This window comes from Perna viridis, chromosome 9 (genome assembly GCF_037379345.1).
Source record: "Perna viridis isolate PV_CMFRI_1.1 ecotype Kerala chromosome 9, ASM3737934v1, whole genome shotgun sequence".
NCBI classification, from domain to species: domain Eukaryota; kingdom Metazoa; phylum Mollusca; class Bivalvia; order Mytilida; family Mytilidae; genus Perna; species Perna viridis.
The window spans coordinates 30,871,707-31,015,885 of NC_142453.1; the positions used below are offsets into that span (position 1 = coordinate 30,871,707).

At 32.7% G+C, this 144,179-nt stretch overlaps 6 protein-coding genes and 2 pseudogenes across 15 annotated transcripts; 4 read left to right on the top strand and 4 right to left on the bottom strand.

Annotated features, from left to right (window-relative positions):
- The first annotated feature begins 9,052 nt into the window (after window positions 1-9,052).
- On the top strand, window positions 9,053-29,757 carry LOC148607777 (FACT complex subunit SSRP1-like). Of its 2 annotated transcripts, none has more exons than XM_088544738.1 (17): window positions 9,053-9,188; window positions 12,219-12,404; window positions 14,412-14,517; window positions 15,847-16,040; window positions 16,578-16,672; window positions 17,041-17,176; window positions 17,947-18,050; window positions 20,407-20,535; window positions 20,876-21,097; window positions 22,656-22,728; window positions 23,511-23,637; window positions 24,180-24,225; window positions 25,296-25,479; window positions 26,047-26,247; window positions 27,120-27,229; window positions 27,659-27,896; window positions 29,264-29,757. In XM_088544738.1, the coding sequence occupies exons 1-17, from the start codon at window positions 9,135-9,137 to the stop codon at window positions 29,339-29,341; spliced, it is 2,283 nt and encodes a 760-aa protein (XP_088400864.1). In that variant the 5' UTR covers window positions 9,053-9,134; the 3' UTR covers window positions 29,342-29,757. The 2 variants fall into 2 exon arrangements, with proteins under 2 accessions (XP_088400864.1, XP_088400865.1); XM_088544739.1 differs by having other exon boundaries at window positions 27,662-27,896; window positions 29,264-29,542.
- A 3,863-nt stretch (window positions 29,758-33,620) lies between these two features.
- Window positions 33,621-39,106, bottom strand: LOC148607778 (uncharacterized). Its single transcript, XM_088547035.1, has 6 exons — window positions 38,785-39,106; window positions 37,872-37,976; window positions 36,255-36,330; window positions 35,633-35,800; window positions 34,789-34,889; window positions 33,621-34,526 (listed from the first exon to the last, which is right to left on the bottom strand). The coding sequence occupies exons 1-6, from the start codon at window positions 38,917-38,919 to the stop codon at window positions 34,479-34,481; spliced, it is 633 nt and encodes a 210-aa protein (XP_088403161.1). The 5' UTR covers window positions 38,920-39,106; the 3' UTR covers window positions 33,621-34,478.
- Window positions 39,107-39,113: 7 nt separating this feature from the next.
- LOC148607779 (sedoheptulokinase-like) lies at window positions 39,114-55,602 on the top strand. Of its 7 annotated transcripts, none has more exons than XM_088547027.1 (6): window positions 45,285-45,381; window positions 47,772-47,905; window positions 48,719-49,400; window positions 50,022-50,197; window positions 51,706-51,903; window positions 55,161-55,602. In XM_088547027.1, exons 3-6 carry the CDS (start codon window positions 48,727-48,729, stop codon window positions 55,559-55,561), a joined length of 1,449 nt encoding a protein of 482 aa, XP_088403153.1. In that variant the 5' UTR covers window positions 45,285-45,381; window positions 47,772-47,905; window positions 48,719-48,726; the 3' UTR covers window positions 55,562-55,602. The 7 variants fall into 7 exon arrangements, with proteins under 7 accessions (XP_088403155.1, XP_088403152.1, XP_088403153.1 ...); XM_088547024.1 differs by lacking the exons at window positions 45,285-45,381; window positions 47,772-47,905 and adding exons at window positions 46,095-46,137; window positions 52,606-52,811 and having other exon boundaries at window positions 55,161-55,417; XM_088547029.1 differs by lacking the exons at window positions 45,285-45,381; window positions 47,772-47,905 and adding an exon at window positions 39,114-39,188.
- LOC148607780 (uncharacterized) lies at window positions 41,079-45,240 on the bottom strand. Its single transcript, XM_088547034.1, has 6 exons — window positions 44,960-45,240; window positions 44,595-44,699; window positions 44,045-44,120; window positions 43,482-43,649; window positions 41,935-42,035; window positions 41,079-41,510 (listed from the first exon to the last, which is right to left on the bottom strand). The coding sequence occupies exons 1-6, from the start codon at window positions 45,092-45,094 to the stop codon at window positions 41,463-41,465; spliced, it is 633 nt and encodes a 210-aa protein (XP_088403160.1). The 5' UTR covers window positions 45,095-45,240; the 3' UTR covers window positions 41,079-41,462.
- A 429-nt stretch (window positions 55,603-56,031) lies between the features above and the next one.
- On the bottom strand, window positions 56,032-73,580 carry LOC148607781 (uncharacterized). Of its 2 annotated transcripts, none has more exons than XM_088547032.1 (10): window positions 73,506-73,580; window positions 68,785-69,031; window positions 67,864-67,967; window positions 66,751-66,896; window positions 66,081-66,196; window positions 65,740-65,893; window positions 64,532-64,680; window positions 63,814-63,945; window positions 62,325-62,562; window positions 56,032-61,642 (listed from the first exon to the last, which is right to left on the bottom strand). In XM_088547032.1, the coding sequence occupies exons 2-10, from the start codon at window positions 69,029-69,031 to the stop codon at window positions 61,507-61,509; spliced, it is 1,422 nt and encodes a 473-aa protein (XP_088403158.1). In that variant the 5' UTR covers window positions 73,506-73,580; the 3' UTR covers window positions 56,032-61,506. The 2 variants fall into 2 exon arrangements, with proteins under 2 accessions (XP_088403158.1, XP_088403156.1); XM_088547030.1 differs by lacking the exon at window positions 73,506-73,580 and adding an exon at window positions 70,226-70,485.
- Window positions 73,581-73,585: 5 nt separating this feature from the next.
- On the top strand, window positions 73,586-79,467 carry LOC148607782 (uncharacterized). The gene is made up of 4 exons (XM_088547033.1): window positions 73,586-73,720; window positions 74,454-75,046; window positions 78,052-78,203; window positions 79,259-79,467. The coding sequence occupies exons 1-4, from the start codon at window positions 73,646-73,648 to the stop codon at window positions 79,414-79,416; spliced, it is 978 nt and encodes a 325-aa protein (XP_088403159.1). The 5' UTR covers window positions 73,586-73,645; the 3' UTR covers window positions 79,417-79,467.
- A 44,953-nt stretch (window positions 79,468-124,420) lies between these two features.
- Window positions 124,421-125,964, bottom strand: LOC148607783 (uncharacterized; annotated as a pseudogene).
- A 261-nt stretch (window positions 125,965-126,225) lies between these two features.
- LOC148607784 (putative peptidylglycine alpha-hydroxylating monooxygenase 1) lies at window positions 126,226-143,689 on the top strand (annotated as a pseudogene). The gene is made up of 10 exons (XR_015914868.1): window positions 126,226-126,339; window positions 127,683-127,740; window positions 130,254-130,347; window positions 133,886-133,963; window positions 136,841-136,906; window positions 137,249-137,329; window positions 138,337-138,416; window positions 139,269-139,322; window positions 142,422-142,471; window positions 143,479-143,689. The product of XR_015914868.1 is annotated as a putative peptidylglycine alpha-hydroxylating monooxygenase 1 (transcript).
- The last annotated feature ends 490 nt before the right edge of the window (window positions 143,690-144,179 follow it).

Here is a 144,179-nt window from a genome sequence, read left to right on the forward strand (position 1 = left end):
ATCCTAAATAAAAACTAACGGGATTTTAAACGTTCTATTACCTAATTGGATTGTTTTAGTCCATTCAAATACAACTATAGCAATATCATGCTCCAAGAACACTCTACCTCAGGTTAACTGTTTCTTTCATCAAATGAATGAATGGAATTAATCGGGTACTAGATTAGATTTCCTTGACATAAGGAAAAAGGCAAACAAAAATAAACACAAAAAAAAAACGCAATTCAGAACTGTCATTTAAATTCAATAATGAAGCCATCTTTAACGGCAAATTAAGAATGATAGGCAGTGCGTGGCGTGGAAGATGTGCTTGACTCTGTAGAGACCTTATAAGAATTTTAAAAGCAAAATTATCGAAATGCGGAAATGGATAATCGCAGTATTGATACACAACTTTCACTCCATGGATGTAATTTGTAACCAAGTCGACTGATTTAAAAGAACGGCTTAAAAACTGCGCATAGCAGCAAATAGTACTCAAACTAACAGGAACAAACGTTAAGTTGAAATATAAACAAAATAATAAAAAGGCTCTCATCTGAACTAAAAGGTTTTTTTCTAGATCTTAAAGCATAAGCTTCTCTAGACGATGCTCTTACATCTTTCTTTAACTGTTTATATTCAGAGTCTGGAATTATTAAAATTAAAGAATAATGATGACAGCGACTTTAAAAGTACTGACTAACTACCAGAGATGAGAAAACTCAAAAAGCTTAGCATCTACACTGCACTCTTGTAGCTCTACTGAAACTGCGTCATAAAATAACTGAAAATTCATCTGATAAATGCCATCTCGACAAATAGTCCGCCAATCTGTTCTCAGAACCAGCTAAATAAACAGCACGTACTTCAAATTCATAAATCGCGGCAACGTAAATTAATTCTCGCAAACAGTGCTGAAGAAAGCAAAATTCCACAAATATCTTTTAATTTATCATCAGGAATTTGAAAAGTAAGTTTATTTGTGTCACATATGATTCCTAAAAATGCAATTATAGTAGACGGACAGCTTTGTGAGAAGATTCCTCTATCCCGGAAGAAATCAAAAGATGCTTTAACTCATCAAAAGCCTTAAAGGTTCTGTCACTCCACACCCGCGAAGTCAACAAGATAGTTAACAACATCAAAACCAAGTTCTCTATACATAAATGCAACAGCATTTGTAACGCGCTGGCAAATATGTGCAGCAGAACGAAGACCCATAGAAAGGATTTGGTCAAAATAAAGATGTCCCATCCACTCGAAACCTACTAAATGAACATCATGCAGATCGATAAATATCTGCCTATAAGTCCTTCGCAAATCCCGCTTGAATAAAAGACAATTCTGTCCATGCTTCTTAATTAAGTCTACAAAGGCGTCAACATTAGGATATTTACTTCCTCACCCAAGTACAAATGTTTATCAATGAAGCCGTTAACACTCCTCTTTCACTCAAATCTAAGATGACCCTTCTCTCAAAAGAATCTTTCTTCGGAATATCGTGAGAAAAAGCATTAGAGCGGAAAAGACCAATCACTGCTTTATTTTCGATTTCCTTTCTCAGATAATTGTAAATATCGTCTGGGAACTCAACCGCTCCCTTGTGATTGTGACCAGAACAACAGGATAAAATTTTTCTTAATCTTCATAACCAAACGGAAAACCATATTCTAAAAAAGTGCATACATCATAATCATCATACCCTGTCAACATAAATTTGAAAAAATCTATATTTAAACGCGATAAAACAGGAATTATGCAGTCTCAGTAATTGTACTTTTTAGAAAGCATAATACGTTCATGATCTGCAACCAAAATATCTGAACAATTAAAGCAGCCTATGTTCAACTCGTAAATCTCATGACAAACGTTTACAATCTGAATCAACAGGCTTGTCAGAACCCAACTTAAGATTGTTACTAGTGACCGAAGAATCTGATGTAAGAGTAACCCGCTTTAGATATGCGGGGTAAAAAATTTCGGCCTCCGGGTTCAAAGCAGAAAACGATTTTGATGCTAGTCATCCCAATTTAGGAATATTAGGACAAGAACTGTCGCATTTGGGATGAAACAATTTGTTTTTATCTTTTTAAAGCATACTGCACAGATATGCTGCACTAATCTTTGCTGACCTTTAAATAAAGTACAAAACCAAACTTGATCACTCTCTGCTGGTTTAGAAAAAGGCACAGACATCTTTGATTTAGGAAGCACATACTGTGTAAGAATTGGGACTTCTATAGAAGATGGATCGTCATCCCAAGACTTCTGACTCAACTCAATTTTCCTCAACCATGCCGCGTAAAAAGACAGCAAACCTTTCCATGCATATATATTGCTGTAATATGTAATCTTTTTCAGCAAATTTAAACGCCCATTTCGCTCCTTCTCAGAAATGCACTTACTGGTGATTATTTCTAATTCACCGGCACTGAAAAGCTTCACGTCCAAGTCGTTGAACGACACAAACTGGTTCACAAATTCATATTGGAGGGCAGACTGGGGCCAGAGCAACTGGGTTTTGTTTTTGCCTTAGCTGTTATACCCGATTTTGGTCTCTTCTTCTTTTTCTTAGATCTTAACTCATCACTGTCAGAGCTAAAAATCCGTTCTAGCAGAAATTTCAAATCTATCTAACTTCTTTTTACTGCTTAATGCCCTTTTGTGAGGGTCATCACTTGATGATGACGAATTGGAATCAATAACCTGATCCAGAAGAACTAATTGGTGTTTCCGCTGAGGACTTAACTAAGGACCTTCCGCGTGTCAAGCGGATGTGATGACCACTACACCACGGAATTAAACTGAAATTTTTTTCGTCAAACCACTGTAACAATTTCTAACATAATGACGACAGTATCGGAGTGAGTAGTATTCGACTATTCACTGAACTGTAGCGATATATGACATATCAAGTCTAAGGGGAATAACTAGACAAAAACAAGCAGACAAAAATTGCGATGCGTAATTACTTGTTTTTGAGATTAAAAACGAACCAATTACTGTAAAAATTCCGCTAAAATATAACTAAGCCGCCTAAAAGAACAAACATAAGAAACCTAACGAAAAACTCTGGGCATCTGAAAACTATAAAGAATTATAAAAAGCTTTATACGAAATTCCCAAATGCATAGAATGAATCATTATATTCGTAAGGTCTGAGACGTTTATTTAAAGGTGACGAGAAAGTGTACAACAAGACAATTTCTACGGAATTATAGAGATTCTAATCATTTTGAAACCTTTTAAATAATATTGATAAACAATATAATTCAGACAATATAAAGCGCACATGCAAATATTTTGTGGATTCCAATAGAAAAATAACAAAAAAAAAAGATTATATAAGGGTAATTGACCTATTTCAAACCAATATATCTAATTAATTTAATAACTTATTTGATAATTTGATTCTGAACTGAATGATACTGTTTCATATTTTGATAAAGATATCACAGAAGGCGAAATAAAGAAAGCCATAAGTTCTCTCGAGCTCCGTAATGGAAAATTTTCGTCTTCAGATATTATCTCTGATGAAAAGCTAAATTTCATTAAAGAAAATCAGCTTATTAATAAAAAAACCAAATTGGGTTTAAAGAGAAAAGTAGAAATGCTGGTCACACCTTACAAATCAATAACTGAAAATAAGAAAATAAATCGCAAGAAAGTATTTTCTGCATTCATTGCATGATCTCGGGGAAGCATTCGACACTGATTGGAGAACAGGTCTAGTTTATAAAATTCTTGAATATAAATTCCCTCCCATTATCTCAAAAATTCTAATTTCAATGTGTATAAATATTTCTTATAGAATGAAGTTTGAAAATGGTCTTGGACCCGGCACAATCTCATAGCCCGGTGTAAAGCAAGGAGCTGTGCTAAGCCCTTTCGTTCATTTTTTTAAATGACACAGTAAAACCACTTAGTCTAAATCAATCAAATAACGTTGCAGTGGTCATTGACACATCATCATTTAACATTAAGATTTATGGTCTTCATCGTGAACTCATGGGTCGAGTTACGGTGTATCCATCGGCACCATAAAATCTGATTTGTTCAAGGTGTCATAGTTTTTTCTTTCCCCTTTCGTCTACCCTGGACGTCTTTGTTTGAGACTCGTTAACTCGGTGGGTGTTTCCAGAAATTTAAAGCAGAGGACGCTTATCCTACCGATGCACTGGGTACATGCTCCCAGTTTTTGAGTCAGAGTTGCTCATTTACTTCTGTTACTTTGTATGTATTATTCTAGTTACTTCACGTTCTTTGTTGTGTGTGTCAGTTTTCCATGTCTGGTCTTTGTCCCAGGATAATATTCTTTTGATTTCCACAAGAATATTGGTTCCCTTGGTTACGCTTCCATGTATGTTGATGCTACTGTTCCAGTATCTGCATAAAAGTTAACATGGACTTAGAAATTGTCGAAATAACCTTCATTTTCATGGCGAATCACGGAAACTTGAAGTCTACACAGATAAATAAAAAATAATAGTATATTCGAAATTTAAATGGCAAACATATCAGAATAATTCCGGTTTAATAATACAGGAACTGAAACTGTAACTGAATAAAATTATTTAGGTATAACCAAGAAAGTTAATGGTAATAATGTAGCTAGTAATGAACTATTCGACAAGGCTAGAAAAGCATATTTTCACATTAAGCAAAACGTTGGTTTAACTAATCTTTGTAGACTCCTAGAAAAAAAATTGCCTCCCTAGTCTCCCATATTCTGCTTTATTCATGTGGTGAACTTGGCTCTCAAAGATTTTTTAAATATGTTTTGAGCTATCTTTTAGTATAACTGCGAGTGTTCCTTGAGTAGATTTCTCATTTTATCTTTATGTTGTATGTTACTGGGTGAAATTCATGGTGTATTTGTTGTTTCAGTTCATTTTTGACCTTATATTAATCAGTGCCGGTTTTGGCCAGAAGGTGCAGAGTTTGGCACCTCTCCATTTTATTGAAAAAAAAATGTCTTTTTTCATCATTTACATTTGCCTTATAGAACTAGTTAAACACCACAGTTAACATGCGCCTGTCCACAAGTTGAACATTTGATGTGTGTCCATTTGTGTCTTTATTTAATATACAGTTTTATTTTGAAGAAGTGTCACTACTCTGTTACCGTCTGTTTTATTACGTTAGTTGTTTTGGACCTTTCAGAGCTCACTGTAAGGTGTGTTTACATGCACTTGTTGGTGACTTAATGGTGATCTCTGAAAATATTCACTCAGTTTTTGCAATAAGAAAAAGGAACAACAATCGAAGGGTAAACTAATCATAGGGTTTGAGTTCATGATTTGATCCATAGCTTACTGCCAGAGTGAGACAACTATTAGCTAGCATTGCATGAGTAGGCCTATTTACAAACGTGCATGTATACAGCAACCTTACTTTAACCCAAGTTTTTACATTACTTTTGTTGTCTATCTTGTTTACTTTGTGCATGTTTGTCTTTTTATGAGGATATGTTGCATTTATCTATTTTTATTTATTAATTCCTTTATTCGTTGGATATATTTGTTTTGTTTTTGTTTTTTGTTTCTTGTTTTTGTTTTTGTTTTTTTTTTTAGATAAATTCTCTTTGAACTTAGAATTAAAGTGTAAGAGTATTACGAAAAGATATAAATGAGTATATAAAATGTGAATAATAAGTGACAAAATACAATACACGGTACAAACAGTAAGCAAATATATATATATTTATATATATATAATGAAGATATATATATTGTGTGATCCCTTGCTATCTAATAAATCTTAATTCTAATTAAGAATATATGTATGAGTTGAAAATAATGAGTCGTTTCTTCGTCATATTGTTTAAAAAAACAATTAATTTAATATTTATTTAACTGTGTTAGTTTTTATTACATAATCTCTTATCGTGTCTGGAACATATTGTAAAAACAATTGTTCTGATATAATATAATCCGTGAGAAAAAATCCTAAAGCAGTTTTATATATTATCAATTATTTCATCATATGTCGTAGAAATGAGATCAAAGGCCGAAGAAATTAATAAAAGATAAGCGAATCTTTGTTAACCAAACATCATGAAGGAAGATTATTTTGTTATTCAAACATATGGTTTCTTCATTGGTATATATAAGAGATATACGAATTGGATATAAACATATAAAAATTACAGTGATAAATGTTGTACATATGTCGACCATGGAAACAGATTATTTACAAGAATCAATTGCACACAAAAAGTTTTGTTTCAACAGAGCCTGTCAACAGATGATCGTCTTAAACGGTAGAATGAAAGAGCTAATGGATCGTTACCAACGAGCGGAGCACCTGGGACATAGAAGTATGCGATACAATTTACGGCTTAGGATTGCAATTGTCGAATCTTTACAGAATGTGTATTTTGATTACGCCGCAACGAAAAAGTCGGAAGCTGATCTTATGATCGAAATGATGAAGGAAAAGAAGGAACGAGAAAAACATGCCCAATGATGAATATCAAGTAGATTCCAGTGCAGAGCAGTATTTACAGTATGATTGTCTAATTATTAGAACGGTTCTTTTAAGAGCCAAAAATATTTTCCAAAAAGATTCTTACGTTGATAATGCATATGTAGGTGTAAGAAGAGACAAAAAATGTTTAATCTTTAAATAGAACAGAATGTACAATCTGTGTTAAATTAACCAAAAGCATTTCACAAATCAAATTGTATCATTGAATGCAAGTAATGAAGTTGTGAATCAATTCGGTTGCAATTTAATGATTGAGATATATTGTGGTTTTCCGGTGCACATGTTCAGGTTGCATATACATAAATGTATGGTATTATATCAATTTGCCTGCGATTAAAATCAATTCGTTTCAAGTGTACTTTATTCGGTATGTACATTTTATACACAGCAGTAGAGTAAAATGCGTACATTATAACGCCAATTAAACAGAAAGCCGGTAAATAACACTAAAATAAAGGCTAAAAACCACTAATTCCACTTCCCATAGGCTTCTATGCTAATTTCACAATATTCAATGGCTTCTCTGGACATTACCTTAACTTTAACCTGCAGAGGACTATATATCAGCATGATTCTACATATGTCAGCTCACAATCCTCAGAATGGCATGTGGGGTTAGCAGACTTGCAGTGCAGTACTGGTCACCGGAAGTGAAGTGTCTATAAATAGCATGGGAAATCCCAGTGTTTTCACAAGATAGGGGTATATTTAGAAATCATTATGGAGATAAGGCTTCACATCACAAGAAGCAAAATGCACCTATAAAATGTACAGAAATGTTTTTCCTTTCAGAAACTGTTTAAATTTTTTAAATGAGATGTGAACTTTTTTCACAGCACTATGAGGAACAGGGGTAATTTCTGCGTAGGACTATTTTTGCGTACGTTCCAAATGCTCATTGGTTGAATTGGTGGTCTGTAACCTAAACGGCAACTAAATTTAAAAAAAAACATAAAAAGCTGCGCTATTTGCAGCACGTGAAACGTACGTAAGAGCCCTTTTTGTGTTAAATGCTATAAAGCACTTCGGTTATGAAAAATGGAGGGAAAAAAGTGGAAAACAACAATTTTGAAGGAGGTTTCTAGCTGTGACAACATATTACACCAAAATTTAACCAAATATATATATTAAAGGCGTTTTTTTTTTCTTTTCAAAACAAGTGAATAAAACAGTAGATATAAAAAAAAATCTATAAAAGTTTCATTTGTCTCTTCTAAAGTAACATAAAAGTCTGAGATTTTATCATAATTAGACATTTTTTTCTTAATTCATATACACGGGATCCAGTTCAGGCGCGTAGCTGCCGTTAGGCAAAAAAGTTTTTGCCTGCACTTAATTTTGCCATTTTTTTTCACGATTCAATACAAAATTCACACGGACACTATTCGATCGAGTTCGTGGCCTTGTATAACCATCGGGGATACATTGTAAAAATGCAATGATTCGGTATTATTGCTTATCGTATGTTTAAAATACTAGGAATTTTTTATTTGCATACTTTTTAAAATGCTTTAATTCAGCAACACATCATTTTCTAAGCGGCAAAAGTGTATAAAACCTATATGGTTTTTATTTTCATTTTTTACGATAGAGGATAGTTTAAAGTGTTAATTAGAAAATATACGGGCAGTATTTGGGCCAATGCATGTCAAATAACCGTCTGTATGGTTAAAAAAACACAAGTGTAATTAATCCAACTATGTTTTTCTGTATATTGTTCATTAATGTTCGCCTGTTGTGTTGGCTTCATCTTCCCATTGTATGAATTAATGATTTAAAACATGAAATTGTACAAAAGTTTATACTTAGGATATCTCATGAGAACATTGGTAAACAAGAAATTTTGGTATTTATAATTTATTTTTCCCCTCTCCCTGGACTCAATATTAACTATACATAAATTTAGGTAGAACGGTACAATTTCTCATTATTTTAGGTTGTTTTTCCGTGTACCCTTCATAAGTAAATACTTCCGGCCACAAATTGTGCAAATAGTCAACATGTTTGATAAATTCCCGCCTCTAACATTATTGTGTACTTTTAAAAAGGTGCATTATATATTTTTTAAACCATGTTATAGAAATATTTTGATTTAAAAAAATATGTGCCTTTCGCAGAGCAGAAAAACGGGAGAACTTTGACCTAAAAAATACCAAAGAAACGAGACGGTTATGCTCTGACTTTGTTCACAATTTTAGTAAGGGAAATGAAGATATGACTTGAGAAAAAGTCAGTTTATAGCACCGTCATTGTTTTAAAGGGGTGATTTTTTCAAAAGTTTTACTTTTGTCGCCTATTCTTATGGGAAATAAATAGTACCGTACGTTCTACCCGTAATAATGTTCCAATGACAAAAGTAGCAGCATCCGGTGTACACATATTTCCCGCCAAATCACTGAGGATCGAAAGTGAAAGAGCTGCATCGTTTTCCTTTCAAATAAATAAATTAAGAATATTCGCGAGTTCAGACCGAATGATAACAAAAGAACATTCATATCATCAAAACTTCAAAAGAATTTTTTATTGCCTTAAAAGAAAAGAAAAGGTGATTTTGTCGCCTCTTTCATTACCGGAAGTTCCGACTTACGGTTCTCTATATTTTGAGGGAAAATCGCACATGAAATAAAGAAAAAACATCAGCAATTTTATATCAACGTCTCACAATGAGTGACTTCCAGGAGTACTCCGATGTTGTACAGGAAGTTAGAGGGGCATTAGTTAGTAGCTAATTTAACAATTCTTTGACCTTTGTCAGTTAACGTACAATAATAAAAGCACTCCCGAACATTTTTCTTAGACACGGCATCTAGCCCAGCAAAAATATTCCTTGGAACTATTTACATCTTTCGACTTAGTGAAAAACAGACATAAAAAAATTAAATAATAAACACTGACAAAGTAAACGTTTTCTATAAGTATATCTGCACATGCATGTCACTACAAACGAATTAGTACCACAACTGGCACAAGGGCAAGGCACAATTAGATTGCTGATTCCCAGATAATGGCAGATTACCGAGTCCAATTAGCAGATTCCCATATTGCTGAATATTTCAGATTTCAGTTATTTAAACTGAATTTCAGTTTGCCGAACACAGATTGCTGACTCCTTTTTTTTTTTTGCCTTTCATAGCAATACTTGGTACTTTTTGCTATGGAAAAGGACGGGAAAGGGGCCTAAATTTTAATGAGTATGGAACGTTGATGTATCTGAATACTGAAATCGTAAATGAACTGTTAAAGCTATATTGCATGTTTGTCCCAGATTGCTGACTTCTTCTAGTTCAGGTTTTTTAAACAATTCTTATGGCTGTTTACATTTTTAATTGGAAATGACATTTCAAAGGGCTTATAGAAAACTTTTTATCTTTTAATGAGAACAGAAAAATGATGCATCTAAATACAGAAATTGTAAATACACTGTTCAACTTGTATTTGCATGTTTGTTACTTGATCCAATCTCTAAACACTGACACTATTTTATGATGTGTTCCAATTTCTGTTGTATTTGCTTGTTTGTCTTTGGGTCGTTTTGTGGCTTTGAATTTTGGTTGTTTGGTATTTGTTTTGCAGTTTGCATTGATGACTCTTCCTGATACCTAGCTTCTATTTTATGTGCTGGTGTCCACAGTAATTGACGTTTTCTGGATAAAAGTAAAGGTTGTAGAAAATTTTTGAAGCACATATTATTAGTATGCCTCTTGTAAAAAAATCTTTGTTAATATGAAATTTCTCAATAGGTTTTAATCACTGTTCGTTTGTTTGTTTGTTGGGGTTTAACGTCCGAGCAGCAATATTTCAGCTATATTCAGACGATGAACATGAAATGGATGATAAAATGAACATGAAATGATGATGAAATGAAAAATGGGATGGGACGCAAAGACAGTAGGGTCGACAAATTTTGATTGCCACTAGAAATAGGGAGGGATGGGTAAGGTCGGGCAATTTAGCCTCCTGTGGCGGAGCGCAGTGGTTCTTACTCCTATTGAATACCACAGCAGGGTTCTTTAATGTGTGAGGAACATGGCATCTTCCCAGCACGGTGTACCACTATGGTTTGTGGTCAGGTTTTCCGTATTATAGCCTGACAACCCCAGCATGTAACATGCCAGGGGTACCCCCCATTCCACCACCTGGGGCACACATCCCAGTTGCTCTGTGGGCAGAGCGCCTAGCCCCCGGCTAGGTTTCTGAGCACTATTTAGTCGCCTTATACGACAAGCTTAGCGCTGCTACAGGCCTATTCTTTTGACACCCGGACCTGCACGGGGCAATCACTGTTCGAGAAGTTATCTAATCTTTTTACTGTCTGCGTTCCACTTGGTGAAGCCCAAGCTGGTGTACCCTTGACTAACGTCATGAACCAATATGATAGGATAAGAATTGCGGACAGGTGTGGTGCATGCTATTACCATTGAAAATATTTATTAATTAGAAATGTATATTTTAACAGCAAAAATATTAATTATTTTATTTAATCATTTCATCATAGGAATTAAATGCAATAAAATCTATAAATTCTACATCGTGGTATTCAAGTAAAAGGTATTCAGATATATCTTCCTTTTTCACAAAGTAGGGCTGGGACGAATATTTATTTTGTTATATTTGTCACAGAAAAGGGTTATAGTAGCTATTATTTTAAATAATTGAAATCTAGAGGTGTTGGCAATTTGGGTATGGGCTTGGCAAAGTGGGATTCTCTTTTTGGATTCCAAATAGAAAAAGTCGGTCAATTTGGGATGGGACTCAGCAATTCAGTATTCGTCAATTTGGGATGTTACCTTACTTACCCCATGTATATATTGATGAAGTAGGGACAAAATGTCCTCCTATAGTCATTATTTCCCTTAAAACTGGTTTATTCAAAAACTTCACAATTTACCTGTAACTTTGAATCTCATTCGTTCTTGCACCAGAACTTATTATCATATGAGATGTGTAAAATTACACCAGAAATTAATCCCGTTCACTGTAAAAAATCTTTGCCTTTATTACAAGTCTTTATTTTAATCCTGTTTGGGCTGCTGGATTTCAATGTCTTGCTAAACTCTTTAAATACAGGTCTGTGCTTAGAAGTCCTCTTTTTTGGGTTGGTTAGGATTGCAACCAATTGCATCACTTTTTATTATTAGACCATAAAACAAATTTTGTTGAATATTGGTATGGCTCTCAGTCTGTCATCGTCTGTAGACACTTGGATTTCCTCCACTGTGTCTCCTGAGATAAATAAGCTTCATTCCAAAACTTTTCATTTATTTTTTCTGTTTATAACTTGAAAGCTTTTAAACTTTAAAAATCATTAAATATATTTTATCATGTAAACAAAAGAATTAAACTACAAGCATATTTTCAGTGTCAGCAAAAATATACTGAAGTTTCATCTGTGGAAAGATTCAAATATGTCAAAATCCCAAAACATAGCCTAAATGTGAACACATGAAACAGACAATATACACAATGTAGCGAACCAAATATAAGGATTTCACATAGAATCTGATGATAAGGTGACTCCATTTTGTCGGGTGGAGACACATTAACTCCACTCACAAAGTCTCCACAGGAAGAATGGGGAAATTAAAATTAGTGTTGACAGTAGTATATCTTTTAAAAAATTGTCCCTTTTTATGGAGTAAACTTATTACATACATTAAAAAAGCAAAAATAATTTTGACGCATTTAAAACTGAAAGCACCAAAATACAGAGGACACTTCTGATTACATGTATTCTGTTTCTTTTGTAGAATCCAGGTAGATTAAAATTACAAAGTAACAGTGTCATATTCAAAAATAATAAAACTGGAAAAGTTGACCAATTTCCAGGTATTGAAGTCAACACATCAGAGTGGTTGAAAAGAGCAAGGGGAAACTGTTTAAAATTTAGACTGAATAATGGGAATGTTCATCGTTTTGATGGCTTCAGAGAAGAGGTAAATTAGCATACAAATATATACATATTTCTTATGCAATTATGTTAAGCTATGCCACATAATGTATTTTATTTAAATTGAGTGTAATTACAGATTGTTTTCATTGCGACATGTAGATATAACTACATTTGTATGTGATAAAAGTTGGGAATCAGGGGTCGCACTGGTCTTTGCCAATGTTGCAAGTTGCGATTTTTTATTTTATCAGGCAACAAAAATAGCCAGATGGTGATTTTCTTGGCGCCTTCATTTTGTATACTAAAATTGACAGGAAGTTAACAGCAATGGATATTCTCTCTAACTAAACAATTGTGTTGACACCTGACCAGAGAAAATTGACCAATTTATGACTTAAGGCAATTAAAGGTAATTAGACCAGGCGACCGTGTCTGACAATATCCTCATGGTAGGTGTCAGTCAAATATAAATATATTATTGAGCCAATCAAAACTGTCATCATCAGGTCAAAGGTAAATTCTGTTAAGGCCATGTGCGCATTTAACCATATAATACATTTAGAAACAGACTTACCTAATAACAGAATAAATTAAATCCAAGTAACGATGATTATCCCATCAGGAAGTGTCTAATTACTTCGAAATGAAAGAATTGATAAAAGAAAATGGATGACATTTGTTTACACTTTTGCCTTGTGACTTTTTTTGGTATGAAAATCGGTAAACAAATAGAATGGGGATTCATAAAATCTAATTAAGGAAATGCTATTCAGACATGAAAATAATTAAACAGGGACACAATTAATGGTCCATGGTACAAAATGTAGTTTGCTAGAAATTTTCACTCGAAAAAAGTTTGTTAAAAATAAAAAAAATCAAATTATATTGTAAGATAAATTGGACCATAAAGGACAAAGGTGAACATATTTTAAAATCAGGGACTATATGAGAATAGTAATATAAAGTCCTTGATAGAAATAAAATACCTATTTCTCGAGTAGTACATTGTTATTTTATGCATATGAAAGTGAAAGACTAGAGCTAAAAACCTGCTTTATATATGCATCAAGAATGAATCTTGGGTACATGTATGTCATGGATGGAGAGGTTATTTTGATGAAGTGGCAAAGATAATTCATCAGTGGACTTAATACTGTCATATTTTTTTAAAAAAGAAGTATTATATTTTTTTCTGGCACCCTTTGGCTCTAGTTTCTGAAAATAGGCGACAAAAAATGGCAGCTGGCGATTTTTCTGGCGACAGAATTTTGGAAGCCAGAGCAACCGCTCAACCCCTGGGGAATATGCATTAATTTAAGGAGCACAATTTACTAGAAGTTTTTTTTTTATTTTCAAAAATACCATAATTACTTTTCTGTAAAAAACTAACATAACTTCCAACAGCATTGACTGCTGGGTCCAGGACAAGCATTAAAAACTTACATGTAAAAAGAAAAATATTATTTTAATGTTAAGATATTGGTGTATTTTGATTCAGACATCACGAAAACTGCTGGTCCATCAGTCCTGACCAGTACTATTTTGGAAGGTCAGATAAAATTCCATGATTGTGTGTCAGACCAAATGTCTAGTTAATTATTAATCAGTTAGGTCTGACAGTATGCTGTTTAATGCAGGTCCAATATGATAAGTTTAGTTTCATGGTTTTATAAGTTTATTCAAAGCAGAAATACAAGAAGCACAACAATGGTAACATTTGCTTCTTTTCAATAGCGTTATGTAACAAGGGTCATGATTGGCCATCCATGTATTTTTTTTAACCAATCAACTTCAGTTTAAATAGGTGTGACCTTAGAGGTTAGTAAATATGTCGTTTCTGAAGTATTTAGTTTGATGCCTATATTTGTTTTTGGTCTGACAAAAGTCAGTCTGAATGTTCGGTAGTTTGTCAACAAATTTCCAGATGTCTGGATGATGTGAGAGAAAAAGAATTATATTTGCTACTGCAGATCACAAGTTGTGGAGTTTTTTTCTGACTTAGAAGTCGTGTTGCAAAATAATATTTTTATTATCTATTGATTTTTTTCAGGACTTTGAGAAACTTGCTACATTTATTTCAAATAACTACAGTGTTAGTTTAGAAAAAAGAGATGTATCAGTAAAAGGCTGGAATTGGGGTCTGGCTAAGTTTGAAGGTAAAGTATTTGATAAAATGATAGGATATCTTCAGTTTAAGCCACTACAAAAAACTGTTATTTATGAAATAAATGGCTCAAAAATTACATCTTCCCATTTCATTATTTTGTCAGTTTTCATTTTTTTTAGTTTAATCCACTCACTGTCATCTTTGTGATCAAGTGAATTCTAGCATGCTTGTTAAGGTCACAGAATCAGATATAGCTTTTTTTTTAGTTTTTGAAAAAAAATTGAAATGGCTTTTACAAATTGTGACAAAATTACTAACTATTTTCCTTTTGAGCAAAATCTGTCATATATAATCATTTCATATTTGAGTTATGATATCTGTTTACTTGACCAGATTGGCAGATGACATTTTATTGAACATTGCTGTCAGTTTTACGTACATTTGGACCAAGGGTCTGGAAATTTGACAGCCCATGCCAGACGTTTGTGTCAGTCTTTTACATGCTCAGTCCAAATATAAACTTTCAAAAAAACTTTTTCATGTAGTTATTTTAAGATAAAATTGGAAATTGGGTTATTTCATCACATACTCTGTCTTTTATAGAAAATTAGAGCGAGTGAATGAGTTTGATTTCGACCACTTGTGGACGTTCTAACATGTAAACAAAACATTGTATCTCTCAGACTTTTTCATCACATAGGCAAACAGCCAAAAACTTCTGAGTGATGAAAAAAATGTTGATTATTTAAAAAAGAAAATCGCAAACACAGTGTGAATATTGATTTAAATGGTTTGTTGACTTCTGTGTTAAAAAGATTCAATCCATGAATTACTAATATTCAAACTACGACTGATTCATAGTTTCAGTTGCATATGCTTTCGTTACTTCTGAAAGATCAGCGGGAAAATGGTGGACTTGTCAGTCATTTCTCTTAATTAATCAACTAATAAATGTATGAAAATTCTCTGAACTACTTCAAATAATTTGTATATGCAATGGTGCACATGTACCGTTAATTGAATTATGCAATCAACTAATCAGAGGTAGATTACAGTCACAGGTGGCTGCAGATCGGCTAAAATTGACACACATCTGTCAATTGATTTCCAATAAATAATTAGGAGACTGGTAGTCAGGATGTTTGTACACTAATAAGACCATGCAGACTGTAATTTATAAGGGTGTACAATTTTTAATGTCTGATATTTGAAAATGGTCATCGGTCATATGCAAAATTTGTCAGTCATTGACCGGCATTTTTTACCGTTTCCGGACCCACGATTTGAACTTCGTGACTAAATTTAAGTGAATGATTGAAAAAAATGACAGCTCTTGATATTTTATGAAAAAGTTAATTGAATTAGTGTTTTCTTTCAGGTAATTCGTTAGAGTTTGATGTAGAACACAAGTTAGCATTTGAGATTCCTCTGAACAATGTGTCACACTCTACAACAGCTAAAAATGAAGTTACCATAGAATTCCACATGAATGATGATGCTGCTGTATCATTGACGGAAATAAGATTCCATATACCTAATGACCCAAAAGACAATGAAAAAGATACTGTTCAGGTAACCTGTTTAGTAGTCCTTTACCAAAAGGCATCCCTTGTTTGAGATTGTTGGTTACAGTCCATGAACTGATCCACACAACAGTTTACTATATTGATGACCGGTGAGCGACCTGATCGCAGTTTTGTTATGTAGATTGACAGATGGTCGGCTCATGTAAATATTGGAATTTCCATCAGAACGAATCCAATATAATACCATATTAAATTTTAATATCATAAATTAAGATATTAAATCCAAATTTTGTATTTTGTAAAAAATAAAACAAATATAAAACTAAAGTAATAAGTTAATGTTTAAAGCTATTTCATTCAGTAAAAATGTGTAAAAATTGACATATGAAACGCATGGTCATATAATGCAATGGCCAGTTGAACACAGATCGGTTTGACAGATTGGTGACTGATCAGAAACTGATGATGCCCTGTCACAATTATAGTTGCATGGATCGGTTCAGATACTGTAGATTCTCTTAGTTTTTTATATGCATTTTTGCCTCCTAACCTTGTAAGTTAAATATTGCTTATGTTTTTACAGGAATTTTACAACCAGGTTGTTGACAAAGCAGACATTATCCAGGCTACTGGAGATGCTATCGCTAACCTCATGGAAATACAATGCCTTACACCAAGGTAAAGTTCAGGGTTCACGGAAAGTTTTTCCATCATATCATTTAAAAATAAGTTAATAGTTGGAATATTTCTGTTGACATTAGATTTATGTTTTAAGCAATCTGATTTGGTCAGTATTTCAGTTGAAGATTGCATTGAGGTAAGACCAGATTTGTAATGTTTTACTGTTGTGTTGGGGAAGGATGATAAAAATTAATGCAATTACTATTGTGTTATTATGAGATAATTAGGAATTAAGGATATTAGAAGCTTGGCGGATGATTGATTTCTCAGGCTCTCTTACATGGTATCTCTGTTCATTTGCTGTTAATGTGGTTTTATTTTAGGAACATGTGACTTTCCTGTATCTTTTTTGCTTCTCATTTCAGAGGTCGTTATGACATCAAGATATACCAGACCTTCTTACAGCTTCATGGAAAAACATTTGATTACAAGATTCCTTACACAACTGTTCTGCGACTTTTCTTATTGCCACATAAAGATGGTAGACAGGTCTTCTTTGTGGTAAGAATGATGCTGTGTATCTGCTTATTGATCCAAAAGGCAATATCCTAGGGCTGTTTTGAGGGTTGGGAAGTCAACTTGTATTAATTTCTTTCTTTTTCTGGCGCTAAAAATTACCAGTAACAGTATGGAACACCCTTAACAATGGCAGTGAGGAATTTTAGAATTTCACTCCATTCATCACTTCAACTCTCGACAACTAGTCCTCAACCAAATAAGTTTGCTTTGATGGATATTTATGTAAGTTAGTTTACACTGCTTTACTGACAAAATAAGACTACAGATCAAAAGTTCAAAATTCAAGGTCATTGCTGTCATGATAAAGATGTTCTTGTAGTCTTTTAATTTTCTATCATTTTATGCCTTATTGTGCAAAACTTAGTTATTTTTTAAATTTATTAATAACTTACAAAGTTAAAGTGTCTATAATGGTCATACATGCAGAGTGCATGGTAGTACAAAATTTCTGTGTATTTATCTTTAATATGGAGAGAAGTACTGTTCAATAATTTTTAAACTTTTATTAGCTCACCTGGCCAAAGCTATTGCCATCACTTGGCGTCTGTCATCTTCCGTCGTCGTCATTAACTATTTTTCAAAACTCTTCTTTTCTGACACTACTTGACTAATTGGAACCAAACTTGGAATGAATGTTCCTTGTGGTATCCTGCATAGAACTAATGTGGGGATTTTTGATTCGTTGAAAAATATAACAGCGTTTCTAAAAAATAGAACATTATTGATTAATCAGTCTTGCTCTATTTTTACAGGTCAGTTTAGACCCACCCATTAAACAAGGACAGACCAGATACCACTTCCTTATACTATTGTTTAACCAAGATGATGAGATGACAATAGAATTAGGGCTTACAGAGTAAGTAATGGCAGGATGGTAAAAATAATTGAGGTTATCCATGATGTTTCTTTTCTTGATGGTGCGGAACAGGGAATATTTCTTTCATTACATTGTAGCTATACAAAATTTAAGAAAAGATCCTTTTATGTTTAGTTTTGAAAGTACTGTATTCTTCCATAAAACCTGCAGATTTGTGTACATCTTACACCCCATTCTTGACACCCCTTCTTAATATTGGAAAAAAGATTTAAAAAAATTTGCACAGAATACACAGAAGATAAAGGTGTTTAAAAATATACCCTGCTCTGACGGAGAGGCGGTGTACTGTTTTACCATTGCTGGATTTTTTCCAGGATTTTGAAAGCTTCAGTGACTTTCGTGTGAGAAAGTGAGGACCATTTTAATGGTATATTTTTTAAAAGTACGGTAGTATTTGCATCTGACACAGTGAAAGAAATTAGCAGTAGATCTACGGACTTAGTCTATATAAAATCAAACAGGTCTATGATAAAATTGGCTCAATATCCTTTGAAATGTACAGTGTGGTCTACATAAAATTATGATAGGTCTATGTTGGAAAAAAACTAAAGTTTCTTACACTGTTGACAAAAGATATATCATCTGTTATTTACACTGTAAATGTACATGTACATTGCATATGAATAAAGCACATAATTTTTTCCACTATCATGCAAACATGTTTTCAAGAGAATCCAGATAGCATGCCTGAGATTTATTTAAAAAAGAAACTCCCTAGCTTATAAGAATCATCAAAAATGGAAATCGCTTTACACTCTTATACATTAATCAGGGACATACATCCCTGGCATAGTTTTAAATGCATTTCATTTTAAAAGAAAATGCTGCTTTCTGCATTGCCACCCTTTGTAGAAACACAAAAATACATCTAGCACAGTTTAGATATAGAGCTGCCTTAACGTGCAGTGTTCTAGCTAGGATTTGAAAATAGAAGGGTGCAGGGAAGATGGCGCTTTAACATGTAGCATGTTTTTTTTTTTTCAACCAAAAAGGGACATTGATCTTACTTTTAAGATTTATGTTTGCATTAAGTCAGAAATATATTCCTTCATTTTTTCCTTTTCTTGTATGTTTGTATTCTTATTACACAACTGCCAACTTTTGAAAATGAAGGTGGGACAATGTGTAAATGGATAGTGTTGCTTCATATTTTGCATTGTTCTACAATAATTAGACATGTTAACTTAAGATATTTGTGAAATTAATCATACAGTAGAAATTAATTATTAACCATTGATTTGCTGTCCATAAAATGGTGATAGGTCCAATTGGGACACATATTCTACTTGTCATTCATCATCCAATAACCTTGATCAGGTGATTCATGACTGATAATTACCTGAGGTTTACCTGAGGGTTAATTAGGATAGGATGTATGTAATTAAGGTGACACTTCATAATTGGCTTTGGGTACCAATAATTTATAAACTTGAGTGTAATATTATAGGGATATTCAGTTAATTGTAAATGGGCATCAAGGGGTACAATAAGGGCAGAGGGGCACAGCGCCCCTCCATTTTGTCCTAGTTAGGACACTGACATGCACCAGTGGTACATTGGACAGATATAAATATTTTAACTGTGCTTTTTGGAACCACACCGAGTTAATGACAAATTTATGTCATTATTTTTCAGTTGTATTTAGTATTAGTCCCTGAGGAATTAATTGAAAGCAAGCATAAATGATATTTTCAAGATCGTAAATATTGCTGACATGCAACTACAAAATTTAGTGACACCAGGGTACAAAATTACCCACATTTGGTTTATACTCAAGTTTGATGTACAAAAATAAGTGATCAAATACTTTTTATGTCATTTTGATACAAAGTTAATGAGAAGTAAAGGAATTTTCCAAGCAACAATTGTTACAGGCATTTGAACTTCCACGCTTGGGTGGTCAGAGATCGACATTTACTCCACATGCCTGATTAGTGTTAATATCGAATTAGATGATTGTTTACACAAAATTTTGACATCTGTTGAGAGTTTTAATTAGCTTTGGGTAATAACATTGTCGCTTTCGCAAACCAATGTTGGGCTTACAGCTCTTAATGTTTTTTTGTACTTTCAAAGATTTCAGTTGATGAAATGAGACAAAAGATTATTTTTGTCATTGAGGAAAATCACTGCCTTGCTGTGAGTTGACTTGAATCCAGTATTGACAAGAAATAGTTGATTTTGCCCAAAAACGGTATCTTAATTGTACTTAAGTAAGTAGGTAGGTAACTTTACTAAATGATTTTTATTTTGAATTAAGGTACCATGAGTATTTTGAATTTTGCAAAAATTTTGCTTTCCACTGACACTTATTTGTTTCTCATTGTAATTCTAGAGAAGAACTGGAAGGTAAATTTGAAGGCAAACTACAGAAAGAAATGAATGGTCCCGAGTTTGAACTTGTGAGCAGAATCTTCAAAGCAGTTACCAACAGAAAGATAACTGTCCCTGGAACATTTAAATCGTAAGTTGGTTATTAAAGGACATTGTAGAAAACCAATGGTGCATTTTACAACAAAATCCTCAGTAGAAAAACTGACATCACAAGACCACTTTCTGAAATGATGTTGTAATTTTGAATTTTTGTGAAATGGCCTGCTTAATAGTTTCGAAATGTCTACGATGTCTTTGACAAATCTCATGTAGTAAGTGATATGTGAAAATGGATATTCCTAGTTTTATAACCTTTTGTCTTGTATATACACTCATAAAGTACTTCCTGAGGTTAATCATAAGCTTTAAATCTTAACTGGTCCTAGTCCATGAAGGCTGATCTGAGTATAATAATTGTTTCAATATTTCAGGAATTCTGGTGCCCAGGCCATCAGTTGCTCATACAAGGCTGCCACTGGTTTCCTGTATCCTTTAGAAAGAGGTTTTATCTTTGTCCACAAACCACCTGTGCACATACGGTTTGACGAGATTGGTTTTGTTAACTTCGCCAGAAGTGCGGGTAGTACCAGATCTTTTGACTTTGATGTAGAAACTAAATCTGGCACAATTTACAACTTCTCAAGTATAGAAAAGTAAGTGGTGTACTCAATAATTGATTGGCAAGGTGCTCACAATGGCAATTCACACTCCACATTTTGATGTACTCCAAAGTTAATAGTTACTGTACTTGTCTTTTGAAAAATTTAAAGTAAAATTTTAACATTCTCGCTATAACTTGCATATTAAAAATTCTAATTTTACATCTCATTCAGAGAAATGATATAAACCACTCATTACCCAAGGAGAATCTATATTTAATTATTTAGGGGCAAGGTAATCAAAACTTATAGCTAGTCTGTCTGGCAACTTTCAGCAAAAAGTTATTTTGAATTCCCAGTAAGATCAGAAGATTGAGTCTATCTTTGCTCACGTCGTTTATCTGTACCTCAGAGTATTTTGTAAGTTTATTTGTTTACTGAAGAAAATGACTACAGTTTTCTAGGATTTTTCAGAAATTGAGGTTTCCTCGAGAAAAATCCATATAAAATCAACTTTTCCACAGTCAGTGACTGCTTTCCTAACAAAACAAATCCTTACAGCGTATGATGTTTTCAACTTGCCACGGAAAAATGTAACTAAGTACCTAACTTTCCCTGACCCAAATTTCACTTGCCCTGGGTAACGGGAAATAGGAATCCTAGAACACTGGGCTATTGGAAAAAAGAATTATTTCCATATATGCAGATTGTCCTTAGTAATGGGTGGTTTAAATTATTTCTCCACTCAAGATGGTGAAGTAAATATCTACACCATGTGTGCTTTAGGAAGTGTGATTAAATATTAATTTTACCATGTAGTGTGGAGAAATACAATGTAATTTAAATTATGAATAGGCTGAAGGAGAATTGATTTCTCCCATGAAATCGGTAGAAAAATGGGTAATATAGAATGGCCAGAAAACTCTCGCAGAAATTTAATCACTGGATCAGAATAGTAGAAAAATCGTTAAGTACATGTGTCTCAAGTTATGTAAATATGATTCACATTTGCTAACAAACGTTAAATCAGAGAAGAGCTAATATTATATTATTAATATTTACAACATGCAAAAAGTCACCTGCTGATATAAAAGTGCTGTTTCTTTAAAAAAAAAAAGTGTATAAATCACTCACAACATGACACCCACTTTATACCAATGTTTTATTTGAACTGGAAATGAGTTTGAAGTACATACACTGTATGTATGTAAAATTAAAATTAAAATTAAGCTTTATACACACATTTCATCCTTAAAAAAACAAAAAGACCATGACAATTTCAACACAGAAGTTAACTTCAGGAAATCAGGTGAAAAAGATATTGAGAATCAATAGATACATGTGTAGTAAATAAAATAATCTACTTTCAAAGTACAATTTTTCATGAGTATCAATTTTTGTGGTTTAGGGAAAAACCAAATTTTGTGGATTACCAAACCACAAAAACGAAGAAATTGAGAACCCAAAACAATAATAATCTAACTGTATATCTTTTTAACTGTATTTGATACATTAGTTGTGATCTTGGGTTTTTTTTTCATGTATTAACACAGAATGGCAGAGAATTCATATTTATAATATTGATTTCCAAAAACTTCTTTTTTTATTTTAGAGATGAATATGGTAAATTATATGATTTTGTATCACAGAAGAAGCTCTCAGTTAAAAATATTGGCAGTAAAAGTGTAAGTATATCTTTTTAGTTGAACAGTCAATTTTTTTTTCACCAATTGGATCATGCGAAAATCAATCAATAGCATAAATCATTGATTTCTGCATTTTGAATAGTTATCATTTAAATGAATTATGATGCCAAATCATAAGTAAAGAAGTCTAATAAATGTAATATAGAAGTCAAAGGATAAAAACATGGTCCTGCGTCAGAACTTTTTCTCAACTGCTTTCTATATGCGTATCTGTCTTTCCATTTTTTGTGGGAATTGAGTACCTTTCATGGGAATGAATTAATCTTTGGTTCATAACAAAGACTAATTAAATTGGTAGTCACTGCTTCTCCATCAAGCTTATAGTATTTAAAGGGATAGAGTGGCTATTGGTTAGTGTCATATTATTGTGTCAGATTTCAGTTGTATGCCTACCTGTGGGTTGTTGCTGCTGTGATCTAGCACAATAAAGATCGTTCTTAACATGTTGGTCTGGTACAATGCACGATATGATTAATTGGCCAATCACTCTCCTCCTGAAATGCATGAAATATCTGACATAGGATGTTAAACCATTATCAATCCATCAATTAATCATTGGTATGTGATTTAACAGTTATAGATTGTATCATGTCTTATATAAATTTCTATCAACTTCCTTCACTGAATTTTAGGGAAATTTTCATCTTTATTTTTCTTTGTGCACATTTCCTTTCTTTCATATTTACATTAAGCACCTCCTAAAATGTCTACGCCTCCAGTTAAAGGCGTAAGATAGCAGTTAATGTGATTTTATATTGTAGAAAGCCCAATATAATGAAGACATTTTGGCATCAGATGAGGAAGATGCTGACCACTATTTGGAGAGGATGAAACAGGAAGGGAAAGACAGATTTAGTGGAGATGAAGATGATGACAGTGATAGCTCGGGTAAGTAGGGATAATGTTTGATAAGTACGTTTTCTATTCCATTTAGTTGAATTATTTTAGGACAAGTAGATAATAATAGAATAATTATTTGGAAGATCTAATAACTAAAATATAATCACAAGTGCTAAAGAACTCTTCGATTTAACTTATGTACGAAACAAGTGTTCTTTGCACAAGTAATTGTATTTTGGTTATTGACGAAAACCAATTAATTATCCTATATATTTTCCAAAATTAATTGCAATTTTCAATATAAATTTTGTAATTTGTGATCGGCTGTTTATAATTGTGTTGTGATGTTTTGGCAGGAGAAAGTTGGAGAGTGAAATTACTGAATTTATTTCACAGTGTAAAAATGTTTTGCACATGGAACATTTGATAAATCACTGCTATATATTTAATAAAATATTTTATTACATCAGAAAAATTTCTCCCATAACTTCAACAATTATGGATTAGAAAAAAAGAAAGAGAAAATTTTTTCAGTTTGTGTCATGTTTTAATGCAGTAGTTGTATGCATATCTTTTTTTCTTTTTTGTAGATGTGTCCTTTGACCCAGGCGAAAGTGGCAGTGAAGTTGCTGAGGAGTAAGTAGTGTATCTGATTCACATATTAAAAAAATTGTTTTTGTTATGGACTGTTCCATTAAAAGATATGAGGTACCTGGAGAAAGCACTTTTTCACAAGGGGAGCCACCCATAGAAGTTTTATTGGTGTTTTGTATTAAACTTTTTATTTTGTGTAGAGACCTGAACACCTACCCATATGCAAGGAATGAAAATGCCTTCCTCCCCATCCAAGTTTTACTGGAACGGCCCTTATGAGAGGTTTAGGTTTTTAATTATCATAAATATGGAGTATTTTTAATAGTCATACTATTGTATCAGAATAATTTTTTTAACAATTTGTATTTTCATTGAATTTTACATGCATGGGTTAAATGGATTTTTGAAGATATTTCTCTTAAACCTAATTTTTCTACTGGTTTTTCTTTTCCAATTTCTCCATTTAGTAACTGATTTTCAGGATACTGTAAAGAGCTAAGAAAAAAATATTGTGATTTAGAAAATTAAATCACAAAGTCTTGTTAGGTGTATTCAAAAGTATTTGAAGGATGGATTAAACTAACTGTAAAAACCTCTTCATTCATTCTTTTACATGTACATAATATCCTGTTCCATGCATTAAAAACAAGTACTATCTTTAAAAAAAAGATAGCCGACGCAGTAAAATTAGTTCTTTTAACATATAATTTTCTGCATTTCATTCAGAAAATAACGCATATGGCATGCAATTTCAATTTGCTAAACAGTTTTTTCGAACGCGACTAAGTTTTTGTCAGTATTTGTCCAATCAGGAAGCGGACTTGTGATCAGGTGACTAGCATTTCCATGGAGGAGCGTCTTTAAGGTCAAAAGAAAAATGCTTTCAGAACAATCAAATATGAGCAAATTTTGTAATAATACTATTTACATTTGTTTCCATGGGCTTACCTATGAAGTGTCCTATTGTTAAAATTGAATTACATGTAAATTGTGTATGTTGTATTTCAGGATAAAAAAAAGCCAAAACATTTTCCTAATACCTGTAAATCTGCATTAAACTAGACAAGTTAATCAAGATAAACTTTACTTTCCCATACTTCTCTTCTCATCAGGTATGACAGTAATCCACCAACATCCAGTAGTAACTCAGAAGATTACGAGTATGACTCACATGATGACGGAGGAGAAAGTGGTGGTGAGGGTGATGATGATGAGGCCAGAGAAAGAAAACAAGAGAAAAAGAGGAAAGAGAAAGAAAGGAAAGAAAAGAAGAAATCTAAGAGTGCTAAAACTGTGGTAGGTTGTTGAAAACAAGAGGACAATAAACCTGAATAGGAAGTTATAAGTTTTAATAATAGACAAATTTATTAAGGGATTAAGTCATCTTAATGGAATTAAAAACAATCTTGATCATTCTGGAACCTTGCATTATTGTGGTACAGAATAATTATATACATTATGTTTATTGAGATCATTTACTGAATAACTAGAGTTTTACGAAGCAATAATCACTTTGATACTGACTTGTTCAGATAAATACTTACATATATTTTTATATGTAGTTCAAAGCATGTGTGATCAATTAATCATAGGTTAAAATTACTGACTTACACTACAACTGAGAATCTTATTATCCTAAAGTACAATTGAAAATCAAGGGTAGAAGGTGTTAATTGTGATATAAATTCATGAGTAATACTAGAAATTTGGTTTGAAATATAAGTGATCAAATAAAAAAAATGCAATTTTCAAAATTACATGCATGTATGAAGTGTCACAGATCACTGCATTGACAATTAACCTTAATTTATACATATACTATGAATAGGAAGTGATTCCATGTTTTACATCCGTCTTTTCCAGAAAGAAGGATCTACTAAAAAGAAGAAGAAGAAGTCTGATAAATCTGACCCCAACAGACCCAAGCGACCTATGACTTCATACATGATGTGGTTCAGTTCAAATAGAAATGAAATTAAAGAGAAAAACCCAGAAGCATCCTTAACTGAACTGTCAAAGATTGCTGGTGAAATGTGGCGAGAAATGGATGCTGAGAAAAAATCTGTAAGTTTTACTGGTCTATAAGTTCTAGTAGTTTTTATATCATTCTACAAGACAATGAGGTATTGTGTAATACCATCCTTTTTAATTGTCTGGTATGTATCTGTTTGTCTGTTAATACCATCCTTTTTAATTGTCAGGTATGTATCTGTTTGTCTGTTTGTCACCGTGGTTTTCAGATGATTACTTGGGAATTGACGGAAAGTTTATACAATTGTTTGTTGCTATGAAATACAGATCAAGTTTAGTTTTCAACACATTTTACAGTAATGCTGTAATAGTATAAGATCAATATCAATTATCAATAAGGAAAAGGCAATAATCATATGATCTTGAAAACAATCGTTATATTTCAACAGTGACATGTTCCTAAATTTAGTACCAACCTTCTGATAATTAAGTTTGAATAGAATCAATGTTTGATTGATAAGTTCTCTTTGGGCAAACTTGATTGTTTTACTAACTCTACCTTAGTTCTGTTGCACCATTAGTGTTGGACGGCCTAGGTATTCTTGTGAAAGTGTCCTCGCCTCAAGTCTGCCAAGAAGGCAGAAAAAAAAAACTACTGTCAATTAGTATTGAAAGGGAACAGATATGGTAACACACAACAAATGCACCATTGTATACCCTTTTTAAAAATAGTAAATACAGATATCATGAAAAGGTCTTTTAATTAGTATAAACACACTAATTTAATTTTCAAATATGCCCATACTTATGACTTGCATCTATGTAGTTCTAGCTTTGGAAGTTGTTTACAATTTTGACCAAGTAGTAGTTGCAGTAGATGTAGTTAATGCTTTATTATATATGAGTTTTGATTGGTTGGTTAAAGTTTGATCTATATTAAATTCCTCCCTTTGTGTCTACCACAGGAGTGGGATGAAAAAGTAAAGAAAGCCAAAGAAGATTATAAAGTGGCAATGGAGGAATATCTGAAGAACAAACCAGAGGGTGGCGATGAAAGTGGAGATGAAGATAAAAGGTACTAGTAAACCTGAAATAATTGCAGTGTTTTATATCCTCACTCAATGAGCAGATGATGTTTGGAATCTTCTTGTCCATCCTAATTTCTTCGCATTTATCTTGGCGTATAATGAATGGATTGGTTTCAAAATGGTGTGTGTTTTAAAAATCTGTTATATACATGAATACAATAATTTGAGTATAAGTGCACAGACCTCTAGGAAAAACAGTCCTGTTTCCTGCAACCAAATTTAACTGATGGACCATTCCTATTTTCAGTATCTATCTAGCTTTACTTTATGAACCGTTTCATTTAGTAATATTTACATTTGTTTTCAAGATTCTGTTTTCTTTCCAGGGAAGAAGTTATGTAAATATTATTTTAAATTTGTATAATTTAACTCTTCTATATTGGCTTCTTCATGTCCTCATTCTAATTGTTTTGTAGCAGTTCAAAGAAGAAGAAGAAGAAAAGTCCTAAAAAATCCAGCCCCAAAAAGACAGCAGAGAGTAAAGCTGGATCAGGTGGACATTTCAAGAGTAAAGAATATATTTCAAGTGACTCAAGTTCTGATTCGGATGCTCCTCTGAAGAAGAAAATCAAGAAGGAGAAATCTAAAGGGGAGAAGAAGAGAAAGGAAAAGAAGGAAGAAAGTGAAGAGGAAAAATCAAGTGGACCTGGAGAGGTAAATTAAATGACACAAAGTTATTTGTATGTCCCATATTATCAGATCCTTATATCTTCTTTTGCTCCTGACCATAAGCATATCATAACTTAGCTTTGATTACTGGCTTTTGTCTTGGACACAAAGATCATATATTTAAAAAAAACAAGTATTGAAAAATTTTATAGACACTTGTATTTTTTTTTTAGAAAAAATATTCACCGTTGATTTCATTTTTAGATTTGTGTACACCTTCTCGCATCTCTTTATCTCATACAGGCCAACCATTACAAACTTTCAGTAATTTTTACAATTTTGGGTTCAAAGTTATGCTATTATGGTCAATAGTCTTAAATTTATGGATTCCCAGTTGAAACCATTCAAATTTATAAGGCAGATTCTTATTGTTGCCATTCCGGTCCCATCCAGTTTTTAGAAAACACCAAATGCTTCGAGTTTCCTTATGAGTTACCAATTCATCTTTTGGTAAACTAACTGAGTTCGGAAACGTAAAGATAGTTGTTGCTCTCCTCCTTTTCTACTTCCCTGACAATTTTCAGTCAAAATCAAAAACATTAATGTCTGAATAAGTGCTGTCTGCACCTAAAAAAAAGATGACGAGGCAACGTTTTAGACCAGAGTATATGTTGGAATATCTACATCATCAAGGGAAAATTGCATATTTTGAAGAAGATGTCCATGTATTACACAGGCTTTTATGACTGTTAGCCACATGTAGAGTCCAAAAAACATGAATACAACGCAATGTTACAGTGTGAAAATTAAAAACTTTCATCATTTTTTTAAAAGGAAGAATCCCAGATGGAACTTCAAGCAACTAATGGCGAATCTTTATTTACCAATTATCTTATTGAACATAATGCCCCCATTGCAGTCAGTGACCATGCAGGACCTTTACTTTTTTTAATTTGAATGTCTTTGAATGGTTATTGAAAAGTGTTAAAATTTACTGAAACTTTGATGGATTGTTACTGATTGTGTCAAAAGGGGGTTGGCATCTATGTTATGAGTTTGTCACACATTTAGATTCCAGATTATCAGTACCCCCTTCACTAAATCCTATCACATTTTAACACAATGCTGTGCTTCATGAAATTCAAGTTAAATTAGGGCATTAACCATTTAGGAGTCAATGGCTTCTTTTACTAAAAAAAATTTAAATGCAGGGCTATGATTGTCAGATCAACATGCAGTTTGTATGGGTTTAAATGTTTGTTGTTTCATACAAGTACATGTAATTTATTTTCTTTAAGAAATAAAATTCATTGGTGCTGTTTTATGTCCTTTTGTCTTTGGAAAGGTTTGGAAAATTAGAACACCATAAAAAATGCTACGTTATTAGTAAGTTTCTTATTTTTGTATTTCAGCTGCCATCAGATGAGGAGATATTAGCCACACCAGAATCTTCACATAAAGGATCGGAATCAGAGTCTGGTTCAGACTGATACAACCAAACACTATGGACCTTAATTGATTTATTGATTTTAAGATCTGCCATTTGTGGACCAAACTAGACCTATTATTTTTCTATAGGTTATCCTTCTTGACAATGAACTTATAGAAAAAGATGGGGAAAAAAGACCACTATGCTGCAATTGCTCGGAGTTCATGGTCTACTGTCATGAAAATACAATGTTAAATATTCATCTGCATTAGTCATTGGCAGGATTGGTTTAGTTGACTTGTAACTGTGTTATAATAGTTTGACAAGCCTGTATTTATCTGGCCTTGGTTGTCAATGATGTAATAGTTTGACAAGCCTGTATTTATCTGGCCTTGGTTGTCAGGATTTATGTTGAACTTGATGCTATACTGCATATATTAAAATGTATCATTACGTGAAAACAATTAGTGCTATGAATTATGTGTTGTTATACTTTAATTAAGGTGGTGAAGGTGCTAGTTGGAAGTTTGTTCTATTGTACTATGGTGTACCACTTGCCATAGAAAATAAAAAAAAAAAGGTTCAATGGATTCTGTTGATTTTGTGATATGAGGGTTGCCTTCGAGGAAGAAAGTTTTCTTGTTTTATTTTCAAATTAAATTTTGGTTTTTTTTTTTTAAGAGTAACAACACTTAAGTAATATGAATCAACAAAATATATTTTTCCGTCAACCAAAATATTTCTGTGTCACTAAAGTATCATCTACACAATTCTGTTGAAATATGCCTTAACTTTGAATTTTTTCTACTAAATTGTACTTTTCCTGTATAATTTCATTTGATATCCACAAATAATATGCATTTAATACATGAAATAGGTGCCGGTACATTTATTGTCTTTCAAGACAAAAAGTTGACCTAGATAAATTAGTATGCATGTTACTTTTGGTGACCTTAGTCCGCCAAGTTGCTGTTAGGGTCAATTATTTTTTTTAAAATTTGTAAAGTGAGAGTGATTAATTAACAGCTAGGAAGACCGACGGACTCAAGCTGTAAAAGAAAAAAGTTTTAATATCATGCAAGGATCCTTTTGAGATTTACATATTTTGATATAATGTGGCCCAAATATTGTCAGTAATTGTCATCAATTATTTGAAAACTAATCAAGAAATAGACGAAATAAAATGTTAACAAGACACTTGCTTACCTGTGTGTCCATTAGTTTTTTGTTTTGTTTTTTTTTTTTACCAAGGTGAAAGTATTATTAACTTCAGTGATTGCCCTGTTGACAATTTTCAGAAGTAATGGCGAAAAATAATAAGATCAAAGCTATTAATCTTCTTCGATTAAAAAGACTTTGTTGTCACAATATTTAGGAGATATTATTGACATTTATTGCTTCAATTGCATTACTATGAACTTATTTTATTGAATCGGCAAAATTAAGTAGAATCGGAACTGAACAAGTTTGGTAGCTGATGCAACTTCAACTGTCCATGGTATTTAGTTTTAGCTTATAAAGAAGTTAAAAGAAATGTGTTTCCCATGAACTTGTTTTATATGCCTTAACACAACAAACAAAAATGGAAGACCTATGTATCAAATTTATTTCATGACTAATGCCTCAGTTTTTAGGCCTCTGTGAAAAGCTTTACCCTGTCAATCGATATGCAAGTACATCTTATTTTTTTTTTTATAAATATTTACAAATATCAACGGACTCAAAACACTTTCATTGTAAGGATTTCAGTTTAATTGTTTGTACTTCTCTTCAACCTTCATTTTAATTTTTTAATGTTTTTTTTTACATATTGCATACTGAACATAACTTGATTGTATTATGTTAACTCAGTCATTACTGATTTATTATTACAATTATATTAAAACTGTTAAATGTTACCCTGCAGTAATTCATTGATAATATGCTTTTGTGGGGATGACCAAGCTCCATGACAATGACATAAATCAGGGGTTCAAGTTAGTTGTAGTCCCAGGTCCTGGACCTTCAATTTCTGACCTAGAACCTTTGACCTTCCATTTTTTTAGATTCTGGACTTCAACCCTTTTTATTGACACTTTTTTAGGACTAAATTATTTATTTTAACCGTGGATAAGTCCAGCACCTTCCACTTATTTTATTGCTTGGAAATATTTACATTTTTCAGAAATCTTTCCCCCCCTTTACATTAGGATGTTAAGTGTTTGAGCATGTCTCTTTTCTATTCAGAGGAAAGATATTTCAATTAAAAAATACTTTTTAGATGCCCTTTCACTGCTTGACATACATTTGTTTATAATTTGTGAAGCTGTGGTTTATACAGGTAATGTGAAAATAATCTAAAATTATCTAGTTCTCTAGGTTTTAAATACTTCGTGCAACTGTACTGTCAGGGACAACTAAAAGTTAATTTTAACTTCATGGTATCTGATTGTCCATGAACAAAATATATTGCATTTGTATAATGTTAGTTCAAAATCAACATCTCTATACATCCTTTTTCCAGACAATAACTTGAGTAGAAGTAAATGGATCTCTATGAATTGTACAAGAGGGTTGAAATCCACAAGTGCATTGCTATTTTCTGCATCTCTATCAAAGGCTTTGATGCTTTAATCAATAACCTACATAACTAATATTTGCAAGAAGTGACTGATATTACATCATATTTCTAGAATAACTGTCATTTTTTTTCTATATTACCGACCAGATACGCTGTAACAGGTGATTTGAATATCATAAAAATTGTCTTTGTAATAACTGGAGGACTTAAATAATTTGAAACAGCAAGTTAATTGGGGTTGCAACATTATTTTTCTAAATGATGCAAGACCAGTTGATTCATCTGATGAGGAGAGCAGCATTTTTTACATAAATTTCTTGATAATAGTAATAATTTGATATATCCAAGCACCTCCAATCCTCAACCCTAATCCTCCCAATTTACTAGAATAAATTTTCCACAATTTAGGTGTTTGCCAGTTAACAATTCTTTCAAGTACACATAGTGTGTACATGACCCATAAACTATTGATATTAAATTTAAACAAATGTCAGTCATATAGTAGCAGATACAACTAAATTCTTGGCGTCTTAAGTTAACCATAGTTTTGGATAAAGCCTCTAAATGAGTATTTCCTTCCATATTGAGTCCTATTTTAAAGGGCTTGTAATATTGGGCTCGTTTTCTTTGTAAATTTAGTAAAAATATTAATTGCGGCCCACCACTATTTGGGAAACAGGCTATAGTAATCACTATGATATGGGGACTTTTTGATCCGCCGAAAAACCTGACCGCTGTTACTAAAATAGAACACAGGAGCCATACAGTAGTTATTCGAATACATCTCCAAAACCGTTAGGTTTAGCCAAATTATGACAAAGGGTTACGTACAAGTGTTCAGCATGATGTGGTTAATTTTTATTTTATCCTGTTAAGCCTTATTGGAGTCACTGTCCTTTTCGACGTTTTTGTTCGCCATTTTTTATGTTATTTCTTTCAAAAATCTTCTCTGACACCACTTCACCTATTGGAACGTAACTTGGTATGAATGTTCATATAAAAAACTATTGAATTAGAATGATATTAATTTCTTTTTCGTATTTGCATCATTTGTGGAACAGCATTTCAGTTGGGATTTATTAATTTCTTGCGTGCTTTTGTCTGTCCTTTAAAATCGCCCATTTTTTGGTTTGTTCGGTCAATACATGGTAAAAGTAAACAGAAACAAACAATTCTGACATACATTTAGTTCTAGCACTATATCTGTACCATCACCCCCCTCCCCTCCGCAAAAAAAAAAGATTATATACATACAATAATAATTGTAGGCAAGGTACAGAACGGAAAAAAAGATTTTTGGGGATTGAAATCATATTTTTGTAGCATATTTAGGTCATTTTCTCTTAGGCATAAATTCATAACTGCTATATATAAGTTACCTTTGAAGTGTTTAAGGTCGAGTGTAAATCTACAGTGTCTCATGTTGAAAATAGACAATAGCCAATTTTCATATTGATTAAAGTTTGCCATGGATTGTTTCGGTTTCTTTGTCATGCAGCCAAATTGGCATTGATGAAACATTTAAAGGAACAATATGCAAATGACCATAAAAGGAAAATCCATCCACCAACGTGAATGACGTTGAGACTAATACACCACAAATTCAAAACAATTTGGCCGGAATTTTTGTGACACCACTACCCAGAGTGTGTATTTGACCTGGACGCCAACATAAAAATAGATTTTACCTATTAACCACAGAATTATCCCCCCCCAAAAAAAAAACAAAACAAAAACAAAACAAAACAAAAACAAAAACAAAAACAAAAACCGTAAGAAATATAGTTCGATACAAACATTTATTGCATAATATAGATGAAGAAAATCGTACCAACGTTTTATAAGCTCCCGTAACCGTCTATGATTATTTAGAAAGTCAACAGATCTGTTGGCATGTTGGCTATTGTCTCTTCGGCTAACGGGGACCCTCATCTTCCCAACGAGCTGTCTTAACAATTCATGGGTAACCTACTGGAGCTCACAGCTTATAATACGCGAGTACGCGAGTTTCCTATTTCATCAGTCATTTTTTATAAATTTGGTTGGTAAAATTATGATTTCGTCACAGGTTTAAATGTTTTCTTAGCAAAATACACGCCATGAAATTCATTTTTAAAAGATTTTAAGATAATTACTTCTGTACTATAATGCACTTGGTATATTTCGCTATTTACTGGTTTACTGGTCAGATTAAACAAAAATAACAAATCCCCCAGCTAGATTGTTTTCGTTGGTAAAATTATGAATTCAGAGCAAATAAGTCCGCATGTTTCGTAATTGCTAGTTTACTATCAAATACATCTTCATTGGGTGCTGAATACCTGGGGACAACATCCATTGTACCCATGTTGAAACTTACAAACTCCATTTATCATTAGTCGATAAATTTCTTAGATGATGTTCTTTAGCACAAACGGCTCCAATCCTTTTCAAGCAGGAGTATTTCCATATTATTATTTCTTTTAACATTTAACGTCCTAGATCCAAAATCAATTAGGCGGCTGAGGTGTGTGTAGGATGCTTGGGGAAATGTCTGACCATTTCACAAAGAGCATTCCGTTGTGGAAAATGTTTAAAACAGGTCAATGCAAACTTTAGAATATAAACTATACATGACTTTTATACTAATGGATTTCTGTTAGAAATATGGAACTCCTCTTCTTTTTCTACCGAATCCGGGCTTTACCTGTACATGAAGAATTAAAAAAAAAATTTTCAAGTACTAAGGTCAATATGCTGTTATTTTTGTTCATTTTTAATATTTAACACTTACATCCTGTGTCGATGCTGCGCACATTAACGATCGCTGCTCTTTATATTGATGTCAGTTTTATTACCAGGAATTTGATGAGCAAAGGTTCACCAGATGTTTTTTATTTTTTTTTATTTTTTTTTCAGACAAAAAAAAACAGTTTTGTATCGTTAAAAATTGATCTCATAAATCTTACTGTTTGTGACTTGCAAAACTCTGGAGGAGTAAATACGGATTCGTCGATTATTCCTACTGTGAAATTAGAAAACACAGTGAATTCTGTGTACCCGCCTTCACCTGTGATTTAAAACAAACATATAAATTAACGATGTTCACGAATCTAAAAACGTAATAAGGAACAGCAGAGTGTATAATTTCTTCGTGAGGTATATGGCAGATGTCACACAAGCAACACCGAAAGATAATTGTTATCTTCATTTCGAAAGTTTCAGTTGATATATTGTTTTGTTTGACAGTGATTGTTTTGCTTTGTTTTACTTTTTAGATTTTGTTTCTTAATATTTGACTTCTGATTGTTACTAATTCATAAATATGAGGGACGGACGTTAATATTGAAAAAAAAATCACTTGTCAAACAATATCAGAGAATATTTCGAAATATCGAAGTCACCAACAAGAGGATATCCTTGAAAGTATTTACTATTTTGCATTAAGGTTATACGCCAGTGCATTTGTTACGTTTCACCCTACCGAGCTACCCATTCTCTTTTTTATTTGGCAAAACACAACAGGGAACACCAAACGGCAACTCACAGAGAACAAATCGTACCACGCAAATAGCCAAAACGTCAATCTCACATAAACACGCACTCTCACAAACGAAAAGCACGACCCCTGCTAAAATGGAATAAACGTCATTATTCTGGAAGAGCGAGCAGTTTCAGCTTCTTGTATGGCAACATTAATGCTTCTCTTTGCAGAATTATATCATTGACAGCATAGGTCTGTGCCTTAAGTTAAGCAGTCTTCTTATGAAATATATGCTAGTTGATCAATGGATTTCAAGTGGACATGCCTACCGTTAGGATATGTTCCAGCGAGATGTGCCTCTACTGGAGTACAGTTTTGGCCAACTGTAGAATACGTTGTCGAGCCTTTAAACCGTGGATCTCTGAACGAATACATATCGACAGGAATTGTATCTGGATATCTACCAACGAACGTTTTACCTAAATGTGTTGCTCCAACTGTAAAACAAGGCTTAATTGTACTCGGTAAAATAGAAAGAATATAAATCTGTTCAGCATTTTTGCATGCTCCCGAGCCAAGGTTTTGAGGCGAGTTTCGCTCCCTCAAACGTTTGAGAGGGAGAGCGAAGGTGGGATAAAATTCTGACCTGAGAGGATAGAAGATGTGAAATCCGACATGAAATTAATTTCAGCGTAAGCTATTATTTCATCGTAATCCGACCTTATGCAAACATCTATACAAGTTGCATTATCAAGTAGCGATCTATTGAAGTGCTCCATATTTAAAGTCACTGACATGTTATGATTGACAACTACAAGCTGTATATGTTTTGATGTTCACTTAACAAGAATTTTGTTTTTCATACTAGTATACTAAACAGAGAGCTATCAGTTCGTATTCAGATTTACATATTATTGATAAATATCACTTGGCTATTATAATATAACGTACGTGGAACACACGATTGATTAAATGCTCCGATTTGAATGATCTGACAAACCCCTTTACTCCATACGTATTCTTTGCCCTAAAACAACATAAAAACAAAACTTTACACAAAACGAAACCTATATGATATATTAAATGCTTTGAATACTTTGGATGAGTGAAATGCTATATAACATTATCTAGCTTTCATTGAAGCATTTTTTTTCTTATCTATTTTGATCAGGAATTAACGTTGGGGTTCCACTATATAGATATATAGATAGGTCACTGCAGATAACTTTATGATAATTTGTGGAAATAAAGCTATATTGAGACATTTAAACAACAAATCCAACATTTTCTTCCTCTAAAAGGATATATTTTTCAAAACCTTACATTATGGAAATGCCCCGTGCAGGTCCGGGTGTTGAAAGAATAGGCCTGCAGCAGCGCTAAGCTTGTCGTAAAAGGCGACTAAATAGTGCTCAGAACCTTAGCCGGGGGCTAGGGCGCTCTGCCCACAGAGCAACTGGGATGTGTTCCCCAGGTGGTGGAATGGGGTACCCTGGTGTGTTACATGCTGGGGTTGTCAGGCTATAATACGGAAAACCTGACCGCAAGCCATAGTGGTGCACCGTGTTAGGAAAGATGTCACGTTCCTCGCACGTTAAAGAACCCTACTGTGGTATTCTCCCGGAGTAGGAACAATAGGGCTCTGCCACAGGAGGCTAAATTGCCCGGCCCTACCCACCTCTCGCTATTTGTCGACCCCATTGTCCTTGTGTCCCATCCCTTTTTCATTTCATCATCATTTCATGTTCATTTTATCATCATTTTGTTATGAAAATCTGCAGCCATGATAACATAATAAAATTATACATCAGTTTTCATAACAAATTTTGGGTGCCTTCCCAAAATAATTGTCAAAAAAACAGGTTTTCTAAAATATCAGGCACTTAAGAACTGCCAGAAAAAGTAAGTTGGCATGGTATTATTGTTAAAAAACAAATAAAAAGTGTACCTATTTCTGCTCATTAGTTCATAATTTTAATTCTTTAAGTTCATGCGAAATTTTACATTTAAAAAAACAGCCAGTTGGTGCAGGGAAGCGAACCAAATCCAGTGAGGACCTGAATCTTTCCGGATAGCCTAAAGCGTGCATTTAGGCCTCTTTACCTTTACTAGTATTGCATCTATTCATGTACGAATACTCTACTACTACCTACAATCAATATTTTCACCAAGTTTCACATTTCATTTTTAAGTTTTACAAAATTAGACCGGGTCAGTCTTGTACACGAAACAGTGCACCTGAATCTCATTTGTATAGTGCAACATGAAAGATATTCAGCGAAGGCAATTCGGAAGAACACTTTTTCGAAAAAAAAATCGGTGATTAAGGATACAAAAAGCTCCTTTTATATTACCTTATACGTTTGCCCAACTCCAATACCATGTGTAGATATGCTTGAAACAAGTTTTACATGTTTTTGTTTGTTGTCTTTGGTTGTTTATTTGTTTTATCTTGTTTCAATAAAATCAAGAATTAATGCATCCAGTATTAAACGCAAAAGAAAAATTCTAAAGACATAAAGTAAATTTGAACATAAACTTCCTGTTTATATGTTTATTTATAGATACCTGAGAGAATTCTTGAATGACCGATGTGGCGATATTCTTAGTGTAGTCTATGCCACTGATTGCCATTCTCTTCTTTTTGGCATCGTAAGATACTCTCCGCATACCCTAGACGACACACAAAATACAACATATATGATATTGTTTATCATGCCGTTCTCAGAATGTGCTTCCCTGCCCTATTCCCAAAATGATTAGCTGAACTCGCATCGAAATCAATGAAATTAAAAAAAATGCCTCTTAAATTTGTCAAAATTTAGGATTATATATATATCATTATACCCTTACTCCCCTTTTAAACACCCCTTGTATGTCTAGTCCGAATTCCTTTGTCTATACAATTCTCATATTGTTGATATATAATAAATCATGCTATCTGTCTTCAGTTCTATTCATCACTGAATGGAATTTAATTAAAGTTTCTCACATTATTCATCACATGATCCTTTGAGACCTCCATTTTTGATTTTTTTATCCAAATTACTTTTTGTTTTGGTTTCTTGAGACAAGACATAGGCTATATCATTGGTCAAAAATAGTCATTTTCTTATCTGTAATTCCTCTAAAGGCATTATATAGAATTTGATGAAAAAAAATCACATGATGAAATATCCTCTGAATCTCAATCTGAATGAATTCAGTGATTTCCCTTACGGTTCCTAGAGGGGAGAGTAGACACTGGGGTATCGACAAGTATCCTTTGTTCACAGTTTTTCTAGTATATTTTGGATACTGGTATGCCAGCATATATCATAAAGAGGATGATTTCAGTGTTATAATAATATGTCTATTGTAGATCAAACTTTTCATATACCGATGCGTTAAGGATCGACATTCCAAAACGGAAAGGTGCTCTTAATATCAGTGCAGCATCTGCCTAATTCAATTCTGAATAAATCCCCAAAACAAAACATACCCTTGAAACAATCAAATCGTTTCCCTTCTTCTGTCCTGTGAAGACATCTTCAGTAGCTTCCCACTGGTCCGGTGTACAACATTGACCAACAGTTTCAGAAACTACACAAAGTGTTAAAATTCCTGCCAGCCACATTGCTCCAACTTCGCGATATCCTAAAGGAAGGTTCCTTGACTGCTATTGTGAAACTTATTGTATGTATTTCATAGATCTTATGATAATGAATCGACAGAACATATGTTGACTGAAGAAAATAGCGTCATCTCTGGACAAGTGTTGACTGAATATTTGGGTATCCCGAATCGTATCAGTGTAATATTTTAGTTGTAATTGTTCAACACATGCATGTGCTGCAATTTTACATTAAGACGCAATAATTTTCTGGATCAATCAGGCCATAAAATGTGAGTTAGAAGCAAGTAAATTATATACAAGTGTGTCTATCGTCTATTATTGTAAGTTTAATTAAAGCCAAGAATGGTACTCATGCATGGTCAAAAAGAACGAACTGAAGAAGCTATTGGGAGCACAATATGCAGCCATTTGTATAAGTTATCGAATATTACTATGTATCTGTCGGTCTGTTCATTGTAACAGAAAACAGGAAATAGATGACATAGAAAGCTTGAAAAAGGAGACATGGTACAAGTCATCATGCTTAAGCTATATACCAAATATCTAATCATCCCCTCTCGAAGAAGCCAAGACAGCTGTTACGGAAATATTTGATCCGAAAGGAATGACGGATGGAATGAGGGACGGGCGGACAATCACATCACTGTACCTCCCACTTTCCAAGTGGGAATATAAAATAGCCAATTTTCAGGCTAGGCTTCTGGAACAGGGTTATGTTCTACAAGATTGAAGTCATCACTACAGACGTTTTATGGTCGTCATCATGAACTCGTGGATCGTTACGGTGTATCCATCTGCGCCATGAAAACTGATTTGTTCAACGTGTAATAGTTTTCTTTTCCTCTTTTGTCTACCCCGGACTTACTTTTTTATGAGCAACTCGGCGGTTGTTTCTAGAAAAGCAGAAGACCCTTACCCTATCGGTGCACTTAGTCCATGCTCCCAGTTTTTAGTGGAGTCCGAGTTGCTCATTTGCTTTTGTTACTTCGTATGTATGATTTTAGTTACTTCATGTTCTTGGTTGTGTATGTCTGTTTTCCATGGCTTGACTTTGTCCCTGGATTACATTCGTTTGATAACCGCTATAACCTTGTTTCCCTTGATAACTCTTTCATTTTGATTAAAATTTGCAATGAACTGGTTAAGGTTCTTTTGTCATGAATCCAAATGTGATTATTTTGTCCAACAATGACTGTACTACATACACACATCACCTATTTCTTCAGTCATTTTTGATAATTTTTTTCGATAAAGTTTCCAGAACTACATAAATGACTCGCAGAAAAATACACGCCATGAAATGCAATCCAACTCATTTATTATAGATTTTAACATGATTATTTCTTTATAACTTTAGAATTTACTATAATGCGCTTGGCATATTTAGCTATTTATGGAATTCATATTTTTTTTAAAATAAAAAAAAAAAAAAAAAAAAAAAAAAGTCCTCAATCTAAAAATTTTTTTTTTAAATTATTTCAAAGCAAATACATTGCTGATTAAAACAATGACCATGATGACTATGGACAGTCAAAATAAAACTGGTGCAAAAGTCATTTCAACTTAAACGTTTAATTTGTTTTATTCGGTAACATTTTGGCCAAATCAACAGTTGAAATGTTCCTTAAAAACATAATTTGTCTAACTCAGACACAAATGCGTTGAAGTAGACAGCCATAAAACATCAATGCAAATTTAGTATCGACTAAGACACTGAATTTTTAATCAAACGTTTTTGCGCGTCGAGGTGTACACATTTTCTCTACCTCAAATCAAAAAATGTTGTGATAGACGCTTTTGGTCTTACTTAACCTAAAAAGCGTTGACATTATAATTGTTTAACTGACTCAACCAAAAAGTGTTTACATAGCCACTAAATTTCTAACTAAATATTTTAGTTTGTTTCAGATCGACAAAAAATGACTGAAGCAACATTTCTTAACTTTGTGATAAACAAAATGTATTTCTCATAGGTAAATTAACGTTGGTTGAGATATTTTGTGTCAGTATCAGTCATAAAACGATTGTAAATGGTAACAGCAGTGATTGTTTGTCTAGTAGTGTTATAAGTAAGCATGCTTCATACTCGCCAGTTTCCAATCAAACGCATCTGCATTGGATGCTGAATACTTGGGGAAGACATCTTTTTTACCCATATGTTGAAACTTAAAAACTCCATTTATTATAAATCGAATTATTTCTTAAATATTTTAACACATTCATACGGCTCCAGTCCGTTTCAATCACGAGTATGTCCATATATTTTTAAGACTTTTAATCTAGTGATGACAAATACAACAACTTTGTTGAATATGGATAACGTATTGTATGATTGTATCAAAATGGACATCAATATAAGAATTTGAAATTATTTTAAACATTTGACGTCCTAGATCCAAAATCTAGTGACTGATGTGGGGTAGATGGTTTTGGGAAAATGTTTAAAAGAGCATTCCGTTGGGGAAAATGTTTCATATATGATAAGAGTCAATGCTAACTTTTGAAAATAAACTATACATGATTTGTGTACTAATAGATTTCTGTTAGAAATATGGAACTCCTCTTCTTTTTCTACCGACTCCGGACGATACCTATACAGTAAGAATAAAAAATTAGATACATGTATTTTAAGTATAAGTATGCTGTTCATTTGTCAGAACTAATGTCGGACACGTATGTCTTGTGTCAATGCTGCACACCTAAACGATCTTTTCTCTTTGTGTTGATGTCAGTTTTAGTGTCATGAATTTGATGAGCAAAAAAGTTCAACAGTTTTTCAAGGAAATCAAAATCCAATTTCTTTTTTTATTTTAAGGTTGTCGCCTAGTAATGAATGAAAACGCGATATCTTTATCACATAATTACCTTGTTTTCTTCTTTCTTTCCCTGTGAGGGTATCTTTTATAAATATTAACAAAACGTTTGACAATGGCAGTATACTGTATGATTATCACCAAGAACAGATTTCAGACAAAAACAGTTTTGTATCGTTAAAATCGATCTCATGAAACTTACTGTTTGTGACTTGCAAAACTCTGGAGGAGTAAACACGGATTCGTCGTTTATCCCCACTGTGAAATTAGAAAACACAATGACTTCTGTGTAACCTCCTTCACCTGCAGTTTAAAACAAAATGTATATAAACGTGATGAAGTTCACGAATCTATTGTTCGTCGTAAACAAACGTAGTTAATACAGCGGAGTGTAATATATAATTTCTTGCTGAGGTATATGGCACATGTCCGACAAGCACCACCTAAACTTGTATTGAATAACATTATTGTTCCCTTCATTTTGAAATTTTAAGTTTTGTTTAACAGTGATTGTTTTGTTTTACTTGTTTGTTTTTGCTTTAAAACATTTGAATATTTGACTTCTGATCCACACTCATTTATAAATGATATAAACATATGCTAATGTTCGAAAAAGCGAAATAGTTGTCAAATGTCAAATTGATGGTAACGGAAAACTATTGACCAAACTTTACGACAAACGTGATGACTTTTCGTTCAAGATTGTCAACTTTCCATTCATCTGTGACAACATCCCTTCAGCACCTGCGTATGGAGTGTTCATATCACAACTCATACGTTATGCCAGAGCTTGCCGAAACTACACAGACATTTTGTATCGCGCCAGAATTCTAACAAATAGGCTTCTAGAACAGGGTTATGTTGCTACAAGACTGAAGTCATCACTACAGAAGTTTTATGGTCGTCATCATGAACTCGTGGATCGTTACGGTGTATCCATCTGCGCCATGAAAACTGCGACATAGTTTTCCTTTCCTCTTCCGTCTACCCCGGACTTTTTTATGAGCAACTCGGCGGGTGTTTCTAGAAAAGCAGAGGACACTTACCCTACCGGTGCTCCTGGTCCATGCTCCCAGTTTTTAGTGGAGTCAGAGTTACTCATTTGATTTTGTTACTTTGTGTGTATGATTTTAGCTACTTTATGTTCTTTGTTGTGTATGTCTGTTTTACATGTTTGGTCTTTGTCCCTGGATTACATTCTTTTGATAACCGCTATAATCTTGGTTCCCTTGATTACTCTTTCAAATAAAATCAGAGATTTCGGAATACCAAAGCCACCAACAAGAGGATATCCTTGAAAGTATTTACTATAATTATGCAGTTTGATTATACGCTAGTGCATTTGTTACGTTCAACCCTACCGAGATATCCGTTGAACGGTTCTCTTTTCTATTTGGCAAAACACAACAGGGGACATCAAACGGGCAACACAGAGAACAAATCGTACAACAGAAAAGAGCCAAAACCAAAAACACCACACTCACACACACTCACAAACGATCCCCACTAAAATCGAGTGAACTTAATTGTTCCGGAAGGATGTGCAATTCCAGCTTCTTGCAAGACACCATTCGTGCTACTATTTGAAAAGTTATTTCATTATAATAACAGCATAGGGCTGTACATAAAATCGGTCGTAAACCAGTCTACCTTACAAATCTATGCTAATTGATCAATATCTATCATGCAAGTGGACATGCCTACCGTTTGGATTGATTGATTATTGTGGTTTAACGCCCGAGCACCTACCGTTTGGATACGTTCCAGCAAAATGTGCCTCTATTGGAGTACAGTCTGGCCCAACTGTAACGTACGCTGTCGTGCCATTTAACCGTGTGTCGCTGAACGAATACATATCGACAGGAATTGTATCAGGAGATCTACCAACAAACGTTTTGCCTAAATGTGTTGCGCCAACTGTAAGACAAGGCTTAATTGTACTCGGTAGAATAGAAAGTATATAAATTAGTTCTACATTTTTCCTTCCAAGTCGAGGTTTTGAGCCGAGATTGGCCCCCTTCAACGTTAGGGGGAGCGAAGCTGGGCTCAAAAGCCTGACATGAGAAGACGGAAGACAGGAAATGCGACATAAAATCATTTCCAGCTGAAGCTATTATTTCATTATAATTCAAACAAGTTGAAATATCATGTATCGGTCTAATGAACTGTTCAAATTTAAAGTCACGAAAATGTATAATGATTGACTATATTACGAGTCGAAAATGTTATGTTTTGTTTTCAATTTACAAGAGTTCTATTTTTCATACTAGTATACTAAACAGGAAGCTAATTACTATTATAATATGACATACGTGGAATACACGAGTGATTAAATGTCCCGATTGGAATGATCCGACAGACCCCATTACTCCATACGTATTCTTTGCCCTAAAACAAAATATAAACACAGAAAGAAAACTAAACAAACCGAATGATATATTTATTACTTACAGTACTTTGGAAGGGTAAAATATGCAATATACAATGTACCAGTTGGAACATGTTTTGTCCTTATCTATTTCTACTTTAATCAGAAATTAACGCTGAGACAAATCCAGGGAAGACAATTCCGAAGCACCCCTTTCCAGTAACAAAATTCGATGCTTCACCGATACAAAAAGCTCTTTTTTAACATTTTACATGACCCTTTGTCCAAATTTTCACAAGTAAAATACCATGTGTAGATACATTTGTATCCTTGCATGTTTGTTTGTTTGTTGTCATTGTTTGTTGTTTTTATATCTTGTTCAATTAAAGTCGATCAATTCAAGATTTTATGCATACAGTTTAAAACACAGAAGTAAAATTCTAAAGACATAAGGTGAATTTGAACATAAATATACTATATATATTTATTGATACCTGAGAGAAATCTTGAATGACGGATGAGGCAACGTTCTTCGTGTAGTCTATGCCACTGACTGCTAGTCTCTTCCCTTTGGCATCGTAAGATACTCTCTGCATACCCTATAGGCGATACACAAAATACACTTTATACACATGTACATGTATGTACTTGGTTATCATGCCGTTTTTAGGTTGTGTTCATATGTCAAAAAGGGGACGGTATCAGGCGCATGGGGTTCATAAAAATCTTTAGATCTGTAGATCAAACTTTACACGTACCATGCAGTATGTTTAGCTTTGAAATTCCATAACAGAAAAGTACTCTTAATATCAGTGCAGCACATGTCTAATTTCATTCCGAATACATCCACAAAACCTACCCTCGTTACAAACATATCGTTCCCCTTCTTCTGTCCTGCAAAGACATCTTCGGTAGCTTCCCACTGGTCCGGTGGACAACACTGACAAACAATTCCAGAAATTAGACTAAGTGTTAAAATTCCTGCCAACCACATTGCTCCAACTTCGCGGAATCTTTTCGAAGGCTTCCTTGACTGCTATTGTGAAACCTAAAGAATGTATTTCATAGATCTTATGATAATGAATCGAGAGTAAATAGGTTTACTTAATAAAATAGTGTCATCTCTGGACAAGTGTTAACTGAATATTTGGGTATCCCGAATCGTATCAGTTGTAATCTCAAGGTTGTAATTGTTCAAACACATATATGCGCTGCAATTTTACATTAAGACGCAAAATAATTTTCTGGATCGATCAGGCTATGACTGTGAGTTAGAAAGAAGTAAGTTCTGTGTCTATCATCTATAATTGTCAGTTTATAAGACAAGATTGTTACTTATGCATCGGGTAGCAAATATATCGAACTGACGGTACTCTAAGAGTGGGGAGCACATGCATAATATGCAGCCATTTTGGTATAAGTTATGGAAGATAACTTAGTACTCGGTCCTGTTAGCTGTTACTGTTCTTACAACATTTATTTTTTTGCAAATGCTTAATCAGAAAAAAAATTTATTGAAAACTTCATTTACAGAATATAAAATGGACTCTCCAGTTTTTTTCTTTTCCATTCTCCAGATATTCTTCAAGTGTGGCTGCATATTATACTACGACCTTAATTACAAGGAGTTAAATATAGGAATATATATAAAAATCCTTGGACCTTAGTACCAAACGAGCAATCAAATTCATTGCAAGATATAGAAAAAATAAAGGAATGAACCACAAAATTACTCTCTTTGATAACTACATTTAATTATGTCTCTTTTATTATACTATTCAGTTGTAGACAGATTTTCTACAGGACTAGGTGAGTTGCATGCCTAGCTATATTTTGACTCGGTACAATTCTAATTATTAAGTATGACACGGAATTTAAATTTTTTAACTATAGACGAGATTTAAAGTACAAGTATATATTCTTCTTTAAAAAATCGCTTTTAGCATCTGTGGGTTGAGATGGTAAAGGGGCGAATAATTGTTGTCATCACCATATTCTACACATTTCACTCCCCTACACAAGCAATCCCATGTCTAAGTATGAAGAATCCGGCATAATTTCATTTTAATATATGTTACACGTACATGCAAAGTGCAATCAACGGAAATACAATATGTCCTATGTAGAAACAGTCCAAAGTTTGTGATGGCATAGACAACATTTTTAAAAAAATGAATATCCAATTACATACAGCGTCATAAAGGACAGTTATGATAAGGTGCCTCTAAATTTATACTCCTACAATGAAGAGATTTGAATTCAGTTTCCCAATACAGTAGTTTTTCCATATAGAATGGCTTTCGGCACCAACTAAGTAATAGTCCAGATTTTGGGGCATTTTTTTCTGACATTTATATCTCAATAACTGTTACAAGTATTATAAAAATTAGCCTTGCAAGATTGCATACTGAGTTGAACTACAGCTAAGACAGAAAATAGCTTGCCAGCCTACTTTAATTTAGTGACCACTTCAAAAACATTTTTTTGTTTATCTGTTCGTCAAATTTTTGGCATTATCATAGAATAAACATTCAAGGAAAGTAGTTTACCCTAAGAATAGAAGGAAATTACAGGCCTGTTTACTCTTTAGGTTTCTTTGTATTTTTTTCAGTAGACAGTTAAAAAACCTGTTCTGGCAAGTGGTTGCAAAGTTACAGTCAAAATTAAAAATTGGGAAAAAAATTGTTTTGTAAAAAATCCTATTTCTTATCTAGGAAATAAATAACTGGGATTTGTTTCAGCTGGATGTTTTATTTAATGCAAACTTTTGCATACATTTAAAAAATTGAGATCAAAACAAGCATGTTTGATTTGGCACCTCAGATTTTGAAAATTCTACATTATTCTTAGCTCTTCTAAAAATTTATTAATTTCATTTGCCTGTGATTTTGCATTAGGGCAAGCCTCATTTCTTTAGTGCCATTTATAACTACATGTATGCTTAATGGCACCCTACAAGCCGAAGTGGATGGGTCCTCATTGTAAAACAGGTCTAATTATATGGTGCCAGTTGATGTTGTAGGAGAAGATTGTTCAAACAGGCTCAATTTTAGTTTGCATCAATTTTTTGTAATTCTTCATCTTGAATGTCACCAATAACTCCAGTTGATATAGAATCACTTGATTATAAGTCATGTGAGAGAGGGAAGCTGTTTTACTAGAAGAGAATAGAGTTGTCAGTATCTTATTCCATATTTAATGTCTTTTTTTTAATTCTTTGGGAAAAATTTGTTTATTTCAGTTATCATAAATCTCTAAAATATCATGCAGATGATCTCAGATTGCAGAAATGACATCTGATTTTTCAAAATTTCCTGGGGGTGGGCATGCCCTCAAATCCTCCTAGCAGGTTTGCACGCTCAACAATGTAAGATAAAAAAAGAGGTCTAAAGCCCCTTCCCCAATTTTTTGGGAAAATTTTGTAACCTGCTTTTATAAATTTCTTGATCCTCCCTCTGAATTATGATGCTTCTTTTGAACTAATTTCCACAGCAAATATTATTTTAACCATTCTCCCAGAAATTCATTTTGTTAAAATTTTAGTTGAGCAACTACATGTACATAAAAACTGCTTGAAAAAACATCTTCTCTGAAGTATTGAAGTAGTTATTTAGACTAAACTTGTTGAAAACTATAGAGTAGAAAGTTTCATAAAAATCTTTTTTTTATAGATTTTGCAGTATATTCCATTCAGAGGATATTTGCATTACACATGTTATAGTCATAAATGTGGTGCACAGTGGTGTCCAAAAAAGTCATATGTCATAACAATCATGCCCGATTTTTTCAGCCAATAAAAAACTAGGTAAATCTAAACTGGTAACAATATGTCAGTGAATTTTAATGGCTTAAAGGGGAAATTGCTCCCTTTGGTTGCTTTTCCTCCTCTTAACCATTAAAAATTCACTTAATATACTCTAACCATTATGTACATATGAGAAAGTTACATTAATTTTATGTTAAACTTTTGTTGTACTGTTTTTATCAATTCTGCAGAACATGACAAAGAAATATCACCTGAGATTCACTTGAAATGGTCTATTCATTTACACAGCTTACAAGTAAATCGCCTATTGTGTATTGGTGTCGATTGTCCTTCTATTGCTAGTCGATTTAAACAGAGTTCAAAATTTAATATATGGCAAACATAGCAAAACATCAACTTAATTTATTTTGACAGACCTGTTTACTCGTTAGGTTTCTCAGAATTGGTCAAAACAACACTTCAAAAACGAGTTAAAAAAATTTAATATTTTAAAACAGAAAATTGACATTAATTTTCTGGGTCCAGCCATGGTCCAAACTCTTCTAAACTGTACAAGTTTGTAGTCCTACAAAAAATTGTAAAATACACTGAAAGCCATTATTTGTCAAAATGTAGTGACAAACCTAGAATATGACTATGTCTTCTACTTCATACTTTAACTGTCAAACAACAATGTTTATACACTAGGTGAAATAAACTCAAGTTAGCATTAGAATGTGTAGCAAACTACTTGTACTTCTTGTTTCAAAATTTGATGAAAATTTTTTTAATGAAATTTATTTTATTTGAAAATAATTATGACTACTAAGCAGTCTGTTGAGCTCTTTCCATTTTGAACAGTTTTTTTTTCAGAACCTGGAATGGAGACAGATAAAGATAAAGAAATGGAGGTAAAGCTGAGTCTTGGTATAGACTTAGGGACGACCTCAGTGAAAACTTGTTTGATCAATATATCTAATGGTAAAATTTTACATTCCATATCTAGACCAACTCATGCTGATGTGCCAAGTAGTGAAGGGGTGAAAAGTGCTGAACAGGATCCCCAGAAAATCTTTCAAACATTAAAACAGATTCTACATGACATACCTATGGAATTAAGGTCTCGGATTGATATAGTTTGCATAACAGGACAAATGCATGGCGTTATGTTATGGACCAAGCATTCATTAAAAAAACATTTTTCTAATGTGGTTATTGATGAAAGGGTAGACAATTTGGTTGAGAAGGGAGAATATGCTGACATTGGTACAAGCAACCTGTTTACATGGCAGGATCAAAGATGTTCCAGTGAATTTTTATCCTCACTTCCAAAACCAGACTCCCATTTACCCATCGCAACTGGTCATGGATGTGCAACAATGTTATGGTTGAATAAATACTGTCAGAGTTATATAAATAGATATGATTGTAGTGGCACTATAATGGACTATGTTGTCGCAGGACTTTGTGGATTAGAAAAACCAGTAATGTCGGTACAATTAGCATCCAGCTGGGGGTACTTCAGCACCAGGGAAATGTCATGGAACTATTCACAGTTAGTATCTAGATTATAGACATACACATACATTTGTGTTAAGTATATAGATTTATAGACACACATCTATGATGTGTACTCTATGTATCAGGGTCAAATCTAGCGGCTTTTAATAGGAAGGGGGTTTCCAGTGCTCAGTAAAAGGTGCTCAGTGCTTTTATTTACTCATTTGTGCCCAAATTTTGCAATGTAAATTACCGTTTTGTATTGACGTTGATTGTACAAATATATCGTCCTACTTACATTTATTTTCTTATAATACATCGGAAACGAAAACTATCACCTAGAATTAAGACAGCTGATTTGAGATAAACAAATTTGACTTTTTTGCATGAAGGAAAACCTTTAAACTATGAATTGTACACACGTGTCCTTCCCGCAGCCTATCGACAATGGACATTTATTTTCCTCCCCGGGTCTGCTGACATGAGACACATATGTCCTTCTTGCAGCGAAAGAGTTAATGAAAAAATCATTCGTAAAGAATTGCCCTCATTCATTTTCTTCTCAAAATAAAAATAGAAAGAAATGTTAAATAATTATAGTTTTGTTCTTTTTGATTATTGCAATCAAATTTAGAAGCAGATTCCCTTCTTACTTATCGTCCTTTCTGTTTGACAGATTAAGCCAGTGTGGACTTCACATTGATTTGTTGCCCTATGTGATAGGTTCTGGACAGATAGCTGGAGCTGTACAGCATGAGTGGTGCGGGATCAGAGCAGGAACCACTGTAATGGCAGCTCTAGGTGATGTACAGTGTGCTGTGTATTCTGTGATCAAGTCGCCTCAAGATGCAGGTAAAATGCAATATGACTTTAAAATTCTCTGTCAGAATTAGGGTGCTATCCATTGATTTTAATTGGATGGCTAAGATCAAATTCCCCATCCTGGATTTAAGGACTTTTTACTTCTAAATGAGTCTAGTCTAGCTTATTTATGATTTAAAATTTGATCATAATCTCATCTCTTTTACATGCATGTTTACTTCCTTAGTTTTGTGAAAAAATATTGAAAACAATTTCAGTGAAATGGAACATATGAACATATATCAGTGTTTTGAATCAGGTGCTTCAAGAAAAGCAGATGTATACTGGTTTATCTAATACATTGTATATAGTACTACCATTTCTCTTAGTTTTTACAGCATGATCACTTGTATAAGACTATTTTCTTTTTGAACTACATTACAAAATCACAAAATTTTACATATTGTATGGTATTATTTCTAATTTGATTGCAAGATTTTGAAATTTGCATAGTATGGGTTCCCAGTGAGAAAAAAATACATTAGCCACAACGCCATGATATTAATAAAGGCATCAGAAATTTGTAGCTTATGTTAATAATATTTGAAAGATCATTCTTTAAAATGTGTTCATCCACTATCAGGCTCAACTAGCATTTGGCAGTCTCTTAAGAGTGGAAGGACCTCAGGACTTCTGAAATCAATGGTCCACTTGAGGAAAACCAAAAGTACTCAATAAAGCATCAATGAAAAGGGTTCTATGTCCAGGACTGTAATTTTAAAGGTAAAAAATTGAGGGTCCTGGACCTCAGTCTACCACCACTAATATAAACTTCTGTTTGGAAATATGGCCCCCTTTAGTAACCTTTTAAGAAGGAGTGGGATATCTCTGGTGTCAATTCTCCCTGTATCAAAGGCTTAAAATTGGAAATAACTACTCTCCAACAAGCTTGTGCTAACTAGGGAAAGAGTGATGGAAGGAAAGGTCTGCCTGAAGTCAGAATAACTGTCTTAGAATTAAATTTCCTGCCAACCATGGCTGAAGTTAAAGTAACTTGGGTCATAAGGATTTGTTAACTCTGTGCCTCTTTCCCATTTGTCAGGGCAATATTGGGTATAGTCTCAGCCTTGTCCAGTCTGTAAAATTTGGTGGACCCTGACTCAAAATTATGCTAAGAAACTGGTCCACATTCTGGGCCCAAGCTTAATTTAGTCTCAAAATATCCTAATGTGATGAATTGTAAATGCTCATCTTACCCAAAATCTCCACATTAATAGGTTTCCACACGAAACCAACAAAGACTATTCTACTTTTTCTTTAACCCCAGGCATTAGTCTGAACTTGAATACTTTCAGATGAGGCCTGGAATCACCTTGATGTAGGAATTTGAATTTATTGTAGGAATTAGTTACAGAATTATTTTACACATAGATACATGAATTTTTAAGTGACAGAGTCTTATTTACGTTTAACAAGACTTTGCATCAGTTCCATGTATATTTATGCCCTTGTTTTAGGTTTAAAATAAATTAAGAACTTAGTTTTAATATTTATTACAGTGTTGAACATGAGTACTTCCTGTCAATTAGCATTTTCTGTCAAGGAAGAATTAGTTCCGGTGGAGGCAGACAGCACATGTCCAGTGCAATATTTTCCATATTTTGAGGAGACCTACCTAGCAATCGCAGCCAGTTTAAATGGGGGGAATGTATTGGCACATTTTGTCACTATGTTAAGACAGTGGATGCAAGTTTTTGGTGAGTTTTGATACTTGTAAATGAGATTGTTAAGTAGCTGTCTTCGTAAGAATCATGCAAAATCTGAAAATTATGATACACCCCAAAAAAGGCTACATATTTTTATTTTTGTAATTAAGTTGTTTTATGGGTCTATACTATGAAATGTGTAATTATTCATTCAAATCTGCCTGCTCTTAGGAGATAATCGACATTGAAAATACAGTAGATTTTTTTGTATTTGAGTGCTATTTACAGAGTTATCTCCCTTAATTTTGAAATCTGCAGTGCATTCTATATAATTTTTATCTCCTTAGAGCACGGGTTATATGAAAAACCACATGTTTATTTCTGTTTACTATGACATTTCAAACAAAATATCAAAAATAAAAATATGTAGGCCTTTTACCCATGAATCACATTTTGCTTGATCTTTAGCTGGAGTGCTACTTAAGTCTGAAAGAATATGTAATGTTTTGTTTGTATATTATTTGTTTTTGCAGATTCTGTCAAATAAATGAAACCCTGTAAGTGCCATGCAATAAAAAGACAAATATATTAAATTGTGTGCACGAAATAGGAAGTTGTTCACACAAAATACTGTATAAAAACATAGAAGTTGTAATATTAAATTGTGTACACCAAATACCATATAGCATTAAGTGATGCTAAAAATTAAACAATATCTGTATTTAATAGCATTTAACAACTGTACTGTTTCAGAAAGATTCTTTGATTTGTTGTCAATTGATCGTTTGGAAACCTTCAGGGGACAAACAGACAGATGGACACAATTTTTTCAGAGGGTACCACTATGTGTATCACTATGTGTACCCCTGTGTGTACCACTATGTGTATCACTATGTGTACCACTATGTATATCTTTATGTGTACCACTATGTGTATCACTATGTGTACCACTATGTTTGGTAGGTATAAAAACAATGAATGATATGAACAATCTTAATTTGAAAGACAAATCTTTATCAAGGATATGCATTATGTACAAGTACGATGCTCCATTCGGTCAGTAATTGTATCCACCTATTTTGAGTTGTTTGTGAAAATCTTTGCACGCCCCTTTAAGCTCATTAGACTATTAGGAAATCATAGATATATTATTTAATAGGTTTTTGTTGTCAATGAATCAGAATAATTCATGAATTTTTAAGTTTGAAGGGGTTTTACTCTCACAAAGATCATAGCAGATCAAACATTTCATAATGAAAAGTTCATTCAGTAGTTCCATAGTCATTTCATTTATAAGATGGTGGGACCTTAGCGACTCAACTTAACTTAAAATTAAGTATTTACATGTATGTGCACAATTTAATATTTCGTGCACATGACTATGCATTTCTTGCATTAGATATAGCACTTACTACTAAGGGGGGTTTTAACTCCCTTGACTACTGTTACGAGTCTCGCATGGACAGCTATATAGCACTCCGTACGTACAGGCAATATATACTTTTTTATTGCATGTCACTTACAGGAATCCATAAATGTAATGAATAAAAGAAAAAAAATATACTGAACTGGTTTGAATATATGACAGTAAGTTCATTACATCAAAAATTTGCTCATTTTAAATGTATCTGAAAAATATATAATCATAAACATTTCTTTTTGAAAGGTAGTAAAGTTGCCATGTAGCCTGGTGCTTAGTGTATGAATTATCCAGTATTATTCTAAATTTTTGCAGTAATGTTTGTTGTCAATTGTTGGAACTCTTTCTTATAACAACCACCTACACATTAAAGTGCAAAAAATATAATTGTGGTCTTCGTTTACAATTTTTCAAAACTCTTCTCCTCTGACCAGTTAGAACCAAACTTGTTATGAATTTCTCTAAGGGTATTCTGAATAGAACTGATGTTGGGTTTTTTTATCTGTGGAAGATCATGGCTGCCGTTACTAAAAAAAGAAGATAGGGGTTAGACAGAAGTCAGAGGCCAGGTGAGCTATCACTTGGAGTCTGTTGTCCTCAACATCCTAAACAATTGTTCAAAACTATTCTCCTGTGAAACTACTTGACAAAATTGAACAAAAATTGGTTTGAATGTTCCTTAGGGTATTCTGCATTGAGCTGATGAAGCGATTTTTTATCTGTTGAGTAACATGGCAGATTTTACTAAAAATGAAACAAAGGGGTCAGACAGAAGTTTTCTACATATATCTCCAAGACTGTTATGTTGAGCCAAATTCTGACTAGGTAAAAGTGTTTAGCATGATGAGATCTGTCACTGGTCAAATTGTCATGTAATTTGTCAAGTCATGTTGGAGTTATTGCCCTTTTTCAATATTATTTGTCTATTTTTAACATATTACTTTTAAAAAATCTTCTACTCTGCAACTACGTGACCAATTTGTACCAAGCTTGGTATGAGTGTCCCTTAGGGTATTCTGCATAGAACTGATGTTGGGATTTTTGATCTATTGAGGAACATGGCCACCAATACTAAAAATAGTCCATAGGGGTCAGGCAGAAGGTTTTCCCGTATACATCTCCAAAACTGTTGGTTTAGTCAAATTCTTTCATTTGCCGAAATGATGCTCATTACAAGGCCTACAAAAGTCAGAATTGGATCAAAGTTGTCAGACGACTCCTTGTTAGAGTAATTGCCTTGAAATGTAAAAAATAATTATTTTTTTTACAGTTTTTAGTCAATATCTTGAAAACTATGATAGATGGAAAGAAAAATTCCATTGCTGAAATGACCTTAATGATAAGGCCTACCAAGGTCTGCAATGATCAAAGTTTTTGGATGACTCCTTATTAGAGTAATTGCCCTTGAAAGCGAAAAATGATGTTTGTAGCAGTTTTTAGCCAATATCCTGAAAACTATATTAAATAGAAAGAAACTTTCAATTGATGAAATAATCCTTATGATAAGTCCTACAAAAGTCTTATTTGAGTCAAAATTGTCAGACAACTCCTTGTTAGAGTTATTGCCCTTGAAAGGCAAAAATTGAAACAGGTGAGCAATTCAGGCTCCTTGGAGCCTCTTGTTGATGAAGTATAAAATGTTGATAAATGAACAGACTTAAAAATGACCTCTGTTTAATCCTGTTGACTTCAATGTTAATAAAAAAAAGTAGCACATCACATTTATTGACTGAAGCACAAGGCATGTGTTTGTAAACCCTGGATATGTTATTAATCAGCAAGTGGTTTTAGGTCTTTTTAACTGAATAGATATGTTTCTCATGTTTTTCACATTTTTTTATGATTTATGGTTAGCTTTAAACTACTTACTTTAAAAAAAATATTTCAGGGTTTACTATCGAAGAAGAGAAAGTTTGGAGTTCACTTGCTGATGTTTCTACAAATAACCCAGGATCAGATTGTGTTAAGGTCATTCCTGCACTCTATGGAGAGCGACACAATCCACTAATGACAGCATCCATTACTGGTCTAAAAAAAGACAACCTTGATATTGGAACTATATTTAGATCTTTATGCAAAAGTTTAATTGAAAACATATCAAGTATGATGGCAGTGTCATTTCTAGAAGCACATGGCATTACAAATTTGATTGGTTCAGGGTCACTGCTTTCTAGAAATGAAGTCATAAAACAGGAAGTAAAAAAGCATTATGGGAATTTGACAGTAGAGTTTGGGAGTAGTTGTGATTCAGCTACTGGTGCTGCTATGTATGCTATAAGACATGTATGATTTCTTCTGGTAAAAAATCAATTAAAGGAAGGGTAAACAAATTAAGCTTTTTCTTTTTAGATGATGTATGATCTTTTATACCAAATAAAGATAAGAAGAGGCAGATACAAGATACACAATCACATGCACACAATATTAATGCTTATCTTTAAAAACTGAGATTGGTTAATCTGTATGCAAATTTTGAATTCCTTCCTTGTTCAGAATTGTTTATGAAGAAAATATATTCAACTTAACAAATGTGACAATCTTGAACATACATTCCATACATTCTTCAGGGGTTCTATTTCTTCAGGGTTCTATTTCCTCAGGGTTCTATTTCTTCAGGGTTCTATTTTGTCAGGGGTTCTATTTCTTCAGGGTTCTATTTTGGTGATGGTATAAGTCAACATTTTGTAGAGATTTTTACCATTTGTTTCTAATTCAGAATCATTTTGTCTGTTACTGATAAAACATGTAAAATGAACAGATTGAACAATCATGAAAATTTTATTTAAATAACAACCTCTAACAATATATAAATAATGTTAAATTCATACAGATAAAGCAAAGTAATTCTGCTTCATACTTGAAATACACAAATTAAGTAACCTCTAGGCCACACCAAATTAATATAAGGTTTGTACATCCATTTAAAAAATATTGTAGCAAGTGAGCATAATTTATTTTTTTTTTATTTGAGGATTTGGAAGTGCAATACATATCACAAACAAGCCTTATCAGTTTTTTTTTTAAACTCCATAGAGAATAAAAGAAATGAGTGTTAGCTCTTTTCTTTATCATATTTTCATTTGAGATGAAGCATGTTTCAGAAATGAATTTTCGTACACTTTAAAACAGAATTCCATTTTTTTTTCAAATACATTTATCTTTTCACCATATGTTCACTTCTGATTTTATATATTTCCACATTTTTTATTGTTTTTTAAATTGTATCTAATGTTTAATAAACAGTTGAGTACAAATTTTTTGGGGTTACAAAATGATTTTTTTTAAAAATAAAGAATTGAGGTTGCATAAAGGCTTTAGTTAGTGTCAGACTAAAACACTAAGTAACAAAATATTCTACCTCCAAATTTTTAAATCAAAAGAGTTGGTTTCATAAATGACTAAGGAAAATAAGAAAATCTATTTTCTTGTCAACTTTAAACCACATGCAGCAAATTAGATGGAAAAAGTACATACTAATTTAATAAATCCCTGTCGGCATAGTGAAACCAGTAATTAGAAGTGGTTGTTTTTTAAGGCTGGTGTTGGGTATGGGTACATTCAAACTGATCAGAAAGGATGTTTGGAGGAAGTAAATTGAAAAAAAGAATAGAATTTACAGTAAAAAATAATAAGGAAAACAGTAAGGAAGGGAGATGAAATGCAAAGTATAAGAATCCAATGGTTCCCCTGAATATGCCAACGACTATAAAATTGTATGGTAAAACTTACAATGGAAAACAACTTGACATGTTTACTTGGCACGTTAACTTAAAAAATATACTCAAGAAACAAAAAATACATATATATGAAATATATTTGCTTGATAAAGTTCATCAAAAATGTTGATTTCTGAAGACAAAAATACTCCATTGAAAGAAAAAAACAGAACTTACATCAATTAAAAAAACATACACTAATCAGTATCACACACTTATGAAAAATAGCAAAACAGAAACACCAAAAGAAACATTTTAATATTCATAATCTCCTTTTGCAGACATTCAACAATACTTCATACTCCTTATGAAATTTTATCAATTGTAATAAGGATGGAGTCTGTATATGAGCTTTAAAATGTCAAAAAAATCAACTTCATTGTTCAGGAGGAGTTGCACTAATAAGATAGATGGATGGATGAAAAATCATATACCCTTAAAAGATTATCGGGTAATTATTATACAAATTTTTAAAAATAAAAAAGATAGAAATTAAAAAAAAAATAAATATTCAAAAATGCTATAAATTTCAAGAAAAAATACTTGCCCTAGTAATACATTGTATATTGTATATCATCACATATTACAGGACGGAAAAGATAAAAAAAAGTGTGTGAGCAACAAATCAAAACTAGAAAACTAGCTTAGTAAAGGATACTCTCAGTTTCCCAACCCAGTAACAATATGGTCAAAATACAAACAATTATATAGTCATTAAATAGACAGTTGATGTCACTTTAGTCTGAAACTGAATCCCATCATATTGCATACATATAGAAAGCTTCTTCCAAAACATCATGTTGTTATGATAGTTGCTGAGAAGACAATAAAAAAAGTTGTGGGCCGACAAATTGAAGGACCGCCACCATGACTACTATTTACTTCACACTGAGCAGGGGGTATAATGGAATAATGCAAATGGTCTATTTTACAGGCACTTAACTAAAATATATCATATATTTTCAAGTAAGATGTAAAATAAATAAATGCCTAATAACAATAGTATACACTACATATATTGTATTTTAAACAATTCCATTTGAGGACAATAAAAATATTAATATAAATATAATGTTTTTATCACATGTTTGTCAGATAGTACAATTTTTTAAAATTGACAATTGATGGCTTGGAACACAATTCTAAAGTTCCCTAACAAAGCAACCAAATTTTGCACAAAATAAAAAAGTTACCTCCCTTTTCAATGAATTCCAATGCTTTCTATGTAATTCATTTTTCGTTACCCATTGCATTTAACCAAAAATCAACATTCAACTTTGAGGAAGGATGCATTTGAGATATGAAAAAGATTTTTGGAAAAGAAAATTTGTCATGTACCATCCACTGCCTGGTTTTACATGGATGCATGCCCTTTTAACGTATGACATAATACCAACATTGATGGAAATAATCCATGATCCAACTAATCATTGCAGAAGCTATCCAAATTGTGTACAGTCAATAATTACATCAGAAAATATTCATTCTAGTATAAAGCATACACAACATTTATATTTATTTATTTAGATAATTTGTTTAGGTTTGTGTCAAGAAATATAAATCATAAAAGGCACTTTGGTGATAATATTCAATATACAGAGATAATTTAAGATCTTCACTACAACCTAATGCAGTTGATCTAATCAAAACTTCATAACTTTTCTCCTTTACACAGAAGATAAACCTCAGTATGCATGTGGTGGAAGAATCTGTCAGGACTTCTATTTGTCAGATTTTATTCTCAAATTTTGATTGGACTGGTTGATTTTTTTACTATTACTTTTTTTCGTAACTCGTCTGATTTGCAATGATAACTTTATTTAATTTTTCACTCCCGTTTTGGGGATGGAACTACTTTATCCCACAGACTGCTGCATTTCTGGTAAATACAATACAATGGTTTTCTTTCTTCTGTATCTGAGGTTAATTTAAGAATAGCAGGAATGACCTTGAAGTTCCCATGGACAGTATCTAGCCCTTTTATGATCTCTATAACCTATTTATATATATTTGTTCAATGTTAATGTGACAAATGTAAAGATAAATAATAAAATGTTACTAATGTAATCTCAAAAATATTTCATTTCCTAGGCTTTAAATGAAAATTAAATCATAACAAGACATGAAGTCATACTCATTACTGTGAAAGTCATTAGTGGATCCAGGTCCCCCCTATTATGAATTTGAAAATTTACGAAAATAGCATATGTTTGTGTGTATATGCACTTATTTAATATTGTTCATCAAGGCTTTTTTGTGGGCCCCTCTGATGGGCAACCCATCTAATAGGTGATTCTATGGACCCATCACTTAAGTATACCTCTACTCATACCAAAGTTGATACTGGACAGCAACTAAAATCCCTTACAACATATGCCCTATCTATTGAAAGTCACCTCTGAATTTGAAATCAATCCATACATTATGATTTAAGATTTTTGTGACAAAAAATTTCTCTGTCATTTTATAAGGTGAAAAATGGCATAGCCCCACAAAACAGGAAGTTAATATCAGACAGCATCCAAAATCACTTATAATATATGCCCCATTTATATAAAGCCATGCACCAAATATGAAATCAATTCATTCAATGAAAACAGATAATTGAATGAAAGCCTTTGGATGGACAAGGTGATTCCAAATTACTATGTATACCCTACTCTTGTTGCGAGGGGGTATAAAGGAATGTTGAAAGTGGAAACAAAATATTTTCTTCGAAGTTTACAATCCTCACACAACTTAATATAACCATAAAAAATGCAGCACATGAAATAACTATATTTCATAGCTTAATTAAATCAAGTGAAAATATATTTCACACAAACTAACAAATATTTTTGACAAATTGTAAAATCATTCTGAGTTTTAATTTTGTTTTCAAGTAGTGATACATTCTTCAGAACAATGATATAAGCAAGCAAACTATAATTTAAAAAGAATGCCACAATCAAATGATTGGTAATATCAGTATTCTTTGTGACGAGCAACTCGGGTCTCGAGATGAAAAGAATTTACCCTTTCATATAAAAAATCGAAGTGTTTGTGCCAGTAGTTCCTTCAGATGTATTGGAGCACCAAAGAAGCACCAATAAAGGATCAATTCAAAGTAATGGCACTTTTACAAGAAAGACAAATCACACTGACCCAAAACATGAGATGCTGACCTTCAAAACTTGTGTTATTCAGTGATGTCACAGTCGATTTCTGTAACACTGTCATTTGAAATTGCCAATATTTTTAGTATCAAGACAAAAACCTGAGACAAAAGTTTATTAGGCACTAGGAAAATGAAAAAACAAAAAAACCAAAAAACAATAAGGTTGATGAATTTTTGTAAGAATTGCATGTAAAGTGATTCCCAAATAAACTGAAAACCAGTCAAAACAAGATACCTTTTTAGAATCCCTTTATGTCAGTTTAAGTGCATTCTGAACCTAAGAAAGCCAAACATCTGTCTAAATCCAACTCTACAGTCCAAAATAAGTTTTGGTAAAAAGGTGTAGACAGGTTTTATTGTATTTGCCAACAAATCTTTCAATTTATTGACTTCGTAATCATTTGATGGCTTGAGTATGTATGCTAACTACCTGTATATAGCAAAGGACAGGAACAAAAGAAATTGCCCCCTTTTTTAAAACATTGAAAAGACCTTTTGACTTTTTCCTTGCATTTGCTTTTCCAACTCATATTACCTCAGAAACTACTGGCTTATTTGATCAGGCATCTAAAACTATGGGTTGTACTGTAAGACAGAAATTATGTTTGGCAACTTTGCATATTTTAAGGTGAATTAACTATTTAGCATTAGTTTCATACATCCAGCTTTAGTAAAAACATCACAATATGATTGATAAAGCTAATTTACTACCTCGATTTCAATCAAAATCAAGGAATCATTCAACCTGAGTTCAATGCAGTAACATGTATAACTATACAATATACAAAACCAAAAACAGCTGCACATTTCTGTAATATCACAAGCAAACAAGGAAATTTGATTTGTAACAAGCATTCTAATTGGATGATTGCCTTTGAGCAAACCAGGTTATTTTGCATTATTTGGCATGGTACTGTGATGTTATTGTCGATTGGGCAACACTCAACAATTCAAATAATCCCAAACCAAGTAATGTTGTCATTACAGATCAAATAATAATATTTGGACAGGAATCCAATTACATTTATAAATTAAATTATAAGGAATGCATCTAATTTTTGAACAGGTTATACAAAATAACATGGTTGGGAATGAAGTGGAAGTGTAAACTGCCACAAACCGGGTTATTTTGATATAAACCTTTTCTGAAAATTAGAAACATTACTTAAATAGAAAGTGTAACAAATTTTATCATTTCTTCTAGTCTTCTATCTATAATATATAATACCCATAATATGACACTTTACTCAATTCCAACCACTAATAATCTATCACCACATGTTGAGGTACAGAGGCTTGGACATAAGGATCCAAGTGTTTCTTACAATTTTTCTATGCAATGTCTTTGTTGTTTCCAATAACTACTCTGCTGTAAGCATTCTTATCTCGTCAGCCAAAACCTTGGTAATATGCATTGCTTCTTCAACTTCTTTTCCACCTATTTGTTCCAATGCAGCCTGAGCTGCCTCTCTCACATGGGAAATGAAATCATTTCTCCTATTTGAAAAGTAAAGTTAAGATTTTAAGAAATTATCAAATTTGAATATGCATTTACTACTCATGCCATTGCAATGTCAAGATTTTGCAGCAAAATGTCTTTTTGATTGTTTAAGGAGGTAGACCTAGGGTAAGGGACACAACTCTTAGAAATCATTGGAACGTTTGTATTCACAATTTAACATCAATCTTATGTAAGCATCAAAGTAACTTGGACTGATTTCATTCTGTTTCAAATGGAAGCTTGATAGGGTTTGGTGAAATTGAATATGATACAAACATATCACTGATTTCAAGAGTAATGTCCCTTACTATAGGTCTACCTCCTTAAATACCATAGCAAAACTGTCTTCTTAGATAGAAATTATTATTTATCGTGGTTGAAACTAAAGCTACTATACAACAAACTTATTCTTTTATTTTTCATTAATACAAAATTTCATGATTTATTTTATGGAAAAGAGACTATTGAATTTAAATTTAATAGTCTTAAATTTCATTTCTAGAAATTATTGCAAAAGCCTTAGAAATTTAATGATAATTCCTTGCTATATTACAATTGTGTATAGGATATTGTGTAAGTTTCCAGCAACATTTCATGAATTTTCATCACCCTAAATTTACTGAATAAAAGAATGAAGAAGCCCTTACTGTAGGCTGATTACACAACAGAAAAACATACCATAAATGTAACAGTTTTGGCACAGCCTTCTTGGCATGGAGTTGCCCAAGAGCTAAACAGCCTGCCTCTCTTACTAATCTATCTTTGTCATTTAAACATTTCATAAGATTATCGACTGTAGACGGATCTTTGTCACCTGTTTTGACCAATGAAACAGCAGCTACAGCTCTAACGTTTGATGATTTATTTCTCAATAAATCTTTTAATGCATTTATCACTGTTGTACTTTGAAACTTTCCTACAGAAAAGATGTCACAAGTTACAGTAAAATAATGAAATTCAAGATGAGGGTTCATATCATATACAACAATCAAGCTTTGTGTTACATATAATTCACACACGAATCCAGAAACACCATGTCCGTCATTTTGGTTTTAAAAATGTAAAGAAGTTAAAATAAACAAAGTTTGAAATTTCAAAGCATGTTCCAACCAAATTATCTCCCTTCAGTAAAATATTTTGACAATTTTATTTTCATTAAAAAAAAAATTAGTATTTGGCTCATTTTTCAAGTACCATTCCTTACAACATATTTTAAATACAAAAAGTAATGACAAAAATTTTGCAACAAAATAAAACCTAAATGTTTGGTGTTTGATCCATTGACTACAGAATCTAATATAACATAGGTATTATTAGACTATATCACAGTAAAAAAAAATACGGTTCACTTAAAAAAATATTTAGCTCAGGTGTCATTTTTGACATATGAAAGATGAAGACTATTTCGAAACATCAGTTTCATCTTATTATACATGTATTTGTCTCACATCTACTCCTGGTACTTGAAATTATGAAATTCACACAAGTTAAAAGCATATGTATCACTCAACATATCAAATAGTTTTTCTACCTTTTATGAGAACATCAATGACCATACACATAACACAATCATGATATGGGTGGCACAGACTAAACACATTTCACTTAATGTTTTGTTCTAATGTTATAATCATTATGATACCCAGAGATCTTGAATTTTTCTGTATCAAAACCTGATGACTAATATTTTTCCAGTTCCCTAACAATTCAACTAAATTATGAAAAGACCAATGAGTTGTTTCCCTTTCTTAAAGTTTTAGTGCTTTCTATGTAATTTATTTCATTCTTACCTATTCAGTTAATTACAATCCAATACTTTAAACATATCAATTTTTGCTGTTGCTAATTTTCATTTATGTCACATAAACTTATTCATGGGTATCAATTTTCACAGTTTCAAAAAGTGATAGGCATTAAATAGTGTTCAAAATCCATTTCATGGAACACTATTTTTCCTGCTTTTCTGAACGCTGCGAAAATAGCTAAAATTAGTACACTGCAAAAATTAATATGTTTACAGTATTCAATTTTTAGAAAACAAGAGTTTGTGATCCCTAACGTTTATATATAACAATTTTTTAAACAAACTGTGGCATGTGCCACCCACTGCCTCGGTCTTCAAAGGAGACCATCATAGGTCTATTCTATAAATGTTAATAAATAATACCTAAGTTTTCTATAGCTTCAATCCTGACAGAGGAGTCCATATCAAACACTTCCCTCATGGCATAAAGTTCTCTTGTATATTCTTCTACTCTCGGCCACAGGGGCTGTAACTCTCCATCAACCCTACAAAAGTCTGTAAAAAAGAAAAACATGCTACAGCTGTCATCTCTTTCAATTGTGTATCTTATACATGTAACCTGTAATTTTTTTATAGTAATTTTTACTGTATGTATTGATATTTTTGTTAAACAGATTTTTTTTCACTGAATTTCCATTCCAATCTTCTTTCATTTAAATTTTTTCCCACAAAAAAATGAAATTACCTCTCAAATAAATGATTCCATGAATGGTAAATTGAATGGCTATTTAACCCTTTCTTACAATAGAAAAAAAGTAAAGGAACTATGGCTCAAATCCTTTAGAAAGTGATCCCTGAATTATTGACACACATATATTTTTTCCAGTCCATTTCAAAAACTATGTAGAAAGAGTCAGGGGATTGAAGTTAATGAAAAGCTTGACTCTATCATATATTATACTTTTCTCTGTTATATTTTAAATCTGATTTCTCCAAAAATAAGTCATCATTTGAAGTGCATGTGGATGAACAAACTTCAAATTTCAGTGGCCTAGCCTACCTGTATTCATATTATCTTCACAACAAATAATCTAATTACTAAGTCAATTGAATCAAACTCTACAAGGATTAACTTCCATACTTAAAAAGTTTTCCTTGAATAACATGTCATCGTCTTCATCAGAGTCCTCCATTTCGCTATAAAGGTTAGCTATCAGCCATTCCTTGTCTTCACCAGTGAAAATTGCATTCATCTGTCTACTGAAATTCTTCTCAAAATCCTTGACAAACCTTTAAAAATAGGGCATTCATGTTACATTATGTTATAACCCGGCATGAAATGGTGAAAAAAAGGGGATTGCAAAAGGTTAAAAAAGGCATGACTAGATAACTACAGTTTGGATTTTGCTGAAACTGGCCTTAATCTGTGCTTCATAGTACTGAACAATTGTGCAATGGGAATATTTTTCATTTCATTATAAAAGCTATAGTATTTATCATTTTGGAATTAAAAAAATTGTGTTATAAATATACTATAAATAAACTAACCCTTACTAACATGACTAAGGGGTTAGGTTGGCTAGATAACAAAATGCAACAGAAACATACTAATCCCCTTTGTCATGACAGCGTGACTAACCCTTTTAGCAGGGGTAAGATTTATAATTGTTTTTTTTTTTGTTTCTAAATGAGGAAAACCTAGAGTAAGGAACACAAGTCTTACAGGTTTTCAGTTTCAAAGGATTCAGCTGAGTATTTTTTTTTTCATTTGGAAACCAAAGTGTTATGGATGGTGAATGAGGAGAAAGACTAAAGACAATATAATTGTACCTTTCATCAAAATAGTGCTTAGCTGATGAATTGGAAAGTGTGAATAACCAAAGTAGGATCTCAAATACCGAAGAGTAACCTGAGCGCTTAGATTTAACAAGTGCTTTGAACAAGTTCCTTGCACAAATTAAACTTCCAAGCATTCTCGGCACCTGTAATAACTGTTATCTTTCATTATTCACAATAACCAATTGATTATCCTATTTATTATATAGATTTTCAAAATATTTCCATGTCATTTCAAATAAATTCAAATTTTGTAATCAGCAGATTGGCATTTCAAACCACAAAAAAAAAGTGATGTTTTGGCAGGAAAAAGTCGAAGAATGAAATACAGAATTTGTTTGAAATCTGAATAAAAGAGTATTATAAGCGCTTAATAGAACACTGAGAAATGTGAACTAAAAAAGTATCAAAATTTATTGCACAGGAAAAATTTGATAATTTATAATACATATTTTTTGGAACATAAACCAAGATAATGACTGCATTTCATATCAGTAATGGTATATTTCTGACCTTTGCCATGATATCATATCTTGATCTCCATACAAGTTTGTCCAGTATTTATCTGGGTTCTCAACAAGGTATACTTCCTGCTTTTCTTTCGATTTTTTCAGAGAACTTGAGAAGGAATCTTGTTGTTTCTTTAATCTCTTCTTGCTCTCCTTCCCTAAAATAGGAAAATTATAATTATGATTATCAACAGTCTTATCATTATCATTTGTTTATTTACATTAGAAATAGCTAAAGTTTTATTATCAGAAAATAAAAAAAAACTTGCAGCAAGAAGAATTCATTTCATAAAAAAAAAAAAAAATGAAGATGTACAACAGTATTTCTTTCAGAAGTAAACCTACCTTCACTTTGATCTTTTAATTCCAGTTTAAGTTTTGACAATAGCTTTTGGAAGTCACCAGTAAAGTCATCTGGGTTCAAGAAGAAATTCCATTCCAGATTGGCTGTCTGAAGTTTCCTAAAATTGTATTAAATTCACCATAATATGAACAGGAATTATAAAGGGGTTCATATGTATTTTTAAAACATAAACACCCTCAATATCAAAGTTTTAAGGTTTCAAGGTCAAGGCTGTAATAAGTAATTTTTTACACTGCAATTTTTTACACCATAATATTTTTTGTATGTTATTTGGAGAACAAGACTTACTTTACCCTGGACTTGACTTTTTATGAGAAACTTGGCGGGTGTTCTAGAAAAGCAGAGGGCACTTCCCCTACCAGTACACCTTGTTCATGCTAATAATTTGCTGTGAAGTCCGAGTTGCTCAATAATATTTGTTACTTTGTATGTATTATTTTGTTATTTTATGTTCTTTGTTGTATATCTGTTTTCCATATCTGGTCTTCATCCCTGGATTACATTCTTTTGATTTCCACTAAAATCTTGGTTCCCTTGATTACTCTTTAGTATACAAGTATCTAAAATTTTATTTATTATCTGATTATTACAAACTCAGTTCCAGGGATTGTTTTAGCAATGTGTTATGGGAATTGCATCATTGCCTCTTACATTCCTGTATCCATGTATGACTGGATTGCTTCTCTTGTCTCTATGGCAACAGGAAACATTGCCTTCTGAGATATATATGCTAGGGCAACTTCATCCTGACAGTATTTGGATTTTACAGAGTTTGTACTGAGCAAAGTTATGAAAAGCTGAAATCATGGAAAAAAAAAACAGTATGATTAGTCTTATACTTTTAAAATATTCAACCCAACAGAAGACAAAAATACTAAGGAATTAGATAAATCTGAGCAAACTATCAAGTGTACTATACTTAATGATAACAACCTGTTCAGTATAATTCAGGATCAAATGTCTATCTGAAAATTTGTTTTATTTATACCTGGAAACAACATCTTATATGTTCATATATATACAAAGTATATGTCTACCATTACATGATATATTTGTTTGAAAATTAAAATTTTTTTCTTTGAATTTTGATTTCCTTGTCACCACAGTACATGGGCAGGGCTCATTACAAGCATTTAATTCATGAGCCACACACATACAAATCCTAACAGACCACTATCTTACTGATTAATGATAATACATATTACACAAAGTAAGACAACAGATATATGTAACTCCATTCCCCGAGAAAAGAAATAATCTTCTCTAAAACAATTTCAGACTTGTTAAGTATACACATTATGAAGCTGATTTGGTGACATTTACCTTTTATCTTTTATTTTTTTGCTTTGTTCTTTTAAACTTTTGCCAAATTTCATGCATTTGCATCTTAATAGGGGAAAAAATAACACAGAGCACCAGAATGTATGTTGGGCCAAATAAAATTTATTAATACATTGCAGATTCTCATCCTCTCCCCCCCCACTAAAAAATTAGGGCAGGAATTTTAAAATCAGGATATTTTTCACGTCAGTTTCTAGTATTGAGATACTATAACACACAAATCTTTCATTTCTTGATAAATAAAACAATATTTCATTTCTGAAGCTAATCTGGCTATGGATTTAGAACTTGTCTATACTTCATATAGTTAAAACTAGGCTAGCAAATATCCCTTATGAAATAAATGAATTAAATCGTCCCACCTGCCCCATATTTTTATGATGGTGACATAAGAATCTACCATTTATGTTTACTAGATCTTACCTTGGCTTCTAAAATAGCTTGACCTATCTTCTGTAGAAAGTCGACACCAGCCGTTAATCCAACCACATCAACCCATACAGTTATACCATTTAATTCTAAATTATCTGGAAGACAGTTCAATATCATAAAACAATTACCTATTTTCATAAGCCATAAGTTTTGGGTAATTTGGCAAGGAATAAATTTATCATTACATTCAATCACCCTAAATGTACATACTAGTAAGTATTTTCATTGTGGAATACATGTAAAAGAGAGCTCTATGACAAAATAAATAGTATTGAAAACAAAATGATATCATGCAATTCTAAAATAAGTATCCATAATAATAAGTGGGTTTGGAGTGTACTTTACATGCATGTACATGTATTTCATGTGTAGTACAGGCATGTTTTCAAAGTAGTAAGCTATTAGCTACCATAATACATGTACCAGTAACTGTCTTGTAAAAATCTGAAGATATTACAGGAAAAGCAAAAGAAAAGCATTACAGCTATCAAAACTGTCTTAAAAATATTTAGAAAGATTAGGAAACAACATAGTATCTTTATACTGACACAAGAATGCTTTTTTGAACAAAGAAATTAAATATAGTCAAATCATGATTGTAAAATATTAAAAAAAAAACAAAAATTGTTCAAACTTTGGCTTAAATGTCAAAAATAGTTATAAGTAACAAATTTGCAGGGGTGAATCAAGATGTGATTAAAATGGGGGTTCCAATCTAGAAAATTTTAAAATGGGGGTCCAGGCTATAAATTACTCAATTTGCAAAATTTTTCCAAAAACAGTGGGTTCTAACCTCAGGAAATACTCCTTTAATCTGCCACTGTTTTTTTTTTCTTTAGATGTGAAAGTGCCCTTTTTTCTAAGTACATGTCATTCATCCCGCTAGAAAACATAAATGGTTACTGATTTTACCTTTCAGTTTGTTCATAAATTCTTTATCAGCATGACTGTAACTTATCATTAAATCCTTAACTTCATTCCTTGGAGGATTTACACTTGGAGATCTGTCCCTTGATTTAGACCTTGAGTTTGGTCGACTGGGAGGTTTGCCTCCTGCTGGTGTCACAGAAGAGGCTCTGCTCCTCTGACCTGTATTTGCTTCGGGGGTCAAAAATTTTGCTGGGCTTGGATTTTTTTTTTTGCTTGCACCTGCACCCATCTAAAGAAAAATATTCAAGACTTAAATTTTAAGAAGGTTTCAATGTAAAATCATAAAAATGGTACATGACAAATTTTGTTTTCACCCATTTCACATTACAAATGTATCCTGTCTCAAAGTTGAATGTTGATTTTTGATTAACTGCAACAATAAAAGGGAAATAAATCATATAGAAGGAATATTGAAATTCATTGAAGAAGGGAGGCTACTCTTCATTTTGTGTAAAACTAGGTTGTTTTGTTATGGAATTTTAAAATCCTTTTCAAAGCCATCCACTGCTGACTAAATCTGTACACTTTTTGACATTCATACATTATAAACTTTACACTGGAACAAACAAGAGGCTCCAAGAAGCCTGATCAAATAACTCATCTGTTAAATTTTTGCCTTTCAAAAATAGGGCAGTAACTAACAAGGAGTTGTGTGACTATTTTGACTCAGAAGATGACTTTGGTAGGACGTATCATTTGAATAACATTTTCTTCATTAAGGTAACAGCTTTGACCACCCATTTTAAAACTTGTTAAGTGTTTAGAGGAAGTTGTATAAATTAAAAGAATCACAGCCAGCTTCGATTTTTTACTTTTTTCTTGTTTTTCTTTCTTTTTTTTTTGCTTGTCAACCCTCTTTAATGGAACCGACATAATGCAAGCATAAAGAAACAAATAAGAATTGACTCATTTTGTATCTGGTTTGATAGATATCTAGCTAGCGTTTGGGGGACTGCTTTGTAAATGTTCAGACAAAATCCTATCATTTTCTGCCCTAAATTGGATAAGAGCAATGATTGATTGATTATTAGGTTTTAACGTCCGAGCAGCAATATTTCAGCTATATTCAGGTGATGAACATGAAATGGATGACAAAATGAACATGAAATGATGATGATGAAATGAAATAAACATCTGCGATAAGAGCGCAAGATACGCCCGTCCATAAGAATAGCTGATGGTATAAATTTTAGAAAACAATAACTGATTTCTGATTACCAAAAAATTAGCTTGTATATATAGTGAGCAAAGTTTTTTCTTCAGTTATTCAAAAAGTATAAATGATCTTACAACTGTTTGACATGATGAAAGTATACAATAGGATTCTTTGTTTTTGAACTAGATACAACTATAATAAACTAAAGAATTGAAAACTGGACAAATAATTCATTATGTAATAATATTATTATGAGGTAAGACCTACAGTTAATAGTACAATTCCTTCTACTTCAACTGTAAGGAAGTCCATATTGCCTTGTGGTCAGAATAATAAGTTTCTAGGGTACCACTCTGATAATTGTCAGTATTCATAAAAATCAAATCTATTGTAGAATTAATTGAAGTCATTTGTTGGTCCCAATATAATACAGCTTTTCAAAACTGTAAGTAAGCAGCAATCTTATGTCGTGGTAATTACATCAGATTTGACAACAATATAAGTGAATAAAGTTCCGTAACTCTGGAACGACAAATAAATAATTCTTCAAAATTGAAACGGAGCGTCCTTCTGTGAATATTAATATTGTGCTAAAATTTCATTTGAATCCGTAAAAGTCAATTTGAGTGATGGACGGAAGGATCAATGGACAGACGGACGGACAATGGTATACCATTATACAACCATAATCTAGCATGTCTATAAAACTGTATGCAAAATTTCAAGAATAGTATCAGTACAGCTGAGTTATCACATCAGATTTGACAATAATATAAATTTTAAAGTGAATAAAGTTCCATAACTCTGGAACGACAAATAAAAAATTCTTCAAAATCGAAAGGGAGCTTTCTTCCGTTAATATTAATATTGTGCTAAAATTTCATTTGAATCCATAAATGAGAATTTGAGTTATCGCACAACGTGTGGATGGACGGATGGACGGATGGAAGGATGGACAGACTGACAACGGTATACCATAATACGTCCCGTCTATATAGTATATTTTGGGTCCTACATACACGTGTAAGGTGATGGCCTTTTGACCCAGAAGTTGTTAGTGAGACCGTAATTAAAATTAGATCTTAACTGCTACCCTTTTTTCTATGTTGCATGTGACAGAAAAAAGAGGGAGCAATAAAGATCTAATTTAAATGTGATCGATGAACAATGACTGCACTCAATTAATTATACACCAGTACTAATAAAAATCTATCAATAATTGGAATTGTGTGGTTATATTATTCTTTTATCCTTGGAGAAACATCAGATGGGATCTGCCTTAAGTGTAAATTGTTCATACATCTGTACTATATGAACATATATACATACTATACACATAAGATTCAGATGCAAAAGCATGTCTACAGAATGTGGATTTAAGGCACAACTGTGTTATGCTATAAAAGCGTTTGTTTGTTGTGCGTTTGTTGAGAGTTTAGCGTACACTCAGGTATCACGCTTGTGGGATACCTAAACGTCCCAAGGAGTGTAAGTTGTAGTATAGAATATTCAAATTCATATTGGTTTATTAAAGAAAACAACATCAAAGCATATATATTTAAATATTGAGAAAGAATACAGACACAAAAGGTAATAGAGACTACATACAAGTAATACCAAGGGAGACAACCAAATTCCAAAGTGACACACAACTAGAAGAATCTATGGCAGAACATTAAAAAAGCCAATTTTCAATTTCATTGCTACATGTACACTTAGCTTCACAGGAAGTTCCCAATTGCTTCTGATCATTTTAAATTCTTTGAATTAAGTAGCACTCCAACTAAGAATCATGCAAAATGTGATACATGGCTGGAAAGCCTACATATTTTTATTTTTGATATTTTGTTTAAAAGGCTTTAGTCAACAGACATTAACATGTAGTTTTTCGTATAACCTGTTCTCATAGGAGATAAAAAATGTATAGAATGCATTGTAGAATTCAAAATTAAGGGAGATAACTCTGTAAATGACACTCAAATACAATAGAATCTATTGGATTTTAAATGTTGATTATCTCTTAAGAGCAGGTAGATTTAAAGGAAAATTACACATTTCATAATAAAGACCCATAAACAACTTAATTACAAAAATAAAAATATGTAGCCTTTTTTAGGGTGTATCACATTATTCCGATTTTGCATGATTCTTACAAAGACTGCTACTTAAACAATCAAATATAATAAAGTGTGATATCACTTTGAAAATGAAGATAGATTTGTCTTATAGCTACCAGGTACATATTTTTCACAAGTCACAAGAATGTTTCTCATCCTCAATTTCACCAAAGGAGCAATTCTTGCATGTTCTGTCATTAACAGGTGATTTTGGTATTGTACATGTATATCTATCCAATTCAATGTGCAGCCTAAGTTGCTGGTTCTTAATCTAACAATAAGAAAGCTTCAAGGAATAGTCGGAGTGTCACTATGCTTAGGAGTCCTACCATCTAAGCTTTGATCTCTGTTGTATAAAGGTTTTTAAAATTTTTTTAAATCCTGGACAAGGTAGCAAAATAAACAAGTACGATACTTCCCTTTTTTATTCAATGTTCTCCTCAGGCCATTATAGCGCTTTACTTTGCAGTGCCATGGTTTCTTAGCACTGTGCTATCAGTATTTGATTTTAGTTAGAATGCACTTTGGGCACTGTGCTATGATTTTGGAGGCAGGAGGAATGAACTGTGCTACGCCAATAAGCGCTGTGCTTTTTTTAAATTATGAGAACACTGTTTAATATAATTTGTTCTACCCATGACCAATTATAAACTCCTTTTTTTAAACGGATAGACGCAAAGGATATTTGATGTAGGTATATACCAGATTAGCCAAAAAATAATGATGTGGTTCTGATCATCCCACTTAAATTGTGTCAGATACATGAATATGTAGGTACAATTGTAGGTTTGTCATTTTTTTTAAATTTTCGTTTTTAATTTTGCTTTAAATTTTGAAACGAAATACATGTAAATGTGACACCAAACTTGGTATACAATATATATATCAAATCTGCAAAAAATAAACATATAATAGACTTAGTCCATGTCCAAGAGCATACTCACATGTTTTTTGCAATCAATTTTAAATATTCACAACCAGTATTTCTAAACCTTTGTATTTCCATCAAGGATAGAAAATAATAACTCTGTACATTTTTTCTGTAAAACAGTCAGCAGGGTTTCTACTTATTTTGTTTCAAATTTTAAATAAAATCTTTTGGGTAAGGATGTCTGAAGGAGGATTGGTAAGGTGACCAGAAACAAAACAATATTTTTTGGCCTTATGTGAGAGCAATTTGCAACATGCAGGGGCATTTCCAGACACTCAGAAAAGGGGAAGCTGGGTTCATCAGAAAAGGGGGATGCCACGACATTATTTGTCATTTTTCGTAAATTTACACATGAAAATGAAAAATTTTCCATCAAAAAGGGGGTGCAAATCCCTGCACCCCCTGTGGATCAGCCACTGACATTCACAATTACAGTGAAATAAATTTAATAATAAATAAAAATATTAAATGCATAAAATACAACGACGAATACATGTACCTTTCAAATAAAAAGAGAATGAAATTTCGCAATTTGTTTACATCTCGTCAAGGAAATACACAGTTATGGGTCTTAGAATAAACAAATGCGGACTAAATTTCCGGTTGGGCAATTAATCCGAGAAATGATGATGTCAAGAGATGTGTATTGCGCTAAACTCAGCTTTTACTCATTTATTCACACTGACAGCACTTTCTGTCCAACACTTTTCACACGTAAGATATTGCAAATTATCCCACATGTTCACAGATGTCATACTATCATGACACTGTCACAGTATTCTTACAACTGTTGATACTGTCATTACATAGTCATAATTTGTAGAACACAGTCACATTCTTGCTTCAGTGGAGCCGGAGTTCTTTCTTTGTACGTGTTATTCTGTTATTTCACGTTCTTTGTTGTGTATGTCTCTTTTCTATGGAAGCCCACAAGGACCTAAAAAATAAAATTATATCATTATGTCGATATATATATATATATCATTATTTCAATATAATTCAATCCTTATCTCAAAATATATATATAGTTATCTCAATATTCATATTGTGATATCAATATATTTATTTCCTTATCTCAATATAATTATTTCGTTATATCGATATAATTATATCCTTATATTGATATATTTATTTCGTTATCTTGATTTAATTATATTATATCATTAACTCAATGTAATTTTATCGTTATCTCGATATATAATTATACCAAGATAATGATATAGTTATATAGATATAACGAAATAAATTTATCAAGATAACGTTGCAAAATGTATATATATGTAACCCTGGCATCATAACCCATATTATGATATTCTATAAGTTCATGCTTACCTTTTAAAAGGTTTTTTTAGGGAGTTAGTAATGCAAGTGATTTTGATGGCTGTGAATTGTCCTAGTTTGATGCTTTGGTGATGTGCAATACTCTCATAATCTTGTCTTTTTACAGGTTGACACTTTTCCAACTTCAAATGGAGTACACAGTCAAAAGTTCAGGGCATTCAAATTCAAGGGAGACTTTCCTGTATCCGTCAACTTGAAACTACATAGCAAAAGTTCTTCCGTTCCACAATCAATGGGAGGAAAAGCTAAACATCATTTAAATCAAACTTTCCTAACTTGTAACATTCTTTTAATGAGGAAAGAACGGACAAAATTGAGTAAGAGCTGTTGTGATATTTTGTTATCTGGTGATATATTTGCAGAATATTTATATATAATTTGTAGAGTGTGTAAATCATATTTAAAGGGTATATTTATTCATAACATGTTACTTCGTAATATTTGTAGCCAAAAACCAAGTGAAAATATAAGTGAAAATTTAACACAATATTTTGAAGTATTCAATCAGAAAAAAAAGCGGAAAGTGAAAATTCATATTTTAACAAAAAGAGCGGCAAAAACTGCTGATGTGAAGAGTTTTAACAGTACAATCTTAACTACTGAAGACACTGTACATATTACCAAGAGAGATGTGAATACCACTGGTAACTCAACTATTCCAGGAATACCAGACTGGGAAACACTATTACAGATGCAGTAGTAAGTTTTTTAATCAAACTATGAATAGCAATGGCATGCCTAAATATGGGTCTAGGTCGTAGAAAGGAGCTATCTAGGAAAAATGGGATCTTCAAGCTATCATTTGTCCTTTTTTGCCCCCAAAATGTGCAGAATGGACAAATTTTTAAAACCAAAAATGGGGAGTTTCAACCACTTGAAGTAAATCTCTGGATCCATCAACAGCTAAGGAACAGTATAACATTCTCTGTGTACAAATAAATTTTGTGTACTTTACACGTACAACCTGGAATTAAAACCCTGTAGCATGATATTATAAATGTGATGTCCGAATAAAAACAATAGAAATAACACACAAAAATCAAGATCTTTTCATTTTTGTGACTTGAGAGTTACATTTCCTTGAAACTGTGTTATCTGTATTTCAGATAATTTTGTTTGTAATTTTGTTACTTGATTAAAGGCAGTCTATTTTACCTAAATGAAGGCAAGGTTTAAATTTAGCAATGTCTCTTGTAGGGTAGCTGTGCTCATAGTAAATGTTTTGTCTTAACCTACTGAAGTAAACTGATAAAATGCTTTTGTGAGATGCTACCATTTATATCTAGTAAAAAGTATATTCTTTTCTTGGTTTATTCACTATTTACTAATTGTATATGTATTTATTGGTAAATTTTCTACAAATTAAAAAAACAACAAATTTTCATAGCTTTTTCCTGTACAACATGTTATAGGATTTACTTGTTTCCAGTTTCCGTATATATGATATAACTGAAACTGAAGAAGATAAATCTAAAGGTCACATTTTTTTTCTATATATAAAAAAAATTAAATTAAAAATCATGAGAATAACATCTCTTTCCTGACAGGAAGAATAAACATACATGCAGCACACAGGAATGCTGGCCTCGGTGCAAAATAATGCATTATTTTAGAGGTTGTCAATGACTGAAATACATTGTATGTGGTTATGAAATTTAATGCAGTCTTCAGTGCCTTATCTAGATATCTATATAGATGACAAGGAGAAGTTTTAGTAAATTCTGTTTTAAAAAAAAAACAAGAAATATTGACATTCTTAGCCATCACTTGGCGTCCATCGTCCACTGTCGTCATCGTCCGTTAACAATTTTTATAAAATCTTCTCCTCTGAAACTACTGAGATGAATTATATGAAACTTTGCATAAATATTCCTTAGGGTATCTTGCACAAAAGTTGTGTTTAGAACTTTGATCCATCAAAAAACATGACCACCGTTACTAAAAATAGAACATAGGGGTCAGACAGTAGTTTTTCACATACATCTCCAAAATTGTTAAGTTTAGCCAAATTGTCACAAGGTAAAGGTGTTTAGCATGATGAGATCTCTGTGTGGTCAAATTTTCATTTTAATCTGTCTAGCCAATAAGGAGTTATTGCCCTTTTTCGATGTTTTTTGCTATTTTTAATGTTATTGCTTTCAAAAATCTTCTCCTCTGACCCTACTTGACCAATTGGAATCAAACGTAGTATAAATGTTCCATGGTGTATCTTGCAGAAAAGTTGTCTTTAGATTATTGATCTGTCAAAACACATGGCAGCCGTTGCTAAAAATAGAACAAAGGGGTCAGACTGTAGTTTTTTGAAAATATCTCCAAAACTGTTAGGTTTAGCTAAATTCTTATGGGGTAGAAGTGTTCAGCATGATAAGATCTATCTGTATTCTAATTTTCATTTTAATCTGTTAAGCCATTTAGGAGTTATTGCCCTTTTTCGACGTTATTTTGGGGGTATTTTTAATGTTATTTCTTTCAAAAATCTTCTCTGACATTATTTGACCAACTGGAACCAAACTTTGTATGAATATCCTTGGGATATCTTGCACAAAAGTTATGTTTAGATTTTTGATCCATCAAAAAGCATGGTCTCCATTACTAAAAATAGAGCAGGGGTCAGATTGTAGTTTTTCACATATATCTCCAAAACTGTTAAGTTTAGCCAAATCCTGACTGGGTAAAAGTGTTCAGCATGATGATATCTGTCTGTGGTCAAATTTTCATTTTAATCTGTCTAGCCATGTAGGAGTTATTGCCCTTTTTCAATTTTTTTTGCTAATTTTAATGTCATTTCTTTCAAAAATCCTCTCCTCTGACCCTTCCTGACCAATTGGAATCAAACTTAGTATGAATGTTTCTTGGGTATCTTGCACAAAAGTTGTGTTTAGATATTTGATCTGTCAAAAACCATTGCCGCCGTTACTAAAAATAGAACATAGGGGTCAGACTGTAGAACATAAATAGACCATAAGGGTCAGACCGTAGTTTTTCGCATATATCTCCAAAATTGTTAGGTTTAGCTAAATTCTTATTAGGTAAAGGTGTTTAGCATGTTGAGATCTATCTGTGTTCTAAATTTCATTTTAATCTGTTAAGCCATTTAGGAGTTATTGCCCTTTTCGATGTTTTTTTTTTTGCTATTTTTAATGTTATTTCTTTCAAAAATCTTCTCTGACACTATTTGACGAACTGGAACCAAACTTTGTATGAATGTCCTTAGGGTATCTTGCACTAAAGTTATGTTTAGATTTTTGTACCATCAAAAACCATGGACGCCATTACTTAAGATAGAACATAGGGGTCAGACTGTAGATTTTTGATTATATATCTCCAAAACTGTTAGGTTTAGCCAAATTCTGACCTAGGATAAAAGTGTTCAGCATGATGAGATCTATCTGTGGTCAAATTTTCATTTTTTCTGTTAAGCCATGTTGATCCTTATGATAAGTCCTACCAAAGTCTTCTTGGGTCAAAATTATTAGTAAACTTCTTGTTAAATTTATTGCCATTGAAAGACTAAATTTAACCAGGTTAGCGATTCAGGCTCCTGAGAGCCTCTTGTTGTCTATGTAATCCATTACAAAAACTTCTCCCTGTCAAAGACAAATGGGAGAAGTCAGAATAATTCATCAATTCTCCTTCTAGATTAGGCCCTGAGTCTTTTAGGCGGAAAAATAAGCCTGAAGTATAATGTAAAATTTTATTTACAGTTCTAAAGATCCCCAATGGGCGTTGATCTGTGTTGTGTTTGTGGTTACCCTTGTTCTTGGATGTGTTTGGTATTGTGGAATGTGTAAAGGAGTTCATGGAGAATATATTGATCCTGTGGTGACACATAACATTAAACCAGAGTTTGTTAGAGGTCAGTTTAAGGAGAATACCATAAATGTAGACTCTGTCATGGGGAGAGTTTTCTATCGTAACATAAGACATCTGACCACAAAATTAATAGCCATGCCAGATGTTTGCCCCAGCAAATAAAAAAAATCCTGTTAATATTTCTATGGTTTCCTAAAAGAAAATCTCTGCATTCACCAAGTAAATTCATTAGTAGCTCAAATAAACATAGCATGTAGTAACTCAAATAAAAAGAAATACATACTGAATTACATGCTGTATCAACCTGAGACTCCTATATCATCCCAAAGGCCACCGGCCCATGGGATGTTATAGGTCGAGGTTTGATACAGCATGTGATACAGATTTCATCATGTCATTTTCATTGTATCATATATTTTAATGTAATTTGAGTACAATCTGTGAAGGGGTACGATATACATGTAAGGTATACCATGTAGGTCTAGGGGTGTGATATAGGGTATGCAATATAGGTCTAGAGGTGTGATAAAGGGTATGCATTATAGGTCTAGGGATGTGAAATAGGGTATGCAATATAGGTCTAGAGGTGTGATAAAGGGTATGCGATATAGGTCTAGGGATGTGATATAGGGTATGCAATATAGATCTAGAGGTGTGATAAAGGGTATGCATTATAGGTCTAGGGGTATGATATAGGGTATGCAATATAGGTCTAGAGGTGTGATAAAGGGTAGATGATATAGGGTTTAAACAAACACTTACAATGCATGCACAAAAAAGATGTTTTGATCTTAATATATGATATAGTAATATAATGTTATATCTCCAAAAATCTACTCTGAGAATTGATACACTAGGTCAACAAAAGAACATCTAAATTTCATCTTTGAAAATATTACTCAAACTTTAACATGTAGGTACAAATAATATAAAAAAGTGATCAATCTTTTTGCAATACTGAGTAGGACATGTAAATAATTTTAAAGCACCAAGGCATTATTGTGGTATATTTGATGATGAATAAAATATCAAGTGGTTATAAGTAATACATTTTTTTTAAAGTATACTGTAATCTTATTTTTTATGCTTTTGTTTCAGATCTTGTTTTAAGGAAGGCAAGATTTCTTGCTTGGTTTAAATATTTGAAGAACATGAAGAAGCAATATCAACAGAGAGTATTATCTGAATCAGAGAAATTGTTATCTAGTACTGATGAGGAGGACTTGTTTGATCAAACAGAAATGACTAACTATTAACATGACTAAAGTCCATATCATTTATATAGAAATTAAAAAAGTGCCAAAACATTCTCTGATGTCTATACTGCTAGGGATGAGTAGTAGAGGGTACATGTTGGTGCCCAAATCTGTTTGTCTGTTCCCATGACTTTCAAGTTCTACATAATAAGTCACCTGAGCATGATATGTAAGTCCCCATAAAATGGGGGCTAAGAAAACAGTAAACTTGCCATAGATATCAAACACATTCCAGGCAAATAGTTGTATTGCACAAGTATTGTTAAATACAGTTATATATGTCTTAACTGAATCCTGTATCTGTTCGACTGGTCACTTCAGAAGTCCTATCTTTAACATGTTCAATACATTTTTAACATGTATAGACCAAATAACTTCCTTAGCCAAACACATACTTCAGTCCAAAAGGAGTTTAGTTTAGACAAGTTTCACTGTGATATAAGTTTCATTTTCTCTGCCAACTGATGAAAAGAAATCACTATCTTTAACGACCATTTTGTCAGATCCTTTCACTACAAAATGAAAATTAAACAATATTGAATTTGAAATAGCTTGCATTGTACACATATTTTATACCCCGGTGTAGTTAATGTGTTTTATATTCGTTCTTTATAGAGACCTTACATCATACTTACATTTGGGCGACTTCTCTTTATGTATATATATATATGATGTCCAAATTAGACTAAGAATAGCTTGCAATTGAAAGTTAGTATACTTTTACAAAAGTATATAATCTTTAATTTTAATTTAAGTTGTATACGATTATGTCACACTAATTTTATCAATTTCTCGTTGGTCTGATAAACATATAAAAATATGACAGCTAGAGAGTGTAAAATTGTCTTATATGTTTATTAATTATGATTTTTTTTTTATAAAATTTTGTACTTTCAAGCTTCATTGTTAAAAATCATACCCATTCCGAATAATTGACAAATTGCTTAAACCTCCTCATCCGAAAAAAAAGTCAGAAAATAGCTTGCCAGACAACCTCTAGCATTGCTGGAGTAGGTTACACCCCTCAGCAAGATTATTTTATATTTTGATTGACCGATGACTTTTTTTAACGTCCTTGACTATTCTTTCTTGCACGGACCGTTACATTTGATGCCAAACCTCCGTATAAAGCTTCATCAATGACTATATATCAAATGGTTAAGGTTCAGTTGAGCTCATCAGGGATATATAATCGCTATGCGTTTTGGAAGTAACGGGGTACTAAAAGAACAAGCGGGGTGCATAAAAGAGTACTAGAGAGAAATAGGGCATTAAGGGAACATTAAGTGATATCCTGCCACTTTGTTTGGCGGGTATAAATCGATACACATTCATTATTGATTTCCGCTTAACAATGTTCCTTTCTGTTTTTTTTAGTTAAAGACAAAAAATATGAGCATGATTTACCAATTACAACTTAATGTGCTATCGGAATAATAATTTTTTGCAAAAATTCTGCGAAAAGTAAATTGTCGACAGTAAAAATGAAGTCCATACACAACTCTCTGTTGACACTGTGATTACTGCAGCAAACCGTACCTTTTTTGTTCATTCGGTCGGTCGTCGTTATCGTCGTCCGTGCGATAACGTTAATGTTAGTTGATTGACCTGTACGAAATTTTATAGAAAGGTTCTAAACTATAAAAAGAATTTTTAGGGTTAAAACTTCAACCTTTTTTGAATGGGCCTTTAACAAACATTTACCTATATTAATGTATTGACAGTAACGTTTACTTTAGTTAAATTGAATGGATTTCATATAAATTTACTACAATATGCCATACTACAAAAGGAAGACTTGAACTATTTGGGGGGAGGGGGTAGTGATATGGAGCCATGAAAGAACAAGGGGCAAGAAACTACAAGGTGCCTTACCCTCGATAGAAGTTTGAGTTGATTTTAGGTTTCAACTGGAACCAATTAGGAATAAAGGCCAAAAAGTGACCACTTTGATTCTGGTCATATTCTTATCCTGTGTCAAATATCTTATCGGAATCGAAATTCAAAGCTGTGTCAAGTTTGAATGGTGTGCCAACATTTACCTCCAACTATTCAGGGTTCGACCTCTGCGATTGTACCAAACTGGGCCCTGCAAAGCATTATATTCGTTTTAATTTTAAGAAAAAGAAACATATACTAGTATCACCCCAAAGAACGGTCTACCATTATAACATGCACCCTCTCGAACTCTTCTCGTGGAAAATTTCAGACAAAAACAAAAACACGAAATTCATTTTGAGAGCTTAAGCATTTTCATGGAGGACGTCTCTTACTATTATTAAAAATTATTTGTATTATCAAGGAGCAAAAACCTAATAGTTTAAAAACAATACATATCTAATTATGTAGGTCATATTAAATATTCATTATTCGAAGAAGAAAAAATGATAGGAAAAACAGTGCCAGCTATCTTTATTTCACACACTATCTTCTGTATTAGATTTGTAGATGAATCTATTTCAGCAAAAACACCCTTAGTTATCACGTCAATGACACAATTTATAGTGTATTGAATTTTTCGTAAATAACGACACTATATCTTATCGTATGACAAAAAAAGGAAAGAAAGGAAAAGAAAACACACCAACATTACGTATATCTGGATTGGCATTTTTCAATACCAAAAAATGTTCAGTTCAACAATCATGGTTAAAAGCGGTGTTTTCTTGATATTTCAGGTTTTGACCAGAACTTTGGGTATGTGAAACTTTCTTACCTCATTGTACTGACACGATTATAATTTTCACAGAAAATGATAGTAAGTTGTTCTGATTTAAAAACGGATTTTCCGAAGGAAAAAATCGGTTATAAGCTGTGGGATATATAGCGGCGGAGGGGGCGGCTTCCAAACTTTTGTCCTTTCAATAACATAACAAATACTCAGGCGATTGCTTTCACTTTTTAATCTGATGTTTTAGATGACAAAATAAAGGTCAAGTTGAGTTTCACAAATATCGTTTTGTTGTCGTTGTTGTTTTTTTTCATTTCCAAATGGCGGCCATTGTAATTGTGGAAATTGGGGCGTTGAGCATTGTCCGTCCAGTAACTTGAACAGTATTTTGTGGATTGCTTTAAAATTTTAATATGATGTTTTGGATCACAAAATAAAGGTCCAGTTCGATTTTCACAAATGTCGGTTTTCGTTTCCAAGTGGCGATCATTTTTGTTGCGAAAATAGGGACTTTAAACTAAAAACAAACCTTAATTTACTAACAGGTTTTAGAAGAAATTGCATGACTTGACAATACTAAATGCAGTTTATCTAAGACAGTTTCTGTGTCAAAAATCACCATTCTTGGCAATTAGCACAAACGTTATCAATGAATCTATAATGGTCAACCAACAGGGGCAATCATATTTGTGCAGGAAAGTCCTCTTCGCTGTCTTTTTAAATGCCTTTATTATTTATCAGTTCTGTATCATGCAGATTCAATATCTGGAGCATATATATATATAAGCGCTTATATTTTAAGCGAAGTCGTTCTCTATACAATATAATACCGTTCAAAGCTGTTACATTGGCCGTCAAACTTTTATGGCCCAGTAAAATAAAAACGCTATGTGTACCTGCCATGTTGATGTCTGGGGTTTTCATTTTCCGGGACCGTCTGGGCCATTGCTGTGGTTCCCAACTTTCTTGTTTTTGCCTTGATATTGCTATTCGTTATACGGGCTTTCCCTTTTTTGACTAACCCCTTTGAATATTGCCTAGATTTTATCAGCTTGGTAATTTTGTAATTTTTTTTCCTGAGTTGTTAAACTTCCCTCCTAATATTTCAGGAAGTAAACTGGGAGAAGTATGGTTTTGGACGCCTGACAACGGACATTATAGCGCTTATAATGACCCGCATGTACACCAATATTACAAGGTCTTATCGGACTACGAATTCATTAATGGCTATGACATTGAACTGAATTTCAGTGTTAGAGCGCATGGGTCAAGCTGTTCACACGCATTTTTGCTGTTATCATCATTAAAGTCATTGAACTCTTCAGATTTTTATGGAATTTATCTAGGAAATACGACAACAATTGTAAGGAAGCGTTCATACATAGATGTATTTAGTCAACCATATATACCGGAGCCGTACACATGTAATGATTTTCGGGATTTTTTTCTTAAAATAACTGCAGGGGGTCTCATCACATTACAGACATCATATGGCTACCAAGCGGTCAATTGGTTGGATACTGACCCGATAGATATCGAAGGATTAGGGATTAAGACTGGATATGGAGACAACGGAACATGGAAAATCAAACGCACAGGTGAGCTATAATTGTGTAACGAGAGGGCATGAATTGACTTACAAAATTATAACTCCACCACCGAGGATCGAACCTTAGACCGCTCAATGACAAGCCAGCAAAAAACCGATTAGACTATAAAGAATTAATTACCAGTCCATATAAAAATCAGACACCACCTGTGATAAAGGGATTCACGGTGTAGATGCTTTCTTGTCTACATATGCTATATTTTTATGTGACAATAGTCATTTCTGTATTTAGATCTGTACTTTTGAGAAAATTACATTCAAAATTCCCATATGCTATATTTTTATGTGACAATAGTCATTTCTGTATTTAGATCTGTACTTTTGAGAAAATTACACTCAAAATTCCCACTAAAATCAGCCAAATCAAACCAAATCAAGAATGATAACTCTTGCAAAGTGATAATTTCATGTACAATCTACATAAATTTTAAAAGCGCAACCCCCAAATGAAAAACTAAGACTGGTTATGTGATCTATAACGGTTTCTGAACAAGAAACAAAACAGGGTTTGGTGGGTTTTTGACATGCGCGAATCACATCCTGTCTGATTTTTATAAAGACTGATACTTAATCATTTAGCCAAGCCAAGTTAAATAACTGGCTATTTGAATATCACTACCTACTACGCTTCCCTCAGTACCATGAACGACTACTAGCTCACTATCCATACCCCGCGGGTATTTTAAAAAAAAATGTAGTTTGGCGCCAAATGTGACGGGATAGCATGAATATAGGCTAAAAACCACTAATTCCACTTCCCATAGGCTTCTATGCTAATTTCACAATATTCAATGGCTTCTCTGGACTTTACCTTAACTTTAACCTGCAGATGACTATATATCAGCATGATTCTACATATGTCAGCTCACAATCCTCAGAATGGCATGTGGGGTTAGCAGACTTGCAGTGCAGTACTGGTCACCGGAAGTGAAGGGTCGATAAATAGCATGGGAAATCCCAGTGTTTTCACAAGATAGGGGTATATTTAAAAATCATTATGGAGATTAGGCTTCACATCACAAGAAGCAAAATGCACCTATAAAATGTACAGAAATGTTTTTCCTTTCAGAAACTGTTTAAATTTTTAAAATAAGATGAGAACTTTTTTCACAGCACTATGAGGAACAGGGGTAATTTCTGCGTAGGACTATTTTTGCGTACGTTCCAAATGCTCATTGGTTGAATTGGTGGTCTGTAACCTAAAGAGTCACTTTTTGTCTTAGAAAAAATAAATAACTATACAGGTATCTTCCTACACACATACTGAATGCATTTGCAAAGTTTCAGTGAAATGTGACAAGCACTTTTTTAAATATTTGATTTTTAAATATAGGGTAACCAAGTTGTGCGAGCAAAAAAGTGAAAATATTCTACCATACTGAAATGCATTAAATATTTGCAAAGAACTTTTTCTGACTTTTCAAATAAAAAATATCAATCACAACTTGTTTTTTAACAATATTAATGAAGAAATAGTTTTAAAAGTAATCATTTTCTGAGAAATTGGTCTATTTTTAAAAATTTATTTCTGACATGCCTCCCCCTTTTTCTTGATCACATGTCAAACATCCTAAATCTTTAAATTTTCACAAAAGGTGATATATTTGGCTTTAAATTTGTAAATACAGTGTTTTCACATTAAAACATGACCAGTAAAGGGCACCTAAAGCAAAAAAAGTGCTCAATAATGGATTTTCCATGTTGCCATAGGGGAATGCTTATATGGCCTTAACCGCAGTAATGAAAGTGAGTTTTTCCTCATTTCTAACCTAATTTTTGCTCAAATCTACACAAAACTTGATTTCAAGTGCTTATTACTACCATATTTAGGTAAATATAGCCCTCAAAGTTTAATATTTGATATTTTTACCAAATTTTCTACACTTTTTACAAGATAGGACATAAAAATCAGCCAAAAAGACCAATTTTCCATAATTTGGACCTATAACTTAAAAAAATGCATATTTTGAAGGATTTTTGTAGTGTATTCCTCTCATGGCAAAGTTAACAAGATCTTCAAGTAGTTTAAAGCTATTTCAAGAAACTTTTCATTTTGCCATGGCTTGAACTTAAGGCTAAAAACCACTAATTCCACTTCCCATAGGCTTCTATGCTAATTTCACAATATTCAATGGCTTCTCTGGACTTTACCTTAACTTTAACCTGCAGATGACTATATATCAGCATGATTCTACATATGTCAGCTCACAATCCTCAGAATGGCATGTGGGGTTAGCAGACTTGCAGTGCAGTACTGGTCACCGGAAGTGAAGGGTCGATAAATAGCATGGGAAATCCCAGTGTTTTCACAAGATAGGGGTATATTTAAAAATCATTATGGAGATTAGGCTTCACATCACAAGAAGCAAAATGCACCTATAAAATGTACAGAAATGTTTTTCCTTTCAGAAACTGTTTAAATTTTTAAAATAAGATGAGAACTTTTTTCACAGCACTATGAGGAACAGGGGTAATTTCTGCGTAGGACTATTTTTGCGTACGTTCCAAATGCTCATTGGTTGAATTGGTGGTCTGTAACCTAAAGAGTCACTTTTTGTCTTAGAAAAAATAAATAACTATACAGGTATCTTCCTACACACATACTGAATGCATTTGCAAAGTTTCAGTGAAATGTGACAAGCACTTTTTTAAATATTTGATTTTTAAATATAGGGTAACCAAGTTGTGCGAGCAAAAAAGTGAAAATATTCTACCATACTGAAATGCATTAAATATTTGCAAAGAACTTTTTCTGACTTTTCAAATAAAAAATATCAATCACAACTTGTTTTTTAACAATATTAATGAAGAAATAGTTTTAAAAGTAATCATTTTCTGAGAAATTGGTCTATTTTTAAAAATTTATTTCTGACATGCCTCCCCCTTTTTCTTGATCACATGTCAAACATCCTAAATCTTTAAATTTTCACAAAAGGTGATATATTTGGCTTTAAATTTGTAAATACAGTGTTTTCACATTAAAACATGACCAGTAAAGGGCACCTAAAGCAAAAAAAGTGCTCAATAATGGATTTTCCATGTTGCCATAGGGGAATGCTTATATGGCCTTAACCGCAGTAATGAAAGTGAGTTTTTCCTCATTTCTAACCTAATTTTTGCTCAAATCTACACAAAACTTGATTTCAAGTGCTTATTACTACCATATTTAGGTAAATATAGCCCTCAAAGTTTAATATTTGATATTTTTACCAAATTTTCTACACTTTTTACAAGATAGGACATAAAAATCAGCCAAAAAGACCAATTTTCCATAATTTGGACCTATAACTTAAAAAAATGCATATTTTGAAGGATTTTTGTAGTGTATTCCTCTCATGGCAAAGTTAACAAGATCTTCAAGTAGTTTAAAGCTATTTCAAGAAACTTTTCATTTTGCCATGGCTTGAACTTAAGGCTAAAAACCACTAATTCCACTTCCCATAGGCTTCTATGCTAATTTCACAATATTCAATGGCTTCTCTGGACTTTACCTTAACTTTAACCTGCAGATGACTATATATCAGCATGATTCTACATATGTCAGCTCACAATCCTCAGAATGGCATGTGGGGTTAGCAGACTTGCAGTGCAGTACTGGTCACCGGAAGTGAAGGGTCGATAAATAGCATGGGAAATCCCAGTGTTTTCACAAGATAGGGGTATATTTAAAAATCATTATGGAGATTAGGCTTCACATCACAAGAAGCAAAATGCACCTATAAAATGTACAGAAATGTTTTTCCTTTCAGAAACTGTTTAAATTTTTAAAATAAGATGAGAACTTTTTTCACAGCACTATGAGGAACAGGGGTAATTTCTGCGTAGGACTATTTTTGCGTACGTTCCAAATGCTCATTGGTTGAATTGGTGGTCTGTAACCTAAAGAGTCACTTTTTGTCTTAGAAAAAATAAATAACTATACAGGTATCTTCCTACACACATACTGAATGCATTTGCAAAGTTTCAGTGAAATGTGACAAGCACTTTTTTAAATATTTGATTTTTAAATATAGGGTAACCAAGTTGTGCGAGCAAAAAAGTGAAAATATTCTACCATACTGAAATGCATTAAATATTTGCAAAGAACTTTTTCTGACTTTTCAAATAAAAAATATCAATCACAACTTGTTTTTTAACAATATTAATGAAGAAATAGTTTTAAAAGTAATCATTTTCTGAGAAATTGGTCTATTTTTAAAAATTTATTTCTGACATGCCTCCCCCTTTTTCTTGATCACATGTCAAACATCCTAAATCTTTAAATTTTCACAAAAGGTGATATATTTGGCTTTAAATTTGTAAATACAGTGTTTTCACATTAAAACATGACCAGTAAAGGGCACCTAAAGCAAAAAAAGTGCTCAATAATGGATTTTCCATGTTGCCATAGGGGAATGCTTATATGGCCTTAACCGCAGTAATGAAAGTGAGTTTTTCCTCATTTCTAACCTAATTTTTGCTCAAATCTACACAAAACTTGATTTCAAGTGCTTATTACTACCATATTTAGGTAAATATAGCCCTCAAAGTTTAATATTTGATATTTTTACCAAATTTTCTACACTTTTTACAAGATAGGACATAAAAATCAGCCAAAAAGACCAATTTTCCATAATTTGGACCTATAACTTAAAAAAATGCATATTTTGAAGGATTTTTGTAGTGTATTCCTCTCATGGCAAAGTTAACAAGATCTTCAAGTAGTTTAAAGCTATTTCAAGAAACTTTTCATTTTGCCATGGCTTGAACTTAAGGCTAAAAACCACTAATTCCACTTCCCATAGGCTTCTATGCTAATTTCACAATATTCAATGGCTTCTCTGGACTTTACCTTAACTTTAACCTGCAGATGACTATATATCAGCATGATTCTACATATGTCAGCTCACAATCCTCAGAATGGCATGTGGGGTTAGCAGACTTGCAGTGCAGTACTGGTCACCGGAAGTGAAGGGTCGATAAATAGCATGGGAAATCCCAGTGTTTTCACAAGATAGGGGTATATTTAAAAATCATTATGGAGATTAGGCTTCACATCACAAGAAGCAAAATGCACCTATAAAATGTACAGAAATGTTTTTCCTTTCAGAAACTGTTTAAATTTTTAAAATAAGATGAGAACTTTTTTCACAGCACTATGAGGAACAGGGGTAATTTCTGCGTAGGACTATTTTTGCGTACGTTCCAAATGCTCATTGGTTGAATTGGTGGTCTGTAACCTAAAGAGTCACTTTTTGTCTTAGAAAAAATAAATAACTATACAGGTATCTTCCTACACACATACTGAATGCATTTGCAAAGTTTCAGTGAAATGTGACAAGCACTTTTTTAAATATTTGATTTTTAAATATAGGGTAACCAAGTTGTGCGAGCAAAAAAGTGAAAATATTCTACCATACTGAAATGCATTAAATATTTGCAAAGAACTTTTTCTGACTTTTCAAATAAAAAATATCAATCACAACTTGTTTTTTAACAATATTAATGAAGAAATAGTTTTAAAAGTAATCATTTTCTGAGAAATTGGTCTATTTTTAAAAATTTATTTCTGACATGCCTCCCCCTTTTTCTTGATCACATGTCAAACATCCTAAATCTTTAAATTTTCACAAAAGGTGATATATTTGGCTTTAAATTTGTAAATACAGTGTTTTCACATTAAAACATGACCAGTAAAGGGCACCTAAAGCAAAAAAAGTGCTCAATAATGGATTTTCCATGTTGCCATAGGGGAATGCTTATATGGCCTTAACCGCAGTAATGAAAGTGAGTTTTTCCTCATTTCTAACCTAATTTTTGCTCAAATCTACACAAAACTTGATTTCAAGTGCTTATTACTACCATATTTAGGTAAATATAGCCCTCAAAGTTTAATATTTGATATTTTTACCAAATTTTCTACACTTTTTACAAGATAGGACATAAAAATCAGCCAAAAAGACCAATTTTCCATAATTTGGACCTATAACTTAAAAAAATGCATATTTTGAAGGATTTTTGTAGTGTATTCCTCTCATGGCAAAGTTAACAAGATCTTCAAGTAGTTTAAAGCTATTTCAAGAAACTTTTCATTTTGCCATGGCTTGAACTTAAGGCTAAAAACCACTAATTCCACTTCCCATAGGCTTCTATGCTAATTTCACAATATTCAATGGCTTCTCTGGACTTTACCTTAACTTTAACCTGCAGATGACTATATATCAGCATGATTCTACATATGTCAGCTCACAATCCTCAGAATGGCATGTGGGGTTAGCAGACTTGCAGTGCAGTACTGGTCACCGGAAGTGAAGGGTCGATAAATAGCATGGGAAATCCCAGTGTTTTCACAAGATAGGGGTATATTTAAAAATCATTATGGAGATTAGGCTTCACATCACAAGAAGCAAAATGCACCTATAAAATGTACAGAAATGTTTTTCCTTTCAGAAACTGTTTAAATTTTTAAAATAAGATGAGAACTTTTTTCACAGCACTATGAGGAACAGGGGTAATTTCTGCGTAGGACTATTTTTGCGTACGTTCCAAATGCTCATTGGTTGAATTGGTGGTCTGTAACCTAAAGAGTCACTTTTTGTCTTAGAAAAAATAAATAACTATACAGGTATCTTCCTACACACATACTGAATGCATTTGCAAAGTTTCAGTGAAATGTGACAAGCACTTTTTTAAATATTTGATTTTTAAATATAGGGTAACCAAGTTGTGCGAGCAAAAAAGTGAAAATATTCTACCATACTGAAATGCATTAAATATTTGCAAAGAACTTTTTCTGACTTTTCAAATAAAAAATATCAATCACAACTTGTTTTTTAACAATATTAATGAAGAAATAGTTTTAAAAGTAATCATTTTCTGAGAAATTGGTCTATTTTTAAAAATTTATTTCTGACATGCCTCCCCCTTTTTCTTGATCACATGTCAAACATCCTAAATCTTTAAATTTTCACAAAAGGTGATATATTTGGCTTTAAATTTGTAAATACAGTGTTTTCACATTAAAACATGACCAGTAAAGGGCACCTAAAGCAAAAAAAGTGCTCAATAATGGATTTTCCATGTTGCCATAGGGGAATGCTTATATGGCCTTAACCGCAGTAATGAAAGTGAGTTTTTCCTCATTTCTAACCTAATTTTTGCTCAAATCTACACAAAACTTGATTTCAAGTGCTTATTACTACCATATTTAGGTAAATATAGCCCTCAAAGTTTAATATTTGATATTTTTACCAAATTTTCTACACTTTTTACAAGATAGGACATAAAAATCAGCCAAAAAGACCAATTTTCCATAATTTGGACCTATAACTTAAAAAAATGCATATTTTGAAGGATTTTTGTAGTGTATTCCTCTCATGGCAAAGTTAACAAGATCTTCAAGTAGTTTAAAGCTATTTCAAGAAACTTTTCATTTTGCCATGGCTTGAACTTAAGGCTAAAAACCACTAATTCCACTTCCCATAGGCTTCTATGCTAATTTCACAATATTCAATGGCTTCTCTGGACTTTACCTTAACTTTAACCTGCAGATGACTATATATCAGCATGATTCTACATATGTCAGCTCACAATCCTCAGAATGGCATGTGGGGTTAGCAGACTTGCAGTGCAGTACTGGTCACCGGAAGTGAAGGGTCGATAAATAGCATGGGAAATCCCAGTGTTTTCACAAGATAGGGGTATATTTAAAAATCATTATGGAGATTAGGCTTCACATCACAAGAAGCAAAATGCACCTATAAAATGTACAGAAATGTTTTTCCTTTCAGAAACTGTTTAAATTTTTAAAATAAGATGAGAACTTTTTTCACAGCACTATGAGGAACAGGGGTAATTTCTGCGTAGGACTATTTTTGCGTACGTTCCAAATGCTCATTGGTTGAATTGGTGGTCTGTAACCTAAAGAGTCACTTTTTGTCTTAGAAAAAATAAATAACTATACAGGTATCTTCCTACACACATACTGAATGCATTTGCAAAGTTTCAGTGAAATGTGACAAGCACTTTTTTAAATATTTGATTTTTAAATATAGGGTAACCAAGTTGTGCGAGCAAAAAAGTGAAAATATTCTACCATACTGAAATGCATTAAATATTTGCAAAGAACTTTTTCTGACTTTTCAAATAAAAAATATCAATCACAACTTGTTTTTTAACAATATTAATGAAGAAATAGTTTTAAAAGTAATCATTTTCTGAGAAATTGGTCTATTTTTAAAAATTTATTTCTGACATGCCTCCCCCTTTTTCTTGATCACATGTCAAACATCCTAAATCTTTAAATTTTCACAAAAGGTGATATATTTGGCTTTAAATTTGTAAATACAGTGTTTTCACATTAAAACATGACCAGTAAAGGGCACCTAAAGCAAAAAAAGTGCTCAATAATGGATTTTCCATGTTGCCATAGGGGAATGCTTATATGGCCTTAACCGCAGTAATGAAAGTGAGTTTTTCCTCATTTCTAACCTAATTTTTGCTCAAATCTACACAAAACTTGATTTCAAGTGCTTATTACTACCATATTTAGGTAAATATAGCCCTCAAAGTTTAATATTTGATATTTTTACCAAATTTTCTACACTTTTTACAAGATAGGACATAAAAATCAGCCAAAAAGACCAATTTTCCATAATTTGGACCTATAACTTAAAAAAATGCATATTTTGAAGGATTTTTGTAGTGTATTCCTCTCATGGCAAAGTTAACAAGATCTTCAAGTAGTTTAAAGCTATTTCAAGAAACTTTTCATTTTGCCATGGCTTGAACTTAAGGCTAAAAACCACTAATTCCACTTCCCATAGGCTTCTATGCTAATTTCACAATATTCAATGGCTTCTCTGGACTTTACCTTAACTTTAACCTGCAGATGACTATATATCAGCATGATTCTACATATGTCAGCTCACAATCCTCAGAATGGCATGTGGGGTTAGCAGACTTGCAGTGCAGTACTGGTCACCGGAAGTGAAGGGTCGATAAATAGCATGGGAAATCCCAGTGTTTTCACAAGATAGGGGTATATTTAAAAATCATTATGGAGATTAGGCTTCACATCACAAGAAGCAAAATGCACCTATAAAATGTACAGAAATGTTTTTCCTTTCAGAAACTGTTTAAATTTTTAAAATAAGATGAGAACTTTTTTCACAGCACTATGAGGAACAGGGGTAATTTCTGCGTAGGACTATTTTTGCGTACGTTCCAAATGCTCATTGGTTGAATTGGTGGTCTGTAACCTAAAGAGTCACTTTTTGTCTTAGAAAAAATAAATAACTATACAGGTATCTTCCTACACACATACTGAATGCATTTGCAAAGTTTCAGTGAAATGTGACAAGCACTTTTTTAAATATTTGATTTTTAAATATAGGGTAACCAAGTTGTGCGAGCAAAAAAGTGAAAATATTCTACCATACTGAAATGCATTAAATATTTGCAAAGAACTTTTTCTGACTTTTCAAATAAAAAATATCAATCACAACTTGTTTTTTAACAATATTAATGAAGAAATAGTTTTAAAAGTAATCATTTTCTGAGAAATTGGTCTATTTTTAAAAATTTATTTCTGACATGCCTCCCCCTTTTTCTTGATCACATGTCAAACATCCTAAATCTTTAAATTTTCACAAAAGGTGATATATTTGGCTTTAAATTTGTAAATACAGTGTTTTCACATTAAAACATGACCAGTAAAGGGCACCTAAAGCAAAAAAAGTGCTCAATAATGGATTTTCCATGTTGCCATAGGGGAATGCTTATATGGCCTTAACCGCAGTAATGAAAGTGAGTTTTTCCTCATTTCTAACCTAATTTTTGCTCAAATCTACACAAAACTTGATTTCAAGTGCTTATTACTACCATATTTAGGTAAATATAGCCCTCAAAGTTTAATATTTGATATTTTTACCAAATTTTCTACACTTTTTACAAGATAGGACATAAAAATCAGCCAAAAAGACCAATTTTCCATAATTTGGACCTATAACTTAAAAAAATGCATATTTTGAAGGATTTTTGTAGTGTATTCCTCTCATGGCAAAGTTAACAAGATCTTCAAGTAGTTTAAAGCTATTTCAAGAAACTTTTCATTTTGCCATGGCTTGAACTTAAGGCTAAAAACCACTAATTCCACTTCCCATAGGCTTCTATGCTAATTTCACAATATTCAATGGCTTCTCTGGACTTTACCTTAACTTTAACCTGCAGATGACTATATATCAGCATGATTCTACATATGTCAGCTCACAATCCTCAGAATGGCATGTGGGGTTAGCAGACTTGCAGTGCAGTACTGGTCACCGGAAGTGAAGGGTCGATAAATAGCATGGGAAATCCCAGTGTTTTCACAAGATAGGGGTATATTTAAAAATCATTATGGAGATTAGGCTTCACATCACAAGAAGCAAAATGCACCTATAAAATGTACAGAAATGTTTTTCCTTTCAGAAACTGTTTAAATTTTTAAAATAAGATGAGAACTTTTTTCACAGCACTATGAGGAACAGGGGTAATTTCTGCGTAGGACTATTTTTGCGTACGTTCCAAATGCTCATTGGTTGAATTGGTGGTCTGTAACCTAAAGAGTCACTTTTTGTCTTAGAAAAAATAAATAACTATACAGGTATCTTCCTACACACATACTGAATGCATTTGCAAAGTTTCAGTGAAATGTGACAAGCACTTTTTTAAATATTTGATTTTTAAATATAGGGTAACCAAGTTGTGCGAGCAAAAAAGTGAAAATATTCTACCATACTGAAATGCATTAAATATTTGCAAAGAACTTTTTCTGACTTTTCAAATAAAAAATATCAATCACAACTTGTTTTTTAACAATATTAATGAAGAAATAGTTTTAAAAGTAATCATTTTCTGAGAAATTGGTCTATTTTTAAAAATTTATTTCTGACATGCCTCCCCCTTTTTCTTGATCACATGTCAAACATCCTAAATCTTTAAATTTTCACAAAAGGTGATATATTTGGCTTTAAATTTGTAAATACAGTGTTTTCACATTAAAACATGACCAGTAAAGGGCACCTAAAGCAAAAAAAGTGCTCAATAATGGATTTTCCATGTTGCCATAGGGGAATGCTTATATGGCCTTAACCGCAGTAATGAAAGTGAGTTTTTCCTCATTTCTAACCTAATTTTTGCTCAAATCTACACAAAACTTGATTTCAAGTGCTTATTACTACCATATTTAGGTAAATATAGCCCTCAAAGTTTAATATTTGATATTTTTACCAAATTTTCTACACTTTTTACAAGATAGGACATAAAAATCAGCCAAAAAGACCAATTTTCCATAATTTGGACCTATAACTTAAAAAAATGCATATTTTGAAGGATTTTTGTAGTGTATTCCTCTCATGGCAAAGTTAACAAGATCTTCAAGTAGTTTAAAGCTATTTCAAGAAACTTTTCATTTTGCCATGGCTTGAACTTAAGGCTAAAAACCACTAATTCCACTTCCCATAGGCTTCTATGCTAATTTCACAATATTCAATGGCTTCTCTGGACTTTACCTTAACTTTAACCTGCAGATGACTATATATCAGCATGATTCTACATATGTCAGCTCACAATCCTCAGAATGGCATGTGGGGTTAGCAGACTTGCAGTGCAGTACTGGTCACCGGAAGTGAAGGGTCGATAAATAGCATGGGAAATCCCAGTGTTTTCACAAGATAGGGGTATATTTAAAAATCATTATGGAGATTAGGCTTCACATCACAAGAAGCAAAATGCACCTATAAAATGTACAGAAATGTTTTTCCTTTCAGAAACTGTTTAAATTTTTAAAATAAGATGAGAACTTTTTTCACAGCACTATGAGGAACAGGGGTAATTTCTGCGTAGGACTATTTTTGCGTACGTTCCAAATGCTCATTGGTTGAATTGGTGGTCTGTAACCTAAAGAGTCACTTTTTGTCTTAGAAAAAATAAATAACTATACAGGTATCTTCCTACACACATACTGAATGCATTTGCAAAGTTTCAGTGAAATGTGACAAGCACTTTTTTAAATATTTGATTTTTAAATATAGGGTAACCAAGTTGTGCGAGCAAAAAAGTGAAAATATTCTACCATACTGAAATGCATTAAATATTTGCAAAGAACTTTTTCTGACTTTTCAAATAAAAAATATCAATCACAACTTGTTTTTTAACAATATTAATGAAGAAATAGTTTTAAAAGTAATCATTTTCTGAGAAATTGGTCTATTTTTAAAAATTTATTTCTGACATGCCTCCCCCTTTTTCTTGATCACATGTCAAACATCCTAAATCTTTAAATTTTCACAAAAGGTGATATATTTGGCTTTAAATTTGTAAATACAGTGTTTTCACATTAAAACATGACCAGTAAAGGGCACCTAAAGCAAAAAAAGTGCTCAATAATGGATTTTCCATGTTGCCATAGGGGAATGCTTATATGGCCTTAACCGCAGTAATGAAAGTGAGTTTTTCCTCATTTCTAACCTAATTTTTGCTCAAATCTACACAAAACTTGATTTCAAGTGCTTATTACTACCATATTTAGGTAAATATAGCCCTCAAAGTTTAATATTTGATATTTTTACCAAATTTTCTACACTTTTTACAAGATAGGACATAAAAATCAGCCAAAAAGACCAATTTTCCATAATTTGGACCTATAACTTAAAAAAATGCATATTTTGAAGGATTTTTGTAGTGTATTCCTCTCATGGCAAAGTTAACAAGATCTTCAAGTAGTTTAAAGCTATTTCAAGAAACTTTTCATTTTGCCATGGCTTGAACTTAAGGCTAAAAACCACTAATTCCACTTCCCATAGGCTTCTATGCTAATTTCACAATATTCAATGGCTTCTCTGGACTTTACCTTAACTTTAACCTGCAGATGACTATATATCAGCATGATTCTACATATGTCAGCTCACAATCCTCAGAATGGCATGTGGGGTTAGCAGACTTGCAGTGCAGTACTGGTCACCGGAAGTGAAGGGTCGATAAATAGCATGGGAAATCCCAGTGTTTTCACAAGATAGGGGTATATTTAAAAATCATTATGGAGATTAGGCTTCACATCACAAGAAGCAAAATGCACCTATAAAATGTACAGAAATGTTTTTCCTTTCAGAAACTGTTTAAATTTTTAAAATAAGATGAGAACTTTTTTCACAGCACTATGAGGAACAGGGGTAATTTCTGCGTAGGACTATTTTTGCGTACGTTCCAAATGCTCATTGGTTGAATTGGTGGTCTGTAACCTAAAGAGTCACTTTTTGTCTTAGAAAAAATAAATAACTATACAGGTATCTTCCTACACACATACTGAATGCATTTGCAAAGTTTCAGTGAAATGTGACAAGCACTTTTTTAAATATTTGATTTTTAAATATAGGGTAACCAAGTTGTGCGAGCAAAAAAGTGAAAATATTCTACCATACTGAAATGCATTAAATATTTGCAAAGAACTTTTTCTGACTTTTCAAATAAAAAATATCAATCACAACTTGTTTTTTAACAATATTAATGAAGAAATAGTTTTAAAAGTAATCATTTTCTGAGAAATTGGTCTATTTTTAAAAATTTATTTCTGACATGCCTCCCCCTTTTTCTTGATCACATGTCAAACATCCTAAATCTTTAAATTTTCACAAAAGGTGATATATTTGGCTTTAAATTTGTAAATACAGTGTTTTCACATTAAAACATGACCAGTAAAGGGCACCTAAAGCAAAAAAAGTGCTCAATAATGGATTTTCCATGTTGCCATAGGGGAATGCTTATATGGCCTTAACCGCAGTAATGAAAGTGAGTTTTTCCTCATTTCTAACCTAATTTTTGCTCAAATCTACACAAAACTTGATTTCAAGTGCTTATTACTACCATATTTAGGTAAATATAGCCCTCAAAGTTTAATATTTGATATTTTTACCAAATTTTCTACACTTTTTACAAGATAGGACATAAAAATCAGCCAAAAAGACCAATTTTCCATAATTTGGACCTATAACTTAAAAAAATGCATATTTTGAAGGATTTTTGTAGTGTATTCCTCTCATGGCAAAGTTAACAAGATCTTCAAGTAGTTTAAAGCTATTTCAAGAAACTTTTCATTTTGCCATGGCTTGAACTTAAGGCTAAAAACCACTAATTCCACTTCCCATAGGCTTCTATGCTAATTTCACAATATTCAATGGCTTCTCTGGACTTTACCTTAACTTTAACCTGCAGATGACTATATATCAGCATGATTCTACATATGTCAGCTCACAATCCTCAGAATGGCATGTGGGGTTAGCAGACTTGCAGTGCAGTACTGGTCACCGGAAGTGAAGGGTCGATAAATAGCATGGGAAATCCCAGTGTTTTCACAAGATAGGGGTATATTTAAAAATCATTATGGAGATTAGGCTTCACATCACAAGAAGCAAAATGCACCTATAAAATGTACAGAAATGTTTTTCCTTTCAGAAACTGTTTAAATTTTTAAAATAAGATGAGAACTTTTTTCACAGCACTATGAGGAACAGGGGTAATTTCTGCGTAGGACTATTTTTGCGTACGTTCCAAATGCTCATTGGTTGAATTGGTGGTCTGTAACCTAAAGAGTCACTTTTTGTCTTAGAAAAAATAAATAACTATACAGGTATCTTCCTACACACATACTGAATGCATTTGCAAAGTTTCAGTGAAATGTGACAAGCACTTTTTTAAATATTTGATTTTTAAATATAGGGTAACCAAGTTGTGCGAGCAAAAAAGTGAAAATATTCTACCATACTGAAATGCATTAAATATTTGCAAAGAACTTTTTCTGACTTTTCAAATAAAAAATATCAATCACAACTTGTTTTTTAACAATATTAATGAAGAAATAGTTTTAAAAGTAATCATTTTCTGAGAAATTGGTCTATTTTTAAAAATTTATTTCTGACATGCCTCCCCCTTTTTCTTGATCACATGTCAAACATCCTAAATCTTTAAATTTTCACAAAAGGTGATATATTTGGCTTTAAATTTGTAAATACAGTGTTTTCACATTAAAACATGACCAGTAAAGGGCACCTAAAGCAAAAAAAGTGCTCAATAATGGATTTTCCATGTTGCCATAGGGGAATGCTTATATGGCCTTAACCGCAGTAATGAAAGTGAGTTTTTCCTCATTTCTAACCTAATTTTTGCTCAAATCTACACAAAACTTGATTTCAAGTGCTTATTACTACCATATTTAGGTAAATATAGCCCTCAAAGTTTAATATTTGATATTTTTACCAAATTTTCTACACTTTTTACAAGATAGGACATAAAAATCAGCCAAAAAGACCAATTTTCCATAATTTGGACCTATAACTTAAAAAAATGCATATTTTGAAGGATTTTTGTAGTGTATTCCTCTCATGGCAAAGTTAACAAGATCTTCAAGTAGTTTAAAGCTATTTCAAGAAACTTTTCATTTTGCCATGGCTTGAACTTAAGGCTAAAAACCACTAATTCCACTTCCCATAGGCTTCTATGCTAATTTCACAATATTCAATGGCTTCTCTGGACTTTACCTTAACTTTAACCTGCAGATGACTATATATCAGCATGATTCTACATATGTCAGCTCACAATCCTCAGAATGGCATGTGGGGTTAGCAGACTTGCAGTGCAGTACTGGTCACCGGAAGTGAAGGGTCGATAAATAGCATGGGAAATCCCAGTGTTTTCACAAGATAGGGGTATATTTAAAAATCATTATGGAGATTAGGCTTCACATCACAAGAAGCAAAATGCACCTATAAAATGTACAGAAATGTTTTTCCTTTCAGAAACTGTTTAAATTTTTAAAATAAGATGAGAACTTTTTTCACAGCACTATGAGGAACAGGGGTAATTTCTGCGTAGGACTATTTTTGCGTACGTTCCAAATGCTCATTGGTTGAATTGGTGGTCTGTAACCTAAAGAGTCACTTTTTGTCTTAGAAAAAATAAATAACTATACAGGTATCTTCCTACACACATACTGAATGCATTTGCAAAGTTTCAGTGAAATGTGACAAGCACTTTTTTAAATATTTGATTTTTAAATATAGGGTAATCAAGTTGTGCGAGCAAAAAAGTGAAAATATTCTACCATACTGAAATGCATTAAATATTTGCAAAGAACTTTTTCTGACTTTTCAAATAAAAAATATCAATCACAACTTGTTTTTTAACAATATTAATGAAGAAATAGTTTTAAAAGTAATCATTTTCTGAGAAATTGGTCTATTTTTAAAAATTTATTTCTGACATGCCTCCCCCTTTTTCTTGATCACATGTCAAACATCCTAAATCTTTAAATTTTCACAAAAGGTGATATATTTGGCTTTAAATTTGTAAATACAGTGTTTTCACATTAAAACATGACCAGTAAAGGGCACCTAAAGCAAAAAAAGTGCTCAATAATGGATTTTCCATGTTGCCATAGGGGAATGCTTATATGGCCTTAACCGCAGTAATGAAAGTGAGTTTTTCCTCATTTCTAACCTAATTTTTGCTCAAATCTACACAAAACTTGATTTCAAGTGCTTATTACTACCATATTTAGGTAAATATAGCCCTCAAAGTTTAATATTTGATATTTTTACCAAATTTTCTACACTTTTTACAAGATAGGACATAAAAATCAGCCAAAAAGACCAATTTTCCATAATTTGGACCTATAACTTAAAAAAATGCATATTTTGAAGGATTTTTGTAGTGTATTCCTCTCATGGCAAAGTTAACAAGATCTTCAAGTAGTTTAAAGCTATTTCAAGAAACTTTTCATTTTGCCATGGCTTGAACTTAAGGCTAAAAACCACTAATTCCACTTCCCATAGGCTTCTATGCTAATTTCACAATATTCAATGGCTTCTCTGGACTTTACCTTAACTTTAACCTGCAGATGACTATATATCAGCATGATTCTACATATGTCAGCTCACAATCCTCAGAATGGCATGTGGGGTTAGCAGACTTGCAGTGCAGTACTGGTCACCGGAAGTGAAGGGTCGATAAATAGCATGGGAAATCCCAGTGTTTTCACAAGATAGGGGTATATTTAAAAATCATTATGGAGATTAGGCTTCACATCACAAGAAGCAAAATGCACCTATAAAATGTACAGAAATGTTTTTCCTTTCAGAAACTGTTTAAATTTTTAAAATAAGATGAGAACTTTTTTCACAGCACTATGAGGAACAGGGGTAATTTCTGCGTAGGACTATTTTTGCGTACGTTCCAAATGCTCATTGGTTGAATTGGTGGTCTGTAACCTAAAGAGTCACTTTTTGTCTTAGAAAAAATAAATAACTATACAGGTATCTTCCTACACACATACTGAATGCATTTGCAAAGTTTCAGTGAAATGTGACAAGCACTTTTTTAAATATTTGATTTTTAAATATAGGGTAACCAAGTTGTGCGAGCAAAAAAGTGAAAATATTCTACCATACTGAAATGCATTAAATATTTGCAAAGAACTTTTTCTGACTTTTCAAATAAAAAATATCAATCACAACTTGTTTTTTAACAATATTAATGAAGAAATAGTTTTAAAAGTAATCATTTTCTGAGAAATTGGTCTATTTTTAAAAATTTATTTCTGACATGCCTCCCCCTTTTTCTTGATCACATGTCAAACATCCTAAATCTTTAAATTTTCACAAAAGGTGATATATTTGGCTTTAAATTTGTAAATACAGTGTTTTCACATTAAAACATGACCAGTAAAGGGCACCTAAAGCAAAAAAAGTGCTCAATAATGGATTTTCCATGTTGCCATAGGGGAATGCTTATATGGCCTTAACCGCAGTAATGAAAGTGAGTTTTTCCTCATTTCTAACCTAATTTTTGCTCAAATCTACACAAAACTTGATTTCAAGTGCTTATTACTACCATATTTAGGTAAATATAGCCCTCAAAGTTTAATATTTGATATTTTTACCAAATTTTCTACACTTTTTACAAGATAGGACATAAAAATCAGCCAAAAAGACCAATTTTCCATAATTTGGACCTATAACTTAAAAAAATGCATATTTTGAAGGATTTTTGTAGTGTATTCCTCTCATGGCAAAGTTAACAAGATCTTCAAGTAGTTTAAAGCTATTTCAAGAAACTTTTCATTTTGCCATGGCTTGAACTTAAGGCTAAAAACCACTAATTCCACTTCCCATAGGCTTCTATGCTAATTTCACAATATTCAATGGCTTCTCTGGACTTTACCTTAACTTTAACCTGCAGATGACTATATATCAGCATGATTCTACATATGTCAGCTCACAATCCTCAGAATGGCATGTGGGGTTAGCAGACTTGCAGTGCAGTACTGGTCACCGGAAGTGAAGGGTCGATAAATAGCATGGGAAATCCCAGTGTTTTCACAAGATAGGGGTATATTTAAAAATCATTATGGAGATTAGGCTTCACATCACAAGAAGCAAAATGCACCTATAAAATGTACAGAAATGTTTTTCCTTTCAGAAACTGTTTAAATTTTTAAAATAAGATGAGAACTTTTTTCACAGCACTATGAGGAACAGGGGTAATTTCTGCGTAGGACTATTTTTGCGTACGTTCCAAATGCTCATTGGTTGAATTGGTGGTCTGTAACCTAAAGAGTCACTTTTTGTCTTAGAAAAAATAAATAACTATACAGGTATCTTCCTACACACATACTGAATGCATTTGCAAAGTTTCAGTGAAATGTGACAAGCACTTTTTTAAATATTTGATTTTTAAATATAGGGTAACCAAGTTGTGCGAGCAAAAAAGTGAAAATATTCTACCATACTGAAATGCATTAAATATTTGCAAAGAACTTTTTCTGACTTTTCAAATAAAAAATATCAATCACAACTTGTTTTTTAACAATATTAATGAAGAAATAGTTTTAAAAGTAATCATTTTCTGAGAAATTGGTCTATTTTTAAAAATTTATTTCTGACATGCCTCCCCCTTTTTCTTGATCACATGTCAAACATCCTAAATCTTTAAATTTTCACAAAAGGTGATATATTTGGCTTTAAATTTGTAAATACAGTGTTTTCACATTAAAACATGACCAGTAAAGGGCACCTAAAGCAAAAAAAGTGCTCAATAATGGATTTTCCATGTTGCCATAGGGGAATGCTTATATGGCCTTAACCGCAGTAATGAAAGTGAGTTTTTCCTCATTTCTAACCTAATTTTTGCTCAAATCTACACAAAACTTGATTTCAAGTGCTTATTACTACCATATTTAGGTAAATATAGCCCTCAAAGTTTAATATTTGATATTTTTACCAAATTTTCTACACTTTTTACAAGATAGGACATAAAAATCAGCCAAAAAGACCAATTTTCCATAATTTGGACCTATAACTTAAAAAAATGCATATTTTGAAGGATTTTTGTAGTGTATTCCTCTCATGGCAAAGTTAACAAGATCTTCAAGTAGTTTAAAGCTATTTCAAGAAACTTTTCATTTTGCCATGGCTTGAACTTAAGGCTAAAAACCACTAATTCCACTTCCCATAGGCTTCTATGCTAATTTCACAATATTCAATGGCTTCTCTGGACTTTACCTTAACTTTAACCTGCAGATGACTATATATCAGCATGATTCTACATATGTCAGCTCACAATCCTCAGAATGGCATGTGGGGTTAGCAGACTTGCAGTGCAGTACTGGTCACCGGAAGTGAAGGGTCGATAAATAGCATGGGAAATCCCAGTGTTTTCACAAGATAGGGGTATATTTAAAAATCATTATGGAGATTAGGCTTCACATCACAAGAAGCAAAATGCACCTATAAAATGTACAGAAATGTTTTTCCTTTCAGAAACTGTTTAAATTTTTAAAATAAGATGAGAACTTTTTTCACAGCACTATGAGGAACAGGGGTAATTTCTGCGTAGGACTATTTTTGCGTACGTTCCAAATGCTCATTGGTTGAATTGGTGGTCTGTAACCTAAAGAGTCACTTTTTGTCTTAGAAAAAATAAATAACTATACAGGTATCTTCCTACACACATACTGAATGCATTTGCAAAGTTTCAGTGAAATGTGACAAGCACTTTTTTAAATATTTGATTTTTAAATATAGGGTAACCAAGTTGTGCGAGCAAAAAAGTGAAAATATTCTACCATACTGAAATGCATTAAATATTTGCAAAGAACTTTTTCTGACTTTTCAAATAAAAAATATCAATCACAACTTGTTTTTTAACAATATTAATGAAGAAATAGTTTTAAAAGTAATCATTTTCTGAGAAATTGGTCTATTTTTAAAAATTTATTTCTGACATGCCTCCCCCTTTTTCTTGATCACATGTCAAACATCCTAAATCTTTAAATTTTCACAAAAGGTGATATATTTGGCTTTAAATTTGTAAATACAGTGTTTTCACATTAAAACATGACCAGTAAAGGGCACCTAAAGCAAAAAAAGTGCTCAATAATGGATTTTCCATGTTGCCATAGGGGAATGCTTATATGGCCTTAACCGCAGTAATGAAAGTGAGTTTTTCCTCATTTCTAACCTAATTTTTGCTCAAATCTACACAAAACTTGATTTCAAGTGCTTATTACTACCATATTTAGGTAAATATAGCCCTCAAAGTTTAATATTTGATATTTTTACCAAATTTTCTACACTTTTTACAAGATAGGACATAAAAATCAGCCAAAAAGACCAATTTTCCATAATTTGGACCTATAACTTAAAAAAATGCATATTTTGAAGGATTTTTGTAGTGTATTCCTCTCATGGCAAAGTTAACAAGATCTTCAAGTAGTTTAAAGCTATTTCAAGAAACTTTTCATTTTGCCATGGCTTGAACTTAAGGCTAAAAACCACTAATTCCACTTCCCATAGGCTTCTATGCTAATTTCACAATATTCAATGGCTTCTCTGGACTTTACCTTAACTTTAACCTGCAGATGACTATATATCAGCATGATTCTACATATGTCAGCTCACAATCCTCAGAATGGCATGTGGGGTTAGCAGACTTGCAGTGCAGTACTGGTCACCGGAAGTGAAGGGTCGATAAATAGCATGGGAAATCCCAGTGTTTTCACAAGATAGGGGTATATTTAAAAATCATTATGGAGATTAGGCTTCACATCACAAGAAGCAAAATGCACCTATAAAATGTACAGAAATGTTTTTCCTTTCAGAAACTGTTTAAATTTTTAAAATAAGATGAGAACTTTTTTCACAGCACTATGAGGAACAGGGGTAATTTCTGCGTAGGACTATTTTTGCGTACGTTCCAAATGCTCATTGGTTGAATTGGTGGTCTGTAACCTAAAGAGTCACTTTTTGTCTTAGAAAAAATAAATAACTATACAGGTATCTTCCTACACACATACTGAATGCATTTGCAAAGTTTCAGTGAAATGTGACAAGCACTTTTTTAAATATTTGATTTTTAAATATAGGGTAACCAAGTTGTGCGAGCAAAAAAGTGAAAATATTCTACCATACTGAAATGCATTAAATATTTGCAAAGAACTTTTTCTGACTTTTCAAATAAAAAATATCAATCACAACTTGTTTTTTAACAATATTAATGAAGAAATAGTTTTAAAAGTAATCATTTTCTGAGAAATTGGTCTATTTTTAAAAATTTATTTCTGACATGCCTCCCCCTTTTTCTTGATCACATGTCAAACATCCTAAATCTTTAAATTTTCACAAAAGGTGATATATTTGGCTTTAAATTTGTAAATACAGTGTTTTCACATTAAAACATGACCAGTAAAGGGCACCTAAAGCAAAAAAAGTGCTCAATAATGGATTTTCCATGTTGCCATAGGGGAATGCTTATATGGCCTTAACCGCAGTAATGAAAGTGAGTTTTTCCTCATTTCTAACCTAATTTTTGCTCAAATCTACACAAAACTTGATTTCAAGTGCTTATTACTACCATATTTAGGTAAATATAGCCCTCAAAGTTTAATATTTGATATTTTTACCAAATTTTCTACACTTTTTACAAGATAGGACATAAAAATCAGCCAAAAAGACCAATTTTCCATAATTTGGACCTATAACTTAAAAAAATGCATATTTTGAAGGATTTTTGTAGTGTATTCCTCTCATGGCAAAGTTAACAAGATCTTCAAGTAGTTTAAAGCTATTTCAAGAAACTTTTCATTTTGCCATGGCTTGAACTTAAGGCTAAAAACCACTAATTCCACTTCCCATAGGCTTCTATGCTAATTTCACAATATTCAATGGCTTCTCTGGACTTTACCTTAACTTTAACCTGCAGATGACTATATATCAGCATGATTCTACATATGTCAGCTCACAATCCTCAGAATGGCATGTGGGGTTAGCAGACTTGCAGTGCAGTACTGGTCACCGGAAGTGAAGGGTCGATAAATAGCATGGGAAATCCCAGTGTTTTCACAAGATAGGGGTATATTTAAAAATCATTATGGAGATTAGGCTTCACATCACAAGAAGCAAAATGCACCTATAAAATGTACAGAAATGTTTTTCCTTTCAGAAACTGTTTAAATTTTTAAAATAAGATGAGAACTTTTTTCACAGCACTATGAGGAACAGGGGTAATTTCTGCGTAGGACTATTTTTGCGTACGTTCCAAATGCTCATTGGTTGAATTGGTGGTCTGTAACCTAAAGAGTCACTTTTTGTCTTAGAAAAAATAAATAACTATACAGGTATCTTCCTACACACATACTGAATGCATTTGCAAAGTTTCAGTGAAATGTGACAAGCACTTTTTTAAATATTTGATTTTTAAATATAGGGTAACCAAGTTGTGCGAGCAAAAAAGTGAAAATATTCTACCATACTGAAATGCATTAAATATTTGCAAAGAACTTTTTCTGACTTTTCAAATAAAAAATATCAATCACAACTTGTTTTTTAACAATATTAATGAAGAAATAGTTTTAAAAGTAATCATTTTCTGAGAAATTGGTCTATTTTTAAAAATTTATTTCTGACATGCCTCCCCCTTTTTCTTGATCACATGTCAAACATCCTAAATCTTTAAATTTTCACAAAAGGTGATATATTTGGCTTTAAATTTGTAAATACAGTGTTTTCACATTAAAACATGACCAGTAAAGGGCACCTAAAGCAAAAAAAGTGCTCAATAATGGATTTTCCATGTTGCCATAGGGGAATGCTTATATGGCCTTAACCGCAGTAATGAAAGTGAGTTTTTCCTCATTTCTAACCTAATTTTTGCTCAAATCTACACAAAACTTGATTTCAAGTGCTTATTACTACCATATTTAGGTAAATATAGCCCTCAAAGTTTAATATTTGATATTTTTACCAAATTTTCTACACTTTTTACAAGATAGGACATAAAAATCAGCCAAAAAGACCAATTTTCCATAATTTGGACCTATAACTTAAAAAAATGCATATTTTGAAGGATTTTTGTAGTGTATTCCTCTCATGGCAAAGTTAACAAGATCTTCAAGTAGTTTAAAGCTATTTCAAGAAACTTTTCATTTTGCCATGGCTTGAACTTAAGGCTAAAAACCACTAATTCCACTTCCCATAGGCTTCTATGCTAATTTCACAATATTCAATGGCTTCTCTGGACTTTACCTTAACTTTAACCTGCAGATGACTATATATCAGCATGATTCTACATATGTCAGCTCACAATCCTCAGAATGGCATGTGGGGTTAGCAGACTTGCAGTGCAGTACTGGTCACCGGAAGTGAAGGGTCGATAAATAGCATGGGAAATCCCAGTGTTTTCACAAGATAGGGGTATATTTAAAAATCATTATGGAGATTAGGCTTCACATCACAAGAAGCAAAATGCACCTATAAAATGTACAGAAATGTTTTTCCTTTCAGAAACTGTTTAAATTTTTAAAATAAGATGAGAACTTTTTTCACAGCACTATGAGGAACAGGGGTAATTTCTGCGTAGGACTATTTTTGCGTACGTTCCAAATGCTCATTGGTTGAATTGGTGGTCTGTAACCTAAAGAGTCACTTTTTGTCTTAGAAAAAATAAATAACTATACAGGTATCTTCCTACACACATACTGAATGCATTTGCAAAGTTTCAGTGAAATGTGACAAGCACTTTTTTAAATATTTGATTTTTAAATATAGGGTAACCAAGTTGTGCGAGCAAAAAAGTGAAAATATTCTACCATACTGAAATGCATTAAATATTTGCAAAGAACTTTTTCTGACTTTTCAAATAAAAAATATCAATCACAACTTGTTTTTTAACAATATTAATGAAGAAATAGTTTTAAAAGTAATCATTTTCTGAGAAATTGGTCTATTTTTAAAAATTTATTTCTGACATGCCTCCCCCTTTTTCTTGATCACATGTCAAACATCCTAAATCTTTAAATTTTCACAAAAGGTGATATATTTGGCTTTAAATTTGTAAATACAGTGTTTTCACATTAAAACATGACCAGTAAAGGGCACCTAAAGCAAAAAAAGTGCTCAATAATGGATTTTCCATGTTGCCATAGGGGAATGCTTATATGGCCTTAACCGCAGTAATGAAAGTGAGTTTTTCCTCATTTCTAACCTAATTTTTGCTCAAATCTACACAAAACTTGATTTCAAGTGCTTATTACTACCATATTTAGGTAAATATAGCCCTCAAAGTTTAATATTTGATATTTTTACCAAATTTTCTACACTTTTTACAAGATAGGACATAAAAATCAGCCAAAAAGACCAATTTTCCATAATTTGGACCTATAACTTAAAAAAATGCATATTTTGAAGGATTTTTGTAGTGTATTCCTCTCATGGCAAAGTTAACAAGATCTTCAAGTAGTTTAAAGCTATTTCAAGAAACTTTTCATTTTGCCATGGCTTGAACTTAAGGCTAAAAACCACTAATTCCACTTCCCATAGGCTTCTATGCTAATTTCACAATATTCAATGGCTTCTCTGGACTTTACCTTAACTTTAACCTGCAGATGACTATATATCAGCATGATTCTACATATGTCAGCTCACAATCCTCAGAATGGCATGTGGGGTTAGCAGACTTGCAGTGCAGTACTGGTCACCGGAAGTGAAGGGTCGATAAATAGCATGGGAAATCCCAGTGTTTTCACAAGATAGGGGTATATTTAAAAATCATTATGGAGATTAGGCTTCACATCACAAGAAGCAAAATGCACCTATAAAATGTACAGAAATGTTTTTCCTTTCAGAAACTGTTTAAATTTTTAAAATAAGATGAGAACTTTTTTCACAGCACTATGAGGAACAGGGGTAATTTCTGCGTAGGACTATTTTTGCGTACGTTCCAAATGCTCATTGGTTGAATTGGTGGTCTGTAACCTAAAGAGTCACTTTTTGTCTTAGAAAAAATAAATAACTATACAGGTATCTTCCTACACACATACTGAATGCATTTGCAAAGTTTCAGTGAAATGTGACAAGCACTTTTTTAAATATTTGATTTTTAAATATAGGGTAACCAAGTTGTGCGAGCAAAAAAGTGAAAATATTCTACCATACTGAAATGCATTAAATATTTGCAAAGAACTTTTTCTGACTTTTCAAATAAAAAATATCAATCACAACTTGTTTTTTAACAATATTAATGAAGAAATAGTTTTAAAAGTAATCATTTTCTGAGAAATTGGTCTATTTTTAAAAATTTATTTCTGACATGCCTCCCCCTTTTTCTTGATCACATGTCAAACATCCTAAATCTTTAAATTTTCACAAAAGGTGATATATTTGGCTTTAAATTTGTAAATACAGTGTTTTCACATTAAAACATGACCAGTAAAGGGCACCTAAAGCAAAAAAAGTGCTCAATAATGGATTTTCCATGTTGCCATAGGGGAATGCTTATATGGCCTTAACCGCAGTAATGAAAGTGAGTTTTTCCTCATTTCTAACCTAATTTTTGCTCAAATCTACACAAAACTTGATTTCAAGTGCTTATTACTACCATATTTAGGTAAATATAGCCCTCAAAGTTTAATATTTGATATTTTTACCAAATTTTCTACACTTTTTACAAGATAGGACATAAAAATCAGCCAAAAAGACCAATTTTCCATAATTTGGACCTATAACTTAAAAAAATGCATATTTTGAAGGATTTTTGTAGTGTATTCCTCTCATGGCAAAGTTAACAAGATCTTCAAGTAGTTTAAAGCTATTTCAAGAAACTTTTCATTTTGCCATGGCTTGAACTTAAGGCTAAAAACCACTAATTCCACTTCCCATAGGCTTCTATGCTAATTTCACAATATTCAATGGCTTCTCTGGACTTTACCTTAACTTTAACCTGCAGATGACTATATATCAGCATGATTCTACATATGTCAGCTCACAATCCTCAGAATGGCATGTGGGGTTAGCAGACTTGCAGTGCAGTACTGGTCACCGGAAGTGAAGGGTCGATAAATAGCATGGGAAATCCCAGTGTTTTCACAAGATAGGGGTATATTTAAAAATCATTATGGAGATTAGGCTTCACATCACAAGAAGCAAAATGCACCTATAAAATGTACAGAAATGTTTTTCCTTTCAGAAACTGTTTAAATTTTTAAAATAAGATGAGAACTTTTTTCACAGCACTATGAGGAACAGGGGTAATTTCTGCGTAGGACTATTTTTGCGTACGTTCCAAATGCTCATTGGTTGAATTGGTGGTCTGTAACCTAAAGAGTCACTTTTTGTCTTAGAAAAAATAAATAACTATACAGGTATCTTCCTACACACATACTGAATGCATTTGCAAAGTTTCAGTGAAATGTGACAAGCACTTTTTTAAATATTTGATTTTTAAATATAGGGTAACCAAGTTGTGCGAGCAAAAAAGTGAAAATATTCTACCATACTGAAATGCATTAAATATTTGCAAAGAACTTTTTCTGACTTTTCAAATAAAAAATATCAATCACAACTTGTTTTTTAACAATATTAATGAAGAAATAGTTTTAAAAGTAATCATTTTCTGAGAAATTGGTCTATTTTTAAAAATTTATTTCTGACATGCCTCCCCCTTTTTCTTGATCACATGTCAAACATCCTAAATCTTTAAATTTTCACAAAAGGTGATATATTTGGCTTTAAATTTGTAAATACAGTGTTTTCACATTAAAACATGACCAGTAAAGGGCACCTAAAGCAAAAAAAGTGCTCAATAATGGATTTTCCATGTTGCCATAGGGGAATGCTTATATGGCCTTAACCGCAGTAATGAAAGTGAGTTTTTCCTCATTTCTAACCTAATTTTTGCTCAAATCTACACAAAACTTGATTTCAAGTGCTTATTACTACCATATTTAGGTAAATATAGCCCTCAAAGTTTAATATTTGATATTTTTACCAAATTTTCTACACTTTTTACAAGATAGGACATAAAAATCAGCCAAAAAGACCAATTTTCCATAATTTGGACCTATAACTTAAAAAAATGCATATTTTGAAGGATTTTTGTAGTGTATTCCTCTCATGGCAAAGTTAACAAGATCTTCAAGTAGTTTAAAGCTATTTCAAGAAACTTTTCATTTTGCCATGGCTTGAACTTAAGGCTAAAAACCACTAATTCCACTTCCCATAGGCTTCTATGCTAATTTCACAATATTCAATGGCTTCTCTGGACTTTACCTTAACTTTAACCTGCAGATGACTATATATCAGCATGATTCTACATATGTCAGCTCACAATCCTCAGAATGGCATGTGGGGTTAGCAGACTTGCAGTGCAGTACTGGTCACCGGAAGTGAAGGGTCGATAAATAGCATGGGAAATCCCAGTGTTTTCACAAGATAGGGGTATATTTAAAAATCATTATGGAGATTAGGCTTCACATCACAAGAAGCAAAATGCACCTATAAAATGTACAGAAATGTTTTTCCTTTCAGAAACTGTTTAAATTTTTAAAATAAGATGAGAACTTTTTTCACAGCACTATGAGGAACAGGGGTAATTTCTGCGTAGGACTATTTTTGCGTACGTTCCAAATGCTCATTGGTTGAATTGGTGGTCTGTAACCTAAAGAGTCACTTTTTGTCTTAGAAAAAATAAATAACTATACAGGTATCTTCCTACACACATACTGAATGCATTTGCAAAGTTTCAGTGAAATGTGACAAGCACTTTTTTAAATATTTGATTTTTAAATATAGGGTAACCAAGTTGTGCGAGCAAAAAAGTGAAAATATTCTACCATACTGAAATGCATTAAATATTTGCAAAGAACTTTTTCTGACTTTTCAAATAAAAAATATCAATCACAACTTGTTTTTTAACAATATTAATGAAGAAATAGTTTTAAAAGTAATCATTTTCTGAGAAATTGGTCTATTTTTAAAAATTTATTTCTGACATGCCTCCCCCTTTTTCTTGATCACATGTCAAACATCCTAAATCTTTAAATTTTCACAAAAGGTGATATATTTGGCTTTAAATTTGTAAATACAGTGTTTTCACATTAAAACATGACCAGTAAAGGGCACCTAAAGCAAAAAAAGTGCTCAATAATGGATTTTCCATGTTGCCATAGGGGAATGCTTATATGGCCTTAACCGCAGTAATGAAAGTGAGTTTTTCCTCATTTCTAACCTAATTTTTGCTCAAATCTACACAAAACTTGATTTCAAGTGCTTATTACTACCATATTTAGGTAAATATAGCCCTCAAAGTTTAATATTTGATATTTTTACCAAATTTTCTACACTTTTTACAAGATAGGACATAAAAATCAGCCAAAAAGACCAATTTTCCATAATTTGGACCTATAACTTAAAAAAATGCATATTTTGAAGGATTTTTGTAGTGTATTCCTCTCATGGCAAAGTTAACAAGATCTTCAAGTAGTTTAAAGCTATTTCAAGAAACTTTTCATTTTGCCATGGCTTGAACTTAAGGCTAAAAACCACTAATTCCACTTCCCATAGGCTTCTATGCTAATTTCACAATATTCAATGGCTTCTCTGGACTTTACCTTAACTTTAACCTGCAGATGACTATATATCAGCATGATTCTACATATGTCAGCTCACAATCCTCAGAATGGCATGTGGGGTTAGCAGACTTGCAGTGCAGTACTGGTCACCGGAAGTGAAGGGTCGATAAATAGCATGGGAAATCCCAGTGTTTTCACAAGATAGGGGTATATTTAAAAATCATTATGGAGATTAGGCTTCACATCACAAGAAGCAAAATGCACCTATAAAATGTACAGAAATGTTTTTCCTTTCAGAAACTGTTTAAATTTTTAAAATAAGATGAGAACTTTTTTCACAGCACTATGAGGAACAGGGGTAATTTCTGCGTAGGACTATTTTTGCGTACGTTCCAAATGCTCATTGGTTGAATTGGTGGTCTGTAACCTAAAGAGTCACTTTTTGTCTTAGAAAAAATAAATAACTATACAGGTATCTTCCTACACACATACTGAATGCATTTGCAAAGTTTCAGTGAAATGTGACAAGCACTTTTTTAAATATTTGATTTTTAAATATAGGGTAACCAAGTTGTGCGAGCAAAAAAGTGAAAATATTCTACCATACTGAAATGCATTAAATATTTGCAAAGAACTTTTTCTGACTTTTCAAATAAAAAATATCAATCACAACTTGTTTTTTAACAATATTAATGAAGAAATAGTTTTAAAAGTAATCATTTTCTGAGAAATTGGTCTATTTTTAAAAATTTATTTCTGACATGCCTCCCCCTTTTTCTTGATCACATGTCAAACATCCTAAATCTTTAAATTTTCACAAAAGGTGATATATTTGGCTTTAAATTTGTAAATACAGTGTTTTCACATTAAAACATGACCAGTAAAGGGCACCTAAAGCAAAAAAAGTGCTCAATAATGGATTTTCCATGTTGCCATAGGGGAATGCTTATATGGCCTTAACCGCAGTAATGAAAGTGAGTTTTTCCTCATTTCTAACCTAATTTTTGCTCAAATCTACACAAAACTTGATTTCAAGTGCTTATTACTACCATATTTAGGTAAATATAGCCCTCAAAGTTTAATATTTGATATTTTTACCAAATTTTCTACACTTTTTACAAGATAGGACATAAAAATCAGCCAAAAAGACCAATTTTCCATAATTTGGACCTATAACTTAAAAAAATGCATATTTTGAAGGATTTTTGTAGTGTATTCCTCTCATGGCAAAGTTAACAAGATCTTCAAGTAGTTTAAAGCTATTTCAAGAAACTTTTCATTTTGCCATGGCTTGAACTTAAGGCTAAAAACCACTAATTCCACTTCCCATAGGCTTCTATGCTAATTTCACAATATTCAATGGCTTCTCTGGACTTTACCTTAACTTTAACCTGCAGATGACTATATATCAGCATGATTCTACATATGTCAGCTCACAATCCTCAGAATGGCATGTGGGGTTAGCAGACTTGCAGTGCAGTACTGGTCACCGGAAGTGAAGGGTCGATAAATAGCATGGGAAATCCCAGTGTTTTCACAAGATAGGGGTATATTTAAAAATCATTATGGAGATTAGGCTTCACATCACAAGAAGCAAAATGCACCTATAAAATGTACAGAAATGTTTTTCCTTTCAGAAACTGTTTAAATTTTTAAAATAAGATGAGAACTTTTTTCACAGCACTATGAGGAACAGGGGTAATTTCTGCGTAGGACTATTTTTGCGTACGTTCCAAATGCTCATTGGTTGAATTGGTGGTCTGTAACCTATACCTCCGCCACGGAGGCGCACGGTGACAAATATATTAAATACATCTAGAAAACAACTGAAAAGCTATTTGAATTTATCCTGAAGCATCTGTGACGTAGATACTTTTTGACTGCTTTTACCAGGAAAAAGTGCCATCAATATCTAAAAATGCAAATTTTACAAACACTTTAATGTTTATTTATGGAGGTTATCAGACATAAATATTTGGTTAATGCAATAAAATTTCTGTGTTTTTTTTTCATGTGCCGCACCTTATACACATTTTGCCCGATTCTTAGACGGAGAAGTACTAAACATCTCACTACCTGACACAATAGCTGTAGGGCTTTTGACAGCTTAAACTAATTTTCTAACCAATTTTAGTCAATATTTTAAGATTTTATCCTTAATCAAAATAAATTAAATTATAAATTTATATAATCGACGTTAATGACGTCACAGTACCACGTTATGGTTTAGAAAAAAGGGCCAAAAAGGGTAAAAATACGTATTTTATTAAAACCCATGTAGATTGTTTTTTTTCATTTTTATATTCTGTTTTTAATGTGTTCTTTATTTAATTCGGCCAAACAAATGTACAGCTGATTTTATGTGTTTTGGACCGTTTTCAAGTTATATGGGGTCAAAGTTCGGCAACGCCTAAAACATTTTCATAACTATTTTTTTTGTCCGATTTCGAAATTTTTCATTTCATTGGATTCTTCATTCGTTTCCTCATTAATAATCCTATCTGCGTTTTTCAATCAGATTTCGGATATCACTTGCGGTTTTCGAGTTATAAGGGATGAAAAAGGCCATACCAAATAAATCATATTTTTGTTTTGTTTTTGGTCCGATTTAAAAAAAAATATTCTTGCAATATTTGTACAGCTTATTATATCTTATAGCTAAAATAATTGTCAGGAGGTAATTAGACGATCATGAAATACGTTGATTTTACAATATTTCACTAGCGAATATGCAATCGCGTGTCTACACATTTCAAAATACTTTGATGCAGGCACGCTGATCCCGATTTCACCAGGACATCATTGCATATGAACAGACATGAGTGCGCGAAAGGGCTTTCATTTGTCTGTTTTCTTTTCAACATTTCTTTCATTATTTTATCAGATTCGCTAAAATCGTATTTTTTTAAATTCATTACATCCACAGTAGGCATAAATGATGCTCTAAAACGCTATCTCCGCGGAGCTTTGGGGGGAGGGCTTCGCCCCCCTGGACCCCCTACCAGGCCTCTGCCCTGTATCTGCTGGGGGCCTTAAGCAGCCCCTGACCCCCTTCCGTAATTTTGCCTACACTTCAATTTGGCCTCAGCTACGCGCCTGGAAATGATAAATCCATAGAGGAGGATGAATACATTTTTAAGTATATGAAGAAATCGATTCATCACCATTTGCCTTTCTGAACAATTCGTTCGAATTTCGCATGGTGTACGCGTGAACAAATAAAACATACAAGTTTAGATGTTGTGACATTTTGGTTAGACACAGACAAAATGTTGCGCTTAGATACATATTCAACCAAGTACCATTATTTTTAGAATATACTATCTGCAGCATATATACATGTAAAATTCAAAATTTCATAGCTATTAGTTCACTCAAAGCTAACGAAAAAAGCTTTTGATAAAGACTGGGTAGCACGCAACGTGTAGAAAACGCCGGGAAAAAGACAACGTGACATCACAATATACGTGCGTGTTTATCTACTGTTAGACCATAAAACTCATTATTTTTTAATAAACATGATATTCTGAATATTTATGCAGTCCTTTAAGCGTGAATATACTTTGGTAAAAATACTATTCGTTGTTAAATTTTACAATGGTAAGCAAGAAAGCAGCCAAAGGCCAACGTCGAAAAAATTAAAATTTGTGACATAAATGAAATACGGACAAAAAGGCTTTTAACAAAAAGACTTATTGAACATTTTATATATAATTTCATTGGGGTTGCATAACTTTGAAAAAAAAGTCTAACATTTTGCCTTCGAATCTGTTTCTTTCCATTTTTACAATGTCCACAGCAAAGGGGAGATATTTGTGATATTGTAATACGCTTTCATCTTATCATTACGTCATGAAAAATATCACATCGTCTGCAGCACAAACTGCTCTTTCCAAAAAAGTTTGTTTTTATCAAAATACGCCAAGAAACAACTTAGATACATTGGTGAAATGGGAAGCTAGCATTTCTTAATGTTTCCCGTCCACATATGAAAATGGACGTTCTTGTGATCGAATAATGCTTTCCCTCCACAATTACCGGCATCTTTCAAAGATTTATGATTGTAATCCTAAAACAACAACCATTTTCGAACATTTTAATATCTATATTGCCTTTGATAACCCCACATTCGGTTTTCGTAACCCGCCCCAGTTCAATCGAATGTGACACCAACAACGTACACAACGTCTAATCGTTAGTTTACATAACATTAGTTATCGTTACGGTCCCTGAACCGATCCGCGCAACGGTTTGACGGATCGATGACCGTTGATTGATTGATCGCTGACGGATCGATGAACCGATCTGACTGATCGCAGTTTTGTTATGTAAAATGACGAATGAATCGTTTAAAATTAAACAAATGTAAAAAAGTATAGATTGATGTTCAAATACATTGCATAATGTAAAAATATGTACAATTGACAGAGAAAAACACTGAAAACAGTAAAATGTATTGACCGCTCTGTGGTCACGTGATGCGATCACCGGTTTGGTAGGTCGGTTTGACGAATCGATGACTGATCGGAAACTGATCGATGATCGATCGCAATTTTTGTTGCACGGATCGGTTCAGGTACTGTAATTATTATATACATAGCAGCGTTTTATTGAATGTTCCAGCTGTAATAAATTTCGGTAATTCACACTGTGAAATAAATTTGGTAATTGCACTCTCGCGCTTTCTCCCGCCAAAACGTCACAATCTTTGATATCAATCCGTTAATCACAGAATTTAAAATTTACATTGAAAATATAGATAAATTATGAAGAAAATCTATATAATAAATAGGATAATCAATTGGCTATCGTGAATAACCAAAACATTATCACTCGTGCCAGGAACGCTTGAGGATTTAACTCGTGCGCGGAACACTTTCAGCACACTCGTTAAATCTAGGCGTTCTTCGACACTCTATCCAATTAACTATCCTATTATTATTGGAAATTGAGCAAAATGACTTCAACAATTTCACCATTGCCTTTCATATGGTTAACAGGCAAGGAATCATATTCAGACCAATTAAAAAATTATATAGTACGCAAGAAGTCGATTAAGAAATATAGAGGACCGATTTTTTAATGATTTTGTTTTGTTCACTTTTGTACCAATCACATTATTAACATTAAGGGGTTTTCCCTAAAAGTTCAATGCAAATTTCGGATATTGTGCAGTTTTTACATGGGCCCAAGTAGTGGTAAGAATCCTGGGAAAATGGCCCTTTGAAACTGATAACAGAAACATAATCTCCATATGACTTCTTTCCAGGTTGGCCTTTTTGTCTATATGTTTTATATAAAAAAATGGAATCTGACATTTCAAACCTGCCTTAAAAAGATTTGAATTGCCAGATTCAAAATTTTAATAAAACACATATTTTGCAACGGAACACAGAGCTATTTCTGCGCCTGACTGAAACGGTAGATTTCATTCTGAACAGGATGAATGTTGTAGGTAATAATCTTGTAAATAGCCGTACTCAAGAATATATCTTCCATTTTATTCAGTAAACCAGCAGCGGACAGATTTATTCTGGTAAATTTAGCATAGACTTACTGCATAATGTATACAAGTAAACTGACGCAATTACGCAATCAAAAATTTGAATGAAATGAAATATGCATGGTGTGAATGACACATTTAAGAATTGTAATTTGCGCAAATCTCTCCCCTTATACTGAAATATTATACATTTTGTAGATATATCCTTCTAAGAAATTGTCCCATATTTTTTGGCTTCAAATTCACTCAAGACTATTTGTTTTTCAGCTCATTATGGCGGCTATTTTTGTGGTAAGAGAAATATCTATGGTAATATGGTCCGTCTCCATGGTAACTTTACAAAAAGCGTAGTTGGTTGTTCTGCAATGTGTGGAAGACATAATGACTGTTTAGGATTCAATGTGAATAGATATTCAAACCAATGACATTTATTATCTACGGAACAGGTAGTTACAACAACTTACTCAGCTGGCTGGACATTTTTCACCAAGTGTCTCAATAAGAATAGGATATGTTTAGCCTGTATGCTCGGGAGCTAAAATTCATGAAATTCAAGTGATAATAAATACGGGTAAAAAAGGAAAATATCAATAGCTAGCCTATTTGCATGACGATAAACTTCATTCTTTTTTATTAGACATGTTAAAGCACCTTTGTATTGGTACTCCAACCTAAGGTAATGGGGATTAATGAATAAACGCTGAAAAAAGGAAACACGGCCTCGAAAGACGAGACATTTTTAGGATTGAATAGCACTGCGTTTTTTGTCTGCTACTTAAAGGGAAATCAAAAGAGCATAATCGAAATACAAGACTAGACAAGAAAAAAAAGCAGACACTCTTAACATTGAAATAATTGAATAAAAAGCATACACACACAGAAATAATTTTGTAAAATGATCTGTAAGCAATGCTGATTCTTCCATAAACTTAAAAGCGTGGACCAGGTACACCTGTAAGGCAAGAGTCCTCTGCTCTGCTTTTCTAAAAAAAAACACCTGTCGCGTTACTATTGTTTTTACGTTTTCGTTCTCATGAGGTATTTGCGAAGACGAGCTTAAATAAATAGGAACTGCATAATGGCGATGAAATGATTTCATAGTTGATGTTTTGGCATTTCGTTGGAAATAATATATGGCCAAAAATAGAAATAATAAAAAACAACAAAACAAAACAAAAGCAAACAAACAAACAAAAATAAAAACTAACAAAAAAAAAAAAAAAAAAACAATACAGCAAAAAAATTTTAAAAAATAACAATCAAGAATCGGTGTTAATATATATAGAACAATCGTGCTTTCGAAATATAAAACATAAAAATGTTTTTCATACATTTGTTTTACTTCTGCCCTTGTTGAACTGGAGTAGCCCAAAGTAAACTAGTTTTGCTAAGTGAGCTTAAACTCTGTGATCATTGAAACCGACATTTTCATTCAAGCAGTTAAACAGCCGGTTTTCCTACAAAATAGCAGATTTTTACATACAGAATATGAGACTTTTATATTGCACTTTTGAGGTTTTTTATGTATTTGTACAGCACCTGTAGATTTTGCTGACTCCCGTTTAGAAATCTAATGAAATGGTTTGAAGAAAGACGTAATAATTAAGATATGAAACGTCGTCCATTAGGGCTGGTGGAACATATAGAACGTACATAACATGATGTTTGGTACATGTAAAGGCGAAAACAAACTACAAGTTTTTCCTTTTTGCCAAGTTTTGTCGTCCATCATCAATCAGTTACAGACTGGTAATTTGTCTTTTTTGTTTAACACCACGTGACTGCTAATCGGTTCATATTTATTCAACGGAATATTTTGGTTTCGTGTTTCCATTTTACGCCCCCCCCAAAAAAAAAAATGTGAAGTAGTACTCCAGCTAAGAATCATGCAAAAGGCTAAAAACCACTAATTCCACTTTCCATAGGCTTCTATGCTAATTTCACAATATTCAATGGCTTCTGTGGACTTTACCTGAACTTTAACCTGCAGAGGACTATATATCAGCATGATTCTACATATGTCAGCTCACAATCCTCAGAATGGCATGTGGGGTTAGCAGACTTGCAGTGCAGTACTGGTCACCGGAAGTGAAGGGTCTATAAATAGCATGGGAAATCCCAGTGTTTTCACAAGACAGGGGTGTATTTAAAAATCATTATGGAGATTAGGCTTCACATCACAAGAAGCAAAATGCACCTATAAAATGTACAGAAATGTTTTTCCTTTCAGAAACTTTTCAATTTTTTAAATAAGATGAGAACTTTTTTCACAGCACTATGAGGAACAGGGGTAATTTCTGCGTAGGACTATTTCTGCGTACGTTCCAAATGCTCATTGGTTGAATTGGTGGTCTGTAACCTAAAGAGTCACTTTTTGTCTTAGAAAAAATAAATAACTATACAGGTATCTTCCTACACACATACTGAATGCATTTGCAAAGTTTCAGTGAAATGTGACAAGCACTTTTTTAAATATTTGATTTTTAAATATAGGGTAACCAAGTTGTACGAGCAAAAAAGTGACAATATTCTACCATACTTAAATGCATTAAATATTTGCAAAGAACTTTTTCTGACTTTTCAAATAAAAAATATCAATCACAACTTGTTTTTTAACAATATTAATGAAGAAATAGTTTTAAAAGTAATCATTTTCTGAGAAATTGGTCTATTTTTAAAAATTTATGTCTGACATGCCTCCCCCTTTTTCTTGATCACATGTCAAAAATCCTAAATCTTTAAATTTTCACAAAAGGTGATATATTTGGCTTTAAATATGTAAATACAGTGTTTTCACATTAAAACATGACCAGTAAAGGGCACCTAAAGCAAAAAAAGTACTCAATAATGGATTTTCCATGTTGCCATAGGGGAATGCTGATATGGCCTTAACCGCAGTAATGAAAGTGAGTTTTTCCTCATTTCTAACCTAATTTTTGCTCAAATCTACACAAAACTTGATTTCAAGTGCTTATTACCACCATATTTAGGTAAATATAGCCCTCAAAGTTTAATATTTGATATTTTTACTAAATTTTCTACACTTTTTACAAGATAGGACATAAAAATCAGCCAAAAAGACCAATTTTCCATAATTTGGACCTATAACTTAAAAAAATGCATATTTTGAAGGATTTTTGTAGTGTATTCCTCTCATGACAAAGTTAACAAGATCTTCAAGTAGTTTAAAGCTATTTCAAGAAACTTTTCATTTTGCCATGGCTTGAACTTCAAAGAGTCACTTTTTGTCTTAGAAAAAATAAATAACTATACAGGTATCTTCCTACACACATACTGAATGCATTTGCAAAGTTTCAGTGAAATGTGACAAGCACTTTTTTAAATATTTGATTTTTAAATATAGGGTAACCAAGTTGTACGAGCAAAAAAGTGACAATATTCTACCATACTTAAATGCATTAAATATTTGCAAAGAACTTTTTCTGACTTTTCAAATAAAAAATATCAATCACAACTTGTTTTTTAACAATATTAATGAAGAAATAGTTTTAAAAGTAATCATTTTCTGAGAAATTGGTCTATTTTTAAAATTTATTTCTGACATGCCTCCCCCTTTTTCTTGATCACATGTCAAAAATCCTAAATCTTTAAATTTTCACAAAAGGTGATATATTTGGCTTTAAATATGTAAATACAGTGTTTTCACATTAAAACATGACCAGTAAAGGGCACCTAAAGCAAAAAAAGTACTCAATAATCAATTTTCCATGTTGCCATAGGGGAATGCTGATATGGCCTTAACCGCAGTAATGAAAGTGAGTTTTTCCTCATTTCTAACCTAATTTTTGCTCAAATCTACACAAAACTTGATTTCAAGTGCTTATTACCACCATATTTAGGTAAATATAGCCCTCAAAGTTTAATATTTGATATTTTTACTAAATTTTCTACACTTTTTACAAGATAGGACATAAAAATCAGCCAAAAAGACCAATTTTCCATAATTTGGACCTATAACTTAAAAAAATGCATATTTTGAAGGATTTTTGTAGTGTATTCCTCTCATGACAAAGTTAACAAGATCTTCAAGTAGTTTAAAGCTATTTCAAGAAACTTTTCATTTTGCCATGGCTTGATCTTTAAAGAGTCACTTTTTGTCTTAGAAAAAATAAATAACTATACAGGTATCTTCCTACACACATACTGAATGCATTTGCAAAGTTTCAGTGAAATGTGACAAGCACTTTTTTAAATATTTGATTTTTAAATATAGGGTAACCAAGTTGTACGAGCAAAAAAGTGACAATATTCTACCATACTTAAATGCATTAAATATTTGCAAAGAACTTTTTCTGACTTTTCAAATAAAAAATATCAATCACAACTTGTTTTTTAACAATATTAATGAAGAAATAGTTTTAAAAGTAATCATTTTCTGAGAAATTGGTCTATTTTTAAAAATTTATTTCTGACATGCCTCCCCCTTTTTCTTGATCACATGTCAAAAATCCTAAATCTTTAAATTTTCACAAAAGGTGATATATTTGGCTTTAAATATGTAAATACAGTGTTTTCACATTAAAACATGACCAGTAAAGGGCACCTAAAGCAAAAAAAGTACTCAATAATCAATTTTCTATGTTGCCATAGGGGAATGCTGATATGGCCTTAACCGCAGTAATGAAAGTGAGTTTTTCCTCATTTCTAACCTAATTTTTGCTCAAATCTACACAAAACTTGATTTCAAGTGCTTATTACCACCATATTTAGGTAAATATAGCCCTCAAAGTTTAATATTTGATATTTTTACTAAATTTTCTACACTTTTTACAAGATAGGACATAAAAATCAGCCAAAAAGACCAATTTTCCATAATTTGGACCTATAACTTAAAAAAATGCATATTTTGAAGAATTTTTGTAGTGTATTCCTCTCATGACAAAGTTAACAAGATCTTCAAGTAGTTTAAAGCTATTTAAAGAAACTTTTCATTTTGCCATGGCTTGAACTTAAGGCTAAAAACCACTAATTCCACTTTCCATAGGCTTCTATGCTAATTTCACAATATTCAATGGCTTCTGTGGACTTTACCTTAACTTTAACCTGCAGAGGACTATAATCAGCATGATTCTACATATGTCAGCTCACAATCCTCAGAATGGCATGTGGGGTTAGCAGACTTGCAGTGCAGTACTGGTCACCGGAAGTGAAGGGTCTATAAATAGCATGGGAAATCCCAGTGTTTTCACAAGACAGGGGTGTATTTAAAAATCATTATGGAGATTAGGCTTCACATCACAAGAAGCAAAATGCACCTATAAAATGTACAGAAATGTTTTTCCTTTCAGAAACCGTTTAAATTTTTTAAATAAGATGAGAACTTTTTTCACAGCACTATGAGGAGCAGGGGTAATTTCTGCATAGGACTATTTCTGCGTACGTTCCAAATGCTCATTGGTTAAATTGGTGGTCTGTAACCAAAATGTGATTCATGGGTAAAAAGCCTACATATTTTTATTTTTGATATTTCGTTTGAATTGCCATAGTAAACAGAAATTTACATTCAGTTCTTCATATAACCCATGTTCTTAAGAGATAAAAAATATATAGAATGCATTGTAGATTTCAAAATTAAGGGAGGCAACTCTGTGAATGACACTCAAATACAATAGAATCTATTGAAATTTCAATGTTAATTATCTCCTCAGAACAGGCAGATTTGAATGAATAATTACACATTTCATAGTATAGACCCATAAAACAACTTAATTACAAAAATAAAAATATGTAGCCTTTTTTTCGGGTGTATCACATTTTTCAGATTTTGCATGATTCTTACAAAGACTGTTACTTAATATATCACATTGTTGTACTCTAATTTTGGATTTAGTTTTTCTACTAAAGTTAAAAAACATGAATTTAATTTTTCAAAGAATAACGTATCTTTATATTTGAATCGACTGTTGAAACTTAAAAAAAATATATATATATGAGTCGATCATCCGTAATTTTACAGAAACTCTATAAGATATGTCACTATTCATCGGATATTAATCCGTTGCGATCAGTCAATAATTGTTCGTTATTCATGCAAAAGTGGTATAATCGGTGCAAGAACTAATTACATGTACCTAATCCGGGATTATTTAGTGATATTACGTCATCGGTATAACAGTATCTTTAATAAAAAAAATATTCGAGAAATCTTAATAATTGATTGATTTGTTCGAAAATTGAATTGTGAAAATAAGAAAATTAACGAATAAAACCACGCTTTAAATCTACATTTACGAAAAGAAAACCTCTCGATTCCTTCTTAGACCACCTTGAACATCAATATTTTCCTTTTTATGTAATGAACAGCTGCTTTCCTAGTCCACTTTGCAAATCAACATTAACCCCTCTAACAGATGGAACAGCTTCTCGCTTCCTTCTAAGTCCACCTTGTACATCAACATTTACCCCTTTGGCAGATGGAACAGCGTCTCGCTTTCTTCCAAGACCACCTTGTACATCAACATTTACCCCTTTGGCAGACGGAATAGCTTCTCGCTTCCTTCTAAAACCACCCTGTACATCAACATTTTCCCCTCTAACAGACGGAACGGCTTCTCGCTTCCTTCTAAGTCCACCTTGTACATCTACATTTACCCCTTTGGCAGATGGAACAGCGTTTCGCTTTCTTCTAAGACCACCTTGTACATCAACATTAACCCCTTTGGCAGACGGAACAGCTTCTCGCTTCCTTCTAAGAATAACGTATCTTTATATTTGAATCGACTGTTGAAACTTAAAAAAAATATATATATATGAGTCGATCATCCGTAATTTTACAGAAACTCTATAAGATATGTCACTATTCATCGGATATTAATCCGTTGCGATCAGTCAATAATTGTTCGTTATTCATGCAAAAGTGGTATAATCGGTGCAAGAACTAATTACATGTACCTAATCCGGGATTATTTAGTGATATTACGTCATCGGTATAACAGTATCTTTAATAAAAAAAATATTCGAGAAATCTTAATAATTGATTGATTTGTTCGAAAATTGAATTGTGAAAATAAGAAAATTAACGAATAAAACCACGCTTTAAATCTACATTTACGAAAAGAAAACCTCTCGATTCCTTCTTAGACCACCTTGAACATCAATATTTTCCTTTTTATGTAATGAACAGCTGCTTTCCTAGTCCACTTTGCAAATCAACATTAACCCCTCTAACAGATGGAACAGCTTCTCGCTTCCTTCTAAGTCCACCTTGTACATCAACATTTACCCCTTTGGCAGATGGAACAGCGTCTCGCTTTCTTCCAAGACCACCTTGTACATCAACATTTACCCCTTTGGCAGACGGAATAGCTTCTCGCTTCCTTCTAAAACCACCCTGTACATCAACATTTTCCCCTCTAACAGACGGAACGGCTTCTCGCTTCCTTCTAAGTCCACCTTGTACATCTACATTTACCCCTTTGGCAGATGGAACAGCGTTTCGCTTTCTTCTAAGACCACCTTGTACATCAACATTAACCCCTTTGGCAGACGGAACAGCTTCTCGCTTCCTTCTAAGACCACGTTGTACATCAACATTAACCCCTCTAACAGACGGAACAACTTCCCGCTTCCTTCTTAGTACACCCTGTACATCAACATTTACCCCTCTTACAGACGGAACAGATTCGACAACTACAGTCAAAGCTGTAAATATACAAATATTCAAGGCGTTATCAATCGATAAATCTCTTTTTGTAGCACTGTAATATACTTTTGTTACAATAAAACTGTACGTTGTGTGCGACTGGTGTGTATTTTTAGTCTGATGTGGACATGACGCGAGATATAGATGATCTAAGTATAACTCATTGAACAGTTTTTATACGAGAGGTCATAAATAGTGGTTAATGATAGATTCATTCTAAGTAAACCTATATATAAATATATAGTCAACAAAGAACATAAGGTAACTAAAATAACACTCATAAAGAAACAAAAGCAAATGAGCAACTCGAATTCCTTTAAAAACAAAAACTGGGAGCAAGAACCAGGTGCAACGGTAGAGTAGGCATCCTATCCTTTTTTCAAAAACAACCGCGTGAAAAAGATTTAGAAAAAATGCGCAATAAATTAGAAATCTCTTTAAACCACCTTTTTTTATATCAGCTTCTGCAATCAGAGAACTACCATACATTATGGTGCATAAAGATGCAGGTGGGGAACGAGTTTATGAAATGAAAATATCACAACCTCAAATTAAAGTGTACGAGGTAAGAGCATTTTTCATGATTTCATAAACTATATTTTGTTTTAAAATCGTATTGCTCGACCAAATAAGTGTACGGGTGAACTTCCTTTGAAGAGTGTATGGATGAAATTCCTTTGAAGAGTGTATGGGTAAACTTCCTTTGAAGAGCAGCACCGTGCAGGTCCTGGTATCAAAAGAATAGGCCTGCAGTAGCGCTAAGCTTGTCGTAAAAGTCGACTAATTAGTGCTCAGAAACCTAGCCATTGGATAGGCGCTCTGCCCACAGAGCAACTGGGATATGTGCCCCAGGTGGTGGAATGGGGTACATCTGGCGTGTTACATGCTAGGGTTGTCAGGCTATAATACGGAAAACCTGACCGCTAATCATAGTGGAGCACCGTGTTGGGAAAGATGCCACGTTCCTCGCGCGTTAAAGAACCCTGCTGTGGTATTCGATAGGAGTAGGAACCTTTGCGCTCCGCCACAGGAGGGCTAAATTATCCAACCCTACCCATCCCTCCGTTTCATTTTGTGGCAATCAAAACTTTTCGATCCTATTACCTAGTGTTCCGTCTCTTTTTTCATTTCATCATCATCATTTCATGTTCATTTTATCATCCCTTTCATGTTCATTGCCTGAATATAGCTGAAATATTGCTGCTCGGGCGTTAAACCCTAACAATCAATCAATCATAACTTTTGAAGAACATGGTTATTGTCATATAAGCTTTTAAACAAGGGTATATTCAGCGCTTGTTAAAATCATCAATGCCGAAGTTCACCGTTTAGATTGACTATGAAGTTTATATTTCGCGGATGACACAATATTTTTTAAATAGATATTGTGTCCCGCTGATCTTGAAACCTAAAAGATTGCAGTAGTGTAGCTGATTTTAAGTGTTAAGCTTTTACTGTGTTAGGGGATCTAGGCCTATTAACCACAACGGTATTTTCTCTATTTACGCCATTGCTAGGTTTTAATCGCAATACTGTAGCCTAAAGGCTGTAGCCTAAATATCTTTTATATATTTCATAGATCTCTAACAAATAAAAAAAATTCTTGACGCTGGGCCATTTAACGTTTGCATGATTAACAACCATATGATATCAAGTTCAAGATCAACGTTTCAGCATTCATATTTTGTATTTTAATACACAATTTTTAATTCCGACACATGTCTATTTCGTGTATTGTTTCACCGTTTTCATACTATTCACATCATTTAACTACGTAGGATTAAAATGATGCCGCCTGGTGCGTATTCGAGGAACCTCTTTGCGAATAGTATATATAAATAAGAATGTAAACATTATGTCGTTACTGTATGACACGTACTGTATTTGTTATTTATTATTGAATTTCAGGCCGAGCAGTACATCTGTATAACAAAGTCTCTAATGGACATAGGTCAAGCATATGTGTGTAAGTTTACATGTAAAAAACCTTATCATTGTTATTTTAATATAACATGACGAAAAAAAATATTATCGGATTAATTTAATATCGTTCAAAAACAAATTCACACGGTCGTTTATGAAGTACCTTACAAGGCAGGAACACATGGAATAAACATTTTATTTTACTTACTATATCGGAAACTTTATTGTGTTTCCATTGTTTTTGCTACATAATTTTTTACCTGATGCTACTGCCGTGATACTTAAAATATCGACAATTTCCAATGACGTACGACGGTGACGTCGCCGATAAACAGAACAATGTCTGTTTTGAAAGTCTCGTCAAGACATCACATTTCGCCTCTGTGATGTTTTCTGTCTTGACTTTAAAAGTAATCAAGGGAACAAAGATTCTAGAGGCCATCAAAAGAATGTAATCCAGGGACAAAGACCACACATGGAAAACAGACACACACAACAAAGAACATGAAATAACCAAAATAATGCATACAAAGTAACAAAGTAAATGAGCAAATCGGACTCCACCAGAAAGTGGGAGCATGGACGAGATGCACCGGTAGGGTAATCGTCCTCTTTTTTTATAGAAACACCCACCAATTTGCTAAAAAGTCAAGTCCGGGGTAGACGAAAGAGGAAAGGAAAACTATGACACGTTGAACCATCAGTTTTCATGGTGCAGATGAATACACCGTAACGATCCACGTGCATACAACTTCTGTAGTAATGACTTCAATCTTGTAGCAACATTACCCTGTTCCAGAAGCCTTATTGTAAGAAGCCTAGCGCGATAAAAAAAAATCTGCGTAGTTACGGCAAGCTGTTGCATAACGTGTAAATTGTGATAAAAAAATTTCATACGCAGGTTCTGAAGGGATGTTGCAGTGGTATTTTTTTCAATATAGAATTAGAATTCACCACATCATTGATGAATGTATATTATTATACTATCGCTGTTCTGTTTCTGATCTAATTGCGCTTGGATTTAATTTGTGAGTACCACAAAATTAATTCAGTCGCTTCCAAGTCTGAGAAAATAGTTATCTTGAATAATAAATCCAACCAATCGTAAATCATTGAATCTGATAATATTATAATCATCTTAAAATATACTTAATCATTTTTTTTTCTAATTCTGTGGTGAATTAAAATTCTATATAAAAATACCACATCTTTCGACCTAATCTAGGAGCATTTCAAAACGTATGATACCACTTTTTCAACTACCGATAAACTGCACAATTAGGATGCATATTACTCTTCTGTTTAGAATACACTTCTTCTACTAGAAATGCAAAATTACTTAATTACTTTCGTTGTACCTTCTATTTTTTTTTAAATGTTGATGTTTTCCATAGGTCTTAAGAGTGAGTATAGTCGTTCTAAAAATAGTCGGGGGTAGAAAAATCGATATACGTGTGTACTTCTATACTTCCACATTCAGGGATCAGATCAAATAGAAATGTCTTGAATAACACTCAAGTAACCAGCTGGAACCGTTGTTAAATAGAATAATCAGTAATCATCACTATCAGCACATAGGGTAGGAATCATCAGGAACCGTTATGCATAGTTCTGCAGTAGAACCGTCATGAATCGGCCAAACGTAGAATTGTTGTCAGAAATCTCTCTAAAGTAAAACCGTCAGAAATCAAGCCAAAGTAGAACTGTAGGAATTTATTCTGGCGTAGAACCTTCAGTAATCGTTCTAGGGTAGAGCAGTTAGGAATCGCTCTAAAGTAAAACCATCGGGTATCATTCAAGGTTAGAACTGTAAAGTAGAACCGTCAGAAATCTTTTTTGAATGAAAAGAAGTACATATTGGTTATAGGAAAATACCTAAATACCCAAGTAGTTAGTATCTAGAACGCTATTGTTGTGTTTTGAAACAACCTTTAAATAACTATTAATGAATATCGAGTCACAAGTAATTTAGGGGAAAATGAGCCAAGGTTTAATTTTTTTTTCGTCCGTTTAATTTTTTGTACGTTTTATTTATATTTTATTTGTATGCAGTTCCTATTTACCTTTTAAACATGGCTATTTTTCACTTATTCATTATTCTTATTTACCTTTACTTTTTTTTATTTTTCACAAGTAGTTTTATTTTGCGACTGTATATATTCTTGTTAAATTAATAAGGAAACTGAATAGAACATGTTTTTACTAATAAAAAATATTGAAGAGGTGTTCATGCAAAAACTAGGCAGTGAGTGGCACATGATAAAGTTTGTTTTAAAATACCATCAATTTCTCATCTAGAATACATCTTTTCCAAAAGTTGAATGTTGGTTTTTGATTAATGGCAATGGTGAAATCAGTGGTAAAATTATGGACAGCCTCTTAATAATTACCCAAATCTGACACTGTATAATTGAAAGCTTTATTAAACTAAGCAAAAATTATATTAAAGCAAAATTCACCACGGTATTTATTTTTTCTTAGATAGAATCGTATAATCAGAATAACATTCACTAATTACATCTACATAAAATAATATTTTTTTTTGCCTTTGTTCAGTGAGCTCGTATATAGAGTTTGATATGGAGTATGTCGGCCATGTTTCCCTGGAATATTGTGATGAGCCTGCAGACTATGCAAAACGGGGTCCATGGTAAGACGCAATAACACTCATTATTAGAATTCGGGAGATTAACTGCAGTATGGGGATCGATAAATTTGATCCAAAGAAGGTGAAGGGGCATTTATCCTTGTTTACTTGGCGTTTTACGTTTCCGGAAATTGGCATTTCATTTCGGAGAAAAAGATGACGTTTTCGAATATAAATACATTACTTTTCCGGGAAAATAGTAATGATTCCGGAAAAAAATATATAATTACTTTGCCGGAAAAATAATAAGGAAAAATCCGTTGAATGAATGCAAAGTCCAAATAAAAATGAATAAAGTAGCAATGTTAGTAATCAATTGCAAATTGAAATTGAAAATGCAACAATTTTATTGTATTTGAGTGTCATTTACAGAGTTATCTCCCTTAATTTTGAATTCTACAATTTATATGATTCATATAACTGGTCTTTGCCCATGGATTGCATTATTTTAATCACCGCTCTTTGAATTGAAAAAAAAATCACTATTTAAAGGTGTATGGATATATGGGATAGGGGATCTGGGAAAGGGGATTGCGGATTAAAACTCGGAATGGCGGAAAGGAGATTTTGGTGCCTAAGACCTTTTTTATAAAATTAAAAGTGTATTTTAATCAAATCAAACAATGAAAGGGGTATTTCTTCAGATAAAATATATATGTTCAATTAATGATATAGTTATGAAATAATATGATATGTATGATGAATGGAATAGGGGGAATAGTATGGTAATTTCGTACCAAGTTTATACAATTCTAAAACTGCATATTTAAAGTTACTCAATATTATTAATTCCTTGTGTCATAACCTAATCTAACAAGCCAGAGGCACAATTTCTTCATTTTATCAATACAATTTTGCACAAGGCGTATTGATAAAAAATTCAATATAAAACGTTTTTGAAATAGGCAAAGGTAACCACAGCGACGTATTGAACATGTAGTTCTCACCTGACCCTAAATATTGACATATATTTACAGTGAAAATTCTTTTATTACTATTTACATGTACAAGAAATGCAGCTATACTCCGAACTATTCAATAGATCTCTTGTTAACACACAAAAGCTTATGAAAGTACGCACACACTAAAAATACTGGATTTTTTGAATTTCCAAAAGGTAAAAATTTACAACTTGATTTTAGATAGTTCACGTATGTTTGTAATACCTTATACATATTTTGATTGCATTATTATTCTATGTCGATAACCAATTATACATTATTTTATTACAAATCAACAGCTACAATGATAGAATTAAAAATGCTCGACTGACCAGCATTGTTTTGAATTTTCAACTTGCTGCTTGAAATGACAAACTCTGACATATTTTGAATAGCGAAGTCAATGTTTTCAAAATAAGAAGGATGCGAAACCCCTCTTAGAAAAATGTGTATGTATGTTTATATTACAACTAGAAATATCTTATTTGCTATCAGTCCATTTTATTTAGATATAGCAGGAAACAAAAAATTCATTTCATCAATTAGAGTTTTCTACAACATTGAATGAAATGATGCGTCAACACGAACCAAAACAGACTTTTCAATATATTTTTCTCCCGTTTACCAGTCATTTCTTTAATTGCAGTAAATGTTAGCCTACCATCCCGCTTTTGTTTTTAACAAGGAGGGGGGGATCACTTACTTATAAAAGGTTTTTTTTCTAAGCATTATTTTCGTGTGGGACAATGTATGTTATAGGTTTTTTTTTGTGTGTATATCATCGCTTTTTCATGGAACATTATTTTCGGTCATAGCGGAGATTCAAACAAAAATATGCATTTGCTATGAACACATGGCGCATGATGTAAAAGCTTTATCCTGAAAATTAAAAAAAGAACTTAAAGGGAATTGGAACCCTTTTCAACATGTGAGGTGTATTGATAGTCCTTACAGAATACAAGAAGAATCTGAAGTTCATTTTCCTATATAGTACTTAATTACTTAATTAGAGAAGATAATTGCTGTACATTTATGGTTACGGGGGCAGCCATCTTTGCTATAAGATAATCTCCCTTACTACAAAATTACCAGATGGCAGCACTAATTAAGATGTAAATGTCATATGTCACTTGATCTGATGTACTATTAGGTAAAAGCCCTAAAACTGTGAAGATTGTACCGTTTATCACAAGTAGAAAATGAGAATTTATTTTACGTGTAAGTGAAGTTTACATTTCTGTTAAATGGAATATACACAAGATAATAATGGAACAAAAAGGATATATATTTCTTACTTTTTAATTTAAGTAATTGACACTGCTATTTTTTTCTATACATTACTCAAATTTAGAGACCATTCAATTTAATTGAAAACAAAATCAAAAGTTATTTAAAAAAAAAAGATATCGAAAGACTTTTTTTTTACAAATTAAGGAAGTCAATATTCTTGAATTTGAAATTTCATGCAACGCAAACAAAGAGAAAATTAAACTGTTTTTATCAGTTGTCTTCTTTTTTTTCCTATTTTTATTTTTGTTGTAAACACAATATAAAAGTGTAATATTATTTACAACTAATCTTTGTCTGATGACCTGCTGTTCTGTCTCAAATTATAATATTGAATTTTTAAAAACTGTTTTCAATTCTCAGTTCTTATTTTTTGACACCTAATGTTGAATTAATAAAAAACAATTTCAAGTTTTGATATCTTTCATAATACAATTGTTTTGAATTATATTTTCTACTTCACACACGTTTTATTTCTCGTATGACCACATGTTAAGATAAAACATTACTTGATGAGATTAGTGTCACACATACGTTATAATCATGATGCATGATGGGAAAAATGTCAGCCTCCTGTGTTAATGTTTATCAGTTAATTAAGGATAATTAGTGAAGCTTTGAAATTAAAGAAACACATTTTTATGCATGTTTACATAGCTACTATTAAATTAAAGTAAAACTCTTTTGGGGTTCCCATTCCCTTTAACACAAATGTAAGTTCTTAAAGGCCTTTGCGACAGAGAACGAATGTGATGGGAATTTTTTTCCGATGTTTCGTGACCACTTATGTTGAAAAAAATCAGATACGCACTACCCTTTTAAGAAATTACATCGTTCATTTGTTTGTAAAATAAGAGAAATTACTTATGATATTAAAGAAAAATGACTCAATAAGTTTGAAATCTTGATTCGTGTTGTATGGTTTCTAAATCACTTAAAGTCTATTGTGCAATTAAGGAGGTATATCTAGGGTAAGGGACACAACCCTTACACATCATCGAAACGTTTGTATCCAGCATTTTACATCAATGTCATGTAAGCATCAAAGTAACTTAGATTAATTAATGGAAGCTTCATAGCCTTATAGCTTCATAGTAAAATTGAATTTGATACAAACATATCACTGACTTCATGAGTTATCTCCCTTACCCCACCTCTACCATCTTAAGCAACATTATCAGAGAAACGTAGACAAACATATGAGGAGTGATGTTCCTTTAATGACACTTACACGTTTTGGTACAATCATATTGCTATTGATTGTATGATTTAGGTTGATTAACTGAACGTTTTGCTTTTTTTCGTTTTTTTAGACATTTCGTTAAAGATTGGTTTATCTGCGACTTACAGATATCTTACTTATGAAGCACATTTTAAAATGCCAATGACAGGTCAGTACAGATCAGACTTTAATGAAAGATAACTGAGGCCCATCACTTGGATGTGTCAATATTATCATTTAATTGTTTTACAGAATGTAACTCTTGAATTGAAAGACAAAAAGAAAATTGATCCGAGAGATGTCACTTATAATCTACCGATTGTAACTTTGCGTTTGATGTTTAAATTTCACAAAAAGTCAAACTTTCATACTTGTTAGTTCCATCCTGTTTTGACTGCATCGGGAAAGTAAAAAGATATCATTTACATCATAAGACAATGAAAATGTAATCAAGGGTATCAAGGTTATCGCGGTAATCAAAAGAATGAAATCCAGGGACAAAAACCAGACATGGAAAACAGACATACACAACAAAGAATTTAAACTAAAATCATACACACAAAGCGAGAAAAGCAAATGAGCAACTCGGACACCATCAAAAACTGAAACGAGGTTTTTGTCATCTGTAAATACTTTTAGTGGTATATCAATGATGCAGTTGATTTAATGGAATGAACTCATTTGGTAAAAACATGGAGAATATGTTAAAACTATTTCATTCAACGTTTGGCGATGATTCTAGTTGCAAGGCTTTTATTGATGTGACTATCAACATGAAAATATCCCTTTGTCATGGACTTGTTAAGAATAGATGTATCGAGTTGACATGCCTGACAAACGCAAATTGTTTTCTCTTACGATTACCACCTAGAACCAAAAGGTTATCCATTGGTGAACGTGACTTTGACATTTAAAAAGTCTCCGTGAGTATTTGTCGTTTTATAACTTTAGAGACACAACTAGTATGCTGTCAATTTCTTCAACGTGTCATTTAATAAAGGGTAAAAAAGACCGAACTGATTAACTCTAGCAAAACAATACTCAAAAGGATTAGTCAAAAAGGAAAATCCTCATCACACGATTCACCGGAAACAGTAAAGGTCCTGACTTGGTACAGGAATTTCTCATGGAATTTGTGTGTTCAATCAAGTTTTATATTGCGCTAAACCCCCGGTTCCATTACGGTTAGTTGTATTGTATTTTGTTGATCTTTCTTTTTTTTTAAATGACGACTTACTCTATTACTTGTTTCGCCACATTGAATCGTGGCTCTTACCATTTGTTCAAACTTTTATCGTTGTTGCAAAAGGTGAATCGAACAAGGCAATGAAGGTATGGGGGAAATGAATATTTTGAATTGACATTTCCTGCTTTCACGACCTGTATATAGTTTACTAACTGATTTTTGTTTCTTTGTCTTATTTTGGTTATTGAATGTTCTTGGATGTGTGTGTCTCTACTCCTTGTCTAGTAGTCTTTGTCCACATCATGTAACTGCCTCCGCCAAAATTTTCGACTTCTACGACGCAATTCTAAATGAAACGTTCATTACGGCGCATGTTGACACGTATTCTGTCGTCTTTTTTTTTCAAGTTTAAAATGATATTTGTCACTTAATTAGACGCTTTTCCAGTTCTGTAGTTCCAGGCATGAACTGTGTTACACCATCGAACCTCGCCTTGCGATGTTGCCATCTCAGAGTGGCTCCAGTCTTCTTGTGCGCAACCCGTAGTTACGTAGGTGATTTCGTATTGTCTTTGCCGAGATTCTGCGCATATCAGGAATGTTATTGGCTGTTGTTGTGGTAGCGATAGTCCTATTCCTCAGGTGGAGCAACCGGATATGGCGATCTTGGGTTACAGTTGTGACTCGTGGGTGGCCTGAAAGGTGTCTGTCTTGTGTGGTACCCTGCTGCTGGTATCGTTTTCATAGACGAGATATCGTTACGTTGAACGTTGTAATGTCTGGCAACAGCATTCTGGGATTCCCCGGCCTTAAGTCGGCCGATTGCGATATTACGGGTAGCAGCGTCTAACCTCTGCATAGCGTCACCTCATTAGTATTCAATTCAACGACTGCGTTCAGGAAAATAAACACCGTGTTTTTATACCCGAATTCCTCGCTACTAAATAATGTAAGATTCGCTCGTCTAGATCGTGCATTTTTTTTTAATAAAGCTCTATCTTCGACACGTAACAAATTTTGGGCGAAACAGCTCTCGTCTAATTGAATTTAAATGATTTCTGATTAATACCTTTCAATTGGTTTGAATTGAAAGATTGATTTGATTTTAATAAATAAATGAGGTTTAAATTGATAGATTAATATGATTTAATAAGTAAATGGGGTTTAAATTGATTACATGTAATTATTATGATGATGATAAATAAACCCATTAAAACAGAAAAATAACATTTTTACAAAAATGTTTCTATGTTGAGTTTCTTAATTTAGCTTTTTTACTACAAATTGTCATACGTTATCTGCAGAGACCTATCTATAGAGTAGAACCTAATTTGTTTGTAATTTTGTCATGCAGAACGTTACAAAATTAATTGGTCTATTTTGAATTGTTACATATCAGAGAAAAATGGACTTTTACCTAAATTTAAACATGGTCATGTGGTATTCATTAATGTATTTTAAAAATTCAAGAGCGCATAAACACATGCATTTTCCGTTTCAGATTATTCAGTGAAATACACACATCAGTTGCTTTAATTTATAGAACAATATGATCAATTGACTTTCCTTGATAAGTGCTTAAATAACTGACCTATGGGCAGTAATTTTATTATGATGATGTCATAAACCATAAGTTTCTATTGTAAGATAGTTGCCTACAAACGGTGAAGTATTCTTTTTGACAAAAACATATGAGGAGAATAAGTAAATATAACCTTTTATTTGATGGATATATAATTAGGTCTTTTGTGCCTATTTAAGTAGTGTGATTATGATAAATGCCCATTTGTAAAATGAATAATGTAAGATTGACCCAGTATTATTCATTTCTTTAAAACAAGATAATATTGATATCTTGTAGGATTAAATATAACTTCCAATCACATGTTAGCCGCAGAAGGACAGATTCCAGCTAGAACTGGAACAGGTGAGAGTTTTCTTCATTTTTACCCTTTTAAATGTAATCAAGTAAATACAGAGAAACAGTATAAATGACGATAAAACACTTTCAAATATTAGAACATATCAATAATAACATGCTGGTGCTCTCTCAATACTGACTTATCAGAAGATGTGCATAAATGTTTTATAGTCGAAAAGTAAAATCAAATTTTTATTTTAACATATATCATTACTACAATTTAAGGGACGCACAGTTATATACGAGTTTTTTCATCAATCACCAACAAATGTTTTTCAAATGGGACGAGAAAAAGAAAACAGGAAAATTTATTATTTTCTTCCATGCTTTCACTTATTTATTTTGTAGGTTATGTTGCTGAAATAGCTTGTCCTTGGATTAAACCTGAAGTTGTAGCTTTTGGGATTAGCTTGCATACGCATCACTATGGTACGTCATTTATCCTATTGTTGGTAATTAAAAAAATATTTGCTCATCTTTCATTACCAACAGGTTTTACATCCATAATTAACATATCTCAGTTCATGTGCTGGTATGAACTTTGTTAAGGCTCAGGTACATATAATCTGATTATAGACTTTAAAGAAGTACATTTAAGATTTGTTCTAACCCTCCCAGCGAATCGGTCAGAAGAGCAGGCTCTAGGACAGTTGTACAGTCAGATTTTTGGACAGTTCTATCAGAGCAGGCCTTAATTCTGTTCCCGTAGAGCCAGGTCTTTGAGAACTGCTCTGAAAGTACTAGCTAAGCTAGATCTACAAGAATAGTCTACTCTATGTGAGCTGTTCTACGAGTGTCAGAAGAGACGACTATTAAATTAGTAAAATGATCTCGACTGCCGCCTCTTTAACATTTCTCGTATATTTTAAGATAATTAGATTACTATCAACTCAATGAGTTATTACGCTCGCCGCTTTATAATTGCAAAGCAGACGAGTAGAGCAAGCTACACGAGACTTTGCCTACTAGAGCATACTCTTCGATCTTCGAAAACTTTTCTACAGAGTTCGCTGTACGAGACAATTACTACTAGAGCCATTTCTGCGAGAACATTTCTACTACAGCCACCAACTTTACAAGAAAATTTCAACTATATAGCAAGCTCTACGATAATATTTCTATAGCAACCTTAAAAACAATTGGCTCTGCTATAACTCTCAGAACAGCTAACTCTAGAACTGTCCAAATTTTGTCGTACAACTATTCTTTGGACTGTTCTAGGACTGCTTTGTTAGAAAGGTTAGAACAAATCTCATCTGTAGTGTAGACTGAAACATTTTTCTGTTTCTGTCACTTTTACAATGTACACAAAAGTATCTTATTAGTTTTGGATCGTTTACTCAATTATCCAAGAACTTGAATAACTGTTTAACATTAATATAGCAGTACTATTTGTCCTGCTGAAAATTAAATATTCTTTCAAATTGTTGCTTCAGGTTATATTGGTGAACTTTTTAGGATTCGTAATGGAACATGGACCCTTCTAGGCAGTCAACTGACAAAGGAGCGATCTATAGTATGATTTTCTTCGGAATCATTTAGTTATTTAAATAACCATCTGTTGTGCTTTCATTGAATAGAATATGATATTTATAGAATTCAATGTTATATGAGTTAGGCACAGCATATTTTGAGTTTTAATCAGTTTAAATGCTACTTTCACTTTGATTTTCCTGATATATGTGGGTCTGTCTGAGATTAATTCCGGTTTGATTGAATGTGGGTTGTTAACCTCGCATGAAATACTATATGTTAATAAGTATGTAATTTCATATTGGCCCTGTTATAGGTTTGAGGTCTGTCATATTGGTCGAGGCGGTCGTATTGGTCCCGAGGCCTCGTCGAGGGCCAATACGACTGTCCAGGCCAATATGATGGACCGAAACCTATAACAGGGCCAATATGAAATTACATATTTTATTAACCAACTCAACTAGATGATTTATAGAACAGTTGTTTACGTGTTTTACCCAGATCATGTAGGTTTATTTGCATTAACAACTCTTTAATATCTTTTTTGTATAAAATGGAAGATTTTGTTTGTGTTTCTCCAGCTTTTAGTTCTGGTGATCAAAGTTAATGAAATCAAATTCTAACTCAAAATGGCGGTGTCAGATGACCGTATTGGTCCTGGTTTGATCCATATTGGCCTCGTATAGATGCCCGGTTTGAATTCAATATCAGTTGGTCAGTTTTTGACATATTTTAACGTATTTTGGGTATTTGGTTAATAATTGGTAATAAGGGATTCTAGATAAGCAGGTAAACATTGATGTATTATGATAATTTCTACAGTATAGTTACAGTTTATACACTAGTTAAATAAAATGCAAACCTCTGTAGATTTATTGGTTGCAACATGTTTCAGGTAAACTACCGAATAATAGGAGGCTTCGTTGATGTCAAAACTGGTGATATTTTAGTAAGTGTTCCTCGATATACATTGCATTGTGTAAGAGTAATCAAGGGAACCAAGGTTATAGCGGTAATCAAAAGAATGTAATCGAGGGACAAAGACCAGACATGGAAAACAGACATACACAACAAAGAACATAAAGTAACTAAAAGCATACATACAAAGTAACAAAAGTAAATGAGCAACTCGGACTCCACTAAAAACTGGGAGCATGGACCAGGTGCACCGGTAGGGTAAGAAAATAGTTTAATCAGCAGCACCGTATCAAACCCCTTACGCAGGTTTGACGATTGCAACGGTTCAAATTTCCGATAGTGCTCTAGCAATAAAAGGAAAAACAACTAAATAAAAGATTGCTCGATATATGATGCGCATTTTGTCCAATAAAGACTTACAAGTAATGCCCCTACAACAACAGTTATCAAAGTGACGTTTCGTGACCTTTCGTGATTTTAATTTGTCGTTTATAATTTTTGTAATTAAAATGTTCTACTATGGTTAAATGCCTTTCATAACACACATACTTCTGTTCCAATAGTCTTTATATCTGTAACTAGAATACTTTGAGCAAGCATACAAAGCGAATACCCCCACGTCAAATGGACTCAAATGTAAAATTTTATACTCGTATCCCTTTAAAGTCATCCAACCTTCATGTACATCTACAAACCTTCGCATTGAATAACATCAAAATTTCTCAATAGATTTAAGAGGTGTTGTGATTGCGAGGTTTAAACATGTAGAGCCATTAATATGGAATATCTCCCTTTGGAGTTATCCGACAGTAATCGTGTTAATTCATGCACATCTACATGTTGCCAAACCTTATATAGTGTTTAATCAAAATCCCTTGTGAGGTTTAGGAATAATTGTGCATACGAGGTTTTCAAAAAACGTAAAACCTCTAATTTGAATAATTTCCCTTTGGAGTTCTCCGATAGTATTTATATTTCTTCATGCACATATACATATGAAACTCAACCTTTCTATAAAATTTTATCAAAATCCCTCAAGCAGTTTGGGTAGAGATGCGCTTACAAGGAATATGGACAGACGGACGGACGGACAGGACGATTCCTTTATTCCTCAAAATTTTGTTTGCGGAGGTTATGATAAAGAAAATCACTAAATTCAGATCCCAATCGTGTTATCGTATCATAAACCCATATCCGGTGAAGTATTACTCCAAATCGCAAATATCATTATATACGCATGCATTCCCATATACCTTCTTTTTAATTAACAAGTCAACTGAACAGCAACGTCCTGTGCCGAATACACAATTTCGACAATATCACAGTTTTTTTTACCCTGCAATGAAAAAATGTGTTAAATATAGGTAGAATTTGTCTATTTATAATTCACTTCTTTTCTATCCCTCGAACTGTATTCATATAGTGTTGAGTGCATCGGAAAACCATGCTTCATCAATAATCCTTGATCATTAACGGCACGGCCAAACATTACATGCAAAACGAGACCTTCTTTGTATATATCAAGTAATGTTTCCAAAACGTGTAAAATAATGTTAAATAATGTTAACAAGTTTTTTGTTTTGTTTTTTTTTAAGTTTGTTTTGAGTTTTATTTGTGTTTTGTGTTTGTTTGCTATTATCTTGTTACAAACAATAATGAATTAGATATCACGAATACGAAACGAATCACGAAACCTCATTTTCCAACAAATATTATAACAAATAGGCTTCTGGAACAGTGTTGTATTGCTACAAGATTGAAGTCATCACTACAGAAGTTTCACGAACGTCATGAACGTCATGAACTCGATAATCTTTATGGGGTATCCATCTACGCCATGAAAACTGATTTATTCAACGTGTCATAGTTTTCCTTTCCTCTTTCTTCTACCCCGGACTTAAATTTTTATGAGCAACTCGGCGGGTGATTCCAGAAAAAAGCAGAGAACTGTTACCCTACCGGTGCACCTGGCCCATGCTCCCAGTTTTTAGTGGAGTCCGAGTTGCTCATTTGCTTTTGTTACTTTGTATGTATGATTTTAGTTAATTTATGTTCTTTGTTGTGTATGTCTGTTTTCCATGTCTGGTGTTTGTCCCTGGATTACATTCTTTTGATTGCCGCTATAACCTTGGTTCCCTTGATTATTCTTCCACAATTGCTCTTCTGTGAGCATTGCTTGAGAGTCTGTGTTGAACAAAACGCACACCATATATAGTGAAGTTTAAGTTTAACGTTTCAAATTTATCTGTTTGCCTTATTTTGAGATTTCTAAATGATACTGTTGTAACCGTCATTACCAGAATACAAAACCGTCAAACCAAGCATTAAATCAAAATACAGTGTCTTTGCGAGAATGGGAGAATTATGGGCAATTTGAGAGACTAATTTATGATAAGGAAATGCATTGGAGGACACGTAAGGTCATTTTGAGGTGAAGTGCGACAAAATTCGCTGTGTTTCCATTAACACTTGTACCTCTGTAAACAAGCTACTGTTTAGCTTGATCATTGTAGCACCGAATTATTTTTTTTGAAATGATTAGACCAGAATGGAATTTCAATCAATTTCTGAGAATAAGATTGAAATGACCATATGTAAAATAAATGTCGATTTTTTTTATATCTTTAACAACAAATAGAACCAGTATTATAATTTGAAGCAGAAATTCCCACCAAAGCGAGCTAATTAAGGCCAGATCTGATACTAGCATTGCTCAATTTATCGTTGACGCCACCGTGCACAGACACAGACACAGACTCATAATTTTATATTATTTGTTGACAGTTAGATATTTAAGCCAATAAGAACGATAAATATGAAGAGGAAACGTAAAATTTGTGATGGTACTGAGTACTTGCTAGCTAATCATTCTGTTGAAAATATGCTTATATACAAATAAGAAGACTAAGATAGTGTAAGAACAATTCAAATTTGTATTCATATTTCAAAGCCGTTTAATCCTTATTTCATCAGACTTTTTATCATAATAAATTACTGACTTTTCATACCTTTCAAACATGGCATTTGGACTTGGTAAGAGTTGTAAAATAACTTACGATATACTCAGAGATTATTGCATATTAGAAACGTCATGGCACTAATGGTGGTTTATTTATTTCTTCTTTGTTAGGCAGCCAGGTGTCTGTATATCAACAACGCAGACAAACCTATAAAGTTTGGGTAAGAAAACATGATACGACAAGTAAAAGTATTACATGTCCATGTAGAATATTTCGACTTATACTTCTTTCTTGAAAATCCTGCATACAATAGTTTTGTTATTTGTGAAAAAATAGTTATTGTGAACATGCGTAAATATAAAAAATCAAGGAAAACTCACATTATTATTTTATGTTTTGTTTCATTATATTAAAACGAATTAAACAGAAACAGCGACATTTCTAAATCTGAATAAAACCGACAAAATATATTAAAATGGCGAAATCGCTTAGATTAAATTTGAGGTATAAGGGTTGTGGGATTAAGACCGAGTTTTTACCTTCTAGAACTTACTTGTAATTGGTTTACAAAGTGGAAGATTTTGGTAGTATTCATGACTTCACAGAACTTCTTGACGCCAGAAATATTCTTTGGTGTTAGTATATCAAATGTAGTATATCTACTCTCATTCCATACCATGACAATGGGAAGTAATTCATACAGCCCTATCTCTTCCTGTCCGTCATTAAAAAATAAAGATTTTATGGTTATTGGAGCATAGAAATGCATACTAACTGTTCGCTGGCCAACAAAATATTCAATCAGCATTCCACCTAGAAAATGATACGAAAGGTTTAATTTCCCAACTTTATCTTAAAGGGACCGTCAAAAATATTCAGAGATATGGGCAATTATTATAGTTTGTTTCGGTATATACAAAACAATTCACAATAAGAAAAATATCGTAATAGCAACCCAAGTCCAGTACCAATCAGTTCTACCAGAATATCAACGGAACTATAGTAATGAAGCTCCACATACAATACAAGAAATGAACCCCCACTTTTTAAAGGGGTTTCGAATTAAGTGCTACGGCAAATTTCGGTAAAAATATTGTAAATGTAATGTGTATAAATACTAATACTTATACATGATAGGATAATCAATCAAAAGTATTCAAACAATTACTTATATTATATGGGCATCGGAAAATAATAAATGTTAATTTTACTTTAATCTTATTTCAGCTTGAGCGGTGAAGATGAGATGTGTAACGCTTACTTTAGTTTCGGTTACAATTTTAAGGACGAACAATTCTTTAAAAGAACAGGAGCGTGCATTACAAATCTTCCAAAATTCTCATTTTGTGACCACGAACAAACAGCTGCAATTTGTGGACAAAACAATGTTCTTGGATAGCGAAATCGGTGAATTATATTAAAAAAGATAATTTTAAAACACTGCTTAATTTCTTGTTGTGTATAGTTGACCCAGCTCCCGTTTAAATTGGAAGGAAAGTAAAATGAAAGAAGTAAGAAGTCATGTTCCAATATGGTGGACATGCACCTTATTTTTGCAAACGTCTTCAAAACATAAAAGTATTAATTCATACATGTCAAACTTATCCACGTTCTACTCTTAATGTGAATTGTAAGTAAGTAATGCGAAAATTTCCACAGGTTTACAATTCACAGTAAGTGTAGAACCTGCATGATTTTGTCATGCACGAAATCTATAAATTATTGTGGTATGGTCTAAAATGTGTAATCCGTACCCGAACCAACTTCCCCGTATCCAATAATATTTCTCCGTTTTTTTTTTATTATTACGAGATGTTTCCAGCTGAACGTTTGTACACATTTACATAATCACACGATGGCTAAGCTAGAATCAAAGTTTTCGTTTTTTGGGGATCAGCACCTTAGTAAGCAGATATGACACTTTCAAT

What these genes read in the sequence shown, in the direction of transcription:
- LOC148607777 (XM_088544738.1), top strand. Translation starts at nt 9,135, where the DNA reads ATGAGTGACTTCCAGGAGTACTCCGATGTTGTACAGGAAGTTAGAGGG. An exon ending in AGGAAGTTAGAGGGGCATTA is followed by an intron (nt 9,189 to 12,218) that starts GTTAGTAGCTAA and finishes TTTCTTTTGTAG; the next exon opens with AATCCAGGTAGATTAAAATT. An exon ending in GTAGACAGGTCTTCTTTGTG is followed by an intron (nt 17,177 to 17,946) that starts GTAAGAATGATG and finishes CTATTTTTACAG; the next exon opens with GTCAGTTTAGACCCACCCAT.
- LOC148607778 (XM_088547035.1), bottom strand. Translation starts at nt 38,919, where the DNA reads ATGTGGCTGGCAGGAATTTTAACACTTTGTGTAGTTTCTGAAACTGTT. An exon ending in TCATTCAAGAATTCTCTCAG is followed by an intron (nt 36,331 to 37,871) that starts GTATCTATAAAT and finishes ATGTTGTTTTAG; the next exon opens with GGCAAAGAATACGTATGGAG. An exon ending in AGTTTTGCAAGTCACAAACA is followed by an intron (nt 34,527 to 34,788) that starts GTAAGATTTATG and finishes CTTCATGTACAG; the next exon opens with GTAAAGCCCGGATTCGGTAG.
- LOC148607780 (XM_088547034.1), bottom strand. Translation starts at nt 45,094, where the DNA reads ATGTGGTTGGCAGGAATTTTAACACTTAGTCTAATTTCTGGAATTGTT. An exon ending in ACGATATGTTTGTAACGAGG is followed by an intron (nt 44,700 to 44,959) that starts GTAGGTTTTGTG and finishes TATCGCCTATAG; the next exon opens with GGTATGCAGAGAGTATCTTA. An exon ending in AGTTTTGCAAGTCACAAACA is followed by an intron (nt 41,511 to 41,934) that starts GTAAGTTTCATG and finishes CTTACTGTATAG; the next exon opens with GTATCGTCCGGAGTCGGTAG.
- LOC148607779 (XM_088547029.1), top strand. Translation starts at nt 48,727, where the DNA reads ATGGAGACAGATAAAGATAAAGAAATGGAGGTAAAGCTGAGTCTTGGT. An exon ending in ATGTCATGGAACTATTCACA is followed by an intron (nt 49,401 to 50,021) that starts GTTAGTATCTAG and finishes TCTGTTTGACAG; the next exon opens with ATTAAGCCAGTGTGGACTTC. An exon ending in CAAGTCGCCTCAAGATGCAG is followed by an intron (nt 50,198 to 51,705) that starts GTAAAATGCAAT and finishes TATTTATTACAG; the next exon opens with TGTTGAACATGAGTACTTCC.
- LOC148607781 (XM_088547030.1), bottom strand. Translation starts at nt 70,270, where the DNA reads ATGGACTTCCTTACAGTTGAAGTAGAAGGAATTGTACTATTAACT. An exon ending in AAGGAATTGTACTATTAACT is followed by an intron (nt 69,032 to 70,225) that starts GTAGGTCTTACC and finishes ATTTTTCTTTAG; the next exon opens with ATGGGTGCAGGTGCAAGCAA. An exon ending in ATTTATGAACAAACTGAAAG is followed by an intron (nt 67,968 to 68,784) that starts GTAAAATCAGTA and finishes ACTGTCTTCCAG; the next exon opens with ATAATTTAGAATTAAATGGT.
- LOC148607782 (XM_088547033.1), top strand. Translation starts at nt 73,646, where the DNA reads ATGTGTATTGCGCTAAACTCAGCTTTTACTCATTTATTCACACTGACA. An exon ending in CTGTCCAACACTTTTCACAC is followed by an intron (nt 73,721 to 74,453) that starts GTAAGATATTGC and finishes GTCTTTTTACAG; the next exon opens with GTTGACACTTTTCCAACTTC. An exon ending in TAAACCAGAGTTTGTTAGAG is followed by an intron (nt 78,204 to 79,258) that starts GTCAGTTTAAGG and finishes CTTTTGTTTCAG; the next exon opens with ATCTTGTTTTAAGGAAGGCA.